The 109,158-nt window shown below is 43.6% G+C and overlaps 2 protein-coding genes and 2 long non-coding RNA genes across 9 annotated transcripts; 2 read left to right on the forward strand and 2 right to left on the reverse strand.

Moving 5' to 3' along the window:
* Positions 1–10,294: 10,294 nt before the first annotated feature.
* On the reverse strand, positions 10,295–13,216 carry LOC137482813 (uncharacterized). The gene is made up of 3 exons (XR_011004225.1): positions 12,541–13,216; positions 11,519–11,671; positions 10,295–11,064 (listed from the first exon to the last, which is right to left on the reverse strand). It is a non-coding gene; the product is annotated as an uncharacterized lncRNA (long non-coding RNA).
* A 26,831-nt stretch (positions 13,217–40,047) lies between these two features.
* ACSL6 (acyl-CoA synthetase long chain family member 6) lies at positions 40,048–96,574 on the forward strand. Of its 6 annotated transcripts, XM_068205724.1 has the most exons (22): positions 40,064–40,200; positions 40,727–40,796; positions 65,547–65,767; positions 67,376–67,490; positions 68,294–68,358; positions 68,763–68,864; positions 68,986–69,085; positions 69,755–69,933; positions 70,778–70,810; positions 71,775–71,826; positions 76,731–76,804; positions 79,671–79,883; positions 82,374–82,508; positions 83,611–83,745; positions 85,490–85,585; positions 86,408–86,480; positions 86,884–86,972; positions 87,538–87,654; positions 87,893–88,036; positions 88,758–88,859; positions 89,830–89,901; positions 91,940–96,574. In XM_068205724.1, exons 3-22 carry the CDS (start codon positions 65,573–65,575, stop codon positions 92,078–92,080), a joined length of 2,232 nt encoding a protein of 743 aa, XP_068061825.1. In that variant the 5' UTR covers positions 40,064–40,200; positions 40,727–40,796; positions 65,547–65,572; the 3' UTR covers positions 92,081–96,574. The 6 variants fall into 6 exon arrangements, with proteins under 6 accessions (XP_068061824.1, XP_068061828.1, XP_068061829.1 ...); XM_068205723.1 differs by lacking the exon at positions 40,727–40,796 and having other exon boundaries at positions 40,048–40,200; XM_068205727.1 differs by lacking the exon at positions 40,727–40,796 and having other exon boundaries at positions 40,048–40,200; positions 79,671–79,748.
* Positions 48,852–54,402, reverse strand: LOC137482996 (uncharacterized). Its single transcript, XR_011004304.1, has 3 exons — positions 54,116–54,402; positions 51,269–51,374; positions 48,852–49,302 (listed from the first exon to the last, which is right to left on the reverse strand). It is a non-coding gene; the product is annotated as an uncharacterized lncRNA (long non-coding RNA).
* A 670-nt stretch (positions 96,575–97,244) lies between the features above and the next one.
* MEIKIN (meiotic kinetochore factor) lies at positions 97,245–108,587 on the forward strand. Its single transcript, XM_068205729.1, has 14 exons — positions 97,245–97,450; positions 98,875–98,962; positions 99,185–99,263; positions 100,259–100,319; positions 100,956–101,096; positions 101,534–101,653; positions 101,908–101,947; positions 103,183–103,244; positions 103,955–104,049; positions 104,384–104,554; positions 104,901–104,981; positions 105,459–105,614; positions 105,894–106,017; positions 107,342–108,587. Exons 1-14 carry the CDS (start codon positions 97,276–97,278, stop codon positions 107,386–107,388), a joined length of 1,440 nt encoding a protein of 479 aa, XP_068061830.1. The 5' UTR covers positions 97,245–97,275; the 3' UTR covers positions 107,389–108,587.
* Positions 108,588–109,158: the final 571 nt, after the last annotated feature.

A 109,158-nucleotide genomic window follows, 5' to 3' on the forward strand; every position in this document is an offset into this window, starting at 1 on the left:
GAGGACTTTATGTGAGAGGGCAACATATATGTGCAGGAATCATGCAAGATAAATGCATTTATAAAGGTAGTGAGGAAAATTCTGCTGCTGCCTACCCAGTTTGAAAGGTCAGATTTTAATTCGAATCTGGTTTCCTTTTCTGCATTTCCTTGGTGCAAGGGTTGCAAGTAGATGTATGGAAAAATAAACATTTATACAGGAGGAGTGACCTGAATTTAAGAGTGGGTATAGTAAGAGTGTGAGTAGGGGTTTTTTCCTCTCTCTTTATGGACTTAAAAAAAAATGAGTCATGCTGGGAGTGCTACAGGATTTTCTGATCAGGTCAGTGGAATACTAAGCCCAAATGTCATGCTCAGGATTTTAAGATGAAACTGAATTACATTAAGGTTAAATCTTGGAGGAGCTGCTGGAGTAGGTAGGTGCTCAGAGGGAAAACCCAGCTGTATCTCAGCCAGCCTGACCACAGGCAGTAATAAAAAGATGTTCTCTGGCAAGAGCTCCTAAAAATCATGGACTCCTGCAGAATAAATACCTTCCTGATGATAATGTGACTCTTCTGTCTACCATCCCAGTTCAAACACTGGTGCAACATCTCTTATTCTGTGGGGTTTTGTGAAACCCTTAGGGTGTGTTTGAACGAGGCCAGCTCCAGAAAATATTGTGGGCTGACTTGTTATTTCTCATAGGGTTGGACTTTGGAGGAGCACTTGGATGACCAAAGGAGCGCTTTGGTCATCTCTGGGGTTCATGAAACTGAACGAAGTGCTCTTCAATTTCTTTCTGTTTTTTTTAAACTGAGCTGTGCTTTGAAATGGTTGGGCAGGGGAAGGAGCTGCATGCCCTCGAGGAAGATGTGGGGGCAAAGGTGAGATCACAGATGCATAACATTAAACAGTGACTTTGAAAAAGAAACACGCTAGGCTTAAAACTAACCACTTTTAAACTGGGTATCTTCTAGTATTTTTCAAGGTCCTCTGGCAGTTGAGGTGAGGCTGAATACATGAGCAAATTCATGTATTACTCAGCAGCTGCTCTGAGAGGAAGGCCAGCAGTTGGTTGCATTTACTGTATGTGCTGTGAGGAATTTCAGGACAGCAATTCAGCAGGTTTGTTTCTTTGCATAGCTCCCATCCTTTCTCACACAACCACAGAAACTCATCCTTCACGTGGCTGTGTGAATATGGCCCTAAAGAACCCTGCTGCAATTCAGATCATGGGATCTCAGATGTTTTCATAGACTTTGAGCTTTATAATTTTGTTTCCATTTTCAAGGTTCTCTGTGATGTGGGGGTTTCCAGAGTGCTTATCTTGCCCAGGATGCAAAGAGATGCAGAGAGCTGCAGCAAGACCTGTACCACCCCATCACCACTGTTGTTTTAACCTGGAATGCCCAATGGTTCAGGGCTTGCTGAGCATATTAGAAAACTCCTTATGTTGGGACTGAAACATGACAATAGGACAAATGTTTTTCCTATAAATGCTGTGTCTCTTTCTTCCTCTTACCACTATTTCATCAGCTGCAAAAATTAGTTCTGATGGTCCAATCTAGATTGTATATTGGTTAATGGTCCAGACATGATGGGAAATAGTGCAAACCTTCTGGCTTGTGTGTCTGTGTGAATTACAAGGTTTACATCTGTGATGAATTGTACTGCCATAACAAGGAATTTCCATGGTTCTTAGTGACTTTAATCAATTGGATAGTGACCATTCCTTGTCCAAAACTCACCAACCTTAGATAGACCGTGAGTGGGAGTGGTGAAGCGTGTTCAGCCGTAGCAAAGGTCTAAGCACCAAGGTAAGATTCATCTAGCAAACAGACATCTGTCATATCTCAGAGTTAGAAAACCAATGAATGACTCCATTATGTTTTATCACAGTAGTTTCAAATTTGGGTCCAGCCTTTTTCTGTGCTTAGAAGAGCTATGGATTTTTAACTCATGTTGGCTAGATTTGTTATTATACAAGCCAATTGTCTTTTGGCTCAATTTCATGGCAAATTGTAGTTCTATCTGTACTTAGAGAAGTCTGGGTTCCCCCATCTTTTCTAACTGTGAGGACAAAACCCTTTAAATCTGTGGTGCCTCTGAATCTCATGGGAACAGGTATCAGCAACCCTTGGGAGACACATCATCCACGACCTTTTCTATCTGTTATCTTGGTGTTGTTAGTGCAGACTAGGAGTACTGGTATTGCCATGTCTAGAATTGGCCTTAACTACTACCTTGAGATAGTCTACCTTTTTAAAAACTTCTTCCTATTTAAGTCTCTGCCTAAGACTTTTTCAAAAACACAGATATATAGCAGAAAAAGAGCATTTGGCATCCAGTTTGTATTGACTTACACAGAGCTGTGTGAGATCTTGTGCAAGGAATATTGCTCAGTATCTTTCTTAATATGCTCAGTATATTTCTTAAGGCATGAGATTCAGCACCAGTTTGGATTTAGTCATAACCTGTACAAATTCTGTATAGTGAAAAAAAAAGCGGAAAACTCAAAGCAAAGTCTGTTCAGTGCACTGGGAGAAGACACTGCAGCTGCAGTAGCAGCACATGGAGCCTCAAGGTTTATTAAGTTCATGTTAAAGCTCATTGTAAAGCAGTGGAAACTAGAAGCATGGATTTTGTGCTCAGGGTTAAATTACATGGAATGGTGGCTGTTGGGTCTCTTCAACCCTCCTGGGTGTTGTGCTGGATCTCCTGGTCTGTGGGTCAGTGTTTGGTTTTCTGTTCCTTTTGTGCAATCCCCACACAAGTGATACAAGGCTATGGGATAGCCTTATACCATAAAACTCTAGTGACATAAGACACTTCACATTTGATAACTGCACAAAATAAATGATGACACTTGGCCATGCTTGTTATACGAAATTTTAATTGCTGTGTACAGTTTTAATTTGCCTCCTTGCATTAGCGATCAAAATTTGACATTAATTAACATCAGAAGATTTGCATTAATTAGTAAAGTCTCTGTAACAGCCATATCTCCCCCTCCCCTTCCCAGCCAGCCCCTTGCTGCCTGGGCAGCTCTTCCCTAGTCCAAGCCTTGGTGGGATTTCCAGGAGTCATGGCAGATGCATTCACCATCCAGGTACAAGCCCAACTCGCTTCTCCCAACATTCCTGCAGTCCAGCTTCTCTTTGACCCATCTCAAGAATTCTTCCAGGCTGTCTTTAAATTTTGAGAAACCAGTATTTGCCTTCTTTAAGCAGCTGTTGTTTTTGAATGAAGATTTCTAGGAGCAAAAAGGAGGTACTGATGCATGAGTACAGATGCTGCACATTCTGTCCCAGCTCACTGGGATGGGATGGAGGAGAATGCTGTCCTTCACACCCCCAAAACCATTTCACACAATTCCACAATTCTTAGAGATCGATAGTCATTAGTTATTTCTCTTTGAATTTCACAGTACTGCAGACTTTTCTGTGTTGATTTGGGAGGGCAGAGGAGTCATCTGCCAGTCTGGAAGAAAGTCAAAACCATTTCTCTCACAATACCAAATCCTGGGGACTGTGAGGGACATTGGCTGGGTCCCAGCACACTCCCAGCTGCAGCAGTATGGATCGCTTGTTGGTTGTATGAGAAACTTAGACATGGCTTATTCTGCAGCTGCAATAGATAAAAAATTGATGCTTATGTGTTTTTCTTCCTAAAGCCTGCTTCTCTATTGCAGGGGATTACCTAAATACAGTTATTTAGGTAAATCACCTCGTTTTTAAAACCTTGGAAAAATGGATAACAACAAGAAAAAGTTTGAAACCCAAATCAAACAAATAGTAGAGGCTTACCTTCAAAATATTGCAGGTTTTTTCTAGCTTTTCCATATCTTTCTCCACTCTTCTCATGCATGGGCATTTGTGAATCTTTTTTAGTTCGTGAATAAATATTTCAGTGTTATTATGTGCACAGCCTAGTTTCTAGGAGAAAAAGGGAAAATATATAGTGTTCTAGTGCGACAAGAACGCTTTTCATTTTTAAAAGAACTGTTAATAAATCATATTGAATATGCCATTTTTCTCTGGAAATCTAAACTTCTTTCATTCTTTTTAGGATTTCCTATTTCCTTCCTTCTTGCCAGAAGTGTTAAAAGGATAGTTTTCATAACTATCATTGCTGGAAAATTTGAAATAAAAAGGGTCCAGTTTCTGTCACTGACAGTTCCTGTCAGTGGAGGATGTGACCCCATTGGGAATATGATTTGATTCCATCTAAGAGAGTGATTAATTTTGTCTTTGGTTTGGAAGTAAGACACTTACAGGGAGCTACTTTAAACATTTTCTTTATATTTCCAGTCCTTTGAAGATCAGACTTTGCAATCACTAACAAAAATTTCTCTGGAAAAATATTAAAAAGAACTGATAAAAATTGAGTTGCGGCGTGATTATCTTTAGGAGCAATTAGAATGGTTATTAGCCAGGCTCTCATAATCTTTTAAAAATAGGTCATTGCATCAGTATTTTGGGACACCATTTACATCTGCAATAATTACAGCTTGCTTTAAATGTCCTCAGACTTGCTGTGCCAGAGGTTACACTCCAAGTTCTCTTTGAAGACTAACTAAAAATGATAGAAGGGAAGCAACAGGTTCTTACCTTTACGTGGACAGGTGTGGAGAATTTCTCCTGGAAACAATAGAAATCTGTTAGTCACAAACTGGACATCATCTCAAAAAGTAAACCTGGTGTGAGGGAAGCGGGGGAATTACTTACATGTATGTGTCCATTTTCAGCCTTAAGCAAACAAAGCATTTCATCAACTAGTGAGTATTTAGTCTCGTTCAACAGACGAGGCATTTCCTTCTGAGGGAGAAAGTAAGTGGACACTCCAGAACTCAATAATAGCAAGAATATGTGGGGATGCATTTTAAAGGTGTTAATTTGGGAGCTTGACCCCTGTTATCTGAAAAGGGCTTTGAATTCAAGCTCTTCTCTATTGGCAGATACGAAGCTGGCTTATATAGAGAAGATGAGTAAATGCGGATGTGATCTTATCTCATTCATAAATCATTCAAATCAGACAACAACGACAGCGTGAGCAGGTGAATTATCAGCATATCAGATTTGAGAAACTTTTGATTAAAGTTCTGGTAAATTTCCTGAAGCCTCTAACTTCAGAGCAATGAATGCTTTAATGCAAGAAAAAGTGACATGTAAGGGCATGAATATCGTAAAAGAATAACAGAATAATCATAAAATCATAGAATGGTTTGGGTTGAAAGGACGTTAAAGCTCATCTCCAACCTCCTGCCATGGCCAGGGACACCTTCCACTAGACCAGATTGGTCAGAACCCCATCCAGCCTGAACTTGGACCCTTCCAGCGATGGGGCAGCCACAGCTTCTCTGGGCAACCTGTGCCAGGGCCTCAGCACCCTCACAGGGAAGAGTTTCTTCCTAACATCCAATCCAACCCTCCCCTGTCAATTTGAAGCCATTCTCCTTTGTCCTATGAAGGAAAATATCTGAGGAAACTTGTAGTAAAGCAACCATGAAAGGGATTGCTTCCCTCAGATAAGACTACCTCTTCTGTTGCTGTAAATTTTTGCAGTTCTACAATTTCAGCATCTCTGGTGCTAATATCAGCTAAGGATGGATTCCATAGGATCTAATTAATCATCTACATCCCTGCAGTGTGACTTGGAGTGGCACAGACATGTGCAACACCCTTGCAAATCTGACTGCTTTTCTAGAGGATATATCGTCTCTTTGACCTGAAAAGAAAACATTAGGCTGTTTGTTCATTGAAAGTGTGAGAGCTGGATTTTACCCTGGCATAATTAATTTGTATGATAATGCTGTGCAAAGCTGCAGTCTCAGGTGGTAACTGCAGCTTCTCCTTCTCATAGTACGGGGAATGTTTGCTTCTTCACTAATGATGTTTGGGCCCTTATGTAACACTTCCCAAAGGTAATGAGGTGATTCACATGGGGACATGGTTAGTAAGTGACAAGAGGGGCTGCAAGGACAGTGCCACACTGTGAGGCGGCACGTCAGGGTGCTTTGGGGTGGGACCCCAGCCTCCTGCAGGAGGGGAGCCAGGGCTGCCCCAGCTTTCAGAGTAACTGCAGCTCTCCCAGCACAATCAGCTCAGAGCTGAGTGAACACACGGGGGAGTTCTCTTCCAAACATGAAGGCAATGCAGCTCTAAAGACAAAAAAAGAGTAATTTTTTCTATGCTAGGTAGCAACTAATGTTACAGCCAATCAAAGAAGTGTCATCAAGGGAGCTCTGAGTGTGAAGTTATTTCTGGCCACCAAGGAAAGGGAAATCACTCATCATCAGCATTGGTGCCAACCATGCCTGGCAGTGCAGTGGGAGGTTTTGTAGCCTTCCCCAGGACAGGTGGGCTGCCTTGCCTTGTTCTGTGCTCAGGAACAGCCCTGGCTCCAGCAGAGAGCTGGGAGGAGCTCCTTGTTCAGTGCCAGAAGCCACGTGCTTGGCAAGTGCTCTTTGGGAAGGGTGAGGGAAGAGCCAAGCTCCCAGCAAGAGCACCAAGCTTTGCCAATATCCCTGTCAGCCTGGGCCAGTACGTATTAGGGTCTCTCCTAAATATTTCCCATATAGGCCAGTTTCTATTCTAAGTCTATATTTGATTTTTAGATACGTAATTTCATAGAAAATGTCTGACAAAGCACAAAGTTGGTTGATGGGTTTTTCCAGATTGATTAGGGAAATTTTTTCTTGAGTCAGGGATATGTTTCCTTCTGGATAGTCTTCTAAATAATAATAATAACAACAATACTACTAATAATAATATGGATATTTGAGACTGGATGACGTTCTAAATTCTTTGTCTGGGTACGTTTTGGGTTGTCCCTACTATGAAAGCAAATGCACAGGTTAACCACGGCCACGTTATTCACTGTTCATTTTCCTGCTTTGCAAACTGGCTAAGTTATTCACATTGCTATGTGAATGGTTCTTGTAGCAGAAACCACATAGGAAATGGTCGTCTTGGATGTACTTTCCAGCACTGCTTTGGTTCATCTCTCTGATGAGAAGCCTGAGTCATTCTCTCAAGGGCAACATTTTAGTATCAAGCTGCTCTTGGTCTGTTGCTGTCAGGCCCCCTCATTTCCTAACGAGCCTTTGCAAGACCATGTAGCTTTGGGCATCTCTTTTCAACTGACAGCCTGAGGTAGAGTAGATTAAAATGAGTTACCAAGATCAAAGTTTAAATGTTTAAACTGGCACACCAAAAAATGCAAAACATGTAAATAATCAACTAAAATGCCTTTGTACTTTCTCCTGTGTGAGTTTCAGTGTCTGTTGGTAACACAAGGAAGCCCAATCTGCTCCTCACCCCTGGAGGTGGGAGAAATCAGGGAAGTCTACTTTACCTTCTCCCATTTCTGTCTGGATCATTTGTTCCAGGGGAGGTGGTGGGTGAGAGGTTCAACCACCACCTTACTGTGTACAAGGATTTAATAGCCAGACCCACCAGACACAAAGCCCTATGTGACACCTTCTAAACCCATTTGTCAAATAATTTTTTGTACCAGATATCTTTTGGAACAGTGTCACTCCTTTTAAGGCATGCCTACCTGGAAGATTTAGTGTCAAATAGCTTTGAAGCTGCTGGAGAGAAGTAGCAAGATGTTATCAACAGGCTCATGCTCAGAGAGCAGCTCCCTGGCACAGGGAGAATCTTTTGGTGATGCCACAGTAGCCGGGTGTCAGTGCCCAGCCCTCATTCCTGCACTGACTCCTGCTCAAAGCCAGCCTTCTCTTAAAAGCTGTGGGGCCTGACAGAGTTGTTTTCCTTTCAACTCTTTCTGTATGGGAGGTGAAAATGTGCTGTGCTTTATTAAACCCTTTTGATCTGTAGGTTTTTATAAAAACATGTTTTATACCAAAAACACTCTATACAGGAGTGCTCATGTTTTTTACCAGCTGAAGAGATTCAAGGGTGTTGGCACAGGGAGTTTTGAGGAGCTGGGATAAACAAGCAGAACACCAGATTTCTCAAAGCGGTGAAAAATATTTGACATGAAAGCCTGACACACCTGGGGCACGCCTTATCAGTGGGCTTGGGCACTGCAGGGGAGCTGAGGCACACAAGCCCTTTTCCCGGCTCGTTCACAAAACAGCTCGTTCTGAAACCTTCCTTCACCTTTCCGTGGCACCTCTGAGCTCTTTAGAGTAATACTGAGAAAAGATGATTAAACACCTGAGCGAGTAGCTCGCAGGCGGCGCTTCTTTCCTGGGCGCGCTGTGGCTGCTGGCAGCGCCGCGGCGGAGCGCGGGCCGGGGCTGCCACCTAGAGAGCGGCGGGGCCGCTCGCACACCCATCCTCGGCCCTCTGGGGAGAAACGCCTGCCCGGGCTCGGCAAACGCTGCAAGGACTGGCTGCCTGCTCCGCGACTTATCCCTGCCCGAGGGGCGCCTGGGCGAGACGAATAATGGGGTAATAATTGTATTTGTATTTGAGCAAGTGATTGCTCTGGGAGTTAGGTGTGTCTGCTCTTCTCCAGGCTCTTCTAAGGGAAACGTTCTTGCAGGATCACAGAATCACAGAATAGTTTGGGTTGGAAGGAACCTTAAAGCTGATTTAGTCCCAGTCTCCTGCCATGGGCAGGGACACCTTCCACTGTGCCAGGCTGCTCCAAGCCCCATCCAGCCTGGCCATGGGCACTTCCAGCGATGGGGCACCCCCAGCTTCTCAGGGCAGCCTGCTCCAGTGTCCCACCATTTTTCGATCTTCCCTCCTCACCATCAGCAAAATCCACAGCATTTCCCAGTAGTCCTGGCCCATTGCTTTGTCTCCCCCTCAGAAGATTTCTGCTAAAATTGTAAAACTTTCTTTGGAAGCAAGCTTTTTCGCTGCTTTCCTCTCTCATCCCACAGGCTCATGGCCCCTTCCCTCCTTAGAAGATGAACTATTCCTCTCTGCACCCAGTCCCAAAGGAGAGAGCAGCTTTGCACGCAGTGTGCAGGACTGTGCTCCTGCTCCCCAGAGAGCATTCAGCCTTTGAGCTGGAGGTCAGTACCAGCCCTTTCAGACCAGCTCTTCAGCAGGCTGGGTGCCAGGCTGGGGGTGATGGGACTAGAACGTTCCCTCGGGTCCCTTGTGAGTCCTGTCATTACAGGAGTTCCAGCTCCATCCCAAAGCACTGACGTACCCTGGGTCACCTTCCTCCTGCCCTCTCGCCCCCTCAAAGGGTGAGCTGCTTTGACCTAAAGCCACTAAAAATGCCGAACCTTTATTTTTTGCATTCTGTATTTTTGTAGGTATTGGTTCATGTTTTATTCCTGACTGTTTTGGAGCGGCAGAGAGATGATGACTGAACCTATTGCTGGGTTTTTCCCTGTTCATGCAGTGGCTACTGTTTCTTTCTTTCCCCACACTCAAGAAACTCCTCTTCAGGTGTTGTTACAGAAATTGGCTGATTTTTCAAACATGTGGGTTGCCTTAAGGGCTCCCTGCAGATTCCAGCGTGACTATCCCTGCCTCTTCAGCCTGCCTTTTCCTGCAGATAATGTGGTGTTTGGAGTATCCCACAGGCACACCATGGCTTGCACAGCCATTGCTCTCTGCTAAATTCTCCATGAATCATGTGTTTTAGGGAAATTCTTTGTAAGTGCTCAGTGATGCCTGCAAAAGCAGCACATAAATATGATGGGCTAGGTTTGGACTGCTCAGGGGGGAAGATGTGTGTCCAACAACCCTGATGTCCCTGTTAGTTTCCCCATCAGAGCCCCAAAAAGGATTTTTTTTTTTCTGTTGGCTACATTTTGCTTTCTTCTGTATAGGTGAATTTTCCAAAATCAGAATATCCAACTGGATGGAAAAGAGGAGATGCTAGAGGGAGAGCTCCATTGTGAAGTGAAAGCAAAGAAAGAAACTAAATCTTGATGCACTGTTTCAGTGCTACTTTTACCCAGATTTGACAACACTAGTGGTATTAGGTAGTATCTAAGGATGATGATTCTCTACACAATTTTTTGTCATTCATCTGTAGCCTATATAATAAACTTAAGGATTTCTGAATATAATACCCTGCTGACACTGTCCAGACCTCACTGGTAGGAGACATTGAGTCAACCAATCAAAATTATTTTTTGATAGAATGTTCCTTACATCACCATAAATATATATTTATGTTTATATTATAACATTTATTCTATAGATAATATATCAAATATTGTGTCATCTAGATATTTTGTATCTAAAACATATATATTACATAATTTATATATATTATATATAATGCAATATACTTTTATATATAAAATGTCTGTGTGCTTGTGTTATATGTGCCACAAAAGAAAAACTGACAGTTCTATTTTTGTGCAGGAAATTTATTTTGCATAGATTCTGTTAGAGTTTGGGTACATTACATAGAGTTCTGCATACAAGTTTCCCAGGTACTTAAACATAAAAAATGTGCAAGTGCTGTGCCAGCGGCACACAGCTGTAATGAGAACAATCATGCTTACACAATTTTCACTTCATATGTTTAACATTTTAAAATTGCTGTCACTGCATTTGTAGCATAATAAGAGTCTTCAGTTAGAATAAGTATTTAGGTATCATTTGAAAAAGTGCATTCTTTTATAAGACTGAAAGTGCCTCAGCCTCCTAGAGGGGAGGTGGAGGTGCTGAGTGACATGGATGACTCTGTCCCACAGGTTGGGCTTTTGGCTCTGAGAGTACTTGGGTGGTGCAGAGCTGAGCCCTGGGGCTGTGGCTTGGAACAGCGCGTAAGAGAAATAGTGTGACATCAACCCCCAAACTGGATCCCCAGAGCAGCTCTTCTAAAGCAAATAATTATTGTATTCTTCATTGTAAAAATAAATAATTTGAAGTTTCTCTAAATAAATAGAATTAATAAATAAATAATAGAGATCCAAATAAATAACAGCTCCCAATAGCACTGCTTGAAGGAGTATCCTCCTGCTAAGCTCAGGTCTTCTGGCAATCTGGACAGGTGCCTTGAACTCCTCTGAAGCTTAGTTTGTTTCCTGTGGAAGGGCATTGTGAGCCAGGAACCTTAATAAATATTCCAAATTATCAAAAAAATCATACTCTTCCACTGCGTTCCAATGATGTTCCTTGAGGGCAGACTGAAAGGAGAGGAGTGAAAAGAATCAGGACATGTAAGTTGCATTCTGTTCTCTGACTATTTTTTTTTTTTTTCCTTAATAATTGATTTTAAGACCACAAAGACTCTCATGAAATTATTGGGGTTTGAATGGCTGAGAAATGTGTTACATGTTGCACCTTGTGCAGCTGTTCCTCAGCCAGGGCTCCACTCCCCACCTGCACCAGGGCATCTCCACTTGGTGATGGGCTTTGTCTTAGCAAGGAGACATTGGGAAGAGGTGACCAGAGCAGAGGAGGCGCTGGGGCCAAGTGCCAGCTGCTGGCTGGAAGCTGCTCTCATTGCCACACGACCAGGAGGCAGTGGGGGCTTTGGTCAGACACTTGTTCTCAGTGCAGCCAGGAAAACCCACAAAATCCTTCGTGGTCCTCTAAAAACAGGAGGAAACAGCAAGCAGGGAATCAGCCCAGACATACCATCCACCCGGTGCATGACTCTCCACAAGCCTGGATGTTCTTCAGTTTCAGAATTATGTGTTTCTGCACCCCACTTTCTTTGCTGTTTTTTAGGGCTTCAATAAATCCTTCCAGATAGGTGGCTGCATTCCCTCCCGCCTCCATCGTGTTGTTCTGGAATAACAAAGTTTAGTAATTTTGTCTTTTCTGTACTGTATTCCTGGCACAGATTACATCCCGTTAAGGCAATCAAAATGCCTGCTTGGAGAAATAATCTTGCACAATTTGAGGCCAAAATTACATAATAATTTTAATAAAATTATATAATAATCTATAGAGTAGAGAAGCAATTGTGAAATCCAGTGTTTTCCTTTTGCTGAAGTCTTCACACGTCAAGTCACAGAGTGAGTCTGTGGAGGTGAAACTAGGCAAGACTGGCATCATTTATACTTTTATTGCCTTCTTAGTTGACTTGGGCATGAGAAGGCAGAGGTTCTTAGGAGAATCTTTAACCTTCAGCTTTGCTACCTGGGCTTTGCCTCTCCTGAGCTTCCCCAGGAAACACACTGCTGCTGCCGGCATTGGTCTCTAACTACATGGGTATTTTCTTCCCCAAAAGGCAGGGAAACAGCCTGTTCCCCACTTTCCAATGGCAGTAAGGTACATGTCTCCATCTGACTCTGGAAGACAGTTCTGATTATCTACCTGTGCAAAGAGAGATAACCAGTGCTATCTGGGAGCCGGCTGTTCTGCACCGCTGCAGTGAGGGCAGAGCCCCGAGCACTGGTGTTTCAGGGAGATCTTTCTTTGATAACTCTGGAGGGAGCACAGCTCTGCACGTGATCTCTCAGCACACATAACCCCACCATGCTGCTCCCAAAAATCCAAAAGGGTGACTTGGCTGCCATCTAAGACCTGACTTAAGAGCACAAGAGCATCCTGAATGGTCTATAACAACATCTGCTTTCCCCCTCCCTCTCAAAAAGCAGCTAGCCACCCCACAAGCCCACAGCTTTGCAAAGTGAACCACAGAGAGATCTTACCAGAAGCACGATTTTGCTGCTGCCCTGGAAGAGATTGGTAGAAATCACATTAGCAGGTTCCTCGCTAACACAGAAAGTCAGACACGGGGCACAGAGAAAATGGACCAACCTTAGATCTTAGGTCCCGAAGGACTTGGATGGTTTCCCTGAAGAGGGTGTTGGCAGGGCAGGCTGTGCCTGTGCAGTGTGGTGCAGGGGACACCAAGCACAGCACTGACAGCATGACCCCAAGCAGGTATAGCATGGTGGCAAAGGGGCTGTGCTTCCTTCCTTGGACTGGCTAATCTGCCTGCTGGCTGCCTCTTATATGTGCTCTGGTGAAGGAAGTGATTAATACCCAACCACAAAAATGCTTCAACTGAAGGCGAGTAATCACCTGTAGAATGGAAGCTGTTCGTTTCTTATCTGATAGAGGAAACTACATATTTCTAAAATAAGGACTCCCCCAGAAGTTCAGTGGGAGCTACGTAATGCAGATGTTTGAACCATTCTGATTTTAAATGCTGAAGCATTTTTATGAACTGATATTGTCCAAAGGTTGATGCAAAGTAACAGTCTTGGGTCTTTGCATCCATATTTGCCCTACTTTATATCACAATTACATTAAATCATACTGTCACTTCTACTAATTAGTTCTCTGCCTTTGTTCTGTGTGTTTGTCATTAGAACACCGTTAATTACTTAATGGTCATGAATGAACCCCATGAATGACTTATGCTCAGACATAAATTACAATTTTGAGACTTCTCCTGACACCATGTCAGCCTGTGCTGGGGAGAGGGACCAGCCATGGACTGCTGGGGTAGCTCAGTGTCTCAGGGAGACAGAAAAGCAGCTCCTCTGCTCTTTTTGAGGAGCATTTGTCCAGTTGTTTCTGTGCTCTCCTGAGGAGGTTTAAACCATTTGGCTGGTATCTCATTTTACTTCATCTGCAGGAAGCTTGCCTGATGGAGTGCATAGCACTGATGATTGATGAGGATTCTGACAGAATTGCTCCTCAAGCTGCACGTGGGCTCTGGGGTGGCCACAGTGGGTCCTGGGTGTGCAAACCCCTCTTCTGTCCCTAGTCCCCCATCAGGGCTGCCTTTGACCCTGCTGCACAGCTCTCTTCACTCATCCCAAGAGGAATGAACACCATGCCAGGATTACACCTGCAGGTCTTTACTATCCAAAACCTCAGAATGTTATGTTAACATGTTTTTGTTTTAATTTAAATTATGCTATTTCAATCCTGCAGGGGTTTTATTGTGTAACTGACATTCTTTAATGTGCATTAGGCTTTCTTGCCCTTAAAAAAACTCGGGTGATACATAGCTAGAGAGATGGCTTTATTAGCACTTTTACCCTGAGGCAAGGGCAGGTGATGCCCATACACAGGTGTCATCCAAGCTGATGAGAGCCCAAATGCTGCTTTTTCCACACTCATGGCATTTTCCTACTGGTCCCTAAGCTGATGTTTCACGGAATTCATAGCATCACTGGTTTCCTTGCATTATATTAATTAAATCAGAAGACACTGTCTTGTTAGCTACAAATCAGGTTTTGGAGATGCTGCCAGGCACTTCTCTCCTCTGAGGAGCCACCTTGTTCAGTTTTTTGTTTTCAGTCATTTTGCTAATTGTTTGGTGAGTGAGGCATCTCCCCTGCTGTTCTCTGCAGCTCAGCTCCAGGAGCCTTTGCTGGATGAGCTGCCCTCAAAGCAGCAGCCAGGTGTGGAGCAGAATGTGCTCCCTTTCCTGCGTGCCCTGGGTATGCTGGTGTGGGACCTGGGCTAGTTTTCCTACCTTGCCATTGGTATTCCCAAGGTTTCCCTATAGCCAGAAGATTGGTTTTACTCCAGAGGTGAGCTTACCCCACTGTGTGTTACCTTAGTGGGGCAGCATCCATTGGAATGTTTGCCCCCGTCTCTGGGTGGTTCAGGACTTTGCCTGTCCCTGGCACTGCTGTGACAGCGGAGATAAAATAGGTTACAGCATGGTTTAAAGGGAAGGAATGGATTGTATGTGTTGAACCATAGAACCATAGAATGGGTTGGGTTGGAAGGGACCTTTAAAGGTCAATTTGTTCCAACCCCTTGAGCCCCATCTAACCATCCTGCATGGATGGCTGTACCTGCTGGCACCATAAATTCTAGCCAGGGAAGTGCAGGGATTTTCTTCCTTTGGAAAAGCAGCATGGGCTAAGGCTGCAGCTAAACCTTTTGGTGAGCACTGGGGATTTTGCTTTTATCTCCAAAATATCTAAAGAAGTGAGAGTTCCGGTGGAGAGGGCAGCAGGGAAAGGTGTGGGCAGGATGGACTTTTACTACTGGAAAAACACAAATTGTGAAGGTGGGACTCTACCTTTTTCTCTTTATTCTTTTTAAAGCCACTAATGACATGCAAATACTTTCTTAGATTGCAGCCTTAGATTGCAGGGTGGAAAAAAAAGAGGTGATAAAACCAGAAAGGAAGATGAAATTTGTGGTCTACTTGCGTATGCACATTCAGCCATCGATCTCACACACACCAGAGGTGTGCAAATATTCACTCAGAGGTGAAACTGCTGTGACCACCCTGCTCCCCTCAAGGTTGTATCAGAACTGACCTTTCTTTCCTGTTCTGTACTGAGGGGATAACTGCTGTAGGAATCTGAGAAGGCTGCAGGGAGTTTCCAGCCAGGGCTCATGCAGCAGTGCCTCCACCAAAACCTCCCACAAGGATTAGTACTGATGAGATGGAAATCCCTGATATGATTTCAGTCCTAGGCAGAGCCACATGAACTACCCAAATCCTTGTCCGACGTGGAATTAAGTCAATGAACAGAAAGCAGCCCAGCCCATTAGGAATTAACCAAAAGCTTAACATAAAATTAATCAAAAAACTGAAAAGATAATAGAAAAATTAACTGAAAACTAACAGAATTGGAAAGATGTTAAGCTTCAGTTTTGTGAGCTGGGCTCTAATGTAACTAAAGTAGAAGCCCTGGTGAGAAGTTTCGGCAAAGCTACAGAGTCTATTCTTCCCCTGTGAAGGATTTGGACAACGTCAGGTTCATCACCACATAAGTGACCATTATAAAATCATCACACCCATGTAACTCACCAGAGGGAAACTTCAGCCAGCTGAAGGGAGACACAAGCTCTTGTGAGGCTTCCTGTCCTATCAGGGAAAAAGCAAACAGTTTTGACAGTACTAATTTGTGATACTCTCTCTCAAAGCTATCTTCTTGCTGTCATTCCTGTGTGAAAAGATTGATCAGCATCTCCTTTCACTTCTCTGAATATCCCTGTCACACACATGCCAAGGCCATCTCTGTGCATTCTTGCACAACCTTGAAGTGTTTTGATTTCTCCCAGATGTTTGCCCCTGCCACCTTTCTAGCTGGCAGCTGCACTTGCACACCTCTGAGCAGACCAAACCATCAGGCTCCTCAGCCTTGATGGCCTCCCTCTTCCCCTCCTTAGCCCTTTCACTTTGAATTAATCTTGAACAGGGAGGCTGAAATGATTTCCAATCTCCTTTGCACCAGCGGATTGGCACTGTGTTCCTCGGTCCTGGAAGGAGTTAAGCATCGTTCTGTCTCTGTGGTCTGCCCCTGCAGAAGGGAGGAAGCTGTGCCTTTCCCTCGTTCAGAGTGATTTTACAGGTTGTTCAGAAGCAGCAGAAACTGAGATCATTGTCGCTGGTGACTGTGCTTGGTCAGAGCATCTGCAGCAGATGTGTGGCTCTGCTCCCCAGCCCAAGGACATTCCTTTTGTGTTTCCTGCTCTGGCTGTGGTCACTGCTCTGTGGTCAGCTGTCTGGCCAGTGGGCTGTCATCCTTGGAAAGGGGCCTTTGGAGCATGGGGCCAAATCAGGCTAATTGGAGAGTGCAGGCTACATGTTTTGAAATAGTCTCTGGAGAGAGAAGGGTTTTTTATTTAATCAGAAGGTATTCCCCGTGTTTGTATGACTTCTTCTGCAGCTACTCAAAAAAGTGCCTGTGAGTCACAGAGGCCTGTCCTTCCCTTGCAGGACCCAGTGGGAGAATTGTACATCAGAAATTAATCCAAAGATGACTCATTCAGCACATCTCAACCTCCTGGACCCCTGCCCTCTGCTGCAATCCCTTAGTCTGTCAAGGCTCTGCCAAGGTCTCCCTAGCTGATGGGGGTCAACTGGGCTCACTCTGTGTCCTTTAACCTGTTAAAGGGATGCTTTAGGACTCATAGATAGAGCTTTTTGTAACTACATAACTTTGGAAAAGCAAGAAAAACCTCCCTCCTTGCTCAGAGAAATGTCCTGGAGATGCACAACAAATTCTCAGGAACCTTTCAGGAAAACCTTTCAGGAAAAATTAGAGCTAAGTTGTGGATTTCAGTGAGATGCCTGTTTGATCAGAAAAGATTTCACAGGCAGTCTTGGCACCTCTCCAGCCCCAGTAAGCCTGGTTGGTGCTCACAGGATAACAAACATTACTACATGCACATTTCAACTTCCAGAGAAAATATAATAGTCTTCCCTTATTTTTTGAAAGAAATTATCTACAGTTTCTTATATCTTCCCACACACAGGAAGAAATTGCAAGACATCTCTAGACTTGGCTTTATGGTGTAAAAGCCATTCAAGTTCCCCAGGACCTCATGTGCAGCCTGGGAGCAGCCACCACCTTGCACCTCTTGCATCTCTAAGCTGGCGCCTGTCACCCATGTGCAGTGGCCTTGGTAGTTGTTGATTAGCACCCAAGAAGGACAACTGTGTATTTAATGATGATTCATTGCATTCTCAGTCACTTGTCTGAAATCAAGCGAGTCTGAGAGAAACACAGATGATCCATCCAAAAAGCCTGTAATGGGTATTTTTCAAGCCTCACCCTCTGACCTGATGAAATTTGGCTCCAGACAGGTGGTGTCCAGAAAGAAACACTTAATTTTTCAGTTTCAAAGACATCACGTATGAATGAGGAAATAAAAAAGAGGTTTTCCAAAGCCTGTGGGATCATGTTGTGCAGAAAATAGAAGGTTTGTGAATCCTGACAAGTGACTAATGAGAATTACAGATGAGAAAGGAAGTAAAGTATCAACAGAAAATGAGTAGTCAAATGTTTAAAAAAAAGAAATCAGGGAATTACCCTTGTAGAGGGTAAGCCCAGATCTGGCTGCTGATTGCTCCTTGATGGAGCTGAGGCTGGATTCATCTGGTTGTGATGGTATCACCATCCTCTGTGCACAGCTGAGCAGGGGAGCAATGCCATAGCTGATCTACCTTTCTCTCATCCTCAGTGCTAAGAAATGATGGCAAGAGAAGTGGTGCTGCAATGGCAGGAGAAGGATGGAGCATGGGAACAGCATTTCCATGTCCAAGCTGCTTTCTGTCAGTTCTGCCCTGGCATAAATGAATGGGATCCTCTGGCAGGGAGCTTGCCTGTGAGCTGGGGCACAGCTGCCTCCCTCGTGGCTGCCCTGCCTCATTCCCCTGTGCAGCTACTCCAGAACCATCTACAGCCTGGAAAGTGGAACTCTCGGAGAGACACCCCTGGACCAAGCTGAAAAACGTGGCCTTGTGAAGCTGGTGCCTGTGTGTTGTGGGTCCCACGTGCTCCCAGAGCCCAGTGTCTCTTGGCAAACCTTCACCCAGATCTTCTTGTTGTGGTGGCACAGGACAGCTGCCACCATTAAAGATTTGGAGAGCTGGTCCTACACAGGATGGATGGGCTTCTTCCACCTTTGGAGAGCTCATCATGGATCTCATAAACACAGGCAGGCCTAGGCACGTGGTATGTACCCCAAAGGAGTTTGGCAGACTGGAGGGGGTCTGTGTTCCTCTCACTGTGTTAGGGAGATGGGTTTTACCATGAATAATTTCTTGCTTATCAAATGGGGAATGCTAAATATAACTCACACCTACAACTTCTAAAAGTAGCACACAGCTCTGTGCAGCACACCTTCCCCCGCGGTGCCACCAGCTCACACATCTTGTCCCCTGCTCACAGAGGCTCACAGAGGCTCACAGAGCTGCTTTCCCTGCCTTGGTGTAAGAAATGCAACTATCATTTGTTAATGGGAAATCTACTTCAAATGCAAACAAATCTGCAGCAGCCCTCGAAAGTCAAAGTCACCGCTTAACTGAGACATCAAGGCAGGTGTGTTTTGTTGTATTATGATGATGCAAGATGCTTATCAGGGTTGTTAGAGCTGTGATGAAGCTGTTGGGGTTATCATGTTCAGGCAGCTGCGCTCAGCACACCGCTGCTGTCAGTGCTGGTGGTCAGACTGTCCCGCCTGCTGAAACCAGGCATTTCCTTCACTGCTGTTTGCACAACAGTTTCTGCTTGGCTTCATGGTATCAGGTTATTTCGGAGCCGTCGTGGGATCAGAGATGACAGCAGGGCCCCTGGAAGCCCCGGCCAAATGGACTTTTCCCTTGCCAGGGCAGGGTGGCGAAGAGGAAGGGCTGTGCCATGCTTGAGGGCTTTACAGGGTGCTGCTGGCATCATGGCTGGGAGGCTGCGACCTGTGACCCCGCTGCCTTCACCCACTGCCTGCATCCTGCGGGGCCCCAGAGCTGTCCCACCACCGGTGCTTTCCCTGGCAGTCTGCTGCCCCGGGCAACAGCTCCAGCTGCGTTTTCCTGCGGCCAGCCCAGTGTTGACTTGGAGTTATTTAATGCTTCACTTTTCCCTCCTGTCTGTTTGTCAGAATTTCCTGGACTGCTGTGCCAAGAATGCTGAGCCTGATTAATGTTTCCTCTATAAAAAATCCTGATATTCTTCTCCTTTCCATATACGTGTGGTTCTGAGACTTCCCATTTATCTGAAGGGTGAATTTAAAATTTAGTGTAAAATATGTAAATGTAGTTTCAAATAATGTACATGAAATATTAAATACCTCATTGCTAATGAAAACTTTGAAATTCAGGAAGGATTTCTTCAGGGTGGTTCTTATTATTCCTTGCACTAGTGCAGCACTGAATGAGATGGAGCTCAGGAGCAGAGATTTTCCTAACTGTTTCACCTGAGGGAGTTCAGCTGGATATTCACTCATTTCTCTGATCTTAGTAAACAGATTCAGGGTTTGGTTTGATTTCCATTTTCCCCAGTCCTTACAAGAATTCAGTATAAAAGAATGCACAATGACCTTGCCCATGGAGCCTGGCCAATTTGTGGCACCTAGGGGCAGTCAGGGCACTTGCCCCCATCCAGGGCTGGTGGCCGTGTCCCCACTGTGGAGGTTTGTGAGGCTACTGCCCCTGTGTCAGGAGATGAAGTTTGGGCTCTGCCACATACAGTGTTTGCATGGGGAGGTGCTGTTTGAATGCAAAGCACCTGCTTTTGTTTTAACCATTGGAAGTCTGTATCTGAAAAATGGGATGTGCTCTGCACTGTGGAAGGGATGGGATGTGTGTAGGAGCCAACCCCTGCTGTAGCAAGCCCTGTCCAGGGCCACCATGCTGCCAGCAGGAAAAAACACATTTTTGAGGTTTCTCTGAGGCATTCTCTGTCTCCATGGGTGCTTGCCATGGTGCCTGTATGTCTCTGGCTCTTTGAGTATTCCTTCCTGCCTCACCTGGGCTGTCCCTCCATCCCAGTCCTCTTGGTGAACATGGATGCTTCTTGGTTTTTCAGGGCTGGGAGCTCTCCACACCAGTGAAGGCAGGGAATGGTTATCAGTTGTGACAAGTGAAAGCTCTTCCTCTTTCACAGCACTGCAGATGTGGCAGGGACATGGTGCAGCCAGGAATGAGTTACCCTGGACAAGGGGACACATCTTCCTAAAGGTTCAAGCACAACATGACTCAGTAAAGCTGAGCTCGGGACCAGGCTGCAGCAGGTGGCTCTGGGCCTTGGGAAGGTGATGGGTTAGGTGAGATATAGGGTGCTCACCCTGACCAGGGGCATCTCCCCTATTGCTGGCAGCACCTGTTGTATCCGTCCCATTGGAAATCAAACTTCCTGAACAGCACTGAAACCACTCACCCTTCACAAATAAAGGACTCTGAATAATGCAGGAAATTTTGTTTATTTTTGTAAAGGTGCATTTACATTAACAGAAGGTTGCAAACATTCAATAACAGATAAATATAGGCGGCATATGACAAGTGTCCATAAAAAACAGTCCTTGCAGGATCATTCCCCTTCAATGCTTTTTTATTAAACATTAACTTCCAGAATCTTGACTGATAGCTTTACATGGCTATGCACTTTGTGAGTACCTGCCATAGCTATGGCTACTTAGACAGTTTGCAAAACAAGTATTGTCTGATTCAGTTCAGTAGAATTCAGCTCACATGAGATGTGGGAAACACCTCATATCAGCTGAGTGAACTGGAGGAAAAACAAACAAGACCTCTTTGCTTTTGTGTTACCCAGTTTGGCTGGATGATATGGCTCTGTTTCATCAACAATAAAACATGTAGTGGTTGAAGTTACTCCCTGGATCTGAATCCTCAGGGAGGGAATGGAGGTGGGAGTGCACAACTGAAGTGAATCTTCTCCAGTCCTGGAGCTAGTTCAGGAGCCAAGGGGAAGTGAATGGGCTGGGTGGCACCAATGGCCTTGTCCCTGTCCCACAGACTGACTTCGACCCAGTCCTGAGAGCCCTGGGGCTGTGGCTTGGGACACTGTGAGAGAAATATTGTGACAGCCAATCCCAAAGCAGATCCCCAGAGCTCCCCCTCACACACCATCACACAGCAGTTTCCTAAAGCAAATACTTAAGTACAGCAGCATCAGAATAAATATCTCAAAGTCTCCATAAATAAATAAATAAATCACTGCTCTTTCATAATGAAAAATACATAAGTTAAAATATTAAAATTATCTAAAATATTTAAATATTTAAGTGCTTGTCTTTTGAAAAATCAGCATGTTTCAATCATTATAGTGAACATGACTGCTGATATAACATCACTTTTTATACACATACATATATATACACACACACAGAGTCTATCTCTCTCTATATAAATATTTCACAGCCACATTCCTGAGGATAAGTTAATTGAGTCACAGTGTGGTTGCAACAGAGTTCAGGTTCTTGTTTTCTTCTCAGATTTGGACTAGTTGCTCTATTTAGGCATTTTGAATTTTCTCAGAGAGCAATCTCAAGAACCTGTCTAGTGTGCCCAGGAAGTCATCCCATGTTACTTGTGCAGTCTGACATTCCTTATCCAGATCCTTAAAAAAAAAAAAAAAAAAGACACCGTAATTCAGCCACGTAACTTGGATATCACATTGAAGTGCATGGTATTTAATACCTCAACTGACAAGTGGGCTGTAGTAGCCCACCGTGTGTTTTGGAGAGCTGGGTGAGCTGCTCCTGGAGGCTCCAAGGCAGGGTGATCATGTGTGGGTGATAGCTCATCACCTGGCAGCATGCACAGGTGCCCTGAGCCCCACTGCTGTCCCAGCTTCTACTCACATTTGAGGGTTTTTTTCATATTATTGTCTTCCTTGCAATTGGGATTACTACAGGAAAAGATGTCAGAGTGTGAACTAAGGGAGAAGGTGAATGTATTTACACCCTTCTTAATCATATAATTTTCAGAAGAGGTTTCTAGTGTCCACTACAGCCAGCTCAGTGCCACACCCCATCATTGAACAGCCTTTGCTGATTATTTTGCTGTTAAGTACCACAAAGCCAAACTTACTTTGGGAAGGATGTTTCTGTAGGTGTCAAGTCTGGTCAGTTTTCTGGCAATGAATTTGCTGTGAGTGTCAAGAGGTGTTAAGGTGCTGGTAAAGGTTTTCAGGTGGCTGTGCATGCATCTCTCCAGCTGCAGGGATAGGGAAGAGTTATTTCAACAGTAATAATTGGTAGCACATAAATAAAACATCATATCCCAGGAATTTAAATACCCATGAAAAATAATACCCTACAGGAATTAAAAGCTGTGCTTTCAACACTAGCCCTGATTCTGCATTCAGCCATTTACTGGATACCAAATTTAGGAAATCATAGTACAATCTATAATTTTCATTTAAGAACATGTCAGGGTCCAAAAACTCCCAACTGCCTTAAGTAAGCTGCAGATGCCTCTAGAAACTGGACACATAAGATTTGGATGTCTTCCAATTCTGGAGATATTTGGAAGAGGGCCAACCCTGCATTAGGGCTTCATGTCTTGCCTTTGTGTCTCTCATGAAACTGGATCAGAATTTTCTTAGTGAAATAGAAGCAATTATTGCTGTCAGTGTGAATTTTCAACTTTTCTCCCTGAAACTGAGAGGGACTGATGCCATTTGTGTTCTGTTCACTTGTAATAGGAGATGGGCTGCTGTTTCTCATTGGTACTCCTCGTGGCCTCCATAAAAAGCTCGGAAAATACAGGTCAGTGAAATTAATGGGTCTGTATATGATATGGACTAAACACTCTGTTCTAAAACTAAGGGATCAGAGTGAATTTGTGAGCCTTCCAAGAAGATGCTGGTGCACATCTAAGGCCTTTGCCTATCAAGAGAACTACTGAAGCATTTTAGCACTGGCAGCAGCCTTCTGTAGCTGCTTGCTACAAGCAGGAATTTTGCAAGAATCTCTTCTTGCAAAAACTTTTCATTTCCCTGGGTTTGTAAAGCTATCTTACTGCTATTAGAATTCTGAAGTGGGAAAGAAATTTGGGGATTTTAGACAATAATTTAAAATAGAAGTATGTGGTTGCTTACCGTAGCATTCACAGTTACAAGGCTGGGAACCTGCTCAAGAGAAAATGAAGTCAGTAACTTCAGAATAGAACCTGGAATAGAAGGGCATCCAGGGAAAAGTTGTTCAAAATGAAGTAACTTACTGCATTTAAATTTAGTTTCTTTATATCTTGGAGAAGTTCTCGAATGATCAATCCCACCAAAGTCCTGGAGCGCTCCTCCTGCAGCTGTGCTGAGCTGCCCAGCATCCCCAGACCCAGCAGAGCCACAACCTGGACCAGCATTTTGAGAGCCAGCTCTGCTCCTCAGCTGGGTGAACTGTGTGTGGCTCTGCCTTGGGCTCCTTTTATATACACAGTGCTGCAGGAAATGATTAATATCTCACCACAAACATGCTCTTGCTAAAGTGGAGGAGGGGAAGACTTACCTGAAGAATGGAATTTTATTCAAATGAGTAAGAGTCTATGTACTTGGTGCATCAATCTTATAGACTATCTACCTGAACCCCTTTGCAATATGTATTTCCAAAGCAAACTCTAAAACTCTTTAGTGTGGATAAAGTGTAGACAGATATCTGTGTCCATCTGAAAAGTATGTATTCATTATAGTATGTATTCTTAGGCTATACATACACATATATAGACAAATGTTCATGCAATTGTGGATGCTGGAAAACTAAATCTTGCTTTATATTAGTTTCTCAGCACTTCCAAAAATTTGGAGGTAATTTGAAGAAAATGGACAGGTTTCCTTAGAAAACTAGAGTTATAGTTCTCAATATTAGTAGATTTATGTTTTTTTTTCTGAGATTTATAATAAAACTACCAAAAGTATTGAGTAGAGTTTCTACAGAGAATTCTGTCTAATTCAGGTTATATATTACAACCTGACTCAGTCAAGACCGAGACCCCAAGGTGTTGGTGTTCTTAGGAAAGGCACTGTGGCCTCAGGATAGATTTTTCAGCTGTCTGTGAAGAAAACAAACTAAACAGTAACTGAGAAATTTTGCAATCAAACTTTGTTTAATATGGGTAGAGCTTCACGGGACAAGCTAATTATGAATATCAAGTGGAGAAATTCAGTAAAGAATGATTCAGAAGTCTGGTGACCTGTGAATATATTAAAAAAAATCAGATTTCATAAGAACAGCTGTCCCCTGGGTTGCATTAGAGGAAGATCACCATGGATGCTGCAGCCCTGGCAAAGAGAGGTTAGATCAACTATTCCCTGGAGAGAATGGCTGTGTCATCTCTCACTGACTTATCCTGGGGCTACAAGTGAGGATGGGAACCAAGCTGTAGTTTTCCATGTTCTATTTAACATATGAAAAAAGGTTTCTAAATCAGAGTGCTATGAGGATATTTATTCACTCCTGGATTATTGAGGATGCACTTGTGGGTGCTGGGTGAGGCTGTAGCCTTATCCTGGGAAGGAAAAGGAACCCTCTACTCAATATTTTCTCCATACCTAACCCACTTCCAGAGCCAGTAGTAGAAGTACACACTCTCATCCAGAAATGTTGTTAGACTGTACTTTCCTCTTTAATACAATATTTCTGATGAAAGTCCTGACTAATACTGGACCCAGACCAGATCCTTACAGCCAAGCCTAGGTATGACCTTGCAAGCTGATGATGAATTGCTTGTACAGTGATATATTTAATGCAGTAATTTCCATTCTTTTCACCAAGTTTGCTTATGAAAACATGCTGTAGCCTTGGACAAAAATGTCAATAAATGTTTTTCTACTAACCAAAGCAGAAGTCCAAGGAGCAAATTATTTTTAACAAATGTTACATATGCCGTGATCTGCTTTGCTCTCTTTGTGTTTGTTATTGCTCTCTAGGAATGAAAGAAATTTTACAATCAGATTGTCCCTTGAGCATGCTGTGCCATTATTCTGGATGGACCATGCTGAGTGATGTTCAGGGAAGGCAACACTCCCTCAGCCTATGTGCAGGTGCTTTATCACCTCCAGCTCAGGGAGCTGGATACTCCCTTTTGCTTTCATTCCTGTATGGTCAGGTATGTTCAGGTCACACACAGTTTTGCATTTTTCCATTTTTCAGATGCATTTTGTTAAATTTACTGAATACATTCCTCTCCTGAAAAGTCAACCCTATGATAAAAATCATCTTTTTCCTAGTTGTATTATGAGACCCCTTGCACCATGACAAACATAGATGACTGTGAATTTGGGTAGTCTTTAAAAGATGTGAAGTAAGAGGTGAAAGGAGAAAGCATATCTCACACGTCAGTGTTATATCAGATCACATCATCAGCAGGTTTTCTTCCAGCTACCTCTGTTTCTCCATATCTATATGGTTCATCTCAGGGGTAGTTTCCAGCAGTGACCCATTGTTTCCTCATCATTTTACTAGTATTTCAGCTGTGCTTAATAATTCCTTCCACATTCCATCAATAATCTATGATATTTCTCTGGTGATTCCCAGAGAAATTATTTAGTACAGCTGTCAGGGTCATGCATATTTCAGGATTAACTTTTTACCATCCTGGACATACTTTCATCCCCAGGCAAGGGACATGATGTGCAGGCGAGGGCTGGAGTCTGGCTGAAAACCAACAAACAAGTGTAAAATGTATTAGTAAGAAAACTTCAGACACAGCAAGTGATTTACAACAGGCGTGTGAGCATAAAGCAGTTACTCATGCAGTTGGTTGCATGCTACAATCAGGGCACTTGCCAGAAACAACAGAATCCAGTGTTAAAATCTGAAATGACAATCTGAGATAAATGCCAGGGCTATGACTTTTGCAATTACTTTATTGGATTCAGTCTAGAACATTAGAGTAAGTAAATAGCTGTGCTGAGGAGGCTATGGAAAAACAGTGTAGCTGTCTGGGGTCAGCATCATCACTCTGAGGGAATATTTTTTGGGGAAGAGACTTTTGCGAGATGCTTTGTTGTGTTTGCAGCGATGTGCAGGACAGAATAAGATGTCATGTCTTACATCTCCACAGCTTGCTTGTACATCCCACAGGGACTGTGCACATTTATAATATGGGAAGCAGGAAGAAAATAAATTAGAATTAAAAAAAAAGACAAAAATCTGCACCAGGCCAACTTAGATGATGTTTGTGATCCTTCAGTGATGCTTGGCCACTCTGTGTATGTGTGTTTTGGCCATTTGCCTCCCTAATCATTGCACTTTATGCCTTGTCTTCCCAAGAGCACATCACACTCAATTCTGACAAGGATTGTCTCTGGTTTATGATTTTTAAAAAATTGTTATTGTTATTGTTATTATATCTGGGTCAGGAAACTACCTGTGAAAACTTAATTTTTCTGCCTCCATTTGGTAGGAAATCATCCACAATGATAAGAATTTTCATCCTCTGAAGAAAATGTCTTCAAACATTTCAACATTTTAGTCCCCAGCCTGTCATGCCAGGAGCCCAGCAATCCCTTCACCCTCACCCACATCAAAGAACAATTTAACTGTGAGCAACAGTGTCACCCAGCTCTATACTGACTACTTTTAAATGCTCTGTTTCTAGAAACATCCCAGGCCAGGCTGAGCCACGTCCTGAGCTACCTGGTTTGAAGATGTCCCTGCCCGTTGCAGGGGGTTTGGAATAGGTGAGCTTTAAAGGTCCCTTCCAACACAAATTATTCTATGATTGTATGAAAGCTCATCAATCACCTTATTTTTAGTATAAAAGATTGATAGAGAACTGGTTTCCAGATCCTCCCACAGCTCAGGCTGAACTGATTGCTCTGTAAGCATCTCCTCAGCTTTCTGCTGGTCCCAGGCTGTGTTTATCTTCCTTCACTCCCAGAAATTTCCACAGTCCTCTGGATTTTCCCGGATTGTTAGCAGTCATCCACAGTCACACTGCAGAGAGCCTTAAAAGCTCAAAAATTAATTGCATGTCCTGCAGACTTGGCTATGGTTAGTTTACTTAAATAGTTTCTGTGAGAGGATATTTTTATGAAGACAACTCTTGTGTTTTGTTGACCAGCTCTCTTACATATCCGGTTTACAGAATCTTTGCTCCAAATTTCTGCAGTCGATGAGTAATAACAGCTGAGTGTTTGTGGCAAAGGAAGGCCTTCAAAAAGACAACCCAGTTACAGAGGGCTACATGATCAGCAAACATGTTGCCCTCTACAGAGACATCTCAGAGTCTGGCTCATTCTATATTCTGTATCTGTACTTAAAGAAAGTCTCCCCAAAGCCTTAAACTTCAATCTGGAAGAGCATTTCACAAAATCATTAGCATTGAATCTCTGTGACAGTTTTCTAATCTGTGAAACAACAAATTCCTTCCAAATAATGTACAAGTCTGTTCTAAGAAATCTGCAAAAGCCATTTCTAAGAAACAGGGTACCGCTGGCAAGTTAGCTGTGTTGACCTATATTGGAGAGTGGAGTAGAGGAAGATTTATCTACAGTCATCAGAGGCAATTTCATCAGCCTGTGGGCTATTTCTGTGTGCTCAGAGGTACCTGAAGGTGTCCAAAGCCCAAGTGTAGGAATATAAAAAAGTAAAAGACACTTTCTAAAGCTGAGAAAGGCTGGGAAATTTCTAAACCTTCTCATGGGAAGCTAGGAAGAACCAAGTGAATACATTTATATTTATCATAAGGAACAAGAAAGAACAAGAACTTATTGATAGCTCAAGATGTGAAAAGTCCTAGATATATGCTTTGCAAAGATAGAAGAATTTCCATCTTAAAGAATGAATTATTGTGTAATGTTTGAGGTTCATAGAAGTCCTTTTGTTAATGTTAAACCCATGTGGGTCCTTTTCTAATTGGTTAGAGTGTAATGACTTTACACATTTTCTTTTATGCTATTGGTTCAAAGAATATGTAGAAAAAGGCTTTGCATGGGCTGCCATCTTGTCTCTGATCTGGATTTTTATGGATGTTGTCATTTTCCTGTGTCTCTTGCTTTTTGCTTGTATGATACAGACAGATAATAAATCCTAAGTCAGGGTCCCATCCCGTTTGTGAGACACGGACCGATCTGGCAGAAGTGGTGCCCCGTGTGAGGGGGGATTCAGAAAATAAGTTCTTTTGGTCATGGAGAACAATGCTGGAAGTCACGGTGGGAGGAATCACATCCTCTGTTCTGGCTCCAAACAGAATCTCATGTTAATGAGATGGATTTAATTTCTCTGAACAGAGCATATTGCACTAGTCTTGCACTGTTAGTACAGTAAATATTGAAAAATTCTGTATGTTTCAGGCCATAATCCAAGTAGCAAGTGAGCCCACACCCACAGGCTTCATTGCTGTCCACTACATGCAGTCACATAGAGAAGTGTTTGGATTCTTCAGTAGTGATGAGATTACTGGAAACCAGGTGGTGAATCAACTTCTGTACTGTAAGACACTGAATTACACTCAGCTTCCCACTAAACCGAGCTGAAAATTTAGTTATTTTTGGATGCCCAGTTTGGAATGAGCTTGTGCAAAATGGTACATTTCTTCCATGCTCAGTAATCTTGATTTATTTACTCTTCTTCCAATTACTTATTTTGAATTGTGTATATATTTGCAAACATATAAAACTTTCTCCTGGAACTATCAATTCCAATTATTGGGTGAGCTTGATTAAATAATTATGTTAATTACATTTACTCAACCAAATTCCTGAGGTAATAAAGGAGTAGAATCATAGAATCATGGAATGGTTTGGGTTGGAAGGGACGTTAAGATCCTCTCACTTCCCCATGGGCAGGGAACTATGGGCAGAATAAGAGAAATATTTGTGTCAGAAAGTTAATGTATCTCACCTAGGTTTTATTTCCAGTTTCTCATGGAAGCTTTACAGATGTTTTGTCATAAAAACCGCAAGTGCAGATAGCAAGTGCTTTCTTGTACCATTAGTAAACCCTTTGTTTGAGATCAAATGAGGACACCAGAGATGCAATGATAAAGCTCTCATCAAGAGCTTTAACTTCTAGTTGTGATCTACATGCAAATTCTCACTGCTGTGAAATGCACCTCTGCAAAATTACTCAGAGTCATGTGAAGAATTCTAGATTTTAGAAGGGGTCTTGGGGTTTGTCCTCCTGATGTGAAAATGCAAAGATGGAGTCTCCTGATGAGTTACACATGGCTGCTCCCTCTGATTTCCATCCAACTATCTACTGCATTCATCTGTCTAGGCAGATTCATTTAGACAGTAACAAGAAAAGCCATAATGTCAGGTGTATTGGATGGATCAGTCTTGGTCTTCCCAAGGGAAGTGTGTCCTCCTGTCCTCCTACATAAACTCATACCCCTTTGGGATCCCATTGCTCCAGAATGGAGCCCAAAATAGGCATTCTTGGTTCTTGTGCTATTTGTTCCCACGTGGCCAAGAAGTAACTGAAGACATTTTGTGATAATCTATGCAGTTAGTAGAACAAATATTTATTATCACTGCTTTTCTGGTTTTGCTTTTTTTTTTTCTTTTCTTATTTTCGAACTCACAATGAATTTGGTGAATTTGGTAGTGGCTGTGACAAAATGGGAAGTACAGTGGGAGTTTACATTTATAAATACTTTCATGACATCAGCTTGAGAAGGCTGCAGCAGCACTATGTGAATGAGAAACTTTATCAATAGCACAGAGGGAGGAACACAAGCCAGGAACCATACATCCAAACAAAAATCAAGGGAGGTCCATGAAGTGGACCTGGCAGACAAGAATGATTTAAGTACAGCAAGTAGTTTGGGATATTTTGCATAAAAAATGCAAAACAGAATTGGAAGTATTGATGAGAGTCTGATGGTCATCAGACTACTGCCAACGATGAGGGTAAAAATCAGCCAATTTTCTCCCAAGCTCCTTCTGATGTGGCAGGCAGCCTTAGGCATGCTGGGACCCAGGAGGCAGTGGTAGGACTGGAAACTCCTCTTCCCAGCTATGGTGAGCTGAAGGTGCTCACAAGTCATGTGGTGGTTTCTGTTTCAGAGGAAAAATGCCACCCATGCACCGTAACTGCAAAGACAAACAAAAATAAATTTTTACAAGTAGTTGTGAATTTATATATATGAATATTTTCCATTAAATGGACCTTCAAACCTCAAGAAAGGAATTATCATCACAAAGCCACAGCTGTTGATAGGAGAGGATCCTTGTAGCCAAAGATTTTACCCAGGCATTTTTTACAGGTTTGTCTGGGATAAAAATGACCTGGTAAAAGATTTCACAAATCTGATTTCTTGTCTGTGTAGTGAATACTTTTTCCACTTTTTATACCTTATTGGAAATAAAAACAAAGTTGAACGCTGAGAAGCTTAAGGGTCTTTTACAAACAAAATAATTCTATAATTCCTAAGAAACAAAATCCTAAAATGTAGTTTGCTTATGTGACCATATAATGGTCTCCTTACATCGTGTTTTCAAACTTTGTTTAGTTTTGTTTTGCCTATTTTTTCCCATGAAAAATTTGTGGAATCTGTTTTGCTCAGGGTGGATCTCTCTCGGGTGGCAGTTTTTCTGTAGCATTTCTAACTTTTAAGTCAATTTTTTTGCAAGCTTAATAATCCTTTTAAGTAATTTTTTCCCCATGTAAGTTTGGGGTTTGTTTTACCGAGTAAACCAAACCCCAAAATCTCAGGCAACGTACTTTGTGGAGTCAGTGACACCAGCATGGTTAAGAACTCAACTGCAGTGTATAAGGCCATTTCATTCAATTTCATGTTCTCAGTCTTACTAAATATCTTTTTATACTAGGTCCTATTTTTAGAAACTACTGACATCTTCAAGATGAGTCAGCATCCCAGTCAACATGGAAAATGTTGTCCTGGTGATTAAACATTGATATGTCTGTTGAGAAAAGAAAATGACAGCTAACACATGAGGCTTCCCACAAAAGGCAAAAGATGCATCTTTGGGAAGTGCAGTAGGAAAGAGCATCACCTCCAGCTTGGTACAACCAGTGGGATTCAGTGAGATGGAAAAATACCTGCAGCTGCGTGGGAGCTGCTGATGCACCCCAGCTCCTCAATGGCAAAAATGCAAAGAGTCAGAGGTTAAAGAGCCCAATACAGAGTTTGTGGAGCAAAGTGTCTCAAGGCACTTTGTGGCTCCACAGCAGCTGCAAGAAACCCTGCTTGGGAGATTAATCACATCCTTTGGAAGTTTCTGACATCTCCAGATGATCCGAGAGTAACATCAATGTTTAGAATTTCTATACTAGTTTTAAACAAACAAGAAGAGAGACCATTTATTTCTAACTCATTTCAAACAACCAGGATGTTTTTTCTCTGTGTCTCCCAGATTGCTTTCCCCACAGAGCTATGGAGAGGGCAGTACACAACCCATACCCATCGGTGCATGCAGGGCCCATGGCAGCATCCCCGTGGCTGCAAGCAAGCTGTGTGACAACACAGAGGTGAGAAATCAAATATGGATCCATGTCAGTTTGTTCTGTTTAGGAAAAAAAAAAGGGGGAATTTTCAGGCTGCTGTGAGGATTTCAGTCTGGTTTTCCACATCTGAGTACTGAGAAATAGGTTTCTATATCTCATTTGATTTCTAATAAACTACTGCATTCCAATACCTCATACCCTTGGGAAAAGAGAAGTAGGTTCTGGGAGTAAGTGTGCTACTTTAAAACAGCCAGCAGACAGTGCCTTTACCATCATTATCCAGGAGTGCCACAGGCAGCACAACATGCCTTTTGCTTCAGTGCTGCTGCTGGCACTTCAGCTGCTCCCGCTCTGCTGCTCTGGAAGGCAGAAGGAAACATTGCTCTCCAAGGAATGGCTTGATCTGTATTAGGAAAAGATCTTGAGGTCTCTTGTGTGCTTAAAGGCAGCTGCTTTAGTATTCAAGAGGTATTTTCAAAATACCGACATAAATGGAAAATAAAAGCCTTCTGGAAAGCAGAGCACTTTGCTATGGAGAGCATCATGCGCTTGCATGAAGCAGTGACCTGGGAGAGTTACCAGGTGTAAAGAGTTTAGCTCAACAGAAACATTCCTCATGTCATTAAAAAAGCCAACTCACTCTCTGTTGTACCTATTTTTATATTTCCTTGGTGCATATCTTTGCTTACCCACACTGGGGTTTTTGTGCCATCTTCTTGCCCAATCACTCATCATTGTGAGATCCTACTATGATGCCTCATACTCAAATTCAGAGAGTACTTGGCATCACTCCATTCCTCGGATTTCATCCACCTCCTTTTTCAGAGGATATTAAGCAATGCAAGTCTTTGCTTGTATTTGTTAATTCTGGCTTTAAATGCTGCTGATGAAACATAGTCTTGTGAGTAATTAATTGTTTCATGCAATGACTTTTCCTTTTGACTTAAGTGATCCAAACCCCTCATCACTTTAGTTTTATTTATGCCCCCTTTTTACACATTCAGTCTGGCATTCATTCATTGAGACTGGGATTTGTTTCCCTTGCATCCATTTTATTAGACCATACAGTCTATTTTACTCCCTTTCAAGAAATAATAAATATTTGATTCAAAATATTAATGAAAAATGTACTATTTAGAAAAATCTGCTATTTATCCTAGGTAACAGCTACTTTTGCTATTACCTTGCTAAGCAGTGAGTTTTCCCTGTGCAACAAACTCATTGCTGATGCTTCAACAGTACTTCTAAAAGACCACATTAAGGTTCAGCTCTGATATTCATACCACTTTTACCTTTGTTTTTGAATGGATTTCTAAATTCTTAACCTTGCTATTATAACTATTCAATGACCAATCAATTCTATCTTTTAATTAAACCAGCACAAATAGGCAGCTGGCAGATGATCATGGCAAGAGGGCAAATGACACCAAAAGCCCTGATAGACTGGGCTAAAGGGCTTTTTGTCTGCAACACAAATGCTTGTTTAAAAGATGTTCCATTTGAGTACAAGCTAATAGAAAATCATGAATAAATATGTGAGATGATAGGTAGTAATAAAAATTTTTATTAAAGGCATTTCAGCCTACACTCTCAGTGGGGATATTTCTGCAGCTCTTTGACTTCTGATGCTTTTACTGGAGTTGAGTCTCTTCCAATTGTCTGAATGAGCTTCTGACAGCAGATGGCATCTTCCTCAAAACCAGAAATCAAAAAGGGGTTACTACAGGAGGAAATAAGGTGGAAAGCTCGTTGCCCTGCTCTGCCAGTCTGCTGCTGTTGACAAGGTCACAACATGGATCAATGGCAAAATGTGGCCATGAGGACTCTCGGTGCTATGCCTGTGCTCACACAGGCTGGTGAAGCACAGTGTTTTATTGGAGCACTTACAGCTGAAAGAGCCTGGATGCTTTTTAAATAATAGGGTTGACACTTCAATGGCTCTCCAGCAGGAACAGTCAGTTGCTTTGCACCCACTGCACAACCTCACTGCCCACACAAGGCTGCCATGAACAGGTCAGCATTCAGCTGCCTACAGCCAAAATCTGTGGCAAAATTATTTAATATACATTAGATATCACTTAAAACTCCACCTGAAGTTGAGGAGTTCTGAGCTTTTGGATATGCTCAGGTCTTGGCTTTGTCCTTTACTTACTTTAGAGGTGTGGCTCATAAGCTGCAAGCTGAACCACAATACCTGCATTTGTTCGTTATCCAAATCCAAAGAGAAGAGCTTTTGTCTAAAGAAAGCTCAAAGGTCATTACAGTGTATGTTTATATCTATATAAAGAGGTTGAAACTTTGCTTCCAGTCTGATGGAGGTGTAACATAATTTCCTGCAGCAGCATTAAGCTCTTCTGGGCACAGCAGAAGTGTGACCAGAGCTTGCTCTGCTTTATTGACAGGATCTTTTTGGATTTGAGCTGTATGCCCTCTAAGCCAGAAGAGGTTAAGTGACTATCACTTATTTTCCTAATGTGATTTCAGCATAGCTGGCATGAAGGGTTATGGGATTAAATGACTTCTGTCAAACTCTGATATCTTCATTTGTTCTATAACAACCATAAAAGAACAACTTGTTTTCTCCCTTCTTACTATAATGTAAGAAGAGTGGGTCTGGGATTTGGTTTTTTTTCTAAAACCCCTCTTTTTGCTTTGTCTTTGCAGCTGGGGCAGCAGAGCAGCAGTAGCACCTGTGCACTCCTTGCATAACCCCACCAGAAATAGTTCAGAGAGTTAATGGTAATGAACGGATGTAAACAGAAACCAAAAGAACAAACTAGGTCATCATACCACTTCTAATCTAATGCTTGTTGGTATTTCTGTATCCTCAAAATGAAATATTCTATTTTTCCTTTTTTTTTTTCCCACAGTCAACTGAGTTTCCTATAAATAGCTGAGTAGAGGTCTTGTTTCTAGCCTGTTCCTTACAGCCATGAAGATTTTGTCACTAAGGTAACTGATCTCAGCTTACAGTGATGCATAGGTGAAATTTTATGAAATTAATGAGACATACAAAAATTTGCACTTGGTAAATTGCTTCACATTCTGTCCCTTCATTTAGCCACAATACATTTATCTAAATCTTCAAGGTCAAGGAGGTATGGAGACTTGGCACCATGTAGCATGTTTGTGTAGCTTTCAGCAGCAATTGGAACCATTCTCTTGTCTATGAGATGCAAAACAGATTTATTGTAATGGCAGTCCTAGCTCCTCATCTGGATTTGGGCTGCCAGATAGCACTGATCTGTGTGCTGTCCCTCTGGTAAATAAATCCATGCCCATCCTGAGCATACCTGCTGCCTCCAGCCCTTAGGCAGAGGCCCACAGTCATCTATATGAGATGACAACTGAGGAGCAACTAGAGGGGCTCAGCCTGGAGAAAAGGCATCTCAGAGGGAACTTTTTCTCTCTCCAATTCCCAAAAAAGAACTTGGAGCCAGGTGGGGTTGGTCTTTTCTCCCACAGAACAAGCAGCAGGACAAGAAAAAATGGCCTCAAGTTTCACCAGGGGAGGCTTAGATTGGTTGTTAGGAAATACTTCTTTTGACACTGGCAGAAGCTGCCCAGGGCAGTGGTGGAGTCACCATCCCTGGAGGGATTTGAAAGGTTTAGCTGTGGCACATCTTGAGGACATGGCTTAGTGGTGGGCTTGATTATCTCAAAAGCATTTACTAACTTAAAGAGTTCTATTAGTCTGGTGCAGAATGGACTTAAATATCTTCTCTTCCACAGGTAGGAAAAAATAAAATGGCAGAAGAGGAGGCTGGTGATGAAGCAGAAGACAAGGAAGGAGCAACTGCAACTTCCAGGGTAACACATTAATCATTGTTGCTATCTTGTCACCGCAGGCCCCCAGCTGGGTAATAATTAGCATTGACTCCATGATTCCAGAAGGCTGATCAATCACTTTATTATACTATACCTATTAAGAAACCCATCACCCTTACAGACAGTCACGATACAGGTGGATCCAATTGGTCCCTGAATCCAAACACCATCACCATTGGCTAGTTAAGAAACCACCCTTTGGTAAACAAATCTCCATAACACATTCCACATGTTCACAACAACAAGGTGCAGCAAGTGAAGCTAAGAATTGTTTCTTATTCTTTTCTCTGATCTTCTCATAGCCTTCCCCGGGACAATGCCTGGGAAAGTTGTGCCTGTTGCTGTCTGTGGCCAGAGAGCTGCTGCCACACTATCTCTAATGTTGGGACTAATGTGGAACAGAGCAGGGAGTCCCCCAGAACCTCCAATGATTTAATGGAGCAAAGAACGGGTTTGTTAATGAAGAAGGATAATTACTGAGCTGCCGCTGTCCGTGGTGCTGGAGGTGTCGCCTGTGCCCCCGGGGACCAGCCGTGCCCCAGGCACAGTCGCCTCATTTGTCGGGTCTTTGCAAACAGCCGAGCAGGGGCACACCCGGTGGGAAGGGCCTCGAGCTTCCTGTGTGGTGTCAGGGTTGGGAGGGCTTGGAATAGCTGAGAAAAGAGTGAAAGATGCCTGCAGGGCTAGAGAGAAAATGTAATTATTCTTCCTCAGACATGTTTTTGCATTCCAGATCTAAAATAACTATCTTAATGTTCATAAAGTGTACTGAAAAAATACCTTAACTCTCCCCACATATATTTGCTATATTATTTGTCATAAATCTGTCAGCTTCAACTTTAGAAAGTTAAAGTTGAGAAACTAACTCAGCTGAGATCCCCAGCCAGCCACTTTAAAATCACTTTCTTCCAGAATGTCATAATACAGTAAGACAACTACCTCAATGACAGAAGACTCCATGATGGGAGAGTTCACACCCTTCTAGCTCTGGGGAAATCCAGTCATGAGATGGGAAACCACAGACTTCGCAAGTTTCACTGTTATAAAAAAAAAAATTCTTCTAAAATGATGACTTGTGGCCTCTTCATGCTCTTAAACTTGATAAATTGGATGACTGTAGTAGATAAAGAATTGGCTGATGGTCACTCTCAAAGAGTTTTGGTAACAATGGTAACTGGTTGGCCAGTCACCTCTGGGTTGAACTGAAATCCAAAGAAAGGATAACAGAGAAGATTCAAGGTGTAAATACAACCTTCAAAGCAAGGTAAATTAAAAAAAAAAAAAAAAAACCAACATAGGAACAGAAAGCAAGGAGCTTTCAACATTATCAAAGGGAAGGGGAGTGTCTGCTCCCAATCAGACAGGGATACTTTTGAGCCGGGCGTGTTGTGGTTTGATATGAGACAAGCTCACTTGGCAATATAAAGCTCCAAAGAAACACTGAGAAATTATGGAAACAATTCAAACATTGTGATCAACACAAAAGGAAAGCTGAAATAGCATCCTGAAGAGGTATGATCTTTATTTAGCAGATTCTTGCATTGATTCCACCCATAAATGCTGAGTTTCACAAGGAAAGAATGATGTTTTAAACATCATAATTCTGCAATGAAACAATAAGGAGAAGACAAGGTTATAATAGAAAGAAACCAGAAGGATAGACAGTGCTGCTAGTGGAATGTGAGGGAGTGCTGAGTCACTCTGCATTAGGTGCTGCCATAGTAACTATTTACCAGCTGGTTGGGAATGAGGACAGACTGAAAAATTTGAAATAAAAATCATGTAAATCCCAGCTTGAACTATATTTCATATGCTTTTTAAAATATTTAACAGAATGGAATACTTCTGAAGGTTTTTTTGTATTAGTGTTACTTGGGTCAAGCAGATTATATTGGACTACTGAATAGACATATAAATGCATTCAAGCAAGAAATAAACTGATTTCTTCCCAGCTAGGCTAATGTTACTGTATCTAATTGTGAGAGCAAGTAGGAACTGCTCTGTATTCACGGGGAGGTGATAGAGTGCCTTCTCTCTATAACCCAGCCTTGGCTGTGATGCAAAGAGAAGAGATGAGAGTTCTGGTAGGAACGGCTTCTGGGGTGGATTGGAAAACTTAACGCACTTCAGAGAGGTGTAAGCTCAGATTCCTTGGCCAGTTTTTTCCTCATGTTGCTCTCTGCTCTGACTATTAGGAAGGTCATGCTGGTGGTGGCTTTAAGATCTTGGTGGCTGAAGGTCCCCTGCAGGAGAGACAGCTCTGGTGTAGTAGTGATTTGGGGCTCTTCTGTGAATCATAAGATTCTGTGTGGTTTCCTAGCATGGAAAATATCAGCATCTTTATGACAGGTGTCTGTCACTGTGACACCTCCAAAGGCAGAACATCCATTACTGTTATACCAGTAAGTGAGAGCACTTAAACTGCTGTTGAGGTGTGGACAATTTCAGAAAACTGTAGGTGGGCCTTTTGATAATCAGTTTAGCCAAGTTTGCCTTGGACTGTAGTTACAGAGAAGTAGAAAGCTAGCAAAGGTTTTAAAGTCAAGAATTAGAGCAAGGTTTATGAGAACTCTGCAGAGAGGCAGGAAGTTTGTGGTGAAACACAGGAAGTCACTTGTCTTTTTTTATCTCTGTAGAGCTTGGAGGAGCTGCTGCAGGAGATGCTGAGGTCAGGAAAGCTCTGCTTTGCAGAGCATAGGCAGACACCTTGTGGCTCCCCAAAGCAAGGGCATGGAGGTCCAGGTGGGATTTGTCGTGCCAATGACCTTCACTCCCATGGTAGATGAACAAAAGGTGTTTCCAGGACTCATTGTGCAACCGCATGCACAGATCCATTTGCATCAATCTTAGTGAAGTGTTGGGAGCTGGTATTCTTCAGCCAGTTTCCTCTGATCCCTCACCTTCCCTAAGGAAGTATTGTTTAAAAATACTCATCTCCTCAAAGATCAAGACATCCTGAATCATAGAACATTTTGGATTGGAAGGGACCTTTAAAGGTCATCTAGTACAACTCCTCTGCTGTGAGCAGGAGCATCTTCAACTAGATCATGTTGCTCAGAGCCCTGTCCCACCTGGCTCTGAATATTTCTAGGACAATTTGTTTTGTTGTATCGGTTAGCTTCAGTATTGCGATTTCCAGATAACAGATTTCAGGAGTCCAGAAGAAAGGCTCAATGACACTGGTGGTTCAGGGAGAAGTCTGGGCTTGCTCAGACACAGGAACTGTAGGATCCAGGTAGCCTGCAGAAGATGAGACATGTTAACAACCTTGCAACACAAAAATTGCCACAGAGAGGCAGGAAAAAATTGGCGTAGAAACTGTTTTTCCTTCTAAAGAAAGAGAAGGCTGTAGGAATAGGCTACAAACATTAAGTAAATTAGATTGTGCAATATTTAATCTATAATCTATCTCACTCTCAAGCAAAACAGATGATAGTAGAAATTATTTTGCCAAGTCCTCTTTTATAGCTGTTATATTTGATTTGATGGCACTTGAAGGTGTAGCTGAAGTCCCAATAGCTTTAGAGGCATTTACTATGAGAATTGCAGTCTGAGGAAGCAGATACAGTTCTCTTTGGTTTCCAGCTCACTTTTTAGAGTGCTTGATGATGGTTTTCTGACTTGAGACTGAGTCTTGAAAGACAAAGAGCCCTTGACTAAAAGGGACATGACAATTTTATAACAGCTTTCAGGAGTGGGCAGTGATGGCTCTAATATAAATTACATCAGGTTTAATCAGCTGCTCGGCTTCTGTACACAGGAAGTTTTTTTAGATCCTTCCCATATTGAATCAGAAGGAAACCACATGGTGATTTTTTTTTTTTTTTTTTTTTTTTTTTTTTTTTTTTTTGCCATGGAATAGAAATTCTTCATTTTCATATGCTTAATTTTCACCTTTGGGAAAACCAAAAGCTTTTACCTGCAAAGGAAATGTGTGCCCTTCACAGCCGTAATCATACCTGAACTAGTGCTAATTCCTGGTACAAGCAGGGAATTTTATTGGTGTATCTTGGCCTATATTCCCAAAGAGTTAAACAGCTGCATATCACAGCTTGGAAGAGGCAGTTCTGCCTGCTGTGCAGACCTGCCATGTTAGTGACTCAAAGGGCTGAATAAAAAGACAGCGTCTCTTCTACCCTTTGGCACGCCCACCCTGCTTACTCCACTGGCACTCTGATTCCCAGAGGGATGCAAGACGTGTTCTCACCGCTGGTGAAGCCCTTTTAACACATTCTTCTGCAAAGCCCTTCATGTACCATGGAGCTGGGACATCAGGTTCTTTACAACTAGCTTGTTCAGGGAACAGTCAAGAGCACAAACCTGCTCTCCTCTCTACATGTATTTAGTATCACACACAGATTGCGTGGTTTGTTTGGTTTTTTTTTGTTTTGTTTTGTTTTGTTTTGTTTAAGTAGCCACAAGCTGTATAATGATGAGATATCTAGAGGTAATGTCGAGCTCTCTCTGCTGATGAAGCTGGCTGTGTTTCAGCATCTCTGATCATCTTCAGTACCGCTGTTGTGCAGGTCATCGGCCAGCTGCAATTTCCTCGGCCAAAGGTGAAAATAAATCTATAAAGGAGTAAGTTTCTCCCCCTCGCTCCCGCCCGCCGCTCATGGATCCGAGGGTGCAGGGATGTTCTGACGAGCATCTGCGCACCGCCGGCAGCATAGCCCCTTTTAGGAGGGATCTGGAGGGCTCAGATGGATGGGGAGAGGAGGAGGGCTGCTAAAAACACCGCCCTCCGCCGGGGGAGCGGCGGGCGGTGTGCGGGGCGCGGCGGAGCGGGCCGGCGGGGTGCGCAGTGCGCGCCGCAGTGCGCGGAGCGGGGCGCAGGGGCCGCGCCGCAGGGATGCTCGCCCCGCTCCTGGGCTCCGCGGGCTCCGGCTGGCTGCTGCTGGGTGAGTGCTCCCCCGACCCGCCTCGGCAGCCGGGTTTGTCCTTCTCCCCGCCCCTCTCCCTGGTTCCCGGCTCCTTTCTTTCTCCGCAGCGGGTGGGGACCCCGCTCCCCGCCTTGGCGGGGTGGTACCGGCCCGAACCCTCCGAAGCGGCCTCTGGGCCCGCGGTCGGGCTCCCCATGGCCGTCCCTGCTCCGGGATAAAGGGTATTCCAAGCTCTTTAAAGGGAGGAGGCAGGCGGGAGCGGCGCTCTGCATGGGGATGGCATGATACTCGGCGTGATGCGTGCGGCGGAGAGCCGGCACCATGAGCCGCTATGGCAGTGGTGCAGAGAGCTCGGCGGGATGCATTACATAATATCTCTCAAACAGTCCTGCTGCTTTCTTCCACCGGTCCATCTCTGGTAAATTTGTTGGGGCACTTTGTCTGTAGTGGGCATGTGAAACAGGGCGGCGCGCTTGGTGGGCTATGCGCGTGTTAAGAGCTGATGGGCAGAGGGTGATGCTGGATCCCATTGTTTTGTGGGCAGGCAGTGACGATTCCAAGTGGGTCTGCATTAGGAAATTCTTGCAAGTCTGAAACAGGAGGATTTCTGTAAGGTATTTAAAGGTTCATCTTGAATTGATCTGCTGTGCTGATGTGAAATTGAGTCCTTTGAATCTGTGTGAAGTGTCTTTTCTAAAGAAAGGTAATGTTCAATGTCTGTGCTATTTTCCCCTTTATGTATCAAAGAGCTTCCCTCTAGACAGGCAGACTTCCAAGGAGAAGTACAAAGGGGAAAATGATTTTAAAAGACAACATCTTAGCATCATTAGGTAGATGTTCTGAGGGAAGTGTTGATAATGGAAAAGATTGTAATTATTTATGTTCATGCCTCCCTGCTATTTTTGATTATGAAAAAGGATATTTCACACTGAAAAAAGGGAACCTAAGACTCTAGCCTGAATTTTGCCTCTGAAAGTATCCTGGTGGCTCTCATTAAAGGCAGTGGCCTTACAGCTGCTTATATCAGCAGCTTAAATCAGCTTCTTTAGAACTGTAGCAAAACTCATGCAGTGAAATATGGCCCAGAGGGAATTACATGGGTGAAACAGAAAGGAGGATTTGGCTGGGAAGCTGTGGGCAAATGTTTGTTGCTGTATTTTGGGCCCCAAGGCCCCAGGGACTACTCTGAGTCACATTACTGGTGGCACCAGGCTTGTTTATGATAACAGCAGGAGAACAGGACCCACTGGGAACAGGTCTCCTGTGTAAGCTCCTTCCCTCAGTCCTCCACATCTGCCCTGAGGTATTGATTTCTGTGCTTCACATCTCAGTGTTTCTGCCGTGTCCCAGCTCCTCTCTCTTGTGCATCTGGCTATCCCAAGGTGTGTGTCTGGGGCCTCACTTAATGCTGTGCTCTCTTTATTTTAGTGTGGACATGACTTTAGCCCAACATTTCTGTCTGCAGAATAGGTGCCTTCAGAAGAGAGGTGTGCTGTTATTGCCTCTCACAGTGGCACTGAGATGTATGCCACCACAGATGATCTCTGGGAGATGGATCCCATCAGAGAGTCAATGGCTCTGCCTGACCTGGTAGTATGGCACCTGCTCAGCCCTGGAGCAGCAGCTGTTGCTCTCATGTCTGGTTATGGCTTTCTGATGGCCCCATCCCATCAGTCATGTTGCAAAGGAATCACTGTGGCTGTGCTGATTTACTGAACAAGGGGCTCTTTGGCCATTACAGCTCAGTGAACCATTCTTCTTTAATTCAAATTAATTTCTGGTGCCATTAGAAAAGTTTTAACAAGTTGAGAACAGGTCTATAATGTTCATCTCAATGAAATAATGGTAGAAGTCAGTGAAAGACAAAGCCAATTATTTCCTACTGTGCAGTCTTGGATGGTCTGATGGAAGCAGAGAGTGCTATACTAAACAAAACACAAACCTAATGGCAAATTCCCCTAGGGATCTGAACATTGCTGGTTTGGTTGAAATTGTCCAAGAATTCACCTTACCCTTTGAACTTACCCCCTGAACTGCTTTTATTCCTCTGCTCTTCTCTTTCATGTGGCTGCAGCCATGAGCCTCTTGCATGCCCTGTCAGTCCTGCCTTACAGAAAGGAAGCCTTTGTTCTCTTGCCTCCTGGCAGCAGCTGGAGGCCAGGCAGGCACCTGCATTGATGTGTGGAGGCACAAGGAGGGAAATCTGCCATCAGTGTCCCTTCCCACCAGCAGCAGTGCATCTCCAAACATTTCTCAGTGCTTGTTTGCAAAGGGCTGGGAGGTTCATCTGAGGTTACAATAGACGTGTACAATCCCACTCCTGATCCTGGCTCTCGTGCTGTGACACAGGAGTCCTTGGTGATGCTTTGCCTACAGAGGAGATGCCCAAGGCTGCTCAGCCCAGCCTGTGGAGTGCCAGGTGCTGCACTGGAGGCAAAGCTCATGGTGTTGGTTGAGGTATATTTAGTTGCTTATATTCTCCATCCCTCTATTACTGCTCCATTTGAACATTTGCTAGATACTATCAAAAGGAAAGATTAGATACATTTGGATTTCCCTGCTCCCTCACAGGGAAAGATAGGACACAGCAATTTTTCTCTGCTGCTCCTGACTAATCTGGACATTTCTTTGATTCTTGTCTCCACAGCAGAACTATGGATATTGCAATTACATTCAAGTAATAAAAATAGGAGAGAAGCTTTGAAGACAGATGGTAAACTGAATTAACTGAATACCCTCAGAAATAGGAAAGCTGACTTGGGAGTGAGCCAGAAATAAAGAAATACAACATTACATCCGTAAGGGTGTAATTGCCCTTTTGATGTTACCAAACGCTGCAGAGCACCAGAGGGTTTAAATGTTTCATTGTGAGTCCATTTCTGAGAGCACTTTGAGAGAAATACCTTGTTCTTCCTTCATCACTGCACAGTTGCAATCAGAACCTGGATGTCTTAAAGGTAACTGGAGGCAAGTCTGGGTGAGATGGAAAGAGATGGTAAGGCAGGCAGTTATCTTTTGATGGGTTCACGGGCATCCAGGGCAGCTCTTTTCCCATGGCTTTGTTCTTAACTTTGCTACATTATTTCTTCATATAGACCCAAATAAAATAACTAATCACCCTCTTTCTGATCAGAAATCAACATGAAAGAAAAACATATGTTAATTTATTCTTTTATTTTTAAGTGCTCTGCATACGTTCTTTGGCGACGGGCCAATAAAAGTAATGAGGTTTTTTCCTTCACTGCTATTTCTGTCTCTTGTGCTACTGTGTGAAGCCAAAGCCCTGCAGGTCCTTTGCACTGGGGACCCATCTGTCCCTGCTGCTGTCCCTGCAGGTCTGTGGGTGCCGGGAGCAGGGACAGCTCGGAGGAGGGACAATGCAGACCTCCACTCCTGCAGCTCACTGGTCTTGTCCCCTCTGGAGAAGGTACTGGTGGTCCAAACTGCTTCATCCTCTCACCTCTTCTCCCACTGAGCAGGAGGGTTTACAGAGCTCAGGAACCCAGATACCCTCTTACCCTGTGAAACCACTCAAATAGAGTGGAGAAAGGTGTATCAGATAGCATGTGGCTATAAAAAATATATATAAATATGCTTGAAATATACATGTAAAATCCATTAATCCCCAGCAGGGTTCCTCACACTCCTTTCCACTCTCTCCTGCATTTTGCTGTGAGCCACAATTGGCTCTCCAGGAGCTTTTCTTCCCAGATATGCTGATTCAGAGTTTTTGCAAATCCTTTTTGGAGACTTCAAGGAACTGAGTGATGATTCCGTACAGCGTGATACAGGGAAATGTTTTGCTGGGCTTGGATTTACTGTAGAGTGCCACCAGCACTTACTGATGACAAGTTATTTGCTGTGTCAAAGCCTTCTTGCACCATAAACATTGTCACAGAGCCTCCAAGGTGACCTGAGGTGGGAAGGTGGGTGAGGAAGCAGACCAGAGGCTTTGCCTCATTCTGCTTCTTCCTACACTCTGTATATAAGTAAAATTATAAATATTTTACCATCCTGCTGGCGAGTGCACTATGGAAAACATGGTAGCTGGTGGTGAGAAAGTAAGACACTGGATGAGTGGGGATTTTTAGTCAGGAAAGAGTGTCAAAGCCACAGGGGTAGTTCAGCACCTGCGAGCTGGTCCCCAGCTCCTTGCTGCAGCCACACTTCAGCACCCTTTACTCACTGCTTGGGCTTTTGCAAGCAGTGATGTAGCTGCTTCAGCTACAATGTATAGCAGATAATTCAGGAAAGCAGGGCTGAAAATGCAGCCCCTTCTTGTCCTGGGCTGAGTCCACAGCAAGGTTTTGTCAAGACCCCATGGTGATTCCTCACAACCCCCAAATTAGTCAGCCACACAGGGGGTTTTTCTGTCTTCTATGTTGTGTGGGATATTCCAATCTCATAAACATGGAAAGAAGCTAAATCCAACCAACCTGTCCAAGTCATTTTCTTCCACACCACAGGAAGAAATTATCATTTGTCAAAAAAAGTGTGTCATTCAATGGAAATCATGGTTTCTCTAGGAAAGCCCCAGTTCAGGGAGGAAAAGTCTTTTTGTTCAGACCTGTGTGCCATGGTTTTGCAAGACTGCAGCTCACATTTCCATTTGCTCAACAAAGTGGCTTTGGTTGTGTAGATAAAATCTCAGAGACACCACATGTGAACTACAGTGAGGAGTTTCCACTAAGCACTGTGTAGTCATGCTGCAAAATCTGTGCTGGATGAGTTGACCTCTTTGAGAGTAAAAGGCTCCAAAGGCACCTGGGGGTTTTTAGGCGACTTTTTCCTCTGAGGTCAGGTGTGTCACTTGGCCCAGGAGCAGAAATTCCAAATGCTGGGTTATTTGGAAAAACAATCCCAGCAGAGGGTTTTTTGTCCACTGTTGCCTGTGGCAGAGGTGGAGGGTTACCTGTGTAAATCCATCTTTTAGTGGACAGATTCTGAGACCCCTCACTGCTTTCACTCACTGGGGGTTTTGATGATGGCAAGGAGGGGAGCATCAGTCCCACACCTGGGAACAGATACTTGGTTGCTCCACCTAGCTGCCTGAGTTTGTGTTTTGACCACAGAAGGACAGCCACACCAAAGCTATCAGCCAGATCAGTCACTGCAATGGGACTTTGTGCTCTGCTAGAGGAGGTTTAAGTTAGATATCAGGAGAAATTTCTTCATGAGAGGGGTGGTCAGACATCGGAACAGATTGCCCAGGGAAGTACTGGAGTTGTTGTCCCTGAAAGTGTTCAAAACATATGTAGATGTGGTGCTAGGGGATGTAATTTAGTGGTGGGCTTAGCAGTGCTGGATTAAACATTGGTCTCAATGACCTTTTAGGGCTTTTCCAACCATAATGATTGTATGATTCTGTAATCACTAAGATAAAACTTGGGGTCAAGAAGCAGAAGTACTGAGGTGGCAGGGACCTGTTGTGTGGTGCCATGTAAGCTGATCTTTCCACAGAAGTGTGACTCTCCCTGCTGTGAACATACTTTCATTTCGGAAAGTTTTAGAAACTACTAGAAAATCTTCCAAGTTTCCTCTCAGATTTGCTTATGACTAATCCGGATCCTGCTTAATTGGATGCCAATATAATGTCTCAGCCACACTATTTCTTTTTCCCCGATGTTTTCACCCCAAACAATGGCACAGCCTCCTCTTTGGGACAGTTGCCCATGTGGCAGATCTGCCCCACCCTATCTGCTCCTGGGGCTGTGCCCACTCTTCAGCCTGGCAACTTTTGCCTTTGGAAAGGATGGGTTTTCCCTGCTGAGAGCATGGGCAGTGCGTGGATGGGTGCAGAAGGCACCACAGCTCACTTTGGGCTGCTGCTTGACCTGCTGTTGGATAAAAAATATCACAGCCTTCACTTCCTTTCCTGGGCAAGACACTCTGCTTGTTCATGGCTGAGAATCAAAGGGGCTGGCTGAAATGACCTTTCCTTCTCCCACCAGCCATTAGGAAATTAAGGCTGAGATGTCCCCGTGAACAAGGTAGAGCAGCCCTGGGCTGTGCCCACCCATGCAGGCCAGTGATGGTGCCCAGGGAGGGACAGGAGCTCAGGAACAGCCTCCTCAGGGAAGGGCCTGCACACGGTAAGGGTCAGAGCCCTGCTCCTTCTTGCCTCCAGAGCAACAAGCAACTCCTTTCCAAGGGCTATGAAATCCCTAAAATCAGCTTCAGGAGCCATAGCGACATCGCTGTGACCGCTGGGGTGTCCCACTTGCTGCTAGATGGCCCCAGCCAAAAGCTACAGCATGGAAAGCACTGATAGCTTTGCTAAGCTGGCATTCTTTTTTTTTTTTTTCCCCCATCTCCAAAGGCAAGTGTGAGCTGTTCGGCACAGGAACCAGCACGCAGATTGCTAAACTGATTGAACTTTTTTTTTTTCCTCTTTGAAAAATTATCTATGAAACAGTCAATCATTCTGCTGTTGATTGAAGTGAGTTGGAGGTGATCTAAGCAGTCAAATTACAGAAGGCAGGAATGATGCAGACTTAATGTCTTTTCTGCAGAAAACAGTACTTAGTTATAAGAAGTGGAGAGGGTATTATTTAGTTTGTTGTAAGATTCTTCACAATGATGGACAAAAAAAGACAAATATATCAGAACCCTTTTTGAAATGTAAAATGTACTTTATTTAGTATCTCCAATTGCCGGAGATTGGGATTTTCCCTTTTTTTTTTCCTTTCTCTCAGGGAATTTTGTCCCATTTGATGCCCAAGAGATGATAATGACTGGTACTTAAGAGAACAAAATATGTGGATGGGAGGAGGAGGAGGGGATTTATTCTGGCCAGGATGTTGATCTGGCCAGGACGTACCACGGAAATAATCTCAACCATACACAGACCGGGTGTGTAGAATCATTCCATGACACATGTGTTTGCAAGATTTCCCCCCAGATTTTATACAAAACCCAAAGGTACTGCTTCAAAGTACATTGGTCTAGAGCTGAGCAACCCCTTGTGTTCAGTTTTCCATTGGATCTGAATATCTTTGCCTCTGATATTAGTTAGATCTCGATTCTTTGATTTTCTTATCAGTCATTTCCGGGACCAGATGTCTTCACCTTTGCAAGAGGCGGCCTGTGACGGTAGATGTTCTGTAGGTGGCCACTGATGTTCCGCTGATGGCCTTTTATCTTTCTGGGTATCTTTGGGCTACTACCAATCTGTTGGTATGTTAAGCCCATCTCCTTAGAATTATGTTACATCTCCTAAAAAAACCTAAAGAAAATTCCTTTCTCCAAGGTAAAGTCAAGTCAAGCGTAACTAGAGAGACAAAATAAAAATTTAAAAGTTATATTGTTTCCAACAGTTCAGCCTTTTACTGCTTCTCCTGCCTTGAGTGAGCCTTTCCTTGCAAGAGCGGTGGTTAAACCTTATCAACACCTGACCTCACTGGAAAAGGGCCCTCAACATCTACTGGGTGCCCCAGGGGAAAACCTGATGACAAGTCATTTGCCCCGAGGGACCCCAAGCCCCTCTGAGGGAGCCTCTCCTGGCTGGTTGCGGGAGCCTGGCTGCTGCTGCACAGCCCTGGCCATTTTTTTGCCGTTATTTAGTGGTTTTTTGCTACACTTTACCTGGAGCCCCAGCGTCTGCCAGGACCCCGGGCTGCTTCTGCCTCTGCCACCACTTCGGGCTTAGTGCTACACGTTGTTAGCCACCGCGGGTGTGCTGGGCTGTGCCGTTCCAGTGCAGCTCCGAGGTTCTGGCCGCTGCCGTTTCGCCATCCGGAGGGCACCGGGCCCGGCTGTTCCTGGGCGGTTGCCCGGGAAGCCCCTGTTCCCTCTCCCCGCCCGCCATCACCCCTGTGCAGAGCGGGGCCGAGCCCGCGCCACAGCGCCCCCTGCAGGCGCGGGGGAATCACTGCTCCGCCCTGCGCGGCCGGGAGCCAGCAGCGCCCCTGCTGGCCATGCCCGGAGCTGCAGCGCAGGGACAGGCCTGAGCCCAGAGCAGGCCGCGCTCGGCTTTGTGCCCGTGGCTGGTGCTGCTGCCGCTGCTGTGCTTGGTTTGCCTTCTTACACACACACACGCAAGTAAAGAACTGCTATTGCTTTCCCATGACTTTGCCTGAAAGCCCCTTAATCTCAAAGTTATACTAATTCAGAGGGAAGGGGGTCATATTTTCTATTCCAAGGGAGTTTCCTGCCTTCCTTGGCAGACACCTGCCTTTCAAATCAAGATGCCAATACAGCTCAGTTTTAGGTAAAACCCTTCTCCATAACTCCAGGTAATCTCATTCAATATTATCTTTTCTTCAGCCAACTGTTCAAATAGCTCCTTGGAGCTGAGAGCAGCTTGTGGCTAGCCTGTGAGCACCAGCTTGTAAAAGCTCACCCAAGTTGTGCCAGTGTCCTGATGTCCCCTGAACCTTTGTTCAGTGTGGGTCTCCCTTGCGCACCCATTCATGTTGCTACAGGGCAGGGACACCTGCTACTAAACCAGGCTGCTCCAAGCCCCATCCCACCTGGTCTTGAACACTTCCAGGGATAGGGCAGCCACTGCTTGTCTGGGCAACCTGTGCCAGGGCCTCAGCACCTTCACAGGGAAGCAGGGTTTTGAGATGCCGGGGGAGCCATCCCCAGTGACCTCTTCCCTCTGTCTCTTTGGAATACCAGAGTCCTGCTTTTTTTTTCTGCCTGAAAAGGGCCTTTTTGTACCGCCACCTCCTCCAGCCCGAATATCCCGCAGCTGAGAGGCTGCTGAGGGTGGTGTGATGCTCTGACCTGCCAACAACAATTCAGGGCTGTGTTTCCTTTCGGGAAAGGCATTTGCATATCCTCTATTCACTTTACTTGGTTAAATATATTTGAAAAGGCAAAAGCTCTGTGTCATTGAGACTGCAGAATGAGCTGTCTGGGGGCCTCCTCCATCTTAACCCTTTGGAACCTTGTTCCAGCATCTTGGAGGCTTAAATTATCCAGAAAAGAGATTTTAAGGCTGTTTTCACAGCAGGTATGGGGAAGGAGGCTGGAGACAGGGAAAGCCCTGACAGAAGTAAGCAAAAATGTGCTATATACATTTGAACTGAAAATTTATTTATGTGCAGCCTGACTTGCAGAGAGTTTGCAAAATTTAGCATGGACAGAAATGTCTTCAGGGTGACTTGAAAGTACCTGTGAAAACAGGAGAGCAAAAGCAAGTTACAGCAGTGTCAGGCACAGAAAGGGGCAGGGTGCTTCAGGGTGTGCAGTCAGCAAAGGGAACTTTCTAGAAACTAAACCAGAAATAACTTCATTTCTACTTTAGTTAACAACAAAAAAAAATCCTGAAGCAACAACAAAGATCCTGAAACATAAACCGTGTGTTTAGAAATAATTCAAACAATGTAACTGCTTGTTATTAGTGTCAGAAGAAAAAAAAAATATTTCAGCGAAGTGTTTAATTTGGAATATTTAAGGACATCTCAAATCACAGCCCAACTACAGAGTTCTCAAAAGCCCTGCATGAGATGATGCCAAATCCCCCCTTTCCCCTCATTTTCCAGTACAGTGCCAGGCCCTTGCTGCCAGAGGAACAGGAGCTGGGTGTGAAATGTGGTTGGGGTCTCTGGCTGGTGGATGCCAGCCCTGCTGACATGCCAGTGTGCAGGAGAGACCCCCTTGGACTGGGCCAGGACATGGCCCCTGCACCTCACTGTGTGCTGCACCTACCATGCTCACCTGCAAGGGGGAGACTGTACTTATGGGTGCCTGCAAAATGTTCTGAGAATGACAGCTGGGAAGAGATGCATAAGCAATAAATTCATCATCCCGTGTTTATTTTTGTTACCTTGCCATCAGTTGGCATCCCTGTGGTGTAAGGAAATTGAGGGCTAGAGGGAGAGGAGGTAGAAACACTTGCCCAGTAACATAATATTAATGTTCCTAATTATTAAATTAATCCTCTGTTTGTGCTGCATGCTTCCTTCCTGTTGCTCTTTGGAAGTGGTCAAAAATACAGGCTGTATAAACATAAAAGTGTAATATCTGACCAGAAGATATAGAAAAGAAAAGGAGACCACTAAAAAGACACACAAAGCAGTAAAGTTCCCCTTTCTTACACATTATTTGAATTAGTGGTGGTTTTTTATTTCTACTTGAGGCATAATTTTCCATGGATGGGCCTTTAGGAATGTAGAGATACTGTTGGCAGATTTCTGTTCTGTAACTGAAGCTGTCACTCTGGTTTATGGGAATGTCCTCAAAACCATAGCAGCAACTGGGGTTTTTTCAGTTATGCTCAGAATTTTGAAGTGGAAATCTTCCATAGAGCAATGGAAGCTCAGAGGCTATCTCAGCTCTATGTGGTTTCCTGGTGGTACAGTCTCATTTAGCTGTTCTGATGACTCTATGTAAAGTCATAGAATAGTTTGTGTTGGAAAGGACCTTTAAAGTTCATCTAGTTTAACCCCGCTACAATGAGCGGACATCTTCAACTAGACCAGGTTGTACCTAGCCCTGTCCAACCTCACCTTGAATAGTTTTAGGGCTGAGGCATCCATAGCTGCTCTGGGCAACCTGTGCCACTGTGTCACCACCTTCCCTATAAAAAAATCATTCCTTATATCTGAATTGGCCATCTTTTAGTTTAAAACCATTACACCATGTCCTATCCTGTATTCTGGCTATAAGCAGCAATGTTTAAAATTCAATTTTAATCTGTGTTTCTCATTAATTTTGATAAAGTATAAAAGCATAGAGAGATTCCATAGGTTACTCTCTTTTATAGGACTCTTTAACTTTGGCTGGGAGCATTAAATGTGCTGTGATTTACTGATACATCTTTTTTTTTTTTTTTTTTCCTGGATGGGTCAGGTCTCAGCCAAATCCCAGAGAAGATTTTTGAAGTCTTTTCCATTGATTTTACTGGTTGGTGGGTCTCACTGGGCTATAGACAGAGCAAAAAAGGTGAAGTCTGATTTCCTTTGTACTTGTATAAACACCCCTGCCACTCAGTGCTGTCTCTTGGCTGTGAGTCAAAAAAATTAGGTTGTGTTCCCATAAAGCCCTGTCCCCATCACTCTGCCCTGCAAATTACCTGGCAGAAAATTCTGGGGCGGGGAAAAGCTTTTATTCAGTTTATTACTTGGAGTATGCTTACATCGTTTTTCCCTCAAGGTAGGCAGCCCACATCCAGCTTCCTTTCTTTGTTCTCCCTCAGATATCTCCAATGGTTGTTTCAGAGAGTAAGTCCATATGCGTATGTACTGCAATGAAAGCAAAACAAGAGAAAGGGAACTACTGCTCAGGGTATTTACAGAGGAGGTAAAAGGGTCCGACTCTACCATGAAACACACGTTTTACTCAATCTCACCACTTATGCTGAGGGTATATTGCCCATGGTGAGCTTCATCTTGGTAGGCAAGACCAGCCCTTACCAGCATGAGCTTGAAAGAAGAGCTCCATAGCACAGTATGGTGGTTTTAATCCAATATTCATTTGAAATCAGGATTCCTATGTCACCTTTAGGACATTTCAGCATGAACACAGATATGCTGAGACGGTGGGCTACTGGTATCGGAGCACCCAGCCAGCCCAGGGCTGTTTACACACCTGAAATATTTTCCTAACTACGAGGATTCTGTCAAGCTGTGGCTCGTAAAGAACAAAGGGGCAGGAATCTGAGCTGGTGAATATTGCTGAGGTCCCATTAAGCCAGCACTGTGATGCTGATTTGCACCTGCAGACCATTCAGTCTAGCTTTCTACTCTAGCATTTCGATGAATTAAGACTGATTGCAGAACACCCCCCATGTGACCCAAAGAAGTGATATTTGACAATCTTGCCTGAAATCTCATTAAATAGTCTCTTCATTCATGAGTGTTAAGTGTTCCTTGAGAATTCTCCATTACAAACTCTAGTATCACAAGTTAAACTTAGGACAGGTCAGACAGAAACTTTATTAACTATGGTAATAGTAAGTCTTCAGACAGCTTCTCACCCTCTGCTCCCCCCTTTTCTGCCAAGCAGTTGTGGAGATCCAGCCAGGAAAAAAAGGAGTTGAGGAAAACAATAATTTCAGTGTTAATAATGCCAGATATTCAGCCTCTGGAAGGGAGGACCCCTCAAATGCTTTCCTAACAGCCAGAGTCCTAAGCAGGAATTGAACAGTAAAAAATGAACAGTAAATAATGTGATGATATGGAGCAAAGGCTCCCGGGGGCCCAGGGGTGGCACACCCATGTTATCTTTGCTCAGGAGTGGGGAGTTGGAAGCTATCAGACACTGCTGGCTTCCAGTTGAAAGGAATGTTCTTGTAGTTGAGAGTATCTCAGCCAGATGTCTCAAATGTAAATGTTAGTAATTTACCATGACAAATGAATTTCAAAGTTCTGGCCTTGTTATTTTGAGTGTAAATTAACAAAACCTGGTTTGGGCTGCAATACCGGGGTGTTGGGTTTTTTCTTTTAATACATATAGCAATATAAGGATGATGTTGGAAATAGTTACTTTCTTACTATTTTATTGATTATGAGGATTTGTATTTATTTTACTCGATCATCACAGAATGTTTAGGGTTGGAAGGGTCCTTTAAGGTCATCCAGTTCCAGTCCCTCTGCCATGGGCAGGGACGCCTTCCACTAGACCAGGTTGCTTCAAGCTCCGTCCAACCTGGCCTTGGACATCCAGGGGTGGGGCATCCCCAGGTTCTCAGGACAGCCTGCTCCAGTGTCTCACCACCCTCACAGGGAAGAATTTCTTCCCAATATCCCATCTAACCCTGCTCTCTGACAGTGTGAAGCCATTACCCTTTCTCCTGTCACCACCTGCCCATTTAAATATCTGCCGATATCTGACCTATGAAGTTTCTAGTTCAGCAGACATGAAGAGGTAGCACAGACTTTCTGTGTCAGAAACTTTCTTTTATGATGACTTTTCCTGAATAAAGAAAGAAAAAAGCCGTTTCTAATTTTAAACTGCGCAGTTGCAGAAAGGTTTTACAATTTTACACCCAAAAGCGTTGCTTCGAGACTGTAGATCCTCCAGCATGACAGAGATGTGCGAAAATACTGCAGTATTCGGGAGCGGAGAGGGTGGGTTTTTCCTCTCTGGGAGGCGGCTCCCATCGCCGGCAAGTGGAACCTCAAGGGTTACAGCGGGCATCGCTGCTGCTGCTGCGCTAATACAGCCTAAGCCGATATTAGCCAAGCTTAACTTCTTTCAGCCGTTTGCAGATGGGAGGGGGAGGGACGCCCTGGAGTCAGCAGTTCTGTGCGGGGATCGGGAGGGCAGAGCCCCGGCCATGAGCTGACCGGGCAGCAGAGGCACCGGGGCACCGGCGGATGGTGAGTCCCGGCGGGGGCTTCATTGTTCTTATTGCTGCGCCTCTGAGGAGCCCGGGGGGATCCCAGCGGGGTCCAGGAGCCGCGTCCGGGCTAGGCTCGGGTGGGTCTGGGAGGACCCGGGGGGCTCCAGACGGGACCCCCAGCCCAGGGGCCTCCGGGCGGGTCCCGGGGGCCCGCAGGCTCCGCCGGAGCCGGGCTCCGGGATGCCGAGCAAAGCCAAGCCGCAAAAAGCAGAGCGGCGGGGGAGCTGCGGTGCAGAGGGACCCCGGTGCTGCTGGGTGGGTGGGCTCGTTCCGCGGGGCGATGCAGGACAGCTCTTGGGGGGTGGCTTTTCCCGTTGCTGCGCGTTTCCAGCAGCCTCAGCGGGGGAAGAGCTCCTGCCCGGCTCTGGCTGGAGTTCCCAGCGCTGGAGCAACCGGCCCGTAGGTACCGCGTGGGCTGGGGGGCTCCAGGGTGACAGCCTGGAGACCTCCCCGGCAGCCCTGGGACCAGCGGTGAGGGCAGCTCTACCTGCACCCAGCCAGGCGTGGGGGCAAGTTCACTGGGATGCAGAGCCTGGCGTCTGGGGCTTCCCTGGAGGACTCTGCCCCTCTTAGTTCATTGCCCCAAAATCTTGACCCTACATATCAGGGCTTGTTTCCCACAGCGGGAGCATGGCACACCTGTTTCATTGTGGTTGTCCTCAAATCCTGTGTTGAGTTTTGGGCCCCTCGCTCCAAGAAAGACATTGAGGTGCTGGAGTGTGTCTAGAGAATGGCAACGGAGCTGAGGAAGGGTGTGGAGCACAAGCTGGATAAGGAGCAGCCGGGGGAGCTCAGCCTGGAGAAAAGGAGGTTCAGAAGGGACCTTATCACTCTACAGAGGAGGTTGAAGCTAGGTGGGGAGGTTGATCTCCTCCCAAGTAGCAAATGGAGGAACAAGATTAAGTGACCTCAAGGTGTGCCAGGGGAACTTTAGGTTGGATATTAAGAACAATTTTTCACCAGAAGAATATTTCAGCCTTTGAAGAGGCTGCTCAGGAGAATGGTGCAGTCACCATCCATGGAGGGATTTAACAAATGTGTAGATATGGCACTTTGGGACATGGTTTAGTGGCAAGCCTGGCAGTGCTGGGGGAATGGTTAGACTCGATAATCTCAGAGGGCTTTTCCCACCTAAGTGACTCTGGAATGCTGTGACATCCTGCTGGTTTCTATACTTTCGGTGTCTCAACTTTCAGCCACCCAGACTTCAGCGCTGGCTCTTTGCAATGTATGTCTCTGCCTGAGGTTTCTCCCAGGGCTGGTGACAAAACTTGCCTTTGCCAGAGCTATGCAGCAGTGGTAGGTTGCAAGCATTCAGTGTGTACTGTGTGATGTAGTTCCTAATTCCATGCTGTGCATTCACACTTTCCTCAAGCAGAGAAGCATGAGTGTACTGCATCCACATGGGAAGAGCCTGCTGCTGTGTTGGGTGTGAGAGCTCATAGGCGTGCACATTGGTGTCAGGGACAGAACATGAAAACCTTATCTGTAGCCATGAAATCCCCTATCTGGACATGGTGTGGTTTCTTGCTTGCTGTGTTGTGTATTTGCCTGTTGTTGGTGCATCCCATCCTTTGTCGTGCTGGAGACAGAGCCGGTTGGGGATGTGAAGAAAATGGGAGGATGATGCTTTCAGCAGTTTCAGAGGGTCTCCTGGAAGGTGGAGGGTCCCTGCCTGCTCCTGGAGGTGTACCATGTCAGGCATGGCCCCGGGTACAGCTGCAGAGGTGGCTGTGTGCACTGTGGGGCCTCCTGGGAAAGAAAACCTTCTGTACCTGGGCAGTGAGAATGTCCCTAACGCCAGGACCCTTTCTGCAGTAATCACTCTGCTTTTACTGATATCATGCAAGAGAGAGGCATCAAGTTGTGTTCCTTTAAAAGCATGGTGATACTCTTGAGCACAGAAGAGATTATTTTGAGAAGCACTGGCTCTTGCAGGCAGTGTGTTTCAGTTCTGACTGGAGGCTACTGGCACAGGGCCCAGGCAGGCAGAGGGCACGGCAGGAGCCAGCAGGTCTGTGCAGCGGGCTAGGCTGTGCATCATGCTGCTCCTGCCCTGACTGCTGTCCTGCTGCTCTCCCCCACCTGCAGTGGGAGGGGGCAGTTGCCTTCCTTTGGGTTTTTGGCACATGGCCTGCCTCTTTATTTTCTTGCCCCTTCTTACTGCACTGCAAGGTTGCCAAAGAAGCCTTGAACAACTTTCAAAGCTGCCTTCAGTTCCTGGTTTGTTTTGGGATAAAATTTGGAACGGATTCAGGCAGTCACAGTTCTATGTGCACAGGGTCTGGATAAAACTCTGCTCTCTCCCTGTGTACTTAACCTTTGGTACGCCCTCACTCCTTCCCATCTGTGCAGACAGGGTCCTTCAGAAAAGCACTACAACTACAGGGCCAGGTTGGATGGAGCCCTGAGCAATCTGACCTAGTGAAGGGCATCTCTGCCCATTGTGTGGGGGATGGCTGGATGATCTTCAATATCTCTTCCAACCTATTTGTGATTCCATGAACTTGCAGGGCACTTTCTTGTTAACTAACCTGGTCTAATTACAGTCAGTTTACACTAAGAGAGGGATACAACTGTATTTGTTATAGTTAGTGACATTACTGTTACTTTTTTGTAAGCTCCCATTTTGATGTCATTTTCTCATTTCACTTTCCAGTGTGACAGTTGTAATACTGTCTTTGTGGGCATGTGTTTGACACAGAGCTGGCAGAGCCTTTCAGTCTTCTCCTTTTTCATATGGCTTTGCTTTAACTGCAGTAGCAGGTCAGTAAGTATTGGAGCTCTTCAAGCTGTAGGATTGGCATAAAGAGCTCCTTATAATAATAAAGGCAGTGTTTAGCTATGATATGGCCCAAACTGTGAGATCTCTCTCTACATCTGCAGTAGAAGATGAAAATCTGTGGTGTGATAATGCACAGGCAGCCTCCTGCAGACAGCAACAGGCCAGATTTCCAGGATCTTCATGGCTGGAGGCAATGCCAGCTGCAGTCTGGCTTGCTTAGCCCTGCTGTGAGCACTTGCTACATAACTGTTGATATTGCAGAAGGCAATACAGAATTGAAGTTTGACCAAGTAAGTGTTTTGGTCCAGTTTGAGCTGTCAGAGAGACAAGGCAGGTTAACACCTGGCTTGGAAGTGGTATTCAAAACATTCCTGTTCTTCCCTGTCCCCTGCAGGACTAAATCTGGGCATGCCACTGTGTCATGTCCTAAGCATTATGGAAGATTTTCTGTTACAAGCTTGTTTAGTTTTCTGTGTCGCTTTGGATGAAGCACTCCCATGCTTGCCTGAATGTAACTGGCTGGCAGGATCCTCAGAGTGTTATTCAGAAACCATTTACTCTGGTACTGCTGCCAAAAGAAATGGCAGCAATGAACCTAAACAGGTTTGCAGCTGGATCCAGTACCCCTGGACTGGTGCACAAGTATTTGTGCTGGTGTCTGGGAAAGGCAGGGTGGGCATGGGAGTGATGGAAGGGGCAGATGGTCAGGAGGACTCCTTGCCCTGGCCAGCCTGGAATATGGTGGGGCATCCCAGCCTGTGTGGGCTCCACCAAGTTGTGCTCCAGGCAGGGGTGGAGGTGGGTGTGTGGTGTGTAAGGGAGCCATGCAGGGAGGACATGACCCCACCAGGATGCCATCTGATCATGCCAGGTGGGGATTTGCTTATAAACTAACCACTTTTTCAGATACTATAGCAGGACAGTATTTCTGTGCCAACAACCATGTGCCCCAGTGTGGGCATAAGGTGAAGGGTCCCTCATGGCCCACTCCAGCAGTGGTGTGAGTTGGGGTCATCCATCCTACCCTGCGAGAAGCTAGCAGGAATCAGACCTCTGCAGTTTGTGTGTGAAGCAGGAGAGCAGCCAGGGCCAGGGCTCTCCCTTCAGCTGTCCCTGTATCACTGTCACCAGTCTCACACAGTGACCCTCCAGATGCAGCCAAGGGCAGGGTGTGAATGGTCATGGAGACCTAGGAACTGGCAATGCAGGAACTTGCCTGCATGTGTGTCCTTGTCTGGCAGTGACCTGCTGTGGGGACAGCAGAGCCAGTCCTCAACAGCCAGGGCAATGCATGCTTGTGGTACCAGCTTCTTCCCTGCCTAGCACTGTACCCCCAAAATCTCCTTGCCTCCACCCAGCCATGGGCTAGGGGCTTTGTAGAGTGAGATGGCCACACAGGGCCTGGCTATGGCATGTTCATGTGGAGAGACTGAAAATGAGCCAGGCAGTGAGCTGAGGAGGGGAGTACATCCCACCTGGGTGCATTGAAGATAAGTCCCCTTGTGGTCCCTGCATCTCTGCACTGCCCAGCACTGACCCTGCTACAGAGCCTACAGGTGACTGGGGGTCTTAGCTGGATCAGGGCCTCTACAGACAATACTAAGGTTTATTTAAATTCAACATTGAAAGGCAAATATCAAAACTTTCCCTGGCAACAAGCCATCCAGCTCTTTGCAAAGCACTTTCACATCTCCACTCTGCCAAGCCAGCTGTCAGGGGTGCAGCTCCCTTCTCCCTTTCCATTCAGTGCTTCTCTTTGTACTCTGCCCCAGATAACTATTTTTATGCCATTCTTTAAACTGTTTATTTGCTGCCTGACACAGAATATTGAGGAAACATATAGTATATGGGACAATCAACCGTCAATGTCAGTAAAAAATAAAAAAAGCCAAAACCAAGCCCAACAAACCTCATTCTTCAAAAGAACTGAAGTTGACAATTACTTATGTGTACTTCTGGGAAGGAGGGAGCTTTGTAGCTGCTCTGTGAGCAGTGTCCAGAACGAAGCCCCAGCCCTAGCAAAAGCAGTCCCATGATGCACTGTCAGGATGCAGCCCCGTGGGACAATGCCAGCAGCACATGGCACTTCAGCACAAGCCCAGAAACATGTGCAGGGTTCACTGCCACCTGCAAGCTGTGCCATAAGGCTGAGTGGCAAATTCTCTCCTGCTTTAATCACCTCAATGGGATGCTCCTGTGGACTATGCTGCCTCTGAGCCAGGGAAGCCAATGGGGAGGGATCAGGCTCTGGTTTCCCCAGATGGAACTTTGCAGCCCCTGTGCTGATTTTGGCACAGTTGTGTGAGCAGGCTCCAGAGAGCTGAAGACAGCCAGAAAACCCCATAACTTTGGTGGTTTGCTTTTCCTTCTGGCTGGGTTATGTTTTAGCTTGAAGGAATGGCCTGACTTCATTTGAGGTGAGCAAACAGAAGCTAATCTGCCATAAGGGGAACAAGAGGAATATGATAGAGGGTGCAAAAATATCCCATGTAGGTTTTCCCATCTGAACTTCATCCTCTGCTATCACAGGCTGAGGTTTTTAGCCTGGACAATGAAACCTCATGACTCTGGCTTATGCTGGTCCTGAGTAACCTTTTAGGGATGTTTCAGCAGTTGGAGGAGCTTTTCTGTTACTGTGCCTTAGGGAACTGATACACTTCAGAGACAGCAGAGTTGTTGAGCTTTTCCCTTTTGGTATGAAACTTAAAATGCTTGCACTGGCTTCCTGATGCTTTGTTATCCAGAGGAGTGGCAGATTTGGACCACATTCCCAGTCATGGCTTTTCCATATGTGTGAGTCATAGTGGCTTCTGAGGGCTGCTACACTGCTCTGCTCAGGGGTGCAAAAGGTATTTTTATGTTGGTCCACATGTTTGAGCTGTGCTGAGTAGGTGAGGAGATGTGGGATGGAGGACAGAGCTTTCCATCAGGATTTGGTATCAGTGGATGAAGAGGGACCCAATGCAGACAGATGAGGATGGGTTGGTGGTCCGTGCATGGTTCTGAACAAGGGGCATTTCCAGACAGCTGGGGGCTGGATTTTGCTCTCTGAAAGATCTCAGATATCTAAAGTAGGATCTCTGCATAGCACTGAATTATTTATTGAGTAACATCTCTAGGCAAGGGACCAATACGCTGTAGGTATTTTAGCTACTTTAAATACTTCTATTTATGTGTGATTACTGGTCTCTTTCAGGACATTGAGCTCCTTGTTAGCATTTTTCCCTTTTTAGTGGATGCTTGCAAAGATCTTGTGTTTTGCAAATACATTTCAGCAGTGCAGAGGCCAGTGCTGCTCCTCTGGTTGCTTGGAGATTCCCATCCTTTGTCTGTGCCCTGCCTTTGGGGTTGGGGCTGTCAGGAAGGTGGATGGAAGCTGGAGGGTCAGCAAAGCCCCCAAGCCCAGTGCTGTGGTCTGCTATTAGCTCTGTCCCCAGGAGCCACGGGGAAATGTGGTGCCATGGTCACACCCAGGCTGTTAACACACCAGCTACTTACTTAGAGTTTTTTAAGGAGTGAGATGTTTCTATAATAATGGATATTCTGTAGTAATGCTAGGGGCACATGGTATTATGCAATTAGTGCTGTTAATCATCAGTCACACAGAGTAGGGGGAAATTCTGCTTTTTATATATATTTTATATATATGCACATGCACACACAAGCATTTACATCCACGCATGCAGATATATAATGTGTGTAAATACTATGTATAAATGGGACCCAGTACTTTAGCAGCCTTTTGCTGAGACATTTTTTCTGTCCTGAGTGAAACTGCCTGTCTCCCCCAAAAAATAATACACCAGTGGGCCAAGTTTAAACCACAGCCCCAATTACATGCTAATGCTGAACTGGTCTCTTTCATCCATCCCTGTGCTCTCCCCACTCACTCACTCAGTCACCAGAGGACACAGGAAAGCACTGCTGGCCTTCTTGCCATGAAGTTTATTTGCCTTATTCTCCTACAGATCCAAGCAGTGAAATATTTTGGGTCACTGTTGTGGTCATGTGTTTATACCACAATTGCATGTGGGACAGAAGCTGTTAGATGTCCTGCAAAACTATGTGAGCCAAGTATTTCTTGTCTCCTGCTTCATTTTGGGGCTGTTTACTGGATGTCCACACAGTGATTCTTTCATAGTTTCAGATACTTCTGGTGTTCCTATTTTCCCCACTTCTGGTGTTCCTATTTTCCCCTTTATATTTATCACACCCTTTACTCTTTCTGAAGCAGTTTGCAAGCTTGCAGATTGCCTGGCTTCCTATCTCACAGCGGGGAATTGTTCTGTAAGGTTTTCTGTAGCTTTCTGTAATGCCCAACAAATACATAATGATATTTTTCTCTGTAATTATCACTGGTTTTGTTCTGCTGTAAAGTGTGGCATTACCATTTCCATAAACACTATAGTGTAAAATCATTAAAACAGATTAAATTGACCTGATCTCAAACTAGTTGAAAATAGAAAGGTGGCCAAGTGCCATTAGTTTTCCAAATTTTCATGTTTAAGTAAAAAAAATAGGAAAAAATCTGCAGGTTTGGATTAAACTGTATATTGCGTTTGTGGCTGAGGCACAGCACAGTCTGGAGCAGGAGATCTCATTAGATCACTTGTTCCCATAAAATCTAGAGAAATGTGAGCCCAGCCTGCTGCAGAGTGGTTGGTGTCCCCCTTCCTCACCTGAACCCAGCCCCAACCCACACTGGCTTCAGGATGAGGACTGAAGGCTCATCCAGCTTCTCATCCTCTGTGCCCACACAGGGAAAACTTGTGGAGCCCCAGAGCAGAGGCTGACTTGGCATCACCTCTCTGGTTTTAATTACAGCAGTGATTAGGAATTCACAGCCCGTGGGTGTCCCAGGAGCTCCCGGGCCAAGCTGGAGAAGGTCAGAGGTACTGAGCTGCATTTAATGGCAGGGGCTACTCCCGGGAGCCTACACGGAGTTTGAGGAAAAAGGAAAAATAAGAATGATTATACTCTGCAAGCAATACACAACATCCCCAAATGCCTCTGCCTGCATGGCTGTGACAGCCTCTGTGCATGCTTTCATGAAGATGTTAATTATTGCAGCAGCTTCCATTTAAATAAACAAATGATTTCCAGTGATACAGTCTGACTAATAGCTTTATGTGTCCCTGGGAATGCTGATGCTCCTTTTCCCCTTGGCAAATGGAAACTCTCTTGTAGTGACATAGTCATAATTTGAGTGCCATTCGTGATTTGAATCCCTATTGCAAAGTCCCCCAAGCCCTCTGTACAAAGCACTAGGCATGTTTTTTGTTCTGCACAGGAAGGTGAGGGAGAGTGGTTGAAGTTTTGCTGGATGCTTCTTTGTGCAAATCTTCTGTCACTAACCCCATTTCAGGAAAACAACTATAAATCTCTGGGTCTGGGCTCTGCAGCACTGAACATGAGAAAAGAGTTCAAAAAGCTTGTAGTGTTTCACTGGCGTGAAATCCCTCTAAATCAGCCTGTCTAGATTGAGATGTTTTAGATGCTGTAAATTCTGTTTCCTCAGTGAAATGAGTGAGCAGCCAGTGCCGTAGCCAAGGACACGGATCCATGGTGACTGCTGGCTGATGGGATATTCCAGCTTGCTCTGAGAGAAGCAGAGGGTCTGTGTGCTCTGGGCCATTGCATGGCACTGGCTCTGCTTTTATGTTCCCCACTGCAAAGAGTTAATTCTCTCAGGTATATTGAAAAGCTGCTAATTTGGGTTTGGTTTTGTGCTATGAAGTGAAACAGCCTTTTTTGGGGCTTGAACAAAGGGATGGTGATGGGACACTTTGCCCATTTTCCAGGATAAAATGCATCACCCACCTCTTCCCCACCCCACTGTGAGCAGCGGGGAGTATGATACGGATGCCCCAACAGGAGCTGTTCTTCCCAAGCAGGCACTGAAGGAATGGTGGGGAGGATGTGATAGTGTGGCCACACAGGACCAGTAAAATTTTAATTGCTTTAGGCATACAACAGTAGCCTGAGGCTGTTCCCATACTGGCTTATGTCACTGAACTCCATCGACTGGAGTTACAGAATCACTTCCAGGAGAAAAAGATGAAAACTAAATCATACAAGAGAGCAGTTTGTTGTGAAAATAAATAAATAAGCCCTGTTCTGGGGGTGATTGCTGTGAACACAGGCTGGTGGGTGACCTGGAGCCCAGTGTCACTGCTGCCTGCCCCAAGGCTGCAGGAGTCCTGCTCAGCCCACACTCGGGCTGGGAAGTTCCCCTGTGCCAGGCACCCCCAGCTCTTACCCATGGTTGTGCTCTCTTGGCACTTCTCCAGCACTTCTTCCTTCCTTCCTCCAAACCACTTTTTTCTGTCCTTCCTTGCATATTTGTTTCTCTTTTATTTGCCATGGGAATATTTTAGAAATCCAGTGATGTGAAGTGCCATTTGGAATAAATGGAAATGGCAGTGTTTCCATGTGCCACATGTATGGGTGCCATGCTCTGCTTGCTGGCACCCAGGGCTGCTTGCTTGTGGGGAACATGAACTGCAGCAGGCTGGTAAATCCACCTCGGGCAACAGAAATGGGGCCAAGAGGTAGCAGAAATGGGACACAAAGGTAACAGAAATGTAGAGAAGGGGTGTGGAGAAGATCCTGCTGCTGATCCCAAGTCTGAGGTGACAGCAGCAGCTGCTTGTTGTGCACTCTGGAGTGCAACGCTGCCTTGCTGATGGGTAACCCAGCCCAACTGTGCTGGGTTTAAATTACTATTAGTTATTTTCCTAATCCCATGAGAAATGTACTCCCAGAGCATATGAACCACGAGGTGCTCACCTGGTCTTAACTTGTCAGAGCAGGCTGTGATCCAGGCACCCCTGACCACGCTTTCTGTAGGTGTAGGGAGGGGGTGAGGCAGTTCTCTCTGATCATGCCAAACACACCTGGGCCCCCTTCCTGGCCACCATCCCAGGGCAGGTTGGCTGCTCTGAGCAGATCAAGTATGGACTTATCATGAATCACTTTGGGATGCAAAACCCAGGATTAACTATTGAGAAAGGCAACTTGTGTGAACTCCGCAGTGCCAAAATTAAATGTGAACAGAAATTGCAGCCCTGACTCTCATGATCCTGCTGTTGATGCTATGAGCTCTAGATGTCCATGGATGCCCTCGACCCAGACGGGTGTAAAGGCCTGGTCCTGCTTCTACCCAGGCAATTCCTGCAGCTGAGCAGGGCAGAAGCATATGGCTGTAGCCAAGCATCCCCCTATGGCAGTGCTGTTCCCACAGGCACCTTCCCAGCTTTCCATTTTCAACTTAACTGCACAGATGGATACAAAATAGCATTTCCAGGCTGCTGTTGAGGGAGTAATTCCCAGGATTTCAGTGCAACCAGCAAGCTGGGTGGCTGCTTTTGGTGGGACAGGCTGTTTCTGGGAGCAGACAGTCTTAATTGGGACTTGCTGAAATGCTTTTGCACAAATAGGCAATTCATCAGTAAATTAATAGCTCCCTTGTTAAGCTCTCACAGTTTTTGTAGTAAAAGTGTGTTTGTCAGGCTGCTTTTCATAATCTAGTGTCGAGAAATATTGAGGGAAGAAATCAGTACTCTGTCTCAGTTCATAAAATCATTTTATCCCAGAATGGTTTGGTTTGAAAGGGACCCTAAAGCTCATCCAGTTCCAACTGCCCTGGCATGACCAGGGAGTCCTTACACTATACCAGGCTCCTCCAAGCTCCATCCAGCCTGTCCTTGAACACTTGCATGGATGGGGCATCCACAGCTTCTCTGGGCAACCTGTGCCAGGGCCTCCCCACCCTCACAGTTCATCCTAACATCATTGCAGTCGCATAGTCAGTATTTTATCACATGTGGAGATCTCTGAAAAGGCCCTCAAATCTCAGGAGGGTGGTGGGTATTTCCCAGTAACATCATCTGGATGTGATTATTGGAGGGGTTTAACCATTCTTGAAGAGGCTGGTTGTGGTCCCAGAGAGTTTGCACAGTCAGGAGTTCTCTGGGAGCAGAGGTGACTGTGGGATGTTGGCCAGTGTCAGGGAACAGCCTGGGGCCAGAGGGACATTTGGGCCAGAGCTCTCAGGGGGGAGATGGATGACCATGAATATGGGCTCTGTGTCACTGTCCCCATGCTGCTGCCCTCACCATTTCACAACCCAAAAGTGAGTGAGGTTAATTGTTTGTTATGTTGGTTTTTTTCTTCTGCAAACTTACCAACCTTTTCCAGAGCTTTGTGCAAGGGGTGCCCCTGTCTTCACCACCTGGCCTGTGCCAGCCTCAATGCTCACTTGGCACAAATACAGGAGAAGGCTACTAGAGGATAGTCCTGACGCTCAGGACTTCAGGACAGTGCAGCCCAGACACTGTTCCCAGGTGGAAGAAAGCAGGCTTGTGTTAGTGGTGCTGCTGTGTGGGAAGTCCTGGCACCCTCATGGAAGTGAAGCCATGCAGCTCCACAAGCTGGAGCAAGGCCAGAGGGCAAGAGGGAAGGGGCTGCCTGGGCTCATGTGGCTGAAAAACTTTTTTAAGACCTTGGCTCTTGTAAAGTCATAAATAGAGCTATGGGAAACCTGAGCTGTTTGGATTCCCCCTGGACAGCAACTGCTTGGCTCATCCCTCAGAGGGCTGGCCGATGCTGGGGACTCCTCAGTGAGGAGTTGATACGGGGCTGTCATGGTAAACAGGAGTCATTTAAAATGTTCCTCGTGTACTCAATACCCAAACATGAGTCCCCTGAGGACCGCCTGACCTCTCACCCTGGAGCAGTGAGCCACCTGCATGGCTCCTCCTCTCTGGTGGCTGTTTCTGCTTGTGCAAAAAGGAAAAGCAAGGCAACCTGCTGCGGCAGAGTCTAGATCGATGCCCAATCCACAGTGTGACCATGCCTTTCCCAGGAGCTGCTCCCACTCTGTGAGCCCAGCACAACTCTCTGTGCAGTCCTGCTCAGGGAAGGCAGAGAAAGGTCCTGGCAGCCCTGAAGGGTCATAGCTGGATCCTAGAGCTTGTCCCAGCATCTCTCACTCCAGACAACTGCAGCTGCATTTCCTCCTCTACATTGGTACTCAGCTGTCCTTAGGGACTGAGCTGTCTGCTCCTGCTCACCCTGCTGCAGATGCTTCCTCCTTTCTTCTGTCTATTCCATAGATGCTGTTTTTCTCAGTTAGGGTGGCCGCTGGCAGGCAGCCAGCAGGGCCGGGTGTCTGCGATGGCTGATGAGGCAAAGCATGTTCTCCTCTGCCCAAAGCCTCGTGCTGCCTCTGCCCATCCGCAGCCTGACCTCACCCAACCTGACCCATCCTTCTGGCTCTTGCAGAGTTTGCAGTTTCGCTGGTGGAGAAGATGCAGGCTCAGGAAATCCTGCGGAGCCTGCGGCTCCCCGAGTTTGATGACCTCAGCCAGTTCTTCCGCAACCTGCCGGCCACGGCGCTGGTGGGCATCGGTGCCTTCGCGGCTGTTGTCGCCTACTGGTTTGCCAGCCGACCCAGGGCCGTGAAGCCGCCCTGCGACCTGCGCATGCAGTCGGAAGAAGTTGAGGTGAGGGCAACCCTGGCTGGCTTTCCCCAAGATCTGCATGCCTGGAAGTCACAGAATGGATTGGGTTGCAAGGGACCTTAAAGATGATCTCATCCCAACCTCCTGCCACGGGCACTAGACCAGGCTGTTCCAAGCCCCATCCAGCCTGGCCTCTAACACTTGCAGGAACGGGGCAGCCACAGCTTCTCTGGGCAATCTGTGCCAGGGCCTCACCATCCTCACAGCAGAGAATTTATTTCTAGCATCTAATTTAAACCCACTTTATTTCAGTGAGAAGCCACTACCTCTTCTGTCATTATGTGCCCTTGTAAAAAATCCCTTTCCAGCTCTGTTGTAGGCCCCTTTCATTAAGGCTTCCCCGGAGCCTTCTCTTCTTCAGGCTCAACAACCCCAACTCTCTCAGCACTTCCTCATCAGGTAGGTGTCCCATCCCTCTAATCACCTTCATGGCCTTCTCTGACTTGTTTCTACAGATCTATGTTCACAGGGGATGCCAGGAAGGCTTTTTGTTGTTGTTGTTTTGGTAGTTCCCCAACCTCATCCTGAAATCAACCGTGTAATGCACCGTGCCAGGGATCACTTCACCCCTTAATTCACCTTTTTCTGTAAACTAAAAAACTAGAATACAGCATGTTATTCTCTTAGATTTTCAGTAAAATTTTGGTCTTAGCTTTGCTCAACCATCCATGGCCAAAAATTAGAGGCACTACCATTGCATGGGAGAAACAACTGAAAGGCAATAGCTGATGAGACCAGATCACCTGGCACTCTTCATGTCAGCCCATTGCTGAGTTTGGTGCTGCAAACTTGGTAATAGTAAGAAAAATTAAGCCTGAATCCATGCTTAGAGGCTGAGGAGTTACAAATTGTTATCCTTGCAAAAGGCTTTAATGATGTGGCTCTGATTTAAAGAACATAAATATTTCTGAATGTTGTCTCTGCTTATTTTAATATCTGAAAGTGGGATGGGAATTTTTAAAGCCTTTTGTGATGTTCCCTCTGAGATGTCGTTGTCCTTAATTCCAACAGCTTTTTTAAATGGTGGGAGGAATTTACATTTTTCAATATAGTTTTTCCCTGTGGTTAGGGCTTTAGTTAGACTTTTTTTCTGGCTCCCAGTGCAGTCCTGGTTTGGTCATTCTCACCCTGGTTGCCCACTGCTAAAACACCTCTGCTGAGCACATGGCACTGGGGGCTGGCCTCTGCCTTAGTCTGTCCTTCATGTTGGCCTGGATGTCCTTGTGGAAGTGTTCATGGTGCTAGTCCTGGAAATCTGTGGAGCTCACAGCAGTTGCTTCCCCCAGCACATCCCCACTCCATTACTTCCAGATCCATAATTCCTTATTAAATTCCCTAGGAAAATATCAATGATCTCAGTGACAGTGGGCTGGGTCAAGTGTTCCTCTGTGACCAGAGGGCTCTCTGTGTCCCTGAGGTGCTGAGGTCAGTGTCCCCCCTCTCACATCCCTTTGGGTCTTGGGGCAGGTGGTGGTCACAGAGGTCTTGCTGGCATTTAAGGAGTGTGCTTTATGGTGGGGGTTTCCCCATCTCCCACTCCTTGAGCAGTGCTGATGGCTGTGTCATCTCGTGTCACCTCATCTCACACAGGGCCTGGCCGGGGCACGCCGCTCGGTGATCGGGGACAGCCCACAGCTGCTGACGCACTACTATGATGATGCCAGGACCATGTACGAGGTCTTCAGGAGGGGATTCAGCATCTCCGGTGAGAGCACAGTGATGAGGAGGCCTAGGAGCAGAAGTTGGGAGAGGTGGGCTCCAGGCCACGCAGATCTTCTTACCCCATGGTCAATGCTAATGTCACAGAGCCCTCACACACTTGAGAGACATCACTTCTCACTCCAAAAGCCAGGATGACTCTTCCCTGCTCTACCATAACTATTTCCACGTCTGCTGTTTATGGTGTCCTGCCTCATTGGATGCAACAATGTCATGGTCAGATTATTGTTTTTGGTACCATAAAAAACCCCAGTAGATCTGCACATATTCTGCCCCACAAGACAGGGGGAAATGAAGGACTCGGTGGGTGTATGGAGGAATGGATTCCTGCAAGTAGGTACCATTAGCAAATTACTCAAACTTTTCAAATTTTCATCTGGTCATGCACTGCTGTGTGTTGTTTTACCTTCCTCCAGAGTAGGCTGGGCTAAACATAGCAGTTTTCACCTTTTTAAATCAAGAGGCAGTGCAACTGGTGGGAGCTGGTGTTTGGGATGAGTGCCCTTATCAGACACTGATGCTTATGTGACCTTTGGAGAAGTGTCTTTTAATGAGGCTGTTTGGGGCAAACTGCTCCTGTCAGTGGGGAGGACTGAAGCCTTTTTGGGGGATCCCAGCAGCTTGTCTCTCATCAGATGCACTTGTGTGGGTAATTTGCTGGAGATTGCTGTGAAAACCAACCCATTAACTATGGATTTATGCCTGGAGGGCTCCCCCACATCATAGCCCCGTGTGTGAACTCCTGGCACTGCCTCCCCATAACTCATCATCTCTGCTTGTGTCTTTCAGAGAATGGCCCCTGCCTGGGGTTCAGGAAGCCCAAGCAGCCCTACCAGTGGCTGTCCTACAAGGAGGTGAGCTGGGTGTGACACCCACTGTGCATCCTCTTCTCCTCCCCTACACAAGAAGGGGTGTTGGGGTGCCTGCACATTAGACCAGGGGGTTGCTCATGCACCGTGTGATGCTTCCTGGTGTCCCCACCCTGGCACATCCAGGTGTTGCATGGGTGTGTCAGCTTTCAAGGGCTGGCTCCATGCCATGATCCCACTCCTGAAAGCAGCGCTGAGGCACTCTGGAGCCATGGGGCATCGTTGACCTCATCAACTGCTAGTCAGCTAATGATGGTTCATGATAACATAAAAATTGGACTTTTAGATAGGAAATACAATCATTTGAGAGCCTCCCTGTAAGTCTTTGCTTAATTTGGTATTGTTTATATTCCTCTTTTTTTATGTATTTTTTCCTCTCCAAATTCCAGGTGGCTGAAAGAGCAGAAGCTCTGGGTTCAGGCCTTTTGCAGCAAGGCTGCAAGCCATCCACGAAGCAGTTCATTGGTGTCTTCGCTCAAAACCGTCCAGAGGTGAGATTTTATGTCCAGCTTGATATTGTATTAATACTGTTCCTGACCTATCAGCTTGTTCTCAAGTTATATCTGCTCTCGTGGCCCCTTCTCACCTTTGTGCTTCCATGTTCTCCTTCAGTGGATCATCTCTGAGCTGGCTTGCTACACCTATTCCATGGTGGTGGTTCCCCTGTATGACACCTTAGGTCCTGGAGCCATTCGGTACATTGTCAACACAGGTAAAATCAAAACTGCTGTGATCTCAGTTTTGTTGCTCAGAATGGTTCATTTTCTGTTTCTAAAAGACAGATGATCATAGAATCCTAGAATGATTTGGGGTGGAAGGAACCTTAAAGCTCATCTGCTTCCAACTCCTCTTCACTGACAGAGACACATTACACCAGGTTGCTCCAAGCCTCATCCAGCCTGGCCATGAACACTTCCAGGGATGGGGCATTGTGATTATACTTGTGGAGTGTCTTGAATTAACTTAGAGAGATTCCTGAGAAGCCATGTGTCCCTGTGCTGCCTCTGTTGCATTTTCCACATGCCTAGTTGTGCATAGCCATGGATAAGGGCTGCTCTGGATGTGGGAATTACTCCATGGCTGCCCACTCCCGTGTTGCTTGATATTTTGCCTCCTAGATTTTTTAAGGCATGTGGGGACCAATTTTAATATTTTGAACTGACTCCCAGAATTATATTAAATGTGAACTACAGCTGTGACAATGACTTAGGTTAGCTAAGATTGCATTTTTTCCTCATTTTTCAAGAGACGTGCGTGTTGTAGCTGGGATTTCTGGTGTAGCCTGGAGTGACTATCAGAACTGATATAGTGTTAGCTATGAGCCAGTCTTGCATTAAAGAAGATTTACTGCAAACAGCTTGTTTGGCTGGTTTTTCTGCAGCTGACATTTCCACGGTCATTTGTGACAAGCCTGAAAAAGCCAAGATACTCCTTGACCATGTGGAGAGGAGAGAAACACCAGGCCTGAGGTCTATCATCCTGATGGACCCGTTTGAGAAGGAGCTGGCAGAGAGAGGGAAGCGCTGTGGGGTTCGCATCCAGACCATGCAGGAGGTGGAGGTGAGTTTGTTCTCTCTCCCCTTTTACTATTTTTTGTAATATCTGTAAAATGACAGTACAGTGTACAGGGACTTGTGAATTGTGTGCCAGGTTCAGTGTCTGGAGAGCACAAAAGAGCGGCTTGTGGCTGATAATACTGATGCTTTGTGCACATGCCTCTTGGTGTTATTCCTTGTTGATAGCAGAGCCAACATTTCAATTCTTTATCCTCAAATATGCTATCAGCTGCTATTTAAGCATGGGAAGGGGGTTGTTATTTGAGACACTGTCCTCCTACAATGTTACTGATAAATAAAACTTTACAAAAGGAGGCCTTGTAAAATCATGGCTCCGGCCTGTTACTTTGGCTAAGTAGAAGAGGACTGCGGAAAAGAGACTCAGCTGAATTAGGGGTATGAAAACTAGTTATATAACCACTGTGTGTTCACATCGTGGTGTATAGTGGTTGGTTGAATTATGTTTGCTGTGCTTTAAAACTATGTAACTCATAATGGGCTAACTGCTTTAAAAGGCCTGGTTTTTGCAACAAAGCAGCTCTCCTTTGCACCTGCCTGGGGACTCTGCATCACTACGGACCCTCACCCACATTACATGTAAGCCTACAGCCTCACACTTGTTTGAAACACCCTGGATGCAGCTCAACCAACCCATCACTACTCGTAATCCAAGGAAGGCACTGCAGTTAAGGCAAGAAACTCAGGATAATGAAGATGGCCTCAGTGCCAGCTAGGAATTTGTCTGCTTTAGCTCACACTCTCCCTTAGTGGTTTGTAGATTATTATCAAATGGGTTACACTGCAGGAATTAAGGTGGAAATCACTTTTCTTACTTTGATCTCTTCCAGGACTGTGGCCGTGAGAATCGACATGTGCCTGTGGTGAGTGTTGGCTTGTTGCTGTTCCCCCTTACAACAGCAGCAGAAGGCACCTTAAAGCTCATCTCATTCCTCCCCCCTGCCATGAGCAGGGACATCTTCCATGGGTGCTTGGCTGCTCCAAGTCCTGTTCAATCTGGCCTTGAACATTTTCAGGAATAGGACAGCCACAGCTTCTCTAGGCAACCTGTGCCAGGGCTTCACCACTCCCATAGGGAACAATGTGCAGTATTTGCTTTATTCCCTCTACCTGGAACACTTAATTGAGATATCTCATCCTGCTATGAACGTGCTTATGGGACTGTAATTAAACGCCACTGTTAAGCTACCCTAATTCCACTACTTTACCCTGGTGGCACTGGGGGAATGTCTCTGTACCCTTCACTTTCTGCTGGGGTTCCTATAGTTCAGAAACACTACTTGGCAGTATCTATATGGGATATTTTGGGAAAATTGCTTTGATATTTTTCAGTGGCCACTCATATTCACACAAAACTCTCAAAAGCAGCTTCTGATATTCAAGCTGTTTATTTAATCATTCATGACCCAAAATAGTGCATGTGGTGCAGAGAATACAGAGATGCTGCTGGAAAAGGGAACAATCAGCAGCTTTGGAATCTTGTCCCCTGTTGGGGAGTTCTTTCCAGAATTGACCTGGAAATTGATTAATTATCTCAAGTTGTCCCACATGTCTACAGATATAGGTGGTGGCTTGGAAAATACTAACTATGAGACAAGCACTAAAGCATGCCCTTAGTGCAGCTGGAGCACAGCATAAAGGGAGTAATAGAGTCTGCATCAGCTGAAGAAACCTGGTTATATATGCTGAGAGGAATGATAGCTTTTTATGTCAGAGCAAAAACATAATTGGTTTGATCTTTAGGTTTCTACAATGTCAACAGTCTCTGCCACTGACATATCTGCATTTGACTGATGTGATTTTCTTAATCTCCTTTTGTATTTCTAGCCTCCTCGACCAGAAGATCTGTCAATTGTCTGTTTTACTAGTGGCACTACAGGTAAAAGAGGCATTTTAATCTAGAAATGTTAGAATATCTTATGAAATTAATTATTAATCTGACCTCAATACACACAAACTTGTTGTTATACTGATATGGCAATTATATTTCTAGGCATTTTTAATATTTAAGAATATATAGGTTTATATACTTCTCTAGATTGCAAATTAAAAATAACAATATATTTATTTTTCAGTTGAATTCTCTGATGTACACTTTGCCAGTATGATTTTCCAGTTATCTGAAAATCCACCCATATGTTTCCTTCCCATTTTGTTGTGTAGTTGTGAAGCACTCAGTTGATTGGTATTTATCTTTTGCAAAGGTATTTTTTTAAAAACCCAAAACTTTAAATGTGGTTCCACAGCTTTCCATTCTCTGTATCCTAAGCACATTGATGTCTCCAGCCTCACCAAGGTCCTTGTCACCTCCTTTTCCTCTTCTTGTGTGTTGCTCATGACACCAAGTGCTGTGGAGGTTTGGGATGAGCCTGGGCAGCCCATGGTGCTGGTATTCATGTGCTGCTGCCTGTTTTTCTTGGAAGGAGGAGCAGCAGCATTTCCTGGCTGTTCTTAGCAGAGGCAGTTCTTTCTTCTCTCTCCAGACCCTGGTCTTCATCAGCTTGCAGGAATTTCCTACTCTTGAGAACTCAGCCTCTGTAACATCTCCCTGAAAGCTGTATGGGCAGATGCACAAGGCATCACTGCTTGGGACACTGCTTTTACACTTTCCTGCAGAGAAGGTCCATGCTCCAGGCACTGCTGGAGCAGCTTTTCCAGATCCACTTGTGCTGTTGGGATTGCCTAATTCTTGGTCCTACACCAAAGCATCCTCAGTTTGGTCTCAGCAGAAGATGCTGGGAGCTGCTGGTGCTCCTCAGATGACGGGTCATGCTGAGCACGAGGGAACACCTTGATCCTCCACCTCCCAGAAAAGACTGGTGCTTCAGGCCAGGTAGGCAGCTGCTTTATCAACTCCAAGTACAAGCTCAAGATGTGTTAAAAGGGTTTGGGTATTTTACCTTTGTGTATGGCCCTTAGTTTTGAGATCTGCACTTCAGAGTGCCCAGGGCAGAGCACTGAGGGAAAGGAGCCTGTGACTCTGCTCTGTTCCAGAACTGGGAATTCCTAAATGGGAAAGACTGAACTCAGTGCAGGACATGAACATCACAACCATGTACAGAGTGAGTGCAGAGTGGCTGGGCACAAACAGGAGCAGTAGGAAATGGAAGGAGCCATGCCATGGATACAGCAGGGCACAGTGTGTTTCTGTGCATCTTCAAGTGCAGAGCAATTATTTTTCAAGGCACGATATTGCTGATATTTTTATTTCTAAATAAGAAATTCTGCATAGAGAAGGTTTCTTTTGATTTTTTTTTTAAATTTGCAGATGCAATCATGGGCCAGTTTCCGATTTTTTGCTTTTCTTAGAAACATGCTCAGTTACAGAAATAGGACAACCAGGAAGTTCATTTCCCTTCTCCCATTCAAATCAGAGATTTCCAATTTTGCAAATTATCTCAAATTGAACCCTCTCACAACAATGCTTTGTGATGCATGAACCCATCCTCTGCTGCTGCAGGACTTTGCACATCACTCTCTGCCTTTTCCAGAGGTTGAATCAACACTCTGGTCTGTTTTCTACATTATGCTTTGATGTAAGAGTTTTATATAGCCCATGTAATTTTCGGTGACTAAATTTAGAATTTTCTTCCAAAGGATATGTACTCTAGGGTTTTTCCAATTCCAAAGGGCTTTAAATATTTTTGTATGGTGTGAAAAAAATCTCTGCTGTAGAATGTGTTACCTGAAAATTGTAGAATTGGAAAGAATTCCCCAGGAGCAGACTTTAACACTTGCTTTTCTTTGATAGGACCAGATGCCCCAATGTGTCCTCAGGAAGAAAAGAGGCTGAGGTTACTGATCTTGGATGACAAGACCAAATTCCATGGCTGTGCCAAGAAGCCATCAGCACTTGGAAATGGGCCAAAGGCACATAGATATCCCCAAACTGTCAGGAAACAATTTTTCATGTTGGCTATTCCAGAAAAATCAACTGTCATTTCCTCAAGGATCCACTGATCCAGATGGATAAAAATTGCTTCCCAGTGTTTTCTCCCAGCCTGGCAGTGCATGTTCCTTTTTGCCAGAGCTCCCCAGGGGAGGAAAGTACTTGCATCCCAGAATGCTGAGGGATCACACCATCAAATTAGTGCTGGAGCACTTGAAAAACTCTTTTGGCAATGTGGAAAAGGTTCTCTATTCTTTTGAGGGTTCTACTGTTGCTTATAAGAACTATCAGACAAGCCTGGCACCAAGATAAGGAGGACTTGACATTCCTGGATTATTAATGGATTGCAAGGTATTCATTCTGTAACAGGACACTCACTGGGCCTGTCTTTGTGAGGAAATTCAAACAAGAACAGTGTTACAGAAATGGCATCGATTTTTTAAATAGAAAAGCAGCATCCCTGCCAACCCTCTTCTCTCAGAGTGGTAATTCTGGGAAAGGGCTCATAGAAAGGGGCATCTATTTTTGCTAGCTTAACTCTTAGAACTGCTAAGGAGGGTTAAATCTTACAGGAGTCCTCCAACCCAAAAAGCTGCAGCTGTCCAATAACAGCATGGTTTGTTCTGGATTTCTCCTGATGAAGGCTCTCCTGGCTCCAACACTGCTGCTCTGCTTAGACACCATTATCACTGCAGCCTGTCTGGGATGTTGAGCCTGTGTGAGAAGAGGGATGCAGAGGAAGGAGTCAGGATGTAAACACTGCTTCTAGGCATGGTAGAGATACTGGATCTGCATTCAAGTCAGAGGTGGAGTGAGTAAATGAGTCAAACATCTGAGAAATCTCATAGAATCATGGAACAGTTTGGCTTGGAAGAGACCTTTAAAGCATGTCTAGTTCCAATTCCCAGCCATAGCAAGGGACACTTTCACCTAGACCTGTTTGCTCCATGCCCCACCCAGCCTGGCACTGAATGCTTCAAATCCTCCAAAAAAGCATCTGAAGAATTTGGTCAAGGTGCAGGGAGCAAATGTGTGCCAGAGGGCACAGTTTTGAGTTTCCAGACCAGTACTGAGCACATCTTCTCCACTGGTGCCTGAGCCATGCGACGCTGCAGGAGCACAGCTGCTTCTAGAACTGCAGGGGCTGAGCACCTGTGTTTGGCTGGACGCCCCTCAGTAACACAAGTGGGTTTTGAGTCGTGGTGTATATTGCACAACTGTTCATGGACTTTTCTTGGAGCCTGGATTCATGAGTTCACCCAGCTGTGAAAATAACCTGCCAGGCTGATTTGGCACCTGTGAGCCTGCTGGTTCAACATGTTAGCATGGGAGCAGCTGTGGCTGGCAAAGGTGTCAGCTTCACCCCTGAGCTTCAGATGGGACCAAACCAGCCACCTGTGCACCGTCTTCATCTGCAAGTGTTTGGGACTGAATTACTCAAGGCACTTGGAGCAGCAAATAGGGATTTTCAGTATAATATATTGTGTTAAAAATATCCTGCTCTATTGCAATAAATGTATGCAACAATTGCTACTGCTGTTTGTGCCCGCCTTTAATTATTTGGGAGGTTGAGTAGGAGTGATGGTGGTGGTGCTGGCAGGGCAAAGGGCTCAGTGCTGAGTGTGCCCATGTCCGTACCCATGCCCACACTGGAGGGCTGCTATCAACACAGCCCTCAAACTGTTCTGAAATGAGAGGGTTAAATATACTTTCCTGTGTTGAAACATATTCACAAAGCACCACAGTCTCTTCCTAATTTGAGAAAGGCAGAATGAAATTCTGGCTGGTTTACCATTTTGTTACATTAACTGAAGGAGCTTTGGCAGGCTGCTCGTGCCCAGTGTACTGAGGACACACTGGGCACCTGCAGGCAAAGCTCTCCTGATCTGCCTTCGCCCAGAGCAGCAGGAACTACGTGGCAGTGGTGTGATCGAATTAAAACAATCTGCTTAAAAACATGTTGGAGAGAAAGAGGCTGGCCCCATAATCTTTATTTGAGCTGAGCTACACCTTATTTTCACAAGTAAAGCCTTGGGGGGTGATGAAAAGGGACAGTGCTGTGACAGGAGGACGTGCAGAGCCCTCCGTGCCACTTTTTTGTGAACATGGAGGTTCCAGCCTGTGTATTTGCTGCTTAACAAACACTCTGTTTTTGTGTCCAAAAGATATGAAATGCAAGAAGTGTACCATGGTGGAAAAGGAGTGTAAAAAGGCAAATGGTGGTGGTGCTGAGGTGCCTGCTGTTGGTGGATGAAATGCTGCAGGGGCAGTGCCCAGCTCTGGAACACAACACAGGGACTTAGCTGGCTCCCTAATGGGTTTAGAGCTGTCTTCAAGACACCTCTGCTGCTGATACTGTTCATTCATTCATACTTCCCTTAATTGTAGTCTCAAAGGGCCTTCTTGAAGCCTAATTTTTACCTGCACTGCTCTCTGCATTTCTCATGTTATCCAGAGTACTGGCTAAGTAGGAGTATAACAGCCTTTGAAACAGTGTTTCTTGGTGTTCAAGATCATTCTTAGTCAAAATCTAGATGAACTAAATCCTCCCAAGAGAGGCTGGAACAGCCAGCCAGGTCTGATGGCTGTGCTCATTGAGTGGCTCCATCTGAGCACTCTCAGAAATTGCAGTTGGGCTATTTCTGCTGGAACCTGTTTTCCAGAGTCTCCAAGAGAAATATTTCTGTTTGCAGTATCATTTTATTAAGTTTTGAGTACTTCAGTAAGTGGTTTTGGTGCATATTAGAGCACAGAAATGATGGTGAAAATTACATGTTTCAAAATTTAAGAAGCTAACATAATATTTTAACCATTTATTGTTTTGGTTTTTCGGTTAAGTTTTTGAAAGTTACCTTCTGGCTTATCTTTTAAACTCCCTCTCTGTTTCCTTTCAGGAAATCCCAAAGGTGCTATGCTGACCCATGGAAACGTGGTGGCGGATTTTTCAGGCTTTTTGAAAGTGACGGAGGTGATTACCCTGAGCTAGAAAACATTGCCATGTGCAGAGTGTGTGGGTTAAGCTGTGGCCCTGCATGGGCTGGAAGTGTGTTCTTGCAGATCAAAGATGACATTTTTCCTGCTCAGAGGGCCAAATCCATGGGAATGGAGCAAGGCTGAATCTACTGGAGGGCATTAAATCCTCTTTCCAGCCCTGCCTCCCAGGCTCTGTAGGGCTTCTGAGAAACAATGCTGACTTCTGTAAATCAGTTCATTAACTCTTTTTTAAGAATTAGGAGAGCACACAAGCCCTGTACATTTGCAACTGGCATTTGAAGAGGAGTTCAAGCTCCTCTTGTGCTCTTTGTGTCCCATTGTGCCCAAAAATTTCGCCATTTATTTGAAACCTCTCTGCAAAGTGTGTGTGTGTAAATATATATATATAAGAATATACATGATTTTTTACAAGAATGGTTAATGGTTAATTTAACTGATATTCCAGAATATGTCAGTTTTTGTTACACATATTTCTAATAGAGCATAGCAGAGTGCTGGCCAAGTGCCTTTATAATATGTTTCATACAACATGTAAACTCATGTTTAGAAACAATATAGAAAGCAAAGTCAGTTGACCATGACATAGTAAGGATTTTATACATCTTATATAATACAAATCTAAATAATCTAATTGCTGCTAGTGAACAGGCAATTCTATAAAGTAGTTACATGCACATAGGATGGACAATTGGTTACCTCATACCCCTTACTGGTCTTATTGTTGATGTTGAAATTACTGCAGTTTTATTACTTTAATCCTGGAATTTTCTGAGATTTCCGGACCACTGGTGTAAAGAAACTGAGACATGTGATGTAAGAAATCCCACTGAACTCACATGTTCCAATGTTTGCAGGACTGAGCCTCCACAGTGTGCAGGACAAAATGCCAGTGGGGGCTCCTCTGCATGGAGCTCTCCATGGCTTCAGTGGCAGCAAGAGGCACAAATGAAAGCTGAGGTGTGGAGAGGCCTGAGCTTCTAAGGGCAGGAATTTATTTTGGAAGAGCACTAATTTAGATCTGAGGGAGCTTGGCATCTTCCAGACTGGTCCATAAAAATGGATTTAGTGTTTGCTGATGGAGTGGGACCCTGATTAATCTCAAAGGTATCAGATTGAGACCCAAGTCTGGTGTGATTGTAAATTTGTTATCTCCAGTCACCAGAGTATTGCTGGCAGAGGGTAAATGCCTGTAGCTGATCCACAAGATTTGGGTAATGTCTGACCCAGTAATGAAATAAAGTGTGAAACGCTTGAAAGTAGTATAAATGAAAGAAATAAAATGAGAAGTTCTGTGGGTTTGTTGTTTACAAGTTCTTGTGGCAGTTTTGCTTAGTTCAGTGATTTTTACAAACCGAACATATTTTTAAGTGAGTCCAGAGCTTTATTATAAGGTTGTTCTCAAATACCAAGAAGTTGTTCACATTTTTACATTTAACTGGACAACTGTGCCAACTGTGAAATGCTATTCAATGGCATAATTTTGGTCTGATTTAAAACCAGATTATTTTGTCTGGACTCTTATAGTAGTAATAAAACCCCCTGGTTGATATTAAGGGTTTTGCATTACTGTGCTTGCAGAAAATGAGGCCAAATTGAGATAATGTATACATAGATCTGCAGGCCCTAATGGCTTCATTCAGACTGACAGACACAATAATATGAAATGGGATGTTGAGAACACCCACATGGTCAATGATGTTTGACTTTGGTAGGTGATGGCTGAGAGGCCATACCCAAATCTGACCAGCACAGATTTAACTTCAATAAAATATCCCCTGAGGGATGAACTCCTGTGTCTGCCTCCACTGTATCCCAGGTCATGGGCTATTGATTCCTTCTGAGCAGTGGAGGTGCAAGTGGGTATAAACTGTTAATACTGTGAGCTGATAGATTTTTATGCCTATTTTCCACTAACCACTGGCCTTGATGCAAATTATTGGGTAGTCAACCTTTCAGTTTTTCTAATCCATAATATTACAGCTAGCTGTACCCTAGGAAATGCAGGTAGAAAGGTTATTTTCTTTTGGAGAATGGATTAGGTAAGGCTCTTGGGGCCTTTGTTTATTCTAGCCTTCAAAAGAGAGTTAAAAACTTGGCAAAATCAAGACTTTGGCCACTTTTCTTCCCCTCTTCCCTTCTTTCCCCTGTCTATGGGACAGTCATAATGCCCTTAAAATCACATTTTAATCACTTAAAATGATGAGAAACACTAACAGAAGTAATTAGTTTTTGAAGCCTAAGATTAAATAATTAGTTTTCCAACACATTGATTCAAAACGATGATTAACCGAAGGAAAAGGAAAAAATGGCTAATATTGACTGTAGTAACACTGTGATTCTTGAATGGCCTGTATGCAGTGTGGGAAAGTGCTGCTCCTGCAGAGCCCTGCTGGTGTCCAGGGGGCTCCTGCAGGTCAGCACTGGGATCCTGGGGGCTCCTGCAGGTTTGCCCCAGGATCCTGCTGTCTGCACACAGCTGAGAGCACAGATCAGGGTCTTGGCACCTCCTGGTAGAAAGCAGTGAAATAAAAATGGGATTCTCCATCAGGGTGAGCCTCCATTCCCAGCGTGAGCTGCGCGGGTACAATCTGCCTTCTGCCAAGGAGAGCCCTCTCCATTGCCCTGTGTGTACATCTCCGTGCTCTTTACTCCTCCTGCTAACCGAGCTCCATGATGCTGTGGCTTTAACGCTTCCCTGTGTCCGCCGCTCCCTCCTCTCTTGACAATCTTTACCCTTTTGCTCCTCTGGTGCCATTTTTCTTTTTATTATTTTATGACTTTCTTGTTGTCTTCCTGTCAGTGTTTCTTTCCTTTCTGTCTCCCATGCCCTTCACCTGCAGAAAGTGATCTTTCCGAGACAGGACGATGTGCTCATCTCCTTCCTGCCTCTGGCTCACATGTTTGAAAGAGTTATACAGGTAAGAAACCTGCCTGAACTGACGAGGCCTCGTGGGGCTCCTTGTGTTTTCTTCCAGAGTCAGTGGTCTCCTACTTGTGAGGATGTACACATTTCCTATTTGCCTTTAGCACACATGTTTGAGAGAATGGTACAGGTAAGGTCATGGTGTCAGTGGAAATCATCTTTTTTCCACGCCAACAACAAAAAAATAAAATAAAATGAATAAAATACTAAATAACCAGCGATATCTTGTAGCACTAAAAAGGCTTGTACTCCAGAAGTGCCATGTGCATAACACCAGAGCCATGGTCTCAGTGACATGGCTGTGAGTCCAGAGCGAGGCCGGGAGAGTTTCCCAAGTTCTCCAGCTTACACCTGGCTCAGGGATTGAAAACCAGCCCTTCAGCAATGAGCCAAACTCATGGCTCATTCAGCTCAGGACTACTGCTACCTGAGAAATTTGTGTGACAGCTTTTCAAAGCACTCTAGGGTGAAGTGTGCTGTGAGTCAAGATAATTTCATGCCATTTTGTGCATCAGCTAAAACGATTTTATTGCATAAATAACATGATTTTAAAAAACCCCATAAGACAAAACAAAACAAAAAAAAAAAAAAAGCCAACCTGGCAGATACTGAAAAAGAGGAAACTGAGATCATGGTGAGACACTTGATCCTCCTGGCAGGGCAGTGTGTGGTGGCCATTCACTGGAGCCTGTGTCCCCTGGGAATTACGGCAAATCCAAGCTCTTGCCAGCCCACAGAACTGACTCCATGTCTCTTTGGAGAAAAAAAAAAAAAAGGGTGATGACTTAATGCTGCAATTGGTGAGTTAGGCAAGTAAGGTGAGACAGCCACATCAGGTCTCCTGACCTGAGAAGCTGCAAACTTAAAATTGATCCAGTATGTGAAGATTGGATCTGGATCCAGTTGCAGCTCTGTACTTTCTCAGGGAGGCCTGTTTCAGGCTGAAAGCACACTTTCTGAGTCAGACAAGCATCTGAATAGAAACCTCCCACTTCTTAGTAACATCTGTGCCAGAAATAATATATTTTCCCTGTTAAAACTCTCACAAATTGGAAGTAAAAGCCCATGAAAGATTTGGAGAATTACAGCCCACCCTTTCTCCACCTGCAAGGCAAGCTGGTCAGTGTGCCAGCACTGTTCAGGCAAACAAGAATATAATTATTCAAAATTTATCTGATGGGTGGGCAGAAAGCAATTAGAAACATTGAAAATGCTTTCATTTCACAGGATGTTGCTGTACTGAAAGGGACAGCCCCCAAAGAATGTCCAGGTTTATCCTCCCATCTGAAACAGCTTAATATAAAGATTTTTTCAAAAGGGCTAAGAAATAATTTTCAAAAGCATTTTGAACAGCAAGCATCACATCATTGTCCCTAGTTTTAGCCAACATTATTCATTTCTGGAATTTGCAATTAAAATCATACAGATACATTCTTTAAAGCTAAAATTTTCTACTTGTTATGTTCAATTCCCAGTGAGCACACTGGTTACATTTTCTTTTTTAAATTAATGTGCAGTGTAAAGCACAGATTTAGCAGTGTGATTTTCATTAAACCCACATCATGTGTAAAATTCCTGTGGTTTCAGCTGATGGAGACAGTCTCTAACTGCCTGACAGAGCAGTGACAGCAGTTTGGTTAGTATTGCGGATTTTTAGGAGCAGCACAAAAGACATGGATGTCTCTTAAGGAATTTTCAACTTATTTGGTTATTTGGGAAAGACAAGCCCACAAAAGGGAGCTGAAGTTTTCAGTCTACTCAGGAAGGCTGGGCTCAGCTCTGTCATCACAGGCACTTGCTGAGGACACTTTCTCCTCCATGCCCTGTAAAACCATGGGAGAAGTGCTGCTCTCCAAATGTTCTTCAGTGATAAAATGCCAGACTGACCCAGTCTGTGATGGCTTCTTGGCAGGGTTACTGGTTACCAGTAACCAGCTACCAGCTGACTCATGGCCAGTAGCCCCTCTGCCCAATCTCACATACTGAGCTCCATTCTGCTGATGAGGAAAACATCCTGCTTTGTTTTCCTGTACAAGGCTTCTGGATTTGTAGTTTCCATACAAGTCAAGCACCTTTCATGAAGTGGGCTTCTATTTCTGGGATACAGGATCAGGCACTGTATTGCTAACGTAGTTTATATTGTTGTATTTAAACAAAACTAAAGTATTAACATCTAAAAATTGGCTGCTGCTCAGTGTTTTATGATGTTTCTTACTTTGCATTTCTGTATTGACGATAGGTCCTCATGCTGTGAGCTGCTATGGGAGGGCTGGGCTTTAGGAAAATTCTGATCCAGATTCTGACCATAACTGGGACTTCTCCATCCCCATATGCAGGGGAAGAAGGGAAATCCCTTCTGAAAATATGGATTTCTTGTTCTTCTAGAACAAGTGGTAAATTTGGTGGATACTGAAGTGCTTGGACTGAAAAATGCCCAGAACTCTTTGGATATTTCTATTCAGTACACAATTTATTGTTACTTTATTGTACTTCCAAAGTCCCATTTTTGCCATATTGCAGAGTAGAAATTCAGAAAAGGAGCTTCTGCGCTTGGGAGGAATGCTTTTCTTTGGGAATTGAAAGCAAAGGGGTTACATGTGTTCCTCTGTCTCCCCATCAGTCTGTAGTATACTGCCACGGAGGGCGAATTGGCTTCTTCCAAGGAGATATTCGCCTCCTGTCCGATGATATGAAGGCACTGCGGCCAACCATCTTCCCCGTGGTGCCACGGCTGCTGAACAGAATGTATGACAAGGTGAGTTGGATTTTGATTTTACTCTTTTTGGAGCAATGGAGTTTATGTCCCTTTACTACTCATGTGGAAAGAATTCCCTTAGTCATGGAGATTTCTCAAGCACATGACACTAGTTCTGCCTTGCTGCAGACACATTCTCACCCTGTGTAATGGATACAGCTCCTTCAGTGTGTAAGTCTGTATTATGGTTTACACAGACTCCAGACACAGCTATCACGTGTGAATGTGAAATCCATCTGTATTAGCCTCCTACCCTGTTCTCACTAAGATTACCAGTGACGTTTCTAGAGATACAGGATTTTTTTCATCACAGAAACATCAGTCAAACCTGGCTGCACAAGGACTTTTTGTGCCCTTCAATCAGATTTGAAACTCAAATCTCTCATTCTGGTGGCAACAACAGGGTGCAATCAGAAATTTCAAAAAGCCTTTGAGATTTAGGCAGTGTAAATGTGACAGTGGCTTTTGGATTTGGAAGTCTTTAAAACTAAGGTAAAGGTATTGCAAGGTATTTAAGACAGGCATGTCTGGTCATCATGTTAAATCTGTTTGACCAGCTGGGAATATTTATTCCTCAGAAGACTTATCTGCTAAAGACAAGCTTAAGCACAAGCTACTGATTTAATTTTTCCCAAAGGTCAGGGCTTCTGTGCTGTATTAAGGGGACAGGCACTGGGGGTTTCTCATTTGTGGAGGTGGAGTTCGTGCTGGTGCCTGATTAAGCTCAGGTAAATGCAGCCCCCATCACCACATCAGCCACTACTGATACCTGTTCATGTTGCTCATTCCCTTTTGCTCAGGTTGCATGAACTTCACTGAACCCTGTCACAGAAATGATATAGTAAGGGCAGCCCTGTCAATCCAGTCAAAGCCTGCACCACCATCCTGTCTTTTCCCCCTGAAGGAACCACATGTGCAATAGGGAATGGAGCGAAACACATCATTCCCTTTTCCCCCACTAACAAACCCCAGTGTAGCCTTGTTTACCTGTGCTGCAAATGTAACTGTACCCACCTGGCTGTGTGGGTGTCATGGGGAGAACAGGTGTTGATGTGCTCCTTCTTCTCTGTGACACCTCATCTGCCATCCCGTGCTCCTGCAGATCTTCAGCCAGGCTGACACATCCCTCAAGCGCTGGATCCTGGAATTTGCGGCGAGACGGAAAAAGGCTGAAGTTCGAAATGGCATCATTAGAAACGACAGTTTGTGGGATAAGCTTTTCTTTAATAAAATACAGGTAAGTGGTTCAAGAAGTGAGTACAAAGTCAAAGAACTCTAGTTTCTTCTAGCAATGACTGGTTTTCTGTCAAGGGAGTTTCAGTCAGCAGGAAAAATTTCTTCATGGATAGGGTTGTCAAGCATTGGAACAGGCTGCCCAAGGCAGTGATGGAAATGTTAAAAAAGGATGTAGATGTGGCACTTGAGGGCATGGTTTAGTGGTGAAGATATTGCTGGGTTGATGGTAGGACCTGATGATCTTAAGAGGTCTTTTCCAACCTTAACAATTCTATGATTCTATGATTCCTTAAAGTCAGTGTAGTCCACTTGCCTGATGATGAACTGTGGGCAATCACTACTCACCAGGAACAACAGACTGGAAAATGGAATAGAAAAAGCGAACTGAGCACAGTTTGTTGTTCTGTGAAGTTTTGCCATATTTATTTTTACTTTTTTTGATTTTGTTTTTAAACACCATGCATTATGTCAAAATTTCAATTCTCTCGGGGATGACTTTCCAGAGGGAAATGGAGAAACACAAGGCAGGCTGAGATGACATTTGCCACATCCCTCTTCAGCAGCACCAAGAAATCACTAATTTATGGAATAGTGCCAAAAATTTTTTGCAGCTCTCAGATGGAAACTGTACCCCTGAAGGGGAGGAAAGGTATCTAGGGATGAAATTCAGAAAGGTGGTCATGAAAAGGAGTCACTGATCAAAGAGATGCTGCTCCAAAGTTTTCTGCAAAATCTCAACAAATAGGATTGGATTTAGGGTAGGGTTTCAATTAGGCATATTCAAACCTACTTTTCCTCCTAGGAAAAGAATAAGGTTGTAAAGAAAAATGCACATATGAATCATGGGTTAGCAACCATGAAGAAAGAAATCAGAATGCCCTTCTGTTTCCCACATATCTCAGTAAAAGAAGAGATTAAATTGGCTTTAAACCATTTTTTTGGGGTTCTGTACTACTCCAGGAGGCTCTAATTACTTCATTTTTTTAATCAGATGACTTATCTGGAGACACGCCACTTTATTTTAACTAAAGAAACTGACTGTACTTGTGGTCTGTGGATTAGTTGTGCAAAGATAGCAGAGTTCACCCAGCCGGGAGCGAGCCAGGCTGCATATTGATGCAAGGGCTGGCGAGACGGGAAGACTCAGTCAGCAGTTGTTTTCTTTTGTGCTGGGTTTTCTTTTTTACTTCTAAAATAAAGAAAAGGAAATGAAGGGGGAGGAGAAAGAAGTAAAATAGGACACAGGAATTGATGTAATACCCTCCAGAAATATTTGAAGGTCATCTGCCTTAAAAAAGGGACAACATTATTTTAGAGGGCTTGGGAAGCAATTCATTAAAACCAGTGAGGTGTAAATAAGCAAAGACTGGATGGAGAGGAGTCTGTTTTTCCCAGCAGTTCCCAGAGCCATGTCTGCAGCCTGCTGAGGCACAGCAGTTCCAGGAGCCCAGGCTGAGCAGCTTGTCCTGCCAGGGACATGAGGACTCCTGTCTCTGTACACTGAATGGGGTTTTATCCCTCAGGAAAGCTTCAGAGCTAGTTCATATTTCCATACACGGCCACATCACAGAACCACAGAGTGGCTGGCTTTGAAGACTCCTTGAAGTTCATCTAATTCTGACCGCATGCCACGGGCAGGAAATCCTGCACATCTATCCTAGAGAGAACATTTTGTGCAAGCTCACTGTTTTGCTATCTGCAGTAGCTTCTGATGCTTTCTTTTGTTTCCTCCTGCTACCAAACAGGCAAGTCTTGGGGGGTGTGTCCGCATGATAGTGACAGGCGCTGCCCCCGCGTCCCCGACTGTCCTGGGCTTCCTCCGCGCGGCCCTCGGATGCCAGGTGGGTTTGTGTGGCTGTTCAGGGATGTTCATCCACTGCTAGCAAGAGAACATGTGGTATTTAAGAAAGGAGATGGGTTAGACCCTCAGAACTGCATTTAGGACAGCTGTACCAGGATGGATCGAACAGCAGGGCTTGGGGCAGCCACAAAGTCCTGGTACCCTCGGAGCTCAGTGGGGTGGGAACAGCCCTGGGATGGCAGTAACAGGCAAGAGATGTTTTCACTTTGGGCATCTCCCAGAAAAACCCCACAGGCTCATCCCACCCACCTCTCAGCACCAAACTGAGTATGTGAAAGTAAATGTGTTTGTGCAAGTGCTGGGAACTTCATTACACAAGTTTTATTCTATATATAAATGGAGAGAGCTAATCCTCAGACACCAGCCTAACCCACTTGAGATGTCCACCGCATTATTTCTCTGTGAGAGGAAGCCCAGGGCAACTTAAAGTTCTCATTTGAGAGCCTAAAATTAGTCAGGAAAAAAAAAAAAAAAGGTGGATTTTCAAAATGTCCCACAAAAATACCTTTTTTTCCCCACTAATAAGTTCCTCTCATAGTGCAGCATATGTCCTGACTGAAAGGCTAAGTGCTCAACTCATCTCCTATTTTCAATGATAGAGAGCCATGGTCTTTCCTAGTTATGTAAATGGAATTTTGTACACTAGAGGCCAGGGACAATGCCCCCAAGGCAAATGGGCACCTACACATTGCAGCTGCAGCCTCAGCTCACAGGACTGTGCAACAGAGGGCAATGCTTGGGATTTCAGTTTATATTAGCAAAATCTTTTATGGTCTTTTAAAGATACCTGTCTCTTTGCCAGGTTTATGAAGGCTATGGCCAAACAGAATGCACAGCTGGATGCACCTTTACAACTCCAGGTGACTGGACATCAGGTAATTATTTTCTTCCACCATTTGAAGAAATAAAAGAAATGCACATTCCTTTAGGAAATTATGGACTGTAACATCAAGGCTCGGTTGGATGGGGCTTGGAGAAACCTGATCTAGTGGAAGGTGCTCCTGCCCATGGCAGGGGGTTGGAATGAGATGAATTTTAAGGTCCCTTCCAACCCAAACCACTCTATGCTATTTCAGAATAGGTTTTATATCCAAAAAGGAGGTGTCGGTATTTAGTTTTGATAGTGCAAAACCTTAATTAAGGAAATTATTTCTGCACACAGACACAGCTCCTGCAAGAACATCCAGTGTATCTACAACTATGCAAGTAACTAATGATAAAATGCTAATTATTGTTTATAGGAGAGATGACAAGTGACTTGATAACTTTGATTTCCAGGTCATGTAGGAGCCCCTTTGCCCTGTAACTTAATCAGATTGAAGGATGTGGAAGAACTGAATTATTTTGCTTCCAAAGGAGAAGGAGAGGTAGCAAATCACATTTTTATATCAAATTCTCACTAGTTAACACTGTATGAAGTAGTTTATAGAAGCATTTTACCTTTGTAGTGTGCATGGTTGCTGATGTGTTACATCGTGAAATCAGGAAAGGAAAATGGAAGTTTAACAACAGAGCAGCAAAGAATTAATGAAAAAGGAGCTGTGGCAGTACTTCCAGCCTGATTCCTTGAACTGCTAAGACTGAATTAATTAGTTCAGCTAAGAAGAGCGGAATTGCTACGATTTCTACATTGCTGTGATCTCTACATTGCTGTGATTTCTATACTACACAAAAATTAAACTTATTAAAATAATTTTGTTATTTTTAACTGCAAATGGAATGCAAATCAACTTCAAACAAATCAGTTTTGCAAACCCTACTTCATATTCCCATTAGCTTGAAAAAATCCATAGATGGTTTAATAACCCAATCTATTTTAGTTTCATGGAGCACAGACATTAAAATATTTCAATATTTCAATTCAAATATACTTAACTTGTATTTATAGCAGAACAAGAAAATAATTAATCATCACCCCTGGCTGTTTTGCAGATCTGTGTGAAAGGACCCAATGTGTTTAAAGGTTACTTGAAAGATGAAGAGAGGACAGCTGAGGCACTGGACCAGGAGGGCTGGCTTCACACAGGAGACATTGGAAAATGGTTACCTGTGCGTACTGGACACACTCAGAGTTCTTATGGCAATTGTATTATCCCAAGTAAATTTTCAAGGACTGAACTTAGGTCTCCAAGCAGGTCTCTCTTTACAAAGGATTGAATTTATATTTGGCAGAATAAGCATTTGAAAGCACAACAGGCAATTGAAAGCTCTGTTAAAGACAGACTGCTTGCTGAGTTTCTGTGGTTAAATAACTTCTCTGGGAATTCTCATTTCTTTTTCCTAACAGAACGGGACCCTTAAAATTATTGATCGGAAAAAGCATATATTTAAACTTGCTCAGGGAGAATATATTGCACCGGAGAAGATAGAGAATATCTACATCCGCAGTGACCCTGTTGCTCAGATCTATGTCCATGGAGACAGCCTGCAGGTACAAACCAAGCTTTCAGAAAATCTTACTTTACTCTTAGTAGTTAGAAGACAGAGCTGGGCATGAAGGAAGGGAAAATGTGAGTGGATCACACCATATTGTCTCCCTCCTGCTTTGGAACTGGCTGACAGCCAGGCAGGAACTGAGCTAGTGGTGTGACCCTGAGCAGCTTAGAGAATGCTGTGGCTGAAGATCAAGCTTTTAAGTTGGCTTTGGTGTCACTCTTTGGGTCTCCAATGCTGTCCTTTGCCACCACACCTGTGGTAAGCCAGGAAAAGGCAAAGCCACTGCTGCCCCCCACACTGCCTGCCCATTCTGACCAATCTTGTTCTGTTAATTTGCACATTTATACACACACCTACAGCTTTTGAAACCAAAATGGCAATTCATCCTCTGCATTCAAGGCTCACAAGCATGAGCCTTCCCTTCCCAGAGTTTGCCTGGGACTTGCAGGGCCATGCGAGTTATTAATGTCCAGGAGGAGCACAAACCCAGCTGAGGGTATTAAAACTGCTGGTAAGTGCACATTCACAGACAAACTTTTATCTGAGAAAAAGGCACGGGCATCAGAATGTACTTCATGAGGATATGTTAGCAAATTATTGACATAAGTAAACAAGAAGTAGTAAACATGCAGAAATTCAGCTGACTTGTGTATTCACTTCAGTGTGGAGCCTGGAATGTGGTTCAGCTTTCACCTGCAACTCTCCTTTACCTACAGGCCTTCCTGGTGGGAATTGTGGTGCCCGATTCCGAAGTCATGCCAGGTTGGGCAAAGAAAAGAGGGTTTGAAGGAACATATGCAGAACTCTGTAAAAATAAGGTTTGTATCGGCAGTACAGACTTTTTTTTTTTTTGCTGTAGCATTATGTGTACACAATACTGTGTCTAGGAATGACAAGTTCAGTGACAAGAATTATTTCCTCACTGAACATTCAGGGTTGACCTGGATCCAGTGATATGTGTTGACTGGTGGTACTGACCTCTGCCAGCTCTGGTGTGGGAGGGCCAAGAGTCTACCTTGCAGAAAACAACAGTACAGCACTAGGAGAGGTTGTGTTTGCTTAGATTTCTTAAATAAGACAACTAAATAAGTCTTCTCTGTGGTGACCAGCAACAGGACCAGAGGGAAGGGTCTGAAGTTGTATCAGAGGAGGTATAGGTTGGATATTAGGAAAAGGTTTTTCCCAGAGAGGGTGGCTGGGTGCTGGAACAGGCTTCCAAGGGGACTAGTCACACCATTAAGTCTGACAGGGCTCAGAGGAGCATTTGGATAACACTCTCAGGCACATGGTATGACTGTTGGGGATGTTCTGTGCAGGGCTGGGAGTTGGATTCCATGGTTCTTGTGGGTCTCTTCCAGCTCAGGACATTCTGTGATTCTATAAAAAGGACCCCAGTCTTAAACACATGCTCTATAATACTGAGGAATTGGATTGGATTGGATCACATCAGTAAATACTGATGCTACTGAACCATTCCACTGGTGTCTGTGGGCAATGATTCTGCATTGAAGTCTGGCAGATGGCTGAAGAACTGTAAATTTAACAGCTATGTCACGTAGCTGGGTTGAAAATAGAACCTTGCTTTTCATACCAAGGAGACACTTAACATCACCACACTTTAAGTGTAATGTTTATACATTACAATAGAATTTTGCTAATAACATATTAACTGTTAGTAAGGCACTTGAACTTTACTCAGAAACACTTCTTTTGGTGAACAATGAGCATTAATTGCATGTAAGTCATTGACTATGGTAGCTCATGGGGAATTTCTGTGTTTTAATGCAGGAACTGCAGCAAGCGATAATGGAAGACATGGTACGGTTAGGGAAGGAGAGTGGGCTTCACTCCTTTGAGCAGGTAAAATGAAACACATCATTCAGTGTGGTCAGACAGGCAATTTGTCTGTATAGAAGATTGATTTGTCAGCATTTATCATGCTACTACAAACCTTTGTTGTAGCTGTACATGATGTTTTTGGAAAGAGCGTTATTGCTGGCAAGTTGTATGTATTCCTTTGGAAAAATGTATTTATTGTGACTCTGCTTCCCATCCATGTTTGAAATTTGAATTAAATTTAGTGAAAGTTTTTGGTGCAGAGATCAAAATCTAAATCGGCGACATGGATAATCTCCAGACTGACAACCAGAGGTCAAGATAAACATCTGTAGGAGTCTGACTTTTCTGCCACTGAAAGCTCTGTTAGAAATTGGGTCACTAATTACTACTCTTATACCTGACCTTGAAATGCTGCTGGTTTCTTTATTTTTAGTCTGGGCGCTAGTTCTTTCCTGCTTGTGTAAATATTTCTGCACTAGAACTACAAACACTTCACAAGGGAAGATCTGAAATCAACCACGGTCTACATAGCATTAGAAACACAGAGAAATTATCCACCCCATTTTAAAATGTCAAATGCTTCTTTCTGTTGAAAAAAAAACAAACATCTTAATCATTATACATAATTAGCAAGGGATTTTTTGCTTTTGTTTAGACTGTTTCTTGGTGATAACTCTAATGAGTAATTCACCATATTGGAGTGGAACAGAAGTATCATTAAACATAACCTTGTTATTCTTAATTTCTCAGTTACCTATGCAAATGAAATGACACCTAAAAGAAATTTATTTTAAAATAATTCTGTATAAAGCATAGTTTTTAATGCACATAATTGTCTGTGCCAGTAAGTCTTTGTTTGCCTCTGCCATGGTCTTCACAGTATGAAATATCCTCAAGTAATCGGTTCCACCAGCAGGTTTTAATTAATAAAGTAGTGAGGAAAGCCTTGTCATCTTCCTGAAAATTGGGACAAAATAATAATAGAATCAAATAAAAAATAAATTATACAATTTTCAAAATTAAAGGGCTTCAAAACTTCATCTCTGTTGCAATATGTAATCTTAAGACTTTGAGCAAGATACTGTGGCTAATGTTCACAAGGGATGGGATCCCCTGTTTATGGGGTACTCTTTATCATCCCCGTCCTTGTCTGCAGCTTGGATTTCTGTCTTGGGACTGACAAGTGGGACTTCTATAACCATCAGCTTCCAGGATCTGAAAACTAATGCAGTAAACGGGGGAGCATTAATAGCATGAACACTGATTTATGAAGGATTGCATGGGGGCAGGACCTGAACCATGATGCTTGCAGGGAAAGATGAATCACATATCTAAGGAATAGAAAATGGATTTGCAGCCTACATCGCTGCAGCTCCCAGCCAAACAAACTGCAAAGCAGTCTGGCTTGGGGAATCACAAAAGCAGCAGATGGCTGGGGAATTTTATCTTAAATCGGTGGGCTCTGACCAGTCACGCAGCAGTTTTCTGCTTTCTCCGACACCAGCATGGGAAGGAAAAGCTCACTTCCATCTGTGCTGCCAGGCTCCCTACTGTGCTCAGAGCCACTGCCTCAAACAAGGGCAGCCTTGTGAAATGCCATTTGCAATACCTAAAAGATTTGTATCATTTTAATTAGCTAAAGATGATTATCATGTACACGTTTTGTGCCTGCAAAGCTTCATGATAATTTTGCAGTATTGAATCTGTCCTGTTAACATTTGCAGTGGGGTTAAGTTGAGGTTTCCTAGCACAACTCCCTGCCTTTGCCCTCTCCCCCACTGCCTTTCAGCTGTGTGAAACTGCAGTGACAATATCACTCTGTCCCTTGTGCGCTGTCTCGCTGTGCTCTGGCCTTGTTTTCATACAGAAAAGAAGTTTATGTGCTCATTCTCTTGGAGAGCTCCCTTCTGTGGGCAGGGGATGGAAAGCCTGGGAACTCAGCAGAAGAGTGCCCTGGACTTGAGGCACCACCAGAGGGAAGCACAGCAAAAAAAAGATAATGCTTATTCAGTGTGATGCCTGTAACATTTGCTATAAATACATTCCTCTTTTATTTTAGGTCAAAGCCATTTATATTCACTCTGATATGTTCTCGGTGCAAAACGGTTTGTTGACACCAACATTAAAGGCTAAGAGACCAGAACTGAGAGATTACTTCAAAAAACAAATAGAAGAGCTATATTCAAGCATCTCCATCTGAAATCACGGGGAGAATCTTCTGAGTAATGGACTTCATAGCAATATTAGAATAATACTCAAAAACTACAGAGCCAGAACAACACTGCTGAAATGGATAAGCATCTGAATCTTACATTTGAGCCTTTCATTTTTCTAGCATTTCATCACTAACCATATTTTCCCTTTGTTTTTTTCCATCAGGTGTGATACAATTTCCTTTTTACTCTAGGTACACAGTAAGGCACTACTAAAAGCTATACTAAATTGCCACAAAATATGCAGAAATTTCAATCTATGACCGAGTAAATTATGGAAGCATATCTTATCAATAACTACAAACATTTCTAGTTAAAATAGGGAAAATTTCAGGTATGTCTGTTGATATTTGATTGAATACAACCTAATATATTAGAAACTAAAATAATAAGTAATTCAATAATGTGGTCTACCTCAAATAATCACTGACTGATGGTGAAATTAAAAGTCTATTTTCTCTGATGTGGAACTTCAAGCTGGATATTGGTTTATATAGTAAGTGATAGTTTTTTATATTTTTCAGGACATAAATGACATTGATTTGATTTAATCATTGATGACTTAACAACCAGAACAGAAATAGGAAGGAATTTCCCACTATCTGTACTTAATAGACCTATTAGTATATTACATCTAATGGATTAATGTTACCTGGAAATGACAAGAACAGGGTAGGAAGCAATAGCACAGAATTCCCTCTATTTCCTTTTCATCCAAACACAGTTTATCCATGGTATGCAGATTCTGCATTAGGGCTCCTTCAGTCCAGTGCACTCACAGACATCTGAACTGCTCAAACGGAGAAGGTTGCAAAAGAATCACTGGCTCTGTGGTGGCTTTAGGTGGGAGTTCACGATAATCCATATGCTCCCAATTCCTAATTTATTACTTCACATGCTGCTAATACTGCGTAGTCCAGCTGGACTAACTCCCTTTCAGAAACAGCGCTAAAGAAATGGAGCACAAGGAATAAGCTGTGATTCTGGATGGGGCTTAGTAAAATGGAAATGTTTGGGAAAATGCCAGCCTGAGATGCAGCAGTGGAGGGCATCCTTTGTCTGGCCGTGGAAGGGGAAGGAATACTGCCCCAAAAGACTCGTGGGGATGGGCTAAAGGCTGTGTTAGCCATCGCTGTGCAAGGTGTCACCGTATGGCAGAACAGTGGATGTGGTGGCAGAAAGGCCTGTCATGGGAACGTCTTTATGGTCAGACATCTGGAAGCATCAAATCCCATTGGCATCACCTCCAATGGCCTCTCTGGAATAACCAGCAAGTTGTCTGGATAAAACCTTACATTTTGGTGGTCATCAGAAAGGGGATAAGTCTCACAAGGAGTAGGAACAGACACTAGAGCTCCCTCTTGGTACAAAGCATGGTACAAGGCAAAGGGAAAACTGTCATGTCAAGTTGCTTGAATACTTGGATGTCGATAGCTTCTTTTGCTAAACAGGGTCCTAAATTATCTGTGTATTTTACTAGCTGATGTTTGTTGCACCAGTACATGCTAGCATGGAGCTGTGCCTGCCAGATCTTTGCTAGGACAGTGGAAGCACACTGATTTTCTCTCTTAAAGTGGAATCCGCTGTAGACTTCTGAAGCTAAAAGTTTAAATTTTTAATCTAAACAGTATCTTATTTTCTCTCTGAAGTTCTGTTGCATGCTTCCAAGTGAAATAAATTGAATTAATAAGTTAGTGTTTTACAAATACTGATTTATTGCAGTGATTTCAGAATAAAATGATACATAGGAAACCATATCAGTAACGTAATCACTCAAAGAATGTGACAGTTTGAGTTATCAAATGTGCGTTTGTCTGAATCCCTTTATGCATCTGATTCCTCATTTGATTTCAGTGCAGTGACTCATATCAGTCCAAAGCAAGAAATATCTGAGATCTGATGGGATCATCATTTTTCACCAATGTACGCAGCAACAGTATCCCCGGGGAATTTGCGTGTGCCACGTCAATGGAGGATAGGGATTATTGCATAAAATCTGGCTCTTTAGGTCAAGTCATAAAGGATTTTTATCTCAGTGGAGTTTAGTTCATATCCTTTTTGTATCAGCCAAAAGACAGTCATTACATACATAACCTTCAAAGCAATGGAGAATGAAATTCAGTACAATTTCCTGTCTGTTTTAATGCAATAGTTTTAAAATAAAAGACCCCAAACCCTAGTCATCTAAGAAAGCAGAGAAAAGCTATTTTTCACTGAGGTTTTTTTTTGCCATTTGAATTTGATTTACTTTTCTCTTAAGGTGATTTCAGGTTTTTTGAGACAACTAAACTCTGTATAAGTATAGAAGATCCCAATATGAGTTTATTTACAGCTTAGATGGCTGTTATTTTTACATATATGGCCCTGAATAATATATCTATATTCTTTTGGTATTTGATGCAAAATGTCAGATGCACTAGAGCAAAATATATGAACAACAAAATAATAAGAAAGAAAAGCAGACGTGGCCACACTTGGATGATGCAAAATCTGAGATGGGTTTTGACACACCAAAAGTGTGAATGCTTTCAGAACTTGTGACAAATTATATAAATAAACTAAAAGCTCTCTTTTATGCTTGTATAATCAATTTTTCCTCTGCAGGTCACTCTCTCACCACAATCATAACAATATAAGAGATGAGATTAACACTTGAAAAAGAGACATGCATAAGGCATGATCTAGGCTCAATCCTGCTTCTCTTCAAATTCCAGGCATATTTATTTTGTACTGAGCTTTCTTAAACTGAAACATTTGTGACCACCAAGGAAAAATCCCCAGGGCTGTCCAATAAGCAGGTTTTTTTGTTTGTTTGTTTGCTTTTTTTTTTTTTTTACCTTAAGATAACTAATTATAAAATTAGTTTCTATTATTCATCTTAAAGAGTGGCAACTCTTTTTGCAGCCAGTTTTACAGTTGCAGTACTGCATTCTTGATTCTTCCTGGGCCTGGTGCTATGCCTGTGGAATCACTGGAAGACTGTCTTACAAGTCTTGAGACTTAAAAAACTACAATAAAATACATTTTTCAGGAAGAGGCTCTTACTTAGTTATATATTTTGTATGTTCTTTGCTTGATATATTGCACAGAGAAAAATCTGTTCTGCCAAAATGCACAAAGTGTGAGCAGAAACCCGACCAGAGTCTTTAACCCCATGTAGGCAGGAAATACATGGAGTAATTCTGTCCTGAAAGGCACATTTGCAAGTTAAAATGCTTGATGCACATCAGGTGAGACAGAGACGGTGAGGTTTTATTGATAAAGTACCATTTTGCAATCTGTCTGTCAGTATCTATCAGCAACAGTAAAGTCCAGTCTCGTTTTTGCCATGAATATAAAATACAATCTGACCTTAACCTCTGGAATGAAAAAATTAACTTAGATTTTTTATTTTTTTTTTTGTTTTACATGCGTTAAAAGCACAAACTGCTGATCTATATGTAAATAAATGCTACAAGATGAATGTAAAATGGGAAAGAATATACTATTTTTGCATGGTAATAGCTGACTTAAAGACCTCTTGATGCCTTAGAAAAAAAATGAAAAAGCATTTTATTTAGAGGCAATTCTATTGGCCTACCTTTTGTATCTTTAGTTCACTTTGGTATTCTCTAGGGAAAAAAAATCAGAATGAAATCATTGTTTCTTCTTGGAATTGATGTTCTTCAGTATTTTACACATTTGGTGGTTTCTATGCCACCTTTGTGCCTGTGAAACAATGAAGCTTTTCAGAAAAGAAATCTGGATGCCTGTAGCCCAGAAGTGAAAAAGTTTTAGATCCCTTGAATTCTTCCATAGAAAGATGTTTTCTGAGGCACCTGGAGTTCCTTTAAGCCCTTCATTTCAGCTTTTTGTTATGTATTTTAGCAAAGTAAAAGCAGACAACAAATGAGGCATTTTGGTAAGTGTTGCCTATTGTATTTTCAACTGAAAGTGAAGGGGGGTAAAATTTAACATATACATTTGTGTAAAAAAAAAATCCTAACTGCTATTAAAAATTTTTCAGTTTTGGTATATTAGCATGTATATCAAAGAGTAATCTATGGAAACTTTTGTAAAGAACTAAATTTTCACCTTTCTCAAAACTGCTCATAAGATTTTCTCGTGGACTGACATACAATAAAAACTCTTTTATAAAATCTGTTGTTCCTCCAGCACTTTGTCCTCACCACTGGTATGAAGTCATTGGGAATGTGTGGCTAAACTAAATGTATTGTAAAAATAAGAAATTATGTAAAATAAAATAACGACCAAAAGCATACTGGGACATGAGATTGATTTTAGCAATCTCCTGTGAGAACTAATTGTTGCGAAGTTCTCTGAAGATGCAGCAGTCTTTCTGTAATGGTTTCGATTTTAATTTTAAATCAGTAATAATATAACCACATGTATAAGCTTGTTTAATATGAATTACAATTGGGAATGCATAGTATTTTTTCAGATTGTGTCTAAACCAATAAAGTTTCAAAGCATACGGGCTCGATTCCGGTTTTTGTGTGCACTTTCCCTTCACTCGGAAATCCAGAAACGCCTGGAAGTGCCCAAAGCCAGGTTGGACGGGGCTTGGAACAGCCTGGTGTGGCAGAAGGCGTCCCTGCCGGGAACAGGATTATATCTGGGGTCCCTTCAACCCAAATCATTCTGATTCTGTACACTTTTTTCAGGTAACGACACAACGAGATTCCTCCTCTCTACAGCCTGAAGCTGAACCACGGCGTCGGACCTGCACAGGGATTATCACACACACGATTTATTCGCTCCATTTTCATACGGGAGTTTTTTCCCTGTGAGGGCGGCGAGGCGCTGGCACAGGGCCGGGCGAGGGTCGGACCTGTACAGGGATTATCACACACACGATTTATTCGCTCCATTTTCATACGGGAGTTTTTTCCCTGTGAGGGCGGCGAGGCGCTGGCACAGGGCCGGGCGAGGGTCGGACCTGTACAGGGATTATCACACACACGATTTATTCGCTCCATTTTCGTACGGGACTTCTTTCCCTGCGCGGGCGTCGCTGCCCACAGCCGCTGCCCACAGCCGCTGCCTGGTGCGGGCCGGTCCCGCGCATGCGGGCTGGGGCTGCGGGGGCGGCGCCACCCGAGGGCCGCGGGCGGTGGCGGCGGCGGTGGCCGTGGTGGCGGCGGCGGTGGCCGTGGCGGCGGCGGCTGCAGCCCGGGTTGCCATGGAGCGGGAGCGCGGGTTCCGTGCTCCCCGCGCCGGGAAGGCGCCGCGGAAGAAGCGCCGCTCGTCCCCTCTTCCGGGGGCGGCCGCTCTCCCGAGCAGCCGGGCCGGCGGCTCGCAGATGTGTCGGCGGCGCCTCTTCGGGAGCGCGGGGCCTCGCGGGCCCGAGCCCGCCTGTAAGCGCCTCTCGCGGGTGTTGGCAGGGCTTGGGGTGCAGGAGGCTGGGCCGGTACTGGCGGGAAAGGTGGGGGAAAGAGGACCCTGCGCTGTGCTTTGTGCGGTGTGTTCTCGTGAGTAAAGATGCTGGGCAGGGTAATGCGGGCAGGATTTTTACCGGTAGCGTCCTCGGTGGCCCCCAAAGGTTTGTTCCTCACACGGGTGCCCAGCGCAGCGGGCCCTGTGCGAGGCTGGAGGTGGTTTGTTGTTATTCATGTCCCTCACCGCTTGGAAAAAGTACACTGCTGTCCTGGAAACAGGAGTGTTACTTCTATTTTAGCTGCTCGTTAGCAATAAGAAGGATTTTTCCTTCTGTAAAGCGCCTCCCCTCCATTTAATCGAGTTGGAAGGCAGCATCGAGAAATGGCAAGACAAAAGTCTTGCTTACCTTTGAGAGAATATTTTAAGAATTCCTTGAAGTCGTTACTCAAAAGGAGCTGCCTCGTTGTTGAACGCAGTGCAGCAGATACCAAGCCAAGCGTTTGAGACCTCTTAAGAAAAAAATGCAGTTCAAGGGAAGGGATGGGAATCGAGTGAAGCTTGACAGAGCATGGGGAACACCAGCATGGGATGTCTTGATCTTGGGCTGATCTTGGTAATTTAAAAGTAAAGCTTTGCTGTGAGGGGGTGCAGCAAACATTTGTTATTGCCTTGTTCCTGCTCTGCTGGTCCTGCTCTTGTATGTATTTAGTGCTCCTGTGCACAGCCAGCCACCTGGAGGTCTTCCATATGCTTGAAAAAAAAGAAAAGGATGAGTCCTGTCCATATATCATCCTGTCCTGAATTCCCAGGAAGCTTCAGCCGAAGGGCTCTGTGTGGCTCTGGGGAAATGCAGTGACTCAGACACAGATTTTAGTGTGGCGTTGGACGCTCCTTTGCAGTCATAAAAGTGTAACTCTAGAAAGTTTGACTGTTTCTAGCTCTTAGATAATGAAAGCAAAGCACAAAGCTAAATGACTCATAAAATTAGTTTTAGGGTAAGAAAATATGTTTCTGAAATTTGCTGGTTACTGATTGTGTTAATGCCATTTGGGATTATATACAGTGAGGACCAGTTTAATTAGAAATCCTTGATACTCGTAATAAATACCATTTAAAACTGATTTGTACTCAAACTATTTTGAATCAAAGTAAAGGTTGCTTCCAAGGTGGTGGAGTTTTTTCCTTTTAATCAACAGGTTTCTAAAACATGAGAAGTATTTAGGTCTGCTTTTTGTTTTGTCTTGATGTACTGCTGAAAAAAGCAAATTCGGATTTTACATTGTTTGTGACAATAGGGTCAAAAAGTGTTATGAGTGTAGAAGGTGGGAATAGCTAAATTAGAAATAATACTCTAAATTGTATTGTTGAAATTACCATTCTGAACTAAATATTTATTCTCTAGGCCTGAAGAAAAAGCTCAGTGGGAAAAACTTACCAAAGATTAAAGAAAATGTCGAATATACTGAAGAGAGCTCTTCATGCAACCAAAGGTCAGCTAGAACTCATTCAGACACACCACTGTTAAGCCTTGCTAGTAAATTACATAGTTTTGTCTTGTGAGATGGCTCTTGGAGCAATGCAGTCTGAATTATCAATGCACTGATGTTGGTCAGATTATTTATTGGCACCCCATAAAGATATTTTGGAGTTGTTGCTTTTGTCTAAAGCAGTGTAGCTCTGTGATTGAACTTGGTTCTGTTTTTCAACTGCAGCAATCAGGTGACTGTCAGAGAAACAACAGACTTCAAGATAAAAGAAGAGGAACCAGAAGAAAGCAGTGTACCACTGAAGGTGAGAATGCAGTCTTGCTTTTTATCTACTAGTGATGGAGGACAAATCAGAGAAATGTGGCGCATTAACTCTTTTTCTGTTCAGGTAAATTTCCTATGAGTTATGTCTGTGTGAGCCCAGACGTTTGGGCTTGGTCCTAATTTTGGTTTACATTTGCTGTGTATTTGGCCAGAATAAAAGCTGTTGGGAGCTACTGGTAGCATGAGAAAACATCAATACTAATTATCTTGGATGAGGTAAGGCTGTAGGAATTGTGTTGTGTGGAAGAGATCTTCAGTAAATTGTGATTCCAGAGAATTGCTCACTTCTAGGTCAGGCACAGACCTTTGACATGTCATTGATGCTGTTTCTTGTGTTATTAAAACTGGAACAAAGTAATTGGAGGTGGTGGTGCAGAAGTGTTCCAGAACAGTTAATACTGCAGTGGCAAGAGAATAGTGAACCAGGTGTGTTTGAACTGAAATCTGCTGCAGCAAAGGGCACAGGTGATACTGGTATAAAAGTATTTTTCTTTTAAATGTTAGCTCTCCTTTAGAGTCTACCAATTATTTACATTTTCTACAAAATGCCTAGTTTTGTAGAATCTACTGCCTATACATCATAGATGTTTGTATTTGCAGAAATGGCGTAGGATTCTGAAAGTGAGGACTAGGTGTCTGAAAAACAAAAAAAATCAAAAGACAATGAAGTTCATTAGTCCACCTCTGTTGTGCCTAAGTTCAGTTGATGTCAGTATGACTTCAATGGCAGTCTCATCCAGCAAAGATTGCAGGATCAAATGATGAGATATTTGTCATGAATTTTAGAGCTGTAAGCTTGCAGATTTGTTAATGTGCATGAAGAATCCTGCTACAAATTACGCTGTGAATAGCAGGCTTAAGTGGTGAAGTACAGTGCATTTTCTCAGCATCTGCTAATGTGGGATGATATTTAAATGCCTTTCTTTGTCTACATTCAGTTTTCTCAGGTTGTTTGTATTGGTCTTTTAATTTTAGGATTACAAAATAATCAACTTTGAAAGTAAAGGAAGTTTAAAAAATGCTGAAGTGACTTCAAGTAAGTATAATGGCAATACATTATATTGTTAAATATATTTGATATTGATAATAAACTGAATGTAAAATTCCTGATATAATTTTATTTCTGTAAAAGTACTGGTCTTGTACTGTGCTGTTGTTGTACTGGTTCTGACTGTGTGATATTAGAAAGTGAAGGTTTTGACACCACTGGATGGACTTCTGCCTCTTACTGCAGCCTCTGGCTGGACTTGTACGAATTGGTTGTAGGCAGCAAAGACAGACCCACAGCACTTGAGAGTCTTGAGCTCAGCCGTTGGAAGCCACATGATCTTGCTTTTATTATTGACAGAACTAGTTGTGGACAGGAGTTCTTCAGTTTACTCAAACCTGCATTTCTAAAAGCTTGTGACCTATTTAAGAATTGCCCTACTAGAGGCTGTATTCTTCAGGTATGTCTTGTGAGCTGTGGGCAAAGAAGGTATCTTCTCTTGGCTTATGGTAGTGTATGGAAGTAAACAAAGTATGCCTTTTGTTTGTTTCTTTAACTGTATTTTGACTGATGATGAGTGACAATTTTTAACGCATTACAAGAATGAAACTCAGATAAGGAAATCCTGATGGTTTGTACAAGATGATAGATTTTTTTAGCCACATTTTTTGTCTCTTTCTCTAGGTACAGAAATTACTCTTCCCACAGGTGTTTCCACCTTTCTCATAGAGTGTTTAGATGAAGATTCAGCTGCAGATTATAGCACTGCTAACAACAGCCTGACAACTTACTCATCCCCTGAAACATTCAGAAATGATGATTTGGGTGAGACTTTTGGATGACTTTTTTTCAGTTTTCTTTGGTGTATAATATGCAGAGAGACTATCTACAATGGAAAGACAAGCGGCCTCCCTTGGTGTGACTCACCAGGTCACATTTTTGCTATAAACCTGTGCTTAACATGGAATCAGTGTATCTGTCCTCTAATCTGGTGTGAATCAGGTCCTTGTGTAATTTGAATCCTACGTTAAACCTAAAGTATTCACTGTTGACACAAGCTTTTTATTGGGAATGAGCCACAAATGTGTGTTCAGCCAAATTAGTTCTAAACTTTTCTGCAGCTGTTTGAGCCAAGACAGTGCTTTAATTTTGCTTTTTTAGTTCCTGTCCTGAAAATGTGATTGCTTTCAGTTTGGTCACAAATTTATTAACTCAATGAATTTCAGCATAAGAAATCTACACTTCTATTTTTTTATGTCCAGAAAGATGCAATTTTTACTCTGTGGACCTTGGCAAGTACAAGAACTCTACTCTCCTGGACTCCAGCAAAGCGGTGACCATTGATAAGATACCACAGATCTCAAATCTTTCAGCAATATTAGGTAATTATTTTCTACAATACTTCAGGATATAAACATAAACAAATTTCACTCTGATGTGAGGAACCTGTATAAAATATGTAATGATCATTTTATGTGAGGTCTCTTGCATAATGCAGAGCAGCTCCCTGCTAGTGGTTTGTGTTTACTTCGAATATTATGCTTTATAAGTTAGTTTGCACTAAAAAATTGTCTGGTCTAAGCTGGCATAGCTTTTTCATTTAAAGTTTAGCTTTTGTGTTTTTGGTTTTTTTTAGAACCTGTACCAGAGGATTTTCCTGACCGAAGCACTAGAAGGTAATCATACAGCAGACTCTTTGATGCACCTGAATGTTCAGACTCTCTTCTCTTTTGAGAGGTCCTTAAAAGAAAGGCAGTACAAATAAGCCTCCGCTCATGCAAACACTTCTGTGGAGTGTCAGCTACCTGTGTCCTCACTAACATTAATATTGGTGGAATTTGAAATTGGTCAGGGAAGAGTTTGCATTATAGACTTCTATTTGGCCTTGCAGCTGTAGGGAAGTCAGTGTAAGAGAATTCAGTGAAGGATTTTATGGAAGAGACATTTGACATTTATTTACAAAATCACTAAATAAGTTGCTTTTATGCAGTTGCACTAATTCTGTCAGATTTCATTCAGTCACAGCAAAAGGGGTGTGCTCAGGTGATCTGGCCAGGCTTGTCTGTGCAGTAGAGTGTGAAGAGTACCTGTTGTCAAGTCTTCAATAAATCTGACATTCTCTGCTTGCCCAGAGAAAAATCAGTTTTTGGGCAGGTCTTTTATGTTCTTTTGGAATCATCAACTTAGATGGGGAGCTCCTTTGCTTTGGAACACTGCTGACTTTATACTATAATCTTGGGCCAGTTACTGCCTGTTGATAGTGTCTCCTTACTCAGAATTCATCTGCCAGGAAGTAGAATGGTGTGTGTGCGTACTGTGCTGGCGCCCTGCTGACACCCTCCTGTTGTTGGGTGCTGGGTTTTCTCTGGCAAGTTGTCTGTGGTGAGGTTTTATCACAGAGAAGGGTCTTGTATACTAGGCTTTGTCACAGAGCTGCCTTCAGGTCCTAACATAAAAACCTAAGGAACATGAGTGTTTTTCTGGGAACAGCATCATTTCTTTTAACCCTTGTGCTTCTCCTTCCAGTCTTATATGCAGACATTTTCATTCATAACACATATTGATCTTACTGTTACAGATCTCTACACAATTGATTCTGAATTTTCTTGTGAACCTAATTTCCCCTGCGTCCTCCTTAAAGGTGTTCTGTCCTAGAATGCTGAAGCGCTAAGTATTTAGTGAATCTTCTGTGGGTCTTAAATTGCAACAGTCCTCAGGATAGATGTGTGACTTGATAAACTATCAAACAACTGTAAAGGGTGATTAAGCAACTCCTTAACAATTTTTTTAAAATAAGATTTATTCTGTTTCACTCAACCTATATTTTCCTAGGATTTTCTTATTAATAGTTTTTTTTTAAATGTTAACATTCAATCAGGATAGTTGTTCTTTTCTTTTTCTCCTCTTCTAGAAAGAGACCATCAAGTTTCTATTACAGTTCTTCAGCATTAAACAGTTCAACTACTCTGACAGGTAAAATATAACCTGAAGCAGTTGTAGAAGCTGTGAGAATAGAATATTCTACCCAAACATAAATGATTGCACAGTATCTAAACCAGGCTTCTACTGTGTCATTTGTCTTCCAGCACAGACTAAACTCAGTTGTGTCTAGAAGGGAAAGTGTAAATTGAAAAATTGTCCCAGCAAATAAGACTTGGTTCTAATTAATGTGTTAGGAAAAGAAAACAAAAACAACCAACCAACTAAAGTCTCAGACCCCACATTTTTTCCATTTAGTCACCCATGATGCTCATTGAAAATTGACATTTCGTATTTACCTTACCCAGGAAAACAACTGTTTGTGTCATGCTCTTTACTTGAGCTTATTTCATATCAGCTTCATAAATACATTGAGTCCCTGATGAAACTACAGTTCTGATCTGTGACCAATACAATTCTGTCTGTGTGATTATGCAGGTGTCTGGTCCCACAGTATTTATCCAGCTGTAAACAGCCAGGTGAACATTTTAATAAGCAGGCTTGTTTACAGAATGGGAGAGGAGTAAAGCAGTCCTGATGGTGGGGAGAAGGAGACAAGGATTGTATTGGAGGGAAGAATTGTGTTTACAGGAGTGGCTTTGGAATTACTCCTCTGTGAAAACCATCCTGTAAGACATGGGGTGGAGAGTAGCTGTAGTGGTCTTTGTCTCAAAGTTAATTAATGTGTTGGAAATCTGTCACAGGAAAAAAACTCTGTAAAATAACAGCTGCAAGAGAGAGAACTCCAGACCTAAAAAGTGGTATGCGCTGTTCTTCACCATTAGGACCGGAAAGCAAGGTGAAAGATTCTTAATAAATCAGCAAGGTTGTAACACAAATTATTTCCTCCTTGTATAGGTGGAAAACTCCACCTAGAGGAATAGTAGTTCCTGCTACACTTGTAAAGTGATGTTTGCAGCCGGGGCAGAGTGAAGATGTAGCTTTTCCTCTCCCTCTTGAGAGAGCAGTAATCATGATGTCCCCAAGCTCACTGTTTTTCAGACTGGCTGTGTCAGTGGTACTGAAATGGGTTGTGTAGAGCTTGACTATGACAGGGGGACTCTTTTTTTTAGTGCTTATCAAGCTACAGAGTTTGACTTTGTAACACAAAATGTAATTGTTTTACTATTTAGCATGATAATCAAGCAACTATACCCAAAAGGCTGAAGAAAAAAGAAAGCAGTTGTAATCCCTTTGAAGAAGGTTCATCATCGTTTAGGCAGCTTGATGCTTCAGAAGACACGACAGACAGCTCAAAGGAGTTGACAGAAGTTATGTCAGCCAAACCGAGGGATGATGTGGTGGTGAGTATTCCCATTGTGCCCCACTGATGGGGCATGGAATGGAAATGGGAGTTGGGAATCTTGACAAAAGTTACAATTAAATAGGAGAAGTGGCAGGAAGTGCCACATCTGAAATGTCCGTGCTGCAGTAAACTAATTCTTTGTCTTAATTTTGGAGAGCATAAGACCAAAAAAAAAAAAAGAAACCAACCCTGAATGATAGGAATTCAATACATAAATCTGAAGAACTAGTAATAATTCTAAATTGAGTTCTTAAAGTATTGTGTATTAGGAGAATACTGTAAGAGTAATAATAAACAGCAAAGACTTTGAAACTGATACTGAGTTCTTCTCTGTTTTTGTTTAGCAAATGACTTCCACCATGCTAATCATGGAGGAAAATAAAGTCCTAAAAAATCCTGGTAATGCTCAGCCTCTAGAGCTAGATGTGAGTGTCTATCTGATGGGGGATTTTTTGTTTTTTTTTTCTGAATGATTAAGACCAAAGAAATCATTCCTTGTGGCACATTCCATTTCTGCCTATATATATGTTACACTGCAAATTGCACAACAAACGGATAAATTCTGAATAATTAAAAAACTCAACACAATCTAGGAATTTGTTTTGTATTTTTACAAATGTACTGTAAAACTAGCACTACTATCTGTACTTCCATTGATTCAAAATTGATATTTAAATGCCAGTTTGAATTCTTTGGCTGTACAAAGCTCTTCACACTTGAGCTAGTGCATACTAGATTAATAAATAGAGAACATCAGGGTCTTGGTGAATCCCTAAATAATTTTTATTTAAGCAATAGAATATCTTTTGCATGAGCCAACAAGCATTAGCTAATCTGAATTGTTGTCTGTTACTTAACTGGGCAGTTATACCTGGATATTTTGTATTTTGATGGAACTGTAGCTTAGCTTGTCACCGGTGTGTAAAGCCTCACCTGGGGAAGACCTGTTCCTGAATACCACAGGTCCATTTGTAAACTCAGAAGAAATTCTTCCTGCATCTCTGAGTTCAGAAAAAGAAATTATTCCTCAAAGTCCAGAAGAAAAGAATATTTTACAGGTTCTGATTTTATTGCATTTCTTAAATCCAGTTTTGTCGTGCTAATTTCTGTATATTTGATCCTTACAGTATCAAAACTGCTAAAGAGAATGTTTAAAGCTTTGAAGCTTTCTATCACCCTTTCCAATAGCATGTTGAGTGTACACAAGTAGTCTTAAATGTTTTCTAGTGATATGCCTTGAAATCTGCATGTAATCTCTAATTTCCCTAGAAGAAAGCTAAAAGAACATTTCTTCAGTGGGAATAGTTGTGTGAATAAAATCTCAATAATTTTTTCAGCCTCCGTGTGGCAGACAAGAAATCTGCTCCATCGTTAGAATGTCACCAGACCCGAGGTATTCCCGGCTCCAGCAAGTTCCGGTTAACTCTAAAAAGTTCCGCCTTCCCAAAGGAGTGCCTGAAGGTAAAGGGGTATAAACTTGGTTCTGTACTCCTGTATATATAGTATAGATACACTGTGCAGATGCTAATGCGTTAGTTCAGTGTTTAAAGGTTGTTGGGCTTTTTCTTAAAGTCTGAATATTTGGAAAAATCACAAGGCTAAAAAGAGTGAAAGATGCAGAGAACTTCAACTCTCTGGCTTAATAGTGTTCTTGTGCAACAGTACTTTAATAAAATTGCACTGTTTTCTCCTCCAAGTATCTTTTGCATAGCAATTATAACAGTCATAGGCTACTTCAGAATTAAGGCCTTAATATTATTCTGTGCTTTATTTCAAGGGTGGGTAAGCCTGAGTTGAACTTTGGTATTCACCACCACCCCTCCACCAAAGTAGTTCAAGTTATCAGTAACGTTTTTCTTCAAAAATTACCAGTTTCTCATAAGGTTTCTGTTCTTTTCTCCTGAAACCGTTAACATAGGGAAAATTCCTTTATTCACCTCCTTGGTTTTTGTGGAACAAAAATAAGAGCTGGGAACAAAACTATCTCGTCACTTAACAGAGAGGTAAAAGCCTCTCCCTTTCCCATCTCTCATGAAGTTTCTTGGTGTACCACTGGATGGCATGTGTCTTCCAAAGTTTAAAGTACTTCTTCAAGTTTCCTGCAAGTTGTGTGTCATTTATTCTGTTTTAATTCAATACAGAGATACTGCATAAGCTGCATAATACTGCAGCTTTCAAAAATACTGAATACACAAAAATTTTCATTTGCTGTCTCTTAAGTCCAAATATCTTTCTACTTTATTACCAGTTATATGTAGCATCTAGAATGCAGGGAAGTGCTTGTAAGTGTGTGTGTATGTATTAATTAATGACACTCATCTGACGCTTCTATACAGATCAAAGAACTGGGATTGTGCTAGGTCATGTGCCCAGGCAAATTGTGGTAATACAGAAGACAGGTTGTACTTGGTGGGCAAGTGAATCACAAATCAGCAAGTAGTGTTGTCAGAACAAAAGTTTGGTTTTCTTACTCCTTTTCTAGAGGATCCTGGTATCAGGAATTAGACCCCACTGTGGTGGGAGGTTTATGCTGGATGTTTTATTCTCTGCTCAAGGAGTCTTTCAGATGATGCTGGTTTTCATTAGGAATGTACATATACTCAAAATTATTGTCCTCTCCTCACTGGTAAATGAGACCTGCAAGATCCCGATTCTTCCAGACAAATGCTAGCAGTGGATATAACTAGTGAACATCTGAACAGCTGGTCAGATCATCGAGCTTTATTTTACTTGTGAGAATGTACCACTTTATTGATAGTTACTTATCACTTTTTTTTCCTCACAGATATTATAACAAGTACCAAAAATTGGATCTACTGTAAACAGAGATGAAATTTTTGGCTCTCAGCAGGAGTTAACAGAAGAAATGACCTGTCTTGCTGCTGTGACAGGGTGGTAAAACACAACTCCTAACTAGTAAATAATAGTTGTATGGTTTTTGCATGTATGTTGTTTGAAATTTAATATTATGTGTTTCAGTAAGCTAGTAAATACTGAAATACTTTATATTAAATTATTTTGTACAGCAGCTAGATCCTGTTCTGGGCATTATTCTGTAAGGATTCCATAAAGATGAATCTTCAGTTTGTTTTGATTTTTAAAAAGTTTGACTGAAGAACAGCAGACCAAATTCCTTTAATAGATTACTTTTGGCTCTCTTTCTGCCAAGATCTCTAGTTTTCTCTAGTAGCATTAGCGTCTAAAGATGGGACCTCTGTTTAAGTGTTAACATTGACTACGAAGGTCATTGTTAATATGGAGTCCTGGGACTGGCCATGAAAGCATTCATGTACTCTTGGAGACCCAGAAGTCAATAGTATGGCACCATTAAACTCCTTGAATGCTTAGGTCTGCAGAACATTGGAGGTACAGGACTGTGAGTTCTGCTGTAATTTGATTTCTGAACATGACTACAGGTCATCTTCACCCCATCATCACTGAGAATTGGCTCTTAATGATCAGCACTGTCACCATTCTGGGCACATCCACTGCCCAGCCACTGCCATCTCAGAGTCCTTCCTGTTTCATCTCAGGTATTTTGTAATATCACATCTCTTAGTCATTGTCTCTTCTAGTGGCTTCAGACTTAGAGAAAGTAAATGCCTTACATGAACACAATGGTGGGAAAAACCCTTTTATAGCTGATCTGTTTGAAGAGATGGATATTGACATTCTGGATTTTCAGGTTACTGCTCACACTATGTCCACATAAGTCAGATTCCCAGTGCTTCCAGTTCAGGTTGTGGATTGTTAGTTCATAAATGTTGTTCTTAATGTGCTGAATGTCTTGGAAAACACTGTCAAGAACAATTTTTTCCACTTGAATTCATTGCACATTAAAGTAATTTGGACCCCTACAGTGTTCTCACTACAATATCCTTTACTCAGATTTATCTGGACGAAAAGGAAGTTTTTCAATGTTTCGAAATGCTAGTATGGCTTTCAAAAGTCTGAGTTTGTTTCTCAGTGTTATCACCCTGGAAAATACTTCTGTATTTCCTAAAAGAGCATTAAAGGAAGACATACAGAATGCATAATTGTAATTTGACTGCATTTGAAAATACCTGTGAAAGTTCAAACCCTGATCTTTTCCCCATTGCTCTGGGGTAGAAGGAAGTGCAAATAATTGCTGCTGGATTAGTCCATGAACAAGTATTATATAAACATTCTAAATGGCTCAAGGTTAAAAATTATGCCATTAAGCTATTTTTCTTTTAAGCATTAATAGAATGAGTTCTGCCAATAACTCCTTGGAGTCCTGTCGGGTATGCTTTTAATTATCAATATCCTTGTTCTTGCAAATACTATCACTAGTAATTATGCAAGAATCTAGAGCCCCTAGGAGACAGAAGTGAGCTTCTTGATGTAGCTCGAAGCAAAACTGAAAATTACATATCATAATGCTTATGATGATTATTCAAGTAAAAGATGGTCCAGAATAAAGATATGTTTATTGTAAGGGTATTCTGGAAGTCATAGGAAAAAACACTTACCTTGCCCCAGGGCATTTGGTAAAGAGACTAAGAGACTAATACTGGCAAACTAATTGGAAAGTGCAAGAGAGGAAAACATGGTCTGGAACTGTGGAATTGGCTGTAGCAG

The sequence above is a fragment of the Anomalospiza imberbis genome, chromosome 15 (genome assembly GCF_031753505.1).
Source record: "Anomalospiza imberbis isolate Cuckoo-Finch-1a 21T00152 chromosome 15, ASM3175350v1, whole genome shotgun sequence".
Classification (NCBI taxonomy): Eukaryota; Metazoa; Chordata; class Aves; order Passeriformes; family Viduidae; genus Anomalospiza; species Anomalospiza imberbis.

What these genes read in the sequence shown, in the direction of transcription:
- ACSL6 (XM_068205723.1), top strand. Translation starts at nt 40,152, where the DNA reads ATGCTCGCCCCGCTCCTGGGCTCCGCGGGCTCCGGCTGGCTGCTGCTG. An exon ending in AGACCATGCAGGAGGTGGAG is followed by an intron (nt 69,934 to 70,777) that starts GTGAGTTTGTTC and finishes GATCTCTTCCAG; the next exon opens with GACTGTGGCCGTGAGAATCG. An exon ending in TGAACAGAATGTATGACAAG is followed by an intron (nt 82,509 to 83,610) that starts GTGAGTTGGATT and finishes GTGCTCCTGCAG; the next exon opens with ATCTTCAGCCAGGCTGACAC.
- MEIKIN (XM_068205729.1), top strand. Translation starts at nt 97,276, where the DNA reads ATGGAGCGGGAGCGCGGGTTCCGTGCTCCCCGCGCCGGGAAGGCGCCG. An exon ending in TCGCGGGCCCGAGCCCGCCT is followed by an intron (nt 97,451 to 98,874) that starts GTAAGCGCCTCT and finishes TTTATTCTCTAG; the next exon opens with GCCTGAAGAAAAAGCTCAGT. An exon ending in TCCCAAAGGAGTGCCTGAAG is followed by an intron (nt 106,018 to 107,341) that starts GTAAAGGGGTAT and finishes TTTTCCTCACAG; the next exon opens with ATATTATAACAAGTACCAAA.